The following is a 144179-nucleotide window of genomic DNA, read 5'->3' as shown; positions in this document are numbered from 1 at the left end:
TCAAAATAAATAAATAAATAAGCATTAAAAAAACAACAAAGTGAATATGAGCTCCTATAGCAATATTTATCAACTTTAATCTGAGAAAATTAAATAATGTAGACAGAAAGTCTATAATGTAGAAAATTAAATAATGTAGACAGCCACTTGACAGAAAGTCAACTTAATTTAGGAAAACAATAAACAATACTTTCAATTGTTTGAAATTGTTCAACGATACTCAAAGAATCTAATGAAAAAAATGTAAATAACCAAAATAAAGAAGTCAAAGATGAAATAGGCTTAAAAACAACCAGACCTGGGTGCCTGGGTGTCTCAGTCAGTTAAGCATCCGACTTCTGCTCAGGTCATGATCTCCAGTTTGTGAGTTTGAGCCCCACATCAGGCTCTGTGCTGATAGCTCAGAGCCTGGAGCCTGCTTTGGATTCTGTGTCTCCCTCTCTCTCTGCCCCTCTCCTGTTCTCTCCTCTCAAAAATAAACAAACATTAAAAAAAACAAACAAAAAAAAAAAACAGACCAAAGTCTATAATGCAACCAGGACTCTATACTGATTTCTTTTTCTTTCAATATGCTTGATGGCTTCATCTTCTTTTTCTTTTTCACTTTAAAATGGTTTTCTCTAAACAGTAGGAAATGTAACCACTAAACACTCCACTGTTTTTTATGATTTACAGTTTTCACCCATGTGAAGAAATTGCCTTTCTTCCAGAGTAATGGTTTGAAAAAATTCGGGCAAAAACACTGATTGAGGAATTTGGGCCAGTTGCTTGCCTTTGGACTAATCAATCGTGAGATAGTATACTCATTAGCTTAGCCTGAGTTATGGATTATGGGACTCATTTACTTGCATATTATGGACGTTTCCCCAGAGGCAGAGCATTTGGGACCAATTTATTTGAATTAGATGTTATTGTAGAGAAGAGAGAAAAATATGTGTGTCAAAGCCATCACAATAAGTCTATTATGTTTTTCAGATGTTTCACAGAAACGGGGCAAAATTATGTTGGAACTAGTAATCACAGACAAATATTCCTCTGGCTTCACTATAATCTGTATTTTAGGAGTTTCTAAGATCTTAAGATATAACCTTAATGTTCCTCTGAAACACCATCATCTAACTCATGGACATCCTGTGAGCCAGTTTTTTTGTTTGTTTGTTAGCATTCAAATAAAATCCACAATCTTTTTTTGCTGCTTAAATTCCCTTTGACGATATCACTTTTTATAACAATATACAAAAAAGTAGTTATGCCATCGTTGCCTACCAAAGGCCTCTCTGCTCACTGGAAAATGAATGTAACTGCTGAAGTCCTTTAGCGATATTGCTGAGACGTCCCATTCTCTATGTAAGGGAGGGAATGTCTGTCCCAAAGTGTCACGTCTTCCATCTTTGGCAAAACTGCTTCCACCAAAACTGGTGAGGTCAATGACTGCCAATATCTAATGTGGTAGAAGCAATAAGTATTTTTTCTAGTGAAGCACTAGAAGAACTTTTCATTTGGTCTTAGCAGATAAAGAGACCTCGTAAATAAAGCATGTACCGGGCGGGGGCGGGGGGCAAATGCAGACAGGCAGAACCAATCAGTCAAGGTTCTATCTTGACAAAAACTGAGCATGCTTCCTTATTTGAGAATAAAAGGAAAGAACAATTCACTAAGGAAAATATAGACATTGTAATTGGGAGCAGGTGTATAATTGGGAGGCTGTGGAATACAGCTTGGCAGACAGGAGTGAAGTTGACATTTGTCTAGGTGGAGAGAGGCACCACCCTGAGCTGTCATTGCCACCTACTAAATGAAGTGATATGATATGCCTGAATACACATAGTTTTCACCCAGCCCTCTTTAATCAAAGGACATGGATGTTCATTAGAATTTAATGTCTAGGAGTTACAAAACAGAAGCAACCAAACTGTGCAACAACAAATGAATAGCAGTATATCAAGGCAGTATGTCTATATAATGGAATACTACTCAACAAGAAAAAGGAAGAAAACATAGAACAATTGTGTTGATTGAGATAAGTTGCATTTAAAAACTACAAACTATATAATTCCATTTATACAACATTCTCAAAAATGGAAGCTAATGCACAGTGACAGAAAGAGGACCAATGTTGCCAGCAAGGCAGGTTGGAGAGGAGAGGGAAGGAGATGTGAGGGCAGGTGATATTACAAAAAATAAAGGGCACAAGAAAACGTTTAGGGATAAAGGAGATGCTCATTTTTTAGACTGTGTTAATGATTTCATAGGTGTATATATATATATTAAAATGTATCAAATTTTACACTTTAAATATTTAAAAAATACAATTTTTAAAAGTATAAGAAAACCTGACAATTCTTTTTTTAAATTTTTTAATGTTTATTTATTTTTGAGAGAGAGAAACACAGCATGAGCAGGGGAGGGGCAGAGAGAGAGAGAGGGAGACACAGACTCCGAAGCAATCTCCAGGCTCTGAGCTGTCAGCATAGAGTCCGATGCGGGGCTCAAACTCACGAACTGCAAGAGCATGACCTGAGTTGAATTCAGATGCTTAACTCACTGAGCCACTCAGGCACCCCAAAAACCTGACAATTCTAAGCATCAGCGAGGATATGGAGGGAGCAAAGCTCTCATTTTGCTGGTTGGAGTGTAGAATGATTGGGAAAGCTCTTGGCCCATCTTTATAAAATTAAGTGTTCACCTATTCCATATGGAAAAAAGTTAAGAAGGTTTATGTCCCAGGTATTCTTTCTGGAAAAAAAAATGACTTGGATTATACTTCGTGTAAATGAAGAAGTAATATTGTAATCCAGAAGACACTGAGTTCAAGTAGTCATTTGAGTAAATTCTGGATCTAATAAGAAGTGCAGAAATGCAGAAGCAGGACTGAAAATTAATTAGGCTTTGTTAAGTCTAATAAGCAAGAAAAGTTAAACTTCCTATAAGAAATATTATGATTAAGAAACTGGATGGTCTGAGTAAAAGGAACTGTATTATCCTCATGTCAATAAAAGAAAAGTACAACAAATTCCTAGGAAAACAAAAATCTCTTCCAGAAATGTCAAATGCAAAGCTAACTAAATGGGGTATTTTCAAACTGCTGATATGTAGAGAAATTAGAAAGTACCTTAAGGACCCTAAAACTTTAGGAGGAAATTATATTTTCATAATCTTAATAAGCTCAATAATGCTTTTATTTATATTCAAACACTATTCCACAGGCACCCAAATTCAATTAAAATGAACACTTAGAAGGTAGATATTAATTATTTTGAAATGTAAGATAATAGTGTAAGTGATAGAAAATGCGTGGCACCTGATAGGGAGGAGAACACAAGGGAAAAAGATAAAATGTTCTCATCTGACAAAATACAAAGTTTAGTTATGTAATCTAGAAAAACAAACAAAAAAGTTTGTTTATATACAGCTTGGAGGAAAAGATGTGGAGAGGAGGCATAGTGTAATATTTTATTTCTGATGTTTCCCAGTGAGCAGGGAGAAGACATCATTTAGAGTGAACAGACAGAAAACTTAGATCCCAAGGAATAATAGAATAATATTAAAGATATTGAGATAAGAAAGCAAGCTGAATATGGGGGTTACTGAAATAAGAGCAGAGGAGTAGCTGGGCAAATTGTATGTGTGTGTGTGTGTGTGTGTGTGTGTGTGTGTGTGTGTGTGATTGTTTTCTACACTGTGTGATTATTTTAATAATACAAACTTATGTGTTGTAAAACAAAAATTAAAACTTTTACCATCAATGGCTTTAACACTAAGTTTACATGGTAGCATGATAATGCAACAGCTCCATTAAGTCTCTAGATGTGCAAGGAGGTTCAATGACCCAAATTCAAGTTCATTCATGAACCTCTGCTATATACACATGGGAAAAGAGTGTACAATTTCTTTGCATGCCTCCCACCCACTTTACATGCCTTGAACATTAATATCGCTGATGAAAATGTCACCTTGACCATTTATCTTGTACCATTTATTAGGCACTGATCTTCTTCTTCTTATCATTGTTGTTGTTGTTCCATCATATTCTCGATGCTAATTTTTATATTTTATTCCATACCCAGAGAATAACTCTCAACACCACTAGGGCAGAGATTGAGTTCTGTATTTCTTTACTTCTCTTGCACATGAATCCTCTTGCAAATAAGAGACAATCACAGTCTATTAAATATGATGGCGAAACCAATGGAACTGGGAAAAAAATCATATTTATAGAATGATTTGCCTTTTATAGCCTGTTGCTATTGAAAGAAGGGAACAATTTCTGTAGAGACAAAGACTAGGAAGCTTTCAGCATTCTTGCAACCCATTCCTGATTTATGAAAGAGTTTTTTACAGGGAAAGAGAGACAGAAGTAGAAAATGAAAAATGAGGCAAGGGAGGGAAAAAGAGAAGAGGATATTAAGGAAGGAGGTGAGAAATGTGGGGAGAGTAGAGAAGGAGTAAGAAAACAGCAGCCAATAGCATCAAGGGATTCAGAAAAACAGGTTACTTGCCATTGTATCAATACCTGCTCCACACTGATCCCTCCCTCTGGAAACATTGTTATGGCATATTTAACCTGCTCAGCAGAGTTCTGTCATCCCCCAGGCGTGGTTCTACTTTATTCCTTACATGCCTTATTTAACTGAATTTTAACCTTTGTTTAAAGGCAGTTTTCAGAATTGCAAGACAGAAACGTCACACAGTACTCCCTGGGATAAGCCCATAACAAGGCTGATTTATACCTGCATTGTAGAGGCAGGCATGGTTTGAAATATCACAGGGAAATAAAGGATCACAGGGAAATCAATGGCAAAGGGCTTCAGAGCCCACAAGGGAAAGGGGCAGTGATGAGTAAAAGCAAGTTTGGAGTCCTTTTCTTTTTTTCCTCTTATCTCCTCCCCTCCAATTTCTGAAAACAGAAACATCTATGTCTGGTCATTTACGCTGCCTGTGGAGGTCTAATGACTGCTCTGCTAGGGAAACCTAGTGAGCCGGAGGTAGAAAATAATGATTATCAGGCCGAAGATGTCATCTGGAAGGTCAAAGAGCAAAGCTTGCAAGGCTTCTGCGACCGAATGAAATGCCATCCCCAAGCAGCTATTGAGGTGGATTCAGTCTGGCACCAAAATAAATTGTTTCTGCGCAGCTCCTGCTGAAGTAGGGAAACTCACATTCCTGCACTGGTGACTGAGATCAGTTGGAAGGGTCAGGGATCCAAGTGCAGTTCCAAACTTCCCATGAATTCATACAACTTGAAATCAAAACCCTAGAACATGAATGCCAGGTCCATTCTACTTGTGTTTTTACAAACTAGCAAACAACAATGTGATATTTTAATGCGTATTTTCCAGGTTAATATAGAATGGTACTTAAACAGCAAAGTTTATAACACTTGGAAGTCTTCAAACTTAAATCTAAGCGAAGGAATGTGTAACAAAGAAATCAGAATGAGTGGACTTTGTACACAGACGCCTCATGGGTTTTTGTCATTCTTTTCCATTAACTTCTGCTCATTGAGGATTATTATAAAATAGGTCTCATACTTCAGTTATCTCACTGAGAATTCCCAAATCTGTTGTCATGCTGATTGATCATTAGCTTATGGGCATCCCATACCACATTTCAATTCCCTTTTAATTTTTTTTAATGTTTGTTTGTTTATTTATTTATTTATTTACTTACTTATTTATTTTGAGAGACAGAGTGAAAGAGGGGAGGGGCAGAGAGAGAAAGGGAGACACAGAATCTGAAGCGGGCTCCAGTGTCTGATCTGAGATATCACCCCAATGCAGGGCTCAAACTCATGAAGTATGAGATCAGGACCTGAGTCGAAGTCAGGTGCTTAACCAACTGAGCCACCCAGGCGCCCCTCAGTTCCCCCTTAAGATAGCAGGACATTAATCTCTCATGGGCAAAAAAACAAAAACGACAACAACAACAAAAAACTCGGCAACATACTCTTTGTCTCCTTAGGTCATAGTGGCAATCATGTCCCTGTCTATTCCTTGGCCTCTAGGAGCTGATGAAGGCAGTTTGCATATACAAAGAATTTTTGTTTGCATCTGTTGTAGATATAGCAGTTAGTGGAAAAACTTAAAGATGAAGAGCAAAGGGATAAAAAAATTGGCTAAACATATGACTATTTGTGGAGGAGAAAACCCCTTCACCAGCATCCTTGTTCAATGTTAAGAAAGTAGGAGAAAGAAAAATGGTGATCATCTAAAGCTTAGATAACATTTTTTTCAAAATGAATGTATATGTATTGATTTGAAATAAAATTATTTGGAAATGTATCAAATAATAACAAAAGTTTATAGTATATAACATTTATTAAGGGCACACAGTGTCCTGCACATTGCTAAGTATTGTGTATATATTAACATTTAATTGCACAATGATTCCTGATGTAGGCATAATTATTAAACCTATTTATAGATAAGAAAATTGAGACTTATATAACCTAAAGTTAAATAACCTGCCAAAGACCCCTCAACTATGACTGATGAGGCAGGCTATATAACTCCCCAAACTTTATCCCTGACCATGACCTTGAGCTGTCTCCCATGGTAGTGGTTTTAAGTGTATTACAATAATGTCCCCAGAGACAACAATTGAAACCTTTTTTAAGCCTGTTATATATCATTCCACATTTTGTACTTTATATATTGTTATACATTGACATGTTAATATAGATAAATAGGCATCTCTTTTTTTAATCTAGATGAAATGTATCATTAAATAAAACATCAGAGACAGTGATATATCTCCATTTCAATACCTGTAGTCAATGCCCATAATTTCATTGATTGCATATCAAAAATTCCAGTAATGCATGAATGTGCAATATTATTTAAGTAAAGTCCTGTAAATAAGTATTTAGACTGTTTTGAAATATTGTTATTTATACATGATGCTGTTAATAAAAAGTACATACATGTATATTTATGAACTTATGGATTAATTTACAAATTAAATGACTATTGCCACGTTGAAATTTTAGAATCTACTTTTATTCTGCTCTTTCAAAATGTTATGTTTTTTTCTATAACTGATCTAATATTTTTCATGAATATGACTAATTAATATGATATCTTAGGCTCTTTTGATTCAAATCATCTCCTTTTTATGACCATTCTATACTAAATTGTATTTCCCCTTCCCTAACAAAATTCCTAGGTTGAAGCCCTAACTTCCTGCGTGATTGTATTTGGAGATAAGGACTTTTTCAAGGAGATAATTAAGTTCAAATGCAGTCATAGGGTAAAGCCTTAATCTAATGGGACTAGTGTTTTTATAAACAGAGGAAGACAGGTCAGGATTATGTGCACACAGAGGAAAGACCATGTGAAGACCCACTAACACAGCAAGAAGGTGGTCATTTGCAAACCAGAGTCCTCACCAAAATCTAACCCTGCTGGCACTTTGATATTGGACTTCCAGCTTCCAGAGCTATGGGAAATACATTTCTGTTAAGCCACCAAGTCTGTGGTATTCTATTGTGACAGTCTAGCAGACTAATACAGATGACTTAGGTTCCTTCTGATAAATACTCCATATTTACCCTTTTACTTTCCCCTTTACTTCCCAAAAGTGAAATGATGTATAGGGGCATAGGAAATGGAAGCTTATGTGATTTGGTCCCTGTAGGAAATAATGGGGCCTCATGGCCTAATATTTATCTAGCTTTGACTTTGGGTGGTTGGTTGAATACAGTTCTTGCCCTGAGGACTGCTAAGGTTCAGTGACTCTGATTTTTCATTTGGGGATTATAATCTATTGGGAAGCACTGAGAAGAAATTTTTTAAAATCCAATACAAAAATATTTAACTGAAGTCACCATAAGTGCCATGAAGTAGAGTTAAGCAGATAAAAGGGCCATTTGGGAAGTCCTCAAGCTGAAAACCCGGAAGCAACGAATGCAGGAGCCCTCAGAAGAGAGAGAAAATGGTGGGAATGAAGACTAGCAGTGGTCAGGAGAAGCATAGTGTACCCATGGAGGGAAAGAAGAGCACAGAATGAGTTTGAAGAAGTCTGCAGAGGCAAGTAATTCAGGGTACAGAATCCACAATGTTTACTTCAATTCTGCAGGATAATGGGAAGTCAGATTAAGAAATTAAACTGACTAGTGTCATGATATGATTTCAATTGCAGATGATTTCTCTGCGTGTGGAGAGCAAGAGAGGAAGAAGGAAGGCTGGTTAGGGGATTCTTGCCTGGATATTAAAGACATTCTGGAGGCACATAGGAGCATGGGGGCCACAGTTAGAAATACATGGGTTTGAAGCATGTTTGAAGGTGAAGCAATTGAATTTTGTAACTGACAGTTCATGGGTAAGAGAATTACTAGATAAGAAAGATTCAAAGTTTTAGGGAGGAGGAAATAAGGTGACATGGGTATTGCTAATTAATAAGGGGTATACTGAGGGAAGAGCAGATTTAAATATGAGGGGGAATATTTGGGAAGAATTTAGTGAGGGGTATCTGTAAGGAAGCTGCAGAAATAGTATAAAATTTGCTTGTATTTCCTAAGATAAAATGATGGGAATTTTAGTAGATAGTTTTCAAAACTGGTTACATATTAAAAGACTTTAAAAAAAATGTTGTTCCTGTAAGGGAGTCTGCGTGGCTCATTCAGTTGAACGTCCACTCTTGGTTTTGGCTCAGGTCATGATCTCACAGTTCATGGGCTCAAACCCCGTGTGTAGCTCTGTGCTGACAGAGGGAAACCTGCTTGGGATTCTACCTCTCCTTTTCTCTCTGCCCTTCCCCCTGCCCGCACATGCACTCTTTCTCCCTCCTCTCCTTCCACGTAAATAAATAAAACATTTAAAAATAAAAATAAAAATGTTGTACCTGTAAAAACAGTCTCAGCATATGGTCTAACCTCTTCTCCATGCTGTCAATACCATTGGCATTATATTCTTTTTTAAAGTTGTGCCTATCTGGTAAAATAAAATTGTATTTCCTGTCTTAAATTGCTTGTATGCGTTTCATTGGCAAGTGGAACATTCTCATGACTATTGGCCATTTGTGTATAGATCTTCCTTCCTTTTTATGAAGTTCATGGTAGTATATTCATTTCCCTGTTGTGTTATTAATCCCTGACTTAATCCTTACAAGAGAGGCAGCATGATGTCATAGGTCCATGGGCTTTGGAGCCATATTGCCTTAGTTCAAATCCTGGCTCTGCCACTTAATACCAGTGTGCCCCTAGGCATATTTTTCAAATCTTTGTGCCTGAGTTTTTTTGATATTTAAAGTGGAGACAATAATAGTCTTAGGTCATTGCAAGGGTTGATTGAGTTAATACAGCAGACCACTTTCAACAATGCTTGGCATAGTAAGCTCTCTAAATTGCACTCTCATCAACCTCACATCTCTTTTACTTACTAATTTCAATGTCATCTTCTGTGTCCAGATTTTACAATAGCGCCCAAACCCAAGTACGATGTGAAACTAAGTTCTGGTTAAATGTCACTCCCCTCTGCTCACTCGGGACTCTACCTTCTCTATCTTATCACTCATTTGGTTGTTTTGTAATTGTTTTTTTTTTCACTCTATCTCAGCCATGAAGCCTGAGCCAAGTAAATAACTGTAGTATAGTCACCACCCAATAACAATCTGTGAAATAAATGAGCAAATGTTGCACTTTTAAACTATACTCCTGCTCCTTCAGTTCTCTCTTGAACAGTTTTTGTCTATCAGCCTCCATTCTTGGCATTTGTAAACACACATGACCAGTTTGTTACATGGCACAGTTTCCCTTAACTTACTTTTTCTTTCACTCTTAACGTGTAGAAATGGTTCTTAAACTTGTTCATAGGTCATAAGCATGTTAATATGAAGCAGGTATAATTGGCTCACACTTTTTCATTTGTTTTTTAAATATTTATCTATTTTGAGAGGGAAAGAAAGAGCACGTACACATGCACATGAATGATGGAGGGGAAGAGAGAGGGAGGCTTTGCAATGTCAGTACAGAGCCTGATGCAGGGCTTGATCACACAAACCGGGGATCATGACCTGAGCTGAAATCAAGAGTGGGACTCTCAACCAACTGAGCCACCCATGCGCCCTGGACTCACATTTAAAAAATGAAAAGATCTGAATGTGGTTTTTCCAATCCCATCTCCAGTCTCCTATAATAGCTCATCTTTGACTCTAAATTCATTTACCTAAGCCATCCTTTTATCATCCTACTTGATTTTATCTACTGATCACTGGGATCCTCTGCTATTTTTTTTATCTCCCACTGACATCAACACCAACTTTGATACCCTATCTATCTGCCAATACTCCTTAACTCATTCAAAAAATACTTATTGCATGCCAACTCTCTAGAACCTCACAGTCTGCTCTGGGTGGACAGGATGCAAATTAAAATTAAAATGGAAAATGACAAATATATATATTAAATAATATATGCTAATAATTATACACATATAATTATATATATTCTATTATTTAATATATTTAATATATATTATTTAATATATGTTATGTATGGAGTGCAAAGGTAATTCATAGAAGAAGAAATAGCATCTGAGTTAAGTTAAACTGAAAAGTGTAACTTATTTAGGAAAGTAAATATGTGGCTAATAAAAACAATAGTGTGAACAAAAGAATGATGTATACAGATGACTTCTGGATAATTAGGTTCATGTCAGGGAGTGGTCATAGTTAAAGCCAGGTTGAAGAGGGCCACGGAAAGTATTATAAATCACAATCAGAGGCTCTGGCTTGATGTCCTGTAAACCACAGAGATTATTTCAAAGATTTTAGGCAATGAAGTCCTATGGCAAGAATTTATTTAGAAAAAATATATTATGAATAACTTTAATTTGAGAGAGGATTTAAAACTGAAGTCAAGGTGATTAGGTAGAAGAAAATTTAAAATCCTAGACAAAATATTGGGAGATATAAATTAAGACAATGCTGATAAGAAAGATGAGAAAGATAAAGATCTAAAAATGCTCAGGAATTTAATTAGGCTGAAATCTGTAACTGATTTAGAATAAATGGTTTGAAATAAGAAATAGTTTAGAATAGTTCAAATGTTTCTGCCTGGGGTAAATGAATGGATGACATCATTAGTCAATTGTAAGTAAAAACTTAAGAGTCATAGGTTTTAAGAGGGAGTTTATGTCGAGGGGTTTGTTTTGAACATTTGATGTATATATCTAGTAGCTAACTGGAAGATAAGTGTAAGAGATAAAGGGTTGAATACGGATGTAGAATTTACAGTGTTTAATAGGGCCCAGAAGGGGAGATAACCAATGGAGAATCTAAGAATAATGGTGTATTAGTCACAGTTTCTGACCACACAAACTAGAAAAATCATAGTGGTTGTCTTAGGCTAATAAGAGCAACAGAACTGAAGGGACACTGGAGAAAAAATGGTCAGAAATCATGGGGAGTTTGGAGGCTAGACCGAGAACCATGTGAATCTTTTCCTAGTAACACTACCTTTTACTCTCACACCCAACCCTAATTAATGGCTGTCTTGGAATCTATGTTGCTGATAAATGCTGTTCAAATATAAGCTAAGGTACATTAAAGTTTTCAAGCCATTATTTGTGCAAGTATAGATTTGAATGGACAGCCTAAACCAAAAGTGGTTAGGAGTGCTCTGCCCACAGAAGCTAGGGGAAAGGCTTTTATAGGATAGATGAGGAAGCAAAGCAAGAAAACTGATTGTGATAGCTTAAATACCTCCCTTATTTGGGAAAGGCTACTGGGCTGTTTGTGACTGGTTGTTCTTACATTTAATTTTCTCAGATATGAGTACCTTTACAGGAATTGACTCTGGCTTAGGTTTTAGCTTGCCTATGTAGGTTCCCAAAGCATTAGAGTCATCTCTGTTTAATGACCTCCTTGTTTAATTAATTTAGCAGTGCAAACAATCCATTTGACTTGGACTCATTCAATCTAGTAGCAAAGTCTGAGCCTCAGCATCAGAGTTAGCTGTCTAGGTCATTGGTCCATACCCTCATGCCCAGTTACCACTGAACTGTGGATGGATTCGGCCTTCCAACCCTTACTTCTTTCACCAAATACCACAGAAAGATTTTACTACAAAGGACCAAAGCAGTGGAAAGAGGGAAGGGAAGGCCAGGAATTATTATCATTGTTTTTTGAGCAGAATGGTTTTCTGGAAACAAGTAGTGAATTTGTTCACTGGAAGTAAAGAAAATTAAACTATTTCCAAGTGTGAGAGGAAACACACACACACACACACACACACACACACACACACACACAGGTGCACATGTTTCAGGAATGTGAATGAGCAAAGTGGACTTAAAGTTTTCAACTGAATTATCATTTGTTATTTGTAGATTGTCATTTCACATTTAATATAACCAAGCCAATTTTGTTATCTTAACAAAAGAACCTTACTTTCAAAGCTCTGACATCTTTTAAAACATGATACTTTAGGAATTTTTATCTGGAAGTACCAATGAATACATTTGTTCATTATTTCTCTCCTGCTATTGTAACAGACTTCAACTTTGATATGCAAAACCTTCAGCAATTTCTTATTTCTTCTACATAAAGAAATGGATAATTAGTGAGTTAGTAAGGCTGATTAGCATTTTTTTTTAAATCTGCCCATTTAGCTGCTAAATTTGTATCAGTTTCAACATAATGATGTTCATAATAAGATATGATTTTCTGGGAGTTATAATATATCAGAAAGCTGAAATTTAGCAGTCTCAGGATAAAAAAAATTATCTGCATATGATTTTAAGTTTGCATGTAATATTTAATTATTTTAATAACTTGTCTGGGTTTACTTTTTTTTTTTTTAATTTACATCCAAGTTAGTTAGCATATAGTGCAACAACGATTTCAGGAGTAGATTCCTAATGCCTCCTACCCACTTAGCCCATCCCCCCTCCCACAACTCCTCCAGTAAAACTCTGTTTGTTCTCCATATTTAAGAGTCTCTTATGTTTTGTCCCCCTCCTTGTTTTTATATTATTTTTGTTTCCCTTCCCTTATGTTCATCTGCTTTGTCTCTTAAAGTCCTCATATGAGTGAAGTCATATGATATTTGTATTTCTCTGACTAATTTCGCTTAGCATAATACCCTCCAGTTCCATCCACATAGTTGCAAATGGAAAGATTTCAGTCTTTTTGATTGCCAAGTAATACTCCATTGTATATATATACCACTTCTTCTTTATCCATCCATTGATCAGTGGACATTTGGGCTCTTTCCATAATTGGGCTGGAATTGTTTATAGTACTGCTATAAACATTGGGGTGGACATGTCCCTTTGAAATAGCACACCTGTATCCCTTGGATAAATACCTGGTAGTGCAATTGCTGGGTCATAAGATAGTTCTATTTTTAATTTTTTGAGGAACCTCCATACTATTTTCCAGAGTAGCTGCACTAGCTTGCATTCCTACCAGCAGTGCAAAAGAGATCCTCTTTCTCAGCTCCCTCACCAACATCTGTTGTTGCCTGAGTTGTTGATGTTAGCCATTCTGACAGGTGTGAGGTGGTATCTCCTTGGGGTTTTGATTTGTATTTCCCTGATCGGTTTACATTTCTAAGACCTGTAATCCTACACATTTTGCAGTCCAATAAATAAATAAATAAATAAATAAATAAAATCCAAAGAACTAGAGTTATATATTTTATAATAATACTAGCTGTTCTATCTCTTCAGCAGTGTGAAAAATGTGATGGTATTATGTCAGTCTGAAAATTATGAAATTGCTAATACTAAGAATACCATGTCTTTTCACTGTAATATTTTGCATCTTCACCTTTATTTTCAAATCCTTTCCTATTCTTGCATTTCTATCACAGGTAATATTCCATTTCTCTGCTCTTCATTGGTTGCATTTCCCTACTTCATCTTATTTAGAAAATTAATGGAAAACCTTATATATTAACAAAATAATGTATGAAAATATATACATTGAAAATGCCTGGTTAAATTGTCTTTGAAAAGAGAAGGATCGTGAAAGGGGCAAAAATATATATATATTGAGGGAAATTATATTTGAAAACAGAACACAACAAATTACTGATCTTGCAAAATAATTTCAACACAGAAAAATGTAAAATATTGGTAAAATATTTTTGAAAAGTGTTAAATGCATGTCTGACCTGGTAAGGTAGAAAGGAAAGTTATCAGGCCTGAAAGAGGAAAGGGAAGGACTTCAGAGAAGTACAAGGCATTGGAGCTCTAGGCTGCCATGAGGGTGTGGGAGTTTCCCAGTGATAAATGCTTTGTTTCAGTGGCCTAGGTGAGGGGTGTGGGGGGAGATGGAGAGAGCCTCAGGCCTTTGTATCAAGCCAAGGCCCCGAAGCGCTAAAACTTCATTGTAAAATGAACCCTCCATACAAAAGGAGATGGAAAGAAGAAGAAATGTAGAATTTATGACGACAATACATCCCCTTGATCCATACAGAACTCAATTAAATTCACACTTGCTGTGTGGTCCAAAAGCTAATTAATTTTGAGCAGGAAACAAGTTCAAATGCCATTATATGAGAGCAAAGCATATCTTCAAAACATCATTATCAATTAAATAGTTAATGGTGATATGTTGGTAGCATTACCAGTAAGATTATAATTTCAGACAGAATGCCCGTCATCACTTTGACTTAATATGCACTTGCAGTACATATGAGCCAGCATAAGGAAATAAAGGTGAATAAATAAATACAGAAACAAAATAAAATAATGTAAAATAAAATAAACATTGTAAGCTCTTGGGAAAAAATAAAGAGGCATTTTTTATGACTTCAAATTACATAGAGATTAAATAAGACATTAAAAGTAAATTGTTTTTACAAATGATGACCACAGAAAGGAATACAGACTATGACAAAATAATCTAAAGAATATAAATATAAATATAAGATAATAAAAATATATGTTGCAAATATATGTGATATCCCCAATGTAGGGGATCTGGAAAAAGAAAGACTGATCAGTATCTTTTGGAAATTGTGTTTTGAGTGGAAACTTCATTTAAAAACAAAAGGAACTGTATATAACTGTTCTAAGTTGATTAATTTATTTCACTTGGCAATATGAGTAAAAATTTTGAAACTGCTATACGTGAACACAAAGGTTGAGCCCATTAATAAATGAGTGATGACAAACGATGGAGACATGTACAATGGACATAGAAACCTAACCTAAAGAGCTTCCAATGGCCAAAGCTGGAGCAAGTTGAGCAGCAAAATGAATAACATAGTACTGGATTACAACCTAAAGTATAAAATACACATAACTAAGTCCAATATGAATGAATAAATGAATTATGATATAAACAAGTGAATGAAGGAATGAAGGAATGAATGAATGAATGAATGAATGAATGAATTGCTTAGAAGATCAGAGACAAATCTTCTTTACAGAATAATTTCAAATAATTAATGTAGGTACTCCCTCCCTCAAGTATGTGGTGTATATAGCCCACCTCTCCTTGAGTGTAGGCTGGGCTTAGTGACTGCTTTTGAATAAGTGTTGGAAGGAGGTGAAAATTAACTTTATAGTTGAGACACCTGACAATATTTTCACCAGGTGACTAAGGTTAACATCATCAGTGGTAACTAATGTTGATATATTCTTGCTGATATGATGAAATGAGAAGGGCACTTCATCTGTGTGTAATTCCTCTTCAAAACCCATAACCCCAGACTAATAATGAGAAAAATATTAGACAATCCAAATTGGAAACCATCTTACAAAATACCTGCCCAGTATTTCTCAGGTCCATTAAGATCATCAAAAACTAAAAAGACTAAAACTAAAACTAAAAAGCATCACAGAACAGATAATTTTAAGTAGGCATGATAGCAAAATAAAAGGTGGTATCCTAGATTTGATTCTGGAACAGAAAAACGGCATCAGTGGAAAAACTAGTGAAATTCCAATAAAATATGGGAGTTTGTTTGGTTAATAGTAATGTACTAATATTTATTTCTTAGTTGTAACAAGTGTAGCATTGTTATGATTTTAGCAAAAGGGAAAGTTCTTGAGGGCTATATATATTTTTGTAACTATCAAAATAAAATTATTTATACAAGTTTATTAAAAATATAACTTTTTTGTTAAATTCAAATTAAAAACTGCTGTTCATGAAAACACACTATAAAGAAGGTAGTTTGAACATTGTTAACCAACAAATTGTTAGCAGCCAAAACACATTTTTAACAATTAATAGAAAATAGACAAAGTAATAGAAAAGTAGGTAAAAGATACTGACAAACATTTTATAAATAAAATATTTATATAAATCATGAATATCTGTGTGAAGTTGCTCAAATTCATCAGTTATAGGGAAAATAAAAGTTAAAATCATAATTATGCACAAGTTGACTTTTAGCAGATTGATAAACAACATAGAAGTTGAATAATAACAAGAGTTGGATGGTGATCTGGAGTCTCTAAAGAACATATTCTCTTAATGGAAGAGTTCATTGCAGAAATAATATGGCAAGCAATTCAATATTTTATGAAACATGGAAAATGTGCATATTTCTTCATATAGCAACTCCTTTCCTAGGTATGTAAATTCAATATTCACCATGGGTCATAATAAAATTTAGTACAGAATAACTGTTCTTAAATGCAAAAATCTGTAAATAACTGCATTTCAACTGAGAGTAGAATAGATAAATTTTATAATTCATACAACTGAACACTGTGCAGTGATTGAACTATGGCCACATACATAAACATAGGTGACTCTGACAACATAGTATTGAACAAGAAAAAGTACATTGCATAAGAATTCACACAGGATAATCCTATTTACAATGTGCCAAAACCAGCAAAATGTCTGTCTGCAAAACTACAGTGAAAAACAAGATAATATTAAATAGAATATTTGGAACTATGGGTAGATCTGGGGTTAGGTATAGGATGTGATCATGGAGAGGTTTCAAAGGTATCATTAATATTTATATCTAAAACTAGGTGGTGACATACAGTAATTTTTTCCCTAAAGTCCTCTATTTATTCCCCATGTTGATTATGTGTGAAAAAGATGTAGTTAATACGGCCCGGCAAAAGTAAAACCAGGTACACATGAGTTACATTTTTAAGACTCCAAACAATTCAGAGGTAAGTATTTCAAGCAAAATGTAAAAGTAATATTAACATGGTTATATTGTATATATTTACATTGAAGATCAAAAATAGAAACAATGATTAGGAGCTGATTACTCAAGAAAACAAGATTCGTAGATCAGTTGTTTCTTCAAATGGGGAAATGAATTATGCCATGGAAGATGCTGTCAGTGTCAGTGAAATTTTATCTCACATGTAGTTAAATGGGAAAAATTTCTTATAAGATTTCATCTTAAGCTGAGAAAGAAAATGTTAAAAACACTTGCAAAAAGAGGACATACTCAGAAAGAGGAATAGAAAATATTTTAAAAGTGGTGAGCATAGAAATAGCCAATTAAAAATACAAGCTTTGGGCTCAAAGAATTTTACATGTTTTACTACTGATCAGAGGGATAAATTAATAATAATAACAATAATAATAATAATAATAATAAAACTAGATCTATCTGCTTCTGGTAATTTCTCTAAGATGAGTGCTACTTAAAATACATCGGAAAACTGGAATAAGTTTGCCAACCTAGAGTTAAAAAATTATATTGATTTGCTGCAAGTTATGTTATAGGAGGAGACACTTGGAGATCAGCATGGACCAAGTCATAGAGAACTATTAAATAATGGCAAGAGGGTCTTTATAAAGGACAATGAGAAGCTTCTTGAAAAGTTTGAGGCATGGAATACCCTGGTTAACTTTGCATTCACTGATCTATGTAGGGCAAATTGAAAGGGAAATCAGAGCCATATTCCAGGCAAGAAATTATGTTGGTCTAGTTTAAGATGGTGGGAGTAGGCTGCAGAATGTACGAACTCAAGAAATATTCATAAATTAACTTGAGAGTACTAGGTAAATTGACTATCTCTAGTATGAGAAAATGAAGAGTCAGAGATTATATCCAGAATGCTGATTTCTTCATCTAGGTTTATGAGTCATGGTTTGAGCCAGAATGTGAATGAAGATGAGGAGACATTCCATTTATACTATGTGGAGTATGAGGTGCCTAATGAAACCTCTTTGTAGAAACATCCAGAAAATAAACATCCAGACGTGGAGAGGAGAATGATTCAAAGTGGATAAATATACATAGACCTCATAGACTATGAACTAAAGCCATTGAGATAGATAAGCTCACCCAGGGAGAGTGTGTAGAGCAGGAAAAAAAAAAAAAAAGAGGATGACACAGAGCCAGAGACCAGCACTGAAGTTAGGGTAAGAGCATCCTGAAAGGCTGAAAGAGAAAGACTAAACTGTCCTCATGGTAATTAAACTTGTCAAGGTTAGAATATATCAAAGGAGAAGCAGTTTCAGATGTTTCCAGCAATTAAGCAAGGTTCTGATAGCTCCATGAACTTTTTCAATGTGGAATTAATCCACCATCTTGGAAGAAGGGGTCTCAATGGAGTGATGGGCCCTGAGTGATTGAAATGAGCTAAAAAGGAGTTGCAGATGGTGACAAGATGTATAGAACTTTCATTCAAAATGAGTGTCTTCAAAAGAAAAGGGAATTTCATCCCACCTTGGATTATAGGTAAGTGAAGTTAGAAGACTCTTAATTCAGAAGCTAGAATATTAACAAACAAAATTTTTCCAGTTCTCACATATTTGTGAAACTTTGAGAACAAAGAGGACAGTTTGTGATGATTATAAAGTAGATTTCAATGTTTTTATATCAATCATTTATTTTGCATCTCATTTTAACACAAACAGTTGATCCAGAAGAAACAAAAGTACTTGAGGTAGTTTGATTCATTATCACACTATAGCATGGGAGTGTATTAAAATGTGAGTACATGGGGCGCCTGCGTGGCTCAGTTGGTTAAGCGTCTGACTTCAGCTCAGGTCACGATCTCGCGGTCTGTGAGTTCGAGCCCCGCGTCGGGCTCTGGGCTGATGGCTCAGAGCCTGGAGCCTGCTTCCGATTCTGTGTCTCCCTCTCTCTCTGTCCCTCCCCCATTCATGCTCTGCCTCTCTCTGTCTCAAAAATAAATAAACGCTAAAAAAATAAAATGAAATAAAATGTGAGTACATGTAATAGTTATTAAAAATACTTGTGTATGTGAATATTGTATTTGTTGAGTATTTTACAATTTAATAGGACTACACAATAATAATTTTGGTTATATTTTAAACTTTATGTCTGCCTGGCTTGTCCCTTAGTAGTACACTTTTCAGTAATACATTTTTTAATAAATTTATTTCATAAAGCCTTTTTGGATGAATTTTTATGTTCTTGCTTTGCCACGTGGTAGTTCATCTCAGTAAAAGTGACTTCGCTTAAAACTGCATAGTATTTTATAGATTTAGAAAGTGCTCTATTAGACATGCTATGTAATTTTCAATAGATAAACATGAGGAAATATTTGAGTGGAGATGATGAAGTTCAGGTTATTTTCCATGTTTTATGCCCTGAGAACTCGTTCGCACAGTGGGGATTTCTCCGTGTTCGTAAAGATTAATTTCTTAGCACACAGGCTGTAGGGCAGTGTTTTCTTGAACAAATCTACTCCTTTTTAAAAGTGAGAGATTTGTCCCCAGGTATATTTTAGTTCAGCATGTGTGCATATGCCAATGAATGGCTGAAATCATCAATAACTACAAAGAAGGACCCTGGGGAAAATGTTAAACATATTCACTTGAACATATAAATAACAATAGCAAGCAAAGTACATTTGACCAATTCTTCACTCAAGAAGTGACTTGTATGTAGCTTATTAGGAAACAAATTATTGCCTTCTATGCTGGTTCATCATCCAGCTGGTCTCCCACTTTAGATTTTCTAAGCAGTATACAGCTCAAAAGAGCCTATATTTACTTGGGCCTATGGAAAATTATGTGAGTAATAAAAAGTAAAAGATCTTTAAACTATAATTATTTTTAAAAGTATTTTTCTTTTTATCTGATGAAAAGCTGTTTGTTAAAGAATATTTAGTAAGGAGGATCCTGGGAAGATGGCGGCGTAGGAGGACGCTGGGCCCACCGCGTGTCCTGCTGATCACTTAGATTCCACCTACACCTGCCTAAATAACCCAGAAAACCACCAGAAGACTAGCAGAACAGAGTCTCCGGAGCCAAGCGCAGATGAGAGGCCCACGGAAGAGGGTAGGAAGGGCGGAGAGGTGGTGCGCACTCCACGGATTGGCAGGAGGGAGCCGGGGCGGAGGGGCGCCCCGCTGGCCAAGCAGAGCCCCCGAGTCTGGCTTGCAAAGCAGAGGGGCCCGACGGAGTGTGTTCTGACAGCAAGCGGGACTTGACATCTGGAAGGTTATAAGCTAACAGCTCTGCTCAGAGAACTGTAGGGCTGGAGGACAACGGGAAGGAGAGTTGTTGAGCCCCGGACGACAGAGCTCACCTTGGCGGGGAACAAAGGCACTCACCAGCGCCATCTCCCTCGCCCACCCCTCAGCCAAAATCCCAAAGGGAACCAGTTCCTGCCAGGGAACTTGTCTGCACCCCGCAAACAACCAAAGCTGTGCTTCTGCGGATCCATCCCTCTGGAGGGTCTGACTCCCTCCCAGTGCCACAGGGCCCCTCCCGAAGCAGATCTCTGAAGGAAAAGCGAGCTGAGCCTGCCCCTCTGCCCCCGTGCACCTTGCCGATCCACCCCAGCTAATATGCCAGATCCCCAGCACCACAAGCCTGGCAGTGTGCAAGTAGCCCAGATGGGGCACGCCACCCCACAGTGAATCCCGCCCCTAGGAGAGGGGAAGAGAAGGCACACACCAGTCTGTGGCCCCAGTGGTAGGCTGGGGGCAGACATCAGGTCTGACTGTGGCCCCGCCCACCAATGCAAGTTATTCAAGACAGCACAGGGAAGTGCCCTGAAGTCCGGCACCACTCCAGGGACTATCCAAAATGATGAAATGGAAGAATTCCCCTCAGAAAAACGTCCAGGAAATAACAACAGCTAACGAACTGATCAAAAATGATTTAAACAATATAACAGAAAGTGAATTTAGAATAATAGTCATAAAATTAATCGCTGGGCTTCAAAACAGTCAAAGGACAGCAGAGAATCTCTTGCTACAGAGATCAAGGGACTAAGGAAACAGCCAGGAGGAGCTAAAAAATGCTATCAACGAGCTACAAAATAAAATGGAGACAACTACGGCTCAGATTGAAGAGGCAGAGGAGAGAATAGGTGAACTAGAAGATAAAATTATGGAAAAAGAAGAAGCTGAGAAAAAGAAAGATAAAAAAATCCAGGAGTATGAGGGGAAAATTAGAGAACTAAATGAGGCACTAAAGAGAAATAATCTACGCATAATTGGTATTCCAGAGGAGGAAGAGAGAGGGAAAGGTGCTGAAGGTGTACTTGAAGAAATAATACTATTTCTTCCTGGAACTGGGGAAGGAACTTCCTGGATCTGGGGAAGGAAAAAGGCACTGAAATCCAAGAGGCACAGAGAACTCCCTTCAGATGTAACTTGAATCAATCTTCTGCACGACATATCATAGTGAAACTGGCAAAATACAAGGATAAAGAGAAAATTCTGAAAGCAGCAAGGGATAAACATGCTCTCACATATAAAGGGAGACCTATAAGACTCGTGACTGATCTCTCTACTGAAACTTGGCAGGCCAGAAAGGAATGGCAGGAGATCTTCAATGTGATGAACAGAAAAAATATGCAGCCAAGAATCCTTTATCCAGCAAGTCTGTCATTTAGAATAGAAGGAGAGATAAAGGTCTTCCCAAACAAAAAAAAAACTGAAAGAATCCGTCACCACTAAACCAGCCCTACAGCAGATCCTAAGGGGGATCCTGTGAGACAAAGTACCAGAGACATCGCTACAAGCATGAAACCTACGGACATCACAATGACTCTAAACCCATATCTTTCTATAATAACACTGAATGTAAATGGACTAAATGCGCCAACCAAAAGACACAGGGTATCAGAATGGATAAAAAAAACAAGACCCATCTATTTGCTGTCTACAAGAGACTCATTTAAGACCTGAGGACACCTTCAGATTGAGAGTGAGGGGATGGAGAACTATTTATCATGCCACTGGAAGTCAAAAGAAAGCTGGAGTAGCCATACTTATATCAGACAAACTAGACTTTAAATTAAAGGCTGTAACAAGAGATGAAGAAGGGCATTATATAATAATCACAGGGTCTATCCATCAGGAAGAGCTAACAATTATAAATGTCTATGCACCGAATACGGGAGCCCCCAAATATATAAAACAATTACTCCCAAACATAAGCAACCTTATTGATAAGAATGTGGTAATTGCAGGGGACTTTAACACTCCACTTACAGAAATGGATAGATCATCTAGACACACGGTCAATAAAGAAACAAGGGCCCTGGATGATACATTGGATCAGATGGACTTGACAGATGTATTTAGAACTCTGCGTCCTAAAGCAACAGAATATACTTTCTTCTTGAGTGCACATGGAACATTATCCAAGATAGATCACATACTGGGTCACAAAACAGCCCTTCATAAGTATACAAGAATTGAAATCATACCATGCATACTTTCAGATGACAATGCTATGAAGCTTGAAATCAACCACAGGAAAAAGTCTGGAAAACCTCCAAAAGCATGGAGGTTAAAGAACACCCTACTAAAGAATGAATGGGTCAACCAGGCAATTAGAGAAGAAATTAAAAAATATATGGAAACAAACGAAAATGAAAATACAACAATCCAAATGCTTTGGGATGCAGCGAAGGCAGTCCTGAGAGGAAAATACATTGCAATCCAGGCCTATCTCAAGAAACAAGAAAAATCCCAAATACAAAATCTAACAGCACACCTAAAGGAAATAGAAGCAGAACAGCAAAGACAGCCTAAATTCAGCAGAAGAAGAGAAATAATAAAGATCAGAGCAGAAATAAACAATATAGAATCTAAAAAAACTGTAGAGCAGATCAACGAAACCAAGAGTTGGTTTTTTTGAAAAAATAAACAAAATTGATAAACTTCTAGCCAGGCTTCTCAAAAAGAAAAGGGAGATGACCCAAATAGATGAAATCATAAATGAAAATGGAATTATTACAACCAATCCCTCAGAGATACAAACAATTATCAGGGAATACTATGAAAAATTATATGCCAACAAACTGGACAACCTGGAAGAAATGGACAAATTCCTAAACACCCACACACTTCCAAAACTCAATCAGGAGGAAATAGAAAGCTTGAACAGACCCATAACCAGCGAAGAAATGGAATCAGTCATCAAAAATCTCCCAAGAAATAAGAGTCCAGGACCAGATGGCTTCCCAGGGGAGTTCTACCAGACATTTAAAGCAGAGATAATACCTATCCTTCTCAAGCTGTTCCAAAAAATTTAAAGGGAAGGAAAACTTCCAGACTCATTCTATGAAGCCAGTATTACTTTGATTCCTAAACCAGACAGAGACCCAGTAAAAAAAGAGAACTACAGGCCAATATCCCTGATGAATATGGATGCCAAAATTCTCAATAAGATACTAGCAAATCGAATTCAACAGCATATAAAAAGAATTATTCACCATGATCAAATGGGATTCATTCCTGGGATGCAGGGCTGGTTCAACATTCACAAATCAATCAATGTGATACATCACATTAATAAAAGAAAAGATAAGAACCATATGATCCTGTCAATCAATGCAGAAAAGGCCTTTGACAAAATTCAGCAACCTTTCTTAATAAAAACCCTCAAGAAAGTCGGGATAGAAGGAACATACTTAAAGATCATAAAAGCCATTTATGAAAAGCCCACAGCTAACATCATCCACAATGGGGAAAAACTGAGAGCTTTTTCCCTGAGATCAGGAACACGACAGGGATGCCCACTCTCACCGCTGTTGTTTAACATAGTGTTGGAAGTTCTAGCATCAGCAATCAGACAACAAAACGAAATCAAAGGCATCAAAATTGGCAAAGATGAAGTCAAGCTTGCACTTTTTGCAGATGACATGATACTATACATGGAAAATCTGATAGACTCCACCAAAAGTCTGCTAGAACTGATACATGAATTCAGCAAAGTTGCAGGATACAAAATCAATGTACAGAAATCAGTTGCATTCTTATACACTAACAATGAAGGAACAGAAAGACAAATAAAGAAACTGATCCCATTCACAACTGCACCGAGAAGCATAAAATACCTAGGAATAATTCTAACCAAAGATGTAAAAGATCTGTATGCTGAAAACTATAGAAAGCTTATGAAGGTAATTGAAGAAGATATAAAGAAATGGAAAGACATTCCCTGCTCATGGATTGGAAGAATAAATATTGTCAAAATGACAATACTACCCAAAGCTATCTACACATTCAATGCAATCCCAATCAAAATTGCACCAGCATTCTTCTTCAAACTAGAACAAGCTATCCTAAAATTCATAGGGAACCACAAAAGGCCCCAAATAGCCAAAGTAATTTTGAAGAAGAAGACCAAAGCACGAGCCATCACAATCCCAGACTTCAGCCTCTACTACAAAGCTGTAATCATCAAGACAGCATGGTATTGGTACAAAAACAGACACATAGACCAATGGAATAGAATAGAAACCCCAGAACTAGACCCACAAAAGTTTGGCCAACTCATCTTTGACAAAGCAGGAAAGAATATCCAATGGAAAAAAGACAGTCTCTTTAACAAATGGTGCTGGGATAACTGGACAGCAACATGCAGAAGATTGAAACTAGACCACTTTCTCACACCATTTACAAAAACAAACTCAAAATGGATAAAGGACCTGAATGTGAGACAGGAAACCATCAAAACCCTAGAGGAGAAAGCAGGCAGGGAAAGACCTCTCTGACCTCAGCCATAGCAATTTCTTACTTGACACATCCCCAAAGGCAAGGGAATTAAAAGCAAAAATGAACTACTGGGACCTTATGAAGATAAAAAACTTCTGCACAGCAAAGGAAACAACCAACAAAACTAAAAGGCAACCAACAGAATGGGAAAAGATATTTGCAAATGACATATCGGACAAAGGGCTAGTATCCAAAATCTATAAAGAGCTCACCAAACTCCACACCCAAAAAACAAATAACCCAGTGAAGAAATGGGCAGAAAACATGAATAGACACTTCTCTAAGGAAGACATCCAGATGGCCAACAGGCACATGAAAAGATGCTCAATGATGCTCCTCATCAGGGAAATACAAATCAAAACCACACTCATATCACCTCACGCCAGTCAGAGTGGCCAAAATGAACAAATCAGGAGACTATAGATGCTGGCGAGGATGTGAAGAAACGGGAATCCTCTTGCACTGTTGGTGGGAATGCAAATTGGTGCAGCCACTCTGGAAAACAGTGTGGAGGTTCCTCAGAAAATTAAAAATAGATCTACCCTATGACCCAGCAATAGCACTGCTAGGAATTTGCCCAAGGGATACAGGAGTACTGATGCATAGGGGCACTTGTACCCCAATGTTTATAGCAGCACTCTCGACAATAGCCAAATTATGGAAAGAGCCTAAATGTCCATCAACTGATGAATGGATAAAGAAATTGTGGTTTATATACACAATGGAGTACTACGTGGCAATGAGAAAGAATGAAATATGGCCCTTTGTAGCAACGTGGATGGAACTGGAGAGTGTGATGCTAAGTGAAATAAGCCATACAGAGAAAGACAGATACCATATGTTTTCACTCTTATGTGGATCCAGAGAAACTTAACAGAAATCCATGGGGGAGGAGAAGGAAAAAAAAAAACAGGTTAGAGTGGAAGAGAGCCAAAGCATAAGAGACTCTTAAAAACTGAGAACAAACTGATGGTTGACAGGGGGTGGGAGGGAGGGAAGGGTGGGTGATGGTTATTGAGGGTGGGTGATGGCACCTTTTTGGATGAGCACTGGGTGTTGTATGGAAACCAATTTGACAATAAACTTCATATATTGAAAAAAAAAGAATATTTAGTAAATGTTACTAGGCAAAGAAGAAAATTAAGTTAACTGTATTCCATGCTCCTAGCCAGAGATAACCACCAGAACAACTGATATGATTTTGTTGGGTGACGTCTGATCATTTCAACGTCTTTATTCTAACATTTTTCTTATGTGTATACATATGCCTATATACATCTTATGTGTATATATACATACATATGTATATATAAAATTTATGTATGTCTTATAAAGATACCATAAAGAATGAACACTATCATGATCTTATTGATGCCTATATTTATTTTTATTTATTTAATTTATTTATTATTATTTATTATTGTTTATTATTTATCCCACTTATTTATTTATTTTTATTTTATTTATTTCTGTTTTTTATTTTTAAGAAAATATTTAAAATATTTACTATACAATATAAGCTGAAGGTAATATTAGGTTTTACTTGGTCTAGATTTAATAAAACCGATAGTGAATTATGTGTTGTTCTATTAGTGAATGGCAAACACCATGGTTAGATTTTAAAGAAAGAAAGTGTTTTTTATATCCTGTGATTTTCAGTCATGTGTGTCAGTTTGAATGAAATAACATTTTCCCTCAAATCATGTAAACATTTTATCAACTTCTGAGTGTATATCACTTACCTTGATTAAATAATTATGTCCTCAATCTGTATAATAGCAGGAGTAAAATTTCACTCTACCTGCTTAATAGCAATGGCACTTAATATCCTCCATTTTTCAGTCACTAGTCAAAGAATCTAGCCTTTTGTACCAGGAAACAGTATAACTGGGTTATATCATTCACAAATATAATTCAAAACAGATTTCACAGAAAAGAGGGGAATCAATGGATTTTTCGCAAAATAATGGCTTAAGTGCCTGGTCTTTAAGTTACGAAAAAACCTTGTAGACCAAAATTTTAATTGTAGGCCCCATTGTCTTGTAATTTAAAATTACTTCACATTAAGCCAATTTAAATCCTCCTTAGCCCCTATTCTGCTCACAAACTCACATTCATGGTGGAGTTCTTTGTTCCTCCACCCATCACCCGCCTAGATGCTTAGGAACAAAAGACATACATGAGCACCATTGGGAATACAGTTATTCTAAAAAAATTATATGTTCTTTATCTGAAATAGAAATTTAACTGCATCTTGTATTTTCACTGTCAAATTGATACCTATAGATTGGGAGACTTTAAGAGACGATTTCTCAAAAATGTTACCATTTAAAGTGAAATCAAAAGTGTAAATTAGGAATTGAGGAAAAACAGGTAAAAAGGAGAACATGTCTGGGCACCTGGGTGGCTCAGTCCTTTAAGCGTTGGACTTCAGCTCAGGTCATGATCTCACGGCTCCTGCATTCAAGACCCCAGCTCAGAGCCTGGAGCCTGCTTTAGATTCTTTGTCTTCCTTTCTCTCTACCCCTCCCCCTCCCACCCCCTCCCCCACTTGTGCTCTGTCTCCCTCTCTCTCAAAAATAAACATTAAAATAATTTTTAAAAAAGGTAAACATGTCTACGTAGATAGACTCAAGTAGGAGAAAGCACTGCATGTTTCTGTGACTGAACTGTGGGTTTTGTTAGTGTTACAGAAGTTGTGAAGAAAGAGTGAAGTTGAAAAATTACGAGAGATGACTTCAGATCTCAACAGGAAAAGCCATTCTCAGGAAGGAAGAATGGATGGATAGGCAAACTTAGAGTAATACAGAAGAGATATAGAGGTAGAGAATCTATTTCCCATTGGTCATATGAAGACCATTGTTCATAAGCATGTGAGAGCTGTTCTGTGTTAGGCTTCCTAAAAATTTTGGGTGCAAGTTTTTAATCTCCTTAGATAATAAGTAAAGGATAGGTGAGAATTACATTGAAATATAGAATATAACTACCTTGAAAATCTTAATTCTGTTACTTGATTATTTGTATTAATGAAATTCTCCTTGAAGTGACTCATAGGTGCTCTCAGTGGGCAAATGTCCATGGGTCTCCCATTATTCCTGTGACTAGACCTCCAGCTGCAGTCCATGATACTTCCAAAAAGCATCATGCCCTTTTGTGTGACAAACTGAAATGTGTTTTCTTGTGAAACACGGAGTATCTGTACATTGTGCGGGAACCAGATTTGGGTAAGATTACTTGCAGGTTTTAAGTTTGTGGAAATATGTATTGTTTGGAAGAGAATACAAATATATTATTGGGTTGGGGTTAGAAAAAAAAGATCTAATCTTTCCACACCATAACGTGTGTGTGTGTGTGTGTGTGTGTGTGTGTGTGTGTGTGTGTCATATAAATGAGGGTATGGCAACATAATTGCTACTGTTTTTCATCAGAATGATTTTGGCAAACTTAGATTCTTTCATGGAAACTACATTGAATAGCAAGGTCAGTTTTCAAAAAGCCTTTCAACTTGAAAAAAAAAAACTATACAAACAGAAGGGCATTCTTTGTGGCACTATCAGATTTTCTTTTGTAAATTTTGATACATTACAACTTTCCTAATATGGATTTACACAGTTCCAGTGTGAATCAGATTTTGACTTACATAAAAAAAACAGAAATATAGACTGGCAATACAGTATATGCTTACTCAATTTGTACATTGGTTTATATCACATTTTTGGGAGTTTTTCCTGATCAGGGAAAGACAAAATCATTTTACAGTTTAGTTGTTTGCATCTTGTATTCTCGTAGGCATAGTAACAATGGACATGTTTGAATCGTTAAGTGTTGACTTCCTCCTTGTGTCAATATTTTATCCAAATAAACAGCTTCTCTGGCAAAGAAAAAATACATTGCACTTGTTAAAATAAGTCAGCGAAACTTATTGAGCTTTTGTATGTGTTAGAGCACTCTGTATACTCAAGAAAGGGCTATCTAACATGAGGAAAGCTAAGTAAATGAAGTGATCATCCTGATTTCTAGTGATGCAATTTTATAAAGGTGGAATTTCTATTCTTAGAGTTATTGATTAAATTAAGTGAGTGGCATGAGACTTTTTTAGGAATTACAGGGAAAAACACATGATTGACACTAAGTGGAAAGTATTTGAATTTTAGGAGTGAAAATTGTTCAGACCCTAAAATCTATGCCAACTTCCAAACTAATTGGCAGATAAAATTTGGGAATCAGGTGGGTAGAGGCTGACTATCAGATCCACTACTAATGAAACACTATAGACCATGCTTTAAATGTGAGGCCTATTAGGCTTCAGAATGACCTTCCCTGTTTCTCTTCCCAAGTTTTACTCATTCTCTGAGTCACAGGAAAGTCTGGACCCCTGAAGGGCCCCTCCATTACAGTGAAGGAAATTAATGGTTGAGCCCTGAGCAAAGTTCTCTGCAGAGGACCATCTGCAGTGGCTGTGCAATGCATATTCAGTCCCTTCTTCCAAATAAAAGGAGAAATTCTGTAGAAAGAAGTGAGTGGCAAGTGAGTGACTTGTGAGCAGAAGATGGAAAAGCTCTCCCAATATCTTTCCCTATGGAAGATTGGACCACAATGGCAGGCTCAGCTCCTCCAAGAGAAAGAAAAGAGTTTGCTGTGCATATCTGTAACTTTAGGGGCATCTAGAAGGCTCCTTCCTCCTCTAAAACATAGAGCATTTTACCAGAAGTTTCATTATTACCCCATTACAAATTTAACCTTTGCCTACATACTACTTTCTTCCCTGAAGAATACAGAAGAGTAGTTACCAATGATGTTTATTAATCAAGGGATACAAGTTTCATTTTGTACAGTGAAATTGTTGTTTCAAACTATTTTGCTAATTTGGAGAAGAATTCATTTTATTTAGAATGAAAACACTTGGTACTTGTATGGGCTTTAAATGTCAGACATGGTTCTTTCTCAATTCTTGCTTCCTTCGTTCATGGGCTATCTACTCTAATTCAAACCCAAAAGACTGAGTGGTGTAGAGGTCTCTTCAAAATCATGTTAAATATATTTGATTAGCACAATATCTATTTATACCCCTTGATTCTGCTTATTTCCCAAGCAGGATATCCTCTGCACAGCAGATAGTCTTAGATTTGAACTTTGGCAAGGACATGTTGCCCATGCAAACTTGGATGGACATGCAGGGAGCCTGAAGTTTTGTTGAGTTACAAAAATCCCAGGTGGTCTGGTCTATAAAACAAAAAGCAGAACAGTGAGCAATTTTGTAAATGTTATTGTGAAATGTTTGTTCTTCATTAAGATGGCTCCTATTTTTCTAAGAATGACTTGGGGTTTCTGTCCCTAAAGGCATAAAAAGTTATTCACAAATCTACAGAAAAATACAACTAAGATTTCCATGCACTTTTATACTGCACAAATTGCATTCCTCCAAGTGGCTTTTATCCAAAAGGCATGTATTCCATTCCTTAGTGATAAATTTCTACTCCACTGCCTTCAGCTAACATTAAGGATGCTCTTTCTAAATTGGACATAGGACTCAGCTATCAGAATCCCCAGATATATCAATCCCTTGAAAAATGGTGGGAACTTGGGGTGAGGTGGCAGAAACTGACTCTGTCTCTGACTTGCTGATTATTCTGGCTTCTAAATTCCCAAGAATGTCAAGCTTATTATACTCTGTTTACTTAACTTTTCTTTATAATCATCATCCACCAGAAATTTTCCATGTTTTTAGGGGTTTTTTTCATGCCTTTGCTTTTGAAGAGTTATTAGTATTGTTTCTAATAACCATACAAAGTGCATTTCACTTTGGATATTTGCAACCTTAATTGATAAGAGTCAATGAGCACATCAAGTGCAGGGTTTAAAAGCAGCCACACAATTTACCTACTATGTCTGTGGATTGTCTATGCTGAAGAATTTGTATGACTTTGATGAAAGCGAATGCTTCATGAGCTGAACAAAAGTATGTTTTTTCAAATAACATACCAATAAAAATTTTTTGTTCAGTGCTTCCATTTTGTTCAAACATGATTAAGCACAGACACAGACAAACTCAAGTAAACTATGGTACTAGCCTATTGTGATATCCCTCACCTCTTCTTTCTATAATTTCTCCCCCAAGTATAATTCAGATGGTCCTCTGTTTCCTAGAATAAAAATAAGAGTTTATTAATGATTGTTGAACTAAATTAAATAGAAAATGGACACATTTTTTCCTTTTTGCAAATATATGTTTATTTTTGTCCCTACCCATCATGAAATTTCATACTGGATTCTTCTCATGATTTTTTCTATCTTTTCCAAATCTTGATGGGTCACTCTGGTACATTGTCTCCACCACCCCATATCCACACTCATACACATTACACAAACCATTTTGAAAATCCTTTCTTGCTTCTCTTGAGACCATGGTCTTTAGTCTTCCCATACCCCTGCACCAATTGGGTTCTTAGCAAAACTACATGGCACGTTCCAATGGTATAGCTGAGAATAATTTAATAAAGCTTCCATTAAAAAAAAAAAAAGCAGGGGCACCTGGGTGGCTCATTCAGTTAAGCATATGATTTTGGCTCACGTCATCATCTCGCAGTCTGTGAGTTCAAGTCCTGCATCTGGCTCTGTGCTGACAGCTCAGAGCCTGGAGCCTGCTTTGGATTCTGTGTCTCCCTCTCTCTGCCCCTCCTCTGCTCATGCTCTGTCTCTCTCTCTGTGTCTCAAAAATGAATAAATGTGAAAACTTTTTTCAAAAAAAGGAAAAGCAAAACAGCAGGAAATGGTAAGCAACCTTACTCCCTATGCCATCCCACCATTGACTATCATCTCAAGAAAATTAGGTTAATAATAACCAACACACTGTGGCAAGCAAGAAAGGGTGCTACAGAAACAAATTCCTTGACCTCATTCTCCTTGTACCTAATCTCTATTGGCCAAAGCCAAACGGAGGACAGAGAACAAATACATAAACTGGTCCTCAGACTTCAGTACTGGAGCATAAGGAAGTACAGATTTGGGTGAGAAGTGAATATGGAAAAGCAATAAAAAATATTCAGTTCATATCTCCATTTCTCTCTTCTGTACCCAAGGGTTTATTTTCATATATGTTTTTCTAAAACTTTGGCATTCCCAGAGACTATTCCTGGACAATTTTCACCTTACTCTATTAGACATTTCATAGACATTATCATAGTTTGCAATGATCTTCAGATTCATATGCTACTTATAAAATATGTCATAATTATCCCAAAGCTGACTTTACAGATGCCTCATCATTTCTCTGAAAATACTATCCTTCTCCTATAAGGTATTATTCTGTTGCTGCCATAAGAGCAGATATATATATATATATATATATATATATATATATATATATAACTCTTCTCCATAATATTTGATATTCAGGCAGTCATCAAGTTCCTTCATCCAAGCAAACAATCAAACATGGCTTAGCACTTAAATATTTCTAAAATGTATTTTCTCTTTTCTAACTCTACTACCAAGGCACTGGTCCATATGCCCTAATTTTCAGAAGGTTTAGATGATCAACTGTATCATATGCATAGTGGTCAAAGATCATGAGGATTGTCAGAGTCACTGGATTTGGAACCATGGAGACTTCTATGGATATATGAGAGATTAGTTTGAGCAAAGGTAGGACCAATCTCTTGAAATTTATTAACAAATGGGTAATGAGGAATTGAAAAGAGCCAGTGTGGTTGTAAAATAATGGAGAGAGAAACTCAGCTTGATGTGACAAAATGTTGGAGGGAAGCTTTATTGTTTTATTTGTTTGCTTTGACTCTTTTTTGGATAAGGGAAACATAAGTTTTGGAAAGGTTTATGATAAGCAGCAACAGCGGGAGAACATTTTTGGGAAAAAGGCAACAAATGATAACAGTGAAGCAACATTCTGGCAAAGGATATTAAGAAGTGGAGCTGGGAATTAAAGTTAGTCTATATTTTTTATGATGAACATACAGGGCAAAAACAAAAATTTTAAGGTCAAAAAGAAGAAAACAAAATGCATTGATGATCATTTGTACATTTGCATATTATTCCATGATGTAGATGAAACATAATTTATTTATCATTTCCTTGATATTTTATATTTGGATACACACATATTTGTCGTTTTCTTTTTGGTTACTATGGAAAATGCATCAGTAAATATGCTTGTACATAGAGTCTCAAATAAAAGTGAGTTTACTTTTAAAGGATCAAGTAATAGAATATAATCGATAGGTATAAATTTATATGTACTTTTCTAATTGTCTAATTGATTTTTAAATTTTTGAAACAATTCACATGATTCATCATGTGTAACTGAAACTTTGTACTCTTTGACCAACATCTCCCCATTTCTCTCAACCACCAACATCTGGCATCATCACTCTATCTTCTGATTTGATGAATTCAGCTTTTTTGGGTTCCACATATAAGTAAGATCATGCAGTATTTATCTTATTTACCATAATGTCCTTTGGTTTCATCCATGTTGTCCTAAATGGTAGAATTTCCTTCTTTTTTAAGATTGAATAATATTGCATTGTATATATACCAAATCTGTACCCATTCATCGGTGCACACTTACTTTTCTCAGTGGGAGAAGTCACAGACTAAGGGGGTCTGTGTCTCAAAACTGAGTTGTGTAGCTTTGGGGGAGAAGAGAGAAAGATAAACTGATTGGGGGTGCTTGGGTGGCTTATTTGATTGGGAGTCCAACTCATGATTTCAGCTCAGGTCATGATCTCACCGTCATGAGATGAAGCTCTGTGTTCGGCTGAGCATGGAGCCTGCTTAAGATTCTCTCTCTTGGGGCGCCTGGGTGGCTCAGTCGGTTGGGCGTCCGACTTCGGCTCAGATCATGATCTCGCGGTCCGTGAGTTCAAGCCCCGCGTCGGGCTCTGTGCTGACAGCTCAGAGCCTGGAGCCTGTTTCAAATTCTGTGTCTCCCTCTCTCTCTCTGACCCTCCCCCGTTCATGCTCTGTCCCTCTCTGTCTCAAAAATAAATAAAAACGTTAAAAAATTTTTTTAAAAAAAGATTATCTCTCTTGTCCTCCCCTGCTTGCACACTCTCTCTATTTCAAAAAAGAAAACAAAAAAGAAAAAGTAAAACTGAGAGTCTTAACCTCAGAAAAGCATCTATCCTTGTTTTTTTGTTATTTTTCATCCCTCAACATTCTGCTAGGACCATTCCACTGGACTCCTGGGCTCTCATGGAAGTATTTTCATCCATGAGTGATTGTCAAAATCAGTGTCTCCGTGAGGGAATGAGACCTCCTTCTTGCTCATGTCACTCCCTACTAACATTCAGAATAGGCACTTTGAAACCTTACATCTGGGGGCACGTGGGTGGCTCAGTTGGTTAAGCGTCCAACTTCCACTCAGGTCATGAACTCACGGTTTGTGAGTTCAAGCCCCGCATCAGGCTCTGTGCTGACAGCTTGGAGCCTGCTTGGGATTCTAGGTCTCCCTCTGTCTCTCTGCCCCTCCCCTGCTCATGCTCTGTTTCTCTCTGTCTCTCAAAAATAAATAAATGTTAAAATTTTTTTTTAAACCTTACATCTGCCTGCCCAATATCACAGTACATCTCTCTATTGTTCAGAGCTTCTATCATGCTCTTCAGTAAAAGTTTTTAGCTTTTGTATTTAGAATGTGTACCTTTTTAAAAATTTGTTCTTAAATGTGCTATAGTTTTATCCTTAATGTAAAATGTGTATTTCTTCATTTTAATTTCTAAATCCTTGACATATAGAGAGAAATATTAATGCTTGTACTTTATCTATATTAAGCTATTTTTAGATTTTCTTATTAATGCAAATAATTAAAAATTATAATCACTGTAATATTTTAGGTGGAATATAAAATGTATACATTTCAAGGGGAATGAATGTGTATATCCAAAATAATGTATTTTACTTGATGCAATGTTGAATTTTTTTTTTTAATTTTTTTTTCAACGTTTATTTATTTTTGGGACAGAGAGAGACAGAGCATGAACGGGGGAGGGGCAGAGAGAGAGGGAGACACAGAACCGGAAACAGGCTCCAGGCTCTGAGCCATCAGCCCAGAGCCTGACGCGGGGCTTGAACTCACGGACTGCGAGATCGTGACCTGGCTGAAGTCGGACGCTTAACCGACTGCGCCACCCAGGCGCCCCAATGTTGAATTTTTTTAATGCTTATTTATTTTTGAGAGAGAAAGAGCAAGCAAGTGGGGGAAGGGCAGAGAGAGAGGGAGACACAGAATCTGAAGCAAGTTCCAGGCTTCAAGCTGTGAGCACAAAGTCCAACGCGGGGCTCAAACTCATGAACCACCAGATCATGACCAGAGCGAAAGTCGGATGCTTAAGCGACTAAACCACTCACGCTCCCTGCAAATTGGAATTTTTAGAGATGATTGCAGTTATTAGTTTTTTAAATTATTTTTTATTTATCTATTGATATTCCCCTCCTCCCCCCCCCACCCCAGCGGGATGGGGGGGGGGGAGGAGGGGAATATGGGTGGTGGGCATTGAGGAGGGTTCTTGTTAGGATGAGCACTGAGTATTGTATGTAAGTGATAAATCATGGGAATCTTCCCAAGACGAAAAGCATACTGTATACACTGTATGTTACCTAACTTGAGAATAAATTATATTTCAAAAAAAAGATTATAATAATAAACATAAAACTGTAGGATCCAAATGTAGCTGATGTATCTTATAGAGTATGCCACTTTTCAGAGAAATTTGAGTTGTATTTTGTTTTATGTCTTCAAAAGCCAAACTGCTTGGCAAATGCAACTGCTTATTTTCCAGGTAACAGAACAAAATTTCAAGAAATTTGAAATAGGTGTTCATGATCATTCAGTTAATAAATGTTAGAACTTGGGTGTCAGTTCATCTCCTAATATAAATCCAGTGAACTTCTTATGAAATCTGAGATTTCCAACTTCATCTTAGTGATTACATTTAGTGCCTCCAGATGACATATATTGCCTGAAAGCGGGGAATGTATTTTATACTTTCATTCATATTTAATTAATTCATAATTTATTTCAGAAGCAAAATGATTTTTAGAATTTGAAAATAAAATTGATGAGGAATTTTTAAAACTCTTCATCTTTCATTAACACACAGAAGATCTATAAGGTATTATCTATCGGTTTTCATTTTAATAATTTTTCTTTTTAAGTTAAGAACATACTTTAAAAGGGGGAGACAGTTGCTCTTGCTAGAAAAAGAATCATAGTGTGTCTTGGTTTAAATGATGCCATAGATCAGAAAATTGTTTTATTGTCACCTAATGAAAACAGCTATAAAAACCTTGAAAAAAATATTTTCCATTTTAAAGTAGCCCCAGGTATTTCCTAACTCGATGAAAACATCTTAAGGACAAACTTATCTTAAATGAGTGCTAAGGTCTGTTTGTTTTTATTCATTTTTCTATTTGAAAGCTTAGTATATCTATTCTTTTCTCTGGAGTTTTATTTGATGGAATGTAAAAATACCAATGGCCTATAATGAACACACTAATGAAAAGCACTAAATTTGAGCACCTGGGAACTTTCAAAAGAAAAGTGCAAAATCATGAAAAGTATGTGGATTTTGTAGTCAGACAAATTTAGGTTTTAAACATGAACCTACCAGTTACTATTAGACCATCTTAGATATATTATGTAACCTTTCTAAACTGCCATACCTCTGTTAAACTCAAATTAACTGCATGTAGCACATTGATTCACTGGCCAGTGACAATCTTTGAATACTTTTTTACCTGATAAAGAAAAAGCTGAAAGTGAAAATCAGTAAATGATCAACTAGGATTAAAAACAAACATTAAAGAGGCGGGGGCACCTGGGTGGCTCAGTCGGTTAAGTGTCCAACTTTGGCTCAGGTCATGATCCCACAGCTTGTGAGTTCCAGCCCCTCAGGCTCTGTGCTGACAGCTCAGAGCCTGGAGCCTGTTTCAGATTCTGTGTCTCCCTCTCTCTCTGTGCCTCCCCTGCTCGTGCTCTTTCTCTCTCTCTCTCAAAAATAAATGTTAAAAAAATTAAAAACAAATAAACATTAAGGGGTGCCTGGCTGGCTCAGTCAGTAGAGCGGAGTACTTTTGATCTCAGGGTTGTGAACTCAAACCCCACATTGGCTGCAGAGAGAGAGAGAAATAACAAGAGTGCTCATAAAGAAAAACTTAAAAACAAAATAAATATTAAAAAAAGAGCTGCAAATCCCTCTAACAAAAACCTTGATAAGTCAAGTAACATTCATCTATAACAGGGTTTCTCAAACTCAGCACTATTGACATTTTTGGCAGATGATTATTTAGTATCAGGGCTGCTGTGCAAATGGGGGATACATGGTAATATACATGACCTTTACCTTCCAGATAAGAACAGTACATCCCCCAAACCCTTATGACAACCAAAACTGTGTCCAGCCATTTCCAAATGTCTTCTGGAAGAAAACCACACCCTTCAAGAACCATTAATGTGGAAAATGGAGTTTTGCCACACTAAATGAGCACCTTGTAATGAGAAGCATGATATGACTGTATGAAATCAGACATTGCTTACATAATTTATGCTATTATTTTCAGATGATCGAAAGTGAAAGCCAGTATGTCTTATTTCCTGGCATTGCCTTAAAAAAACCTTATAGAAGTTCAAACGAATTATTGATTTTTAAATCTTGCTTTCCTGAGTTTACATGTTTGAGAGCTGTGGCTAGTTATGAAATGACACACTTTCTAAAAAATAATGTTCTGAAAATCTGAGGCAAGATAGGGTTTCAGAGTAAAAAGTAGTGATTACCAGTGCTAAGTTTTTTAACACTGGGACTTGAAAGACCTTCTTCTTTTTTAATTAAAAAGTGTTTTCTCTTATGTTTATTTATTCTTGAGAGAGAGAGACAGAGAGAGAGAGAGAAAGAGAGACAACGTGAATGGGAAAGGGACAGAGAGAGAGGGAGGTCCCCAATCCGATGCAGGCTCCAGGCTCCAAGCTCTGAGCTCCAAGCTGTCAGCACAGAACCAGACGTGAAGCTCCAACTCACAAACTGTGAAATCATGACCTGAGGTGAAGTTCATCGCTCAACCAACTGAGCAACCCAGGCTCCCTGACTTGAAATACGTTTTTAATAAAATAATAAATTATTTGCCATTTCACAAAACATAAATCAGAAAACCTGAATAAAAATGGTCCTATTTTAATAAAACTCTTTGATTGTATTCAGTGCATATATTTTGTATTGGAATATGCAATTTTCCTCTCCTTCATGTTTTCTGCCCAGAACCCTTTATTTTTTTTTTAATTTTTTTTTAACGGTTATTTATTTTTGAAACACAGCATGAACAGGGGAGGGGCAGAGAGAGAGGGAAACACAGAATCAGAAACAGGATCCAGGCTCTGAGCCGTCAGCCCAGAACCCGACGCGCGGTTCGAACTCGTGGACCGTGAGATCGTGACCTGAGCTCAAGTCGGTCGCTTAACCGACTGAGCCACCCAGGCACCCCTGCCCAGAATCATTTAAACAGCTATATTTCTGCCCTTTATCTGTTCTCTATTATTCTTTCCTGGGGGACAATATGTGACTTCCTTGATTGGTGGGAAGGAACTGAACCTGGGCAGATCAGCCCCTTCTCTTGCCATTTTTTTGGCCATAATCCTACCAGCAAGCATGGACTTTCTTCCCAGCACCATTAAATCTACAGAGTTGTGCAGTAAACCTGTGATTATCCAGCTGTGCTGAAGACTGGCTAGATATGTACCTAGTTAAGAGGTGACATGTTTGTAAGCAGAATGTTTATCCAGATAAAAAAGCTAAAATTTTTGTCTCCATTTCTTTGGCACCTATCAATTGATTTTGAACATGGGTTACAGAAAACAGAGCTGTTCTTACTGAATTTCAAGTGATTCTGGTAAAGCTTTTCATCCTAACAGGAGCTACCAGATGAGAAACACTCTATTGTATTTTTTTCTTAATTTGAAGGAAGAAAACAGGATTGCTTATTGGCAATAAGTGAAAATAACATGTTTATATCAGTACGTATTTGAAGGACTTAGAATTATATATTTCAAGTAAGAATATGGGGATGTATGTTAGCGAATTAAAATGAGCTATTGTTTTAAATCAAGACATTTGCATATTAATAATCACAAATCTTGTTTTTTTTTAATTGTTTTAATGTTTATTTAGTTTTGAGACAGAGAGACAGAGTGACAGTGGGGGAGGGGCAAAGAGAGAGAGGGAGACACAGAATCTGAAGCAGGCTCCAGGCTCTGAGCGTCAGCACAGAGCCCGATGTGGGGCCCGAAATCATAAACCATAAACCATAAACTGTAAGATCGTGACCTGAGCCAAACTAGGACGCTTAACTGACTGAGCCACCTAGACACCCCTCTTGTTGTTTTTTTTAATTATAAATATTCCATAGAAATAAATCACCATTAACTGAAAGAAGAAATGGAAAATACATATTTCTAATTTCATTGTCTTAATCTATTCAAATAATACAAGTTTGAAACTCTTAGTATTATAAAGTCATTTTATGCAGTTTGCATTTAACTTTATTGTCTTAGTGTTTCCTTTTTAATAATTAGTTGGGTCATTTTGGTAAATGGGATAATAATCACAGTAATAGTGATAATAATAATATCAACCATGTGGCCCTTACAATGTGCTCATCACAATTCCACTTACCAGGCCTCTATTTGCTCATTTACTATTTGCACCAGCCCTACAAAATAGGAACTATTATGATTCCATCATGAAAATAGAAACACAGAGCGAACTTTGATATTCTAAATCCAGATTTATAAGAACATGTGTCTTTAACACCAAATTTAAGTGTGCTGTCGAAACAAGATAGCTAGGTGCTTAATAGTCTAGTGGCAATAGACACAGTTGAAATATATACATTCCTTTATTATAATTAAAAACAGGTTTTACTGCAAAGAGCAGGGGACACTGCAGCCCTTTCAGTTGGGAGAGCAAGCTACTTGATTCACTGTATCTTACCAGGGACAGAGTCAGAGAGGCTCTGTACTCTTAATTAGTTCAGAGTTATTCCTCTCATTTATATATTAAATGAAAGAGTTGAACATGCTTGGGCCACTTTCAGACATGGGCCACCTTAAGCCTGGCTTAATTTACCCTTCCGACCCACATGACTAACTATACCTTACTCTAATTTAAAGAAAACCAGTAGCATGAAGATTTTAGCCTTGCAATTATGAAGACTTCAATTCTTTGCATATATTTACAAGCAGTAACTAATCAAAAGGAGCATTGGGTGCCTGGTGGCTCAGTCAGTTGAGCATCCAACTCTTGGCTTCAGCTCAGGTCATGATCCCAGGGTCATGGGATTGAGCCCCACATTGCCTCCATGCCCAGCATAGAACCTGCTTGAGATTTCTCTCTCTCTCCCTCTGGCCCTCCCCTGCTCACATGCACTTGTATTCACACACACTCTCTCTCTTGCGCTCTCTAAAAAGAAAAAAAAAAAAAATATATATATATATATATATATATATAAATTTTAAAAAATTAAAATTAAAATTAAAAAAATACAAATAGATTTAAAATGTGTTTACAAGGGTAAATGTGCATATTTGTTGAAACCAAGAAACTTTTGGAGTTAGAGTTGCAATTTTATGTAGAGCATACATGCTAGCTGTCTTTCATTACACTATTAAATATATGTGAATATTAGTCCATTACCAATATAATTTGACCTTTAGTCTTCCTCCTAAATAAAAAGTTATGAAAATGTCCATTTTCCTGCCAAGTAGCATATCATCAGGCTAAAAATAAAGAACAAGATTGAAACTATGATATAATATATGTATTGCTATATCTATCCATATGCATTATCAAAACAATTTAAATTTATTTCTATACCATACTAATGCTGAGATAAAGGCAAATAGTCTTTTAAATTATTTTTAGTGAAGATCAGTTTATCTAATTGTTGATTATTTTTTCTCAAATTTGGGTACTTGAAGAAAGAGGTAACATCCCAAATAGAAAACAAAGTATGTCTCAGTAATTATTTAGAGAAGAAAAAGATATTCATATTTAATGAAGAATAAATTTGTTTGACTGAGTCAAGTTAATAATTACTTTATCATGAACCATCAGAAGAATTGTGGGTATATTTGTCAGTAGCCAAGTTTTATCTTGTATCTATTTCTTCAAATCTTATTTAGGAAAGATTTGGGTTTAATAATAAAATTGAGAAACTCTTTGTAATTTATAAGATAAAAAATATGCAGCTGCTATATACTATACCATAAGCAGCTGTCATGCAGTATTAAAAATACTTTACACAGTGTGTGTGCATGTGTATGTTCATGTGTGTATTTAATGGAAGCAATCATGTAAGCGAGGTATTATTCTATTATTCCCTGAAAACCAGGCAAATTAAATAATTCCCTAAGGTGAAAATGATGGGAAAACAACTGATATCTAAAGTCCAACCTGGCAGGAGCACCTGGGTGGTTCAGTCGGTTAAGTGTCCAACTTCAGTCCAGGTCATGATTTCAGGGTCCATGAGTTTGAGCCCCATGTCAGGCTCTGTGCTGACAGCTCAGAGCCTGGAGTCTGCTTCAGATTGTCTGTCTCACTCTCTTGCTTTCCCTCCCCCATTCATTGTCTCTCTCTCTCTCTCTCTCTCTTTCTCAAAAATAAAAACATTAAAAAATCTTAACATCCAACCTGACAACTTGCATAAGAATGAAAGTGGACCATTTTCTTACACCATACACAAAAATAAATTCAAAATGGATTATGGATCTAAACGTGAGACCTGAAACCATAAAACTCTTAGAAGAGAACATAGGCAGTAACTTCTTGGACATCAGCCATAGCAACTTCTTTCTAGATATGTCTCCTGAGGCAAGGAAAACAAACAAAAATAAACTATTGGGACTACATCAAAAAAAAAAAAAGCTTTTGAAAAACAAAGGAAACAACCAACAAAACTAAAAGACAACCTACTGAATGGGAGAAGATATTTACAAATGACATATCTGATAAGGGATTAGTATCCAAAACATATAAAGAACTTATACAAATCAACACCAAAAAGCCAAATGACCCAGTTAAAAATAGGCAGAAGACAAGAACAGACATTTCTTCAAAGAAGACATATTGATGGCCAATAGACACATGAAAAGATGCTCATCACTTTTCATCAGGAAAATGCAAATCAAACCACAATGAGATACCACTTCACACATTTCAGAATGGCTAAAATCAACAACACAAGAAACAACAAGTGTTATTGAGGATGTGAAGAAATAGGAACCTTCTGGCATCATTGGTAAGAATGCAAACTGGTGCAGCAACTGTAGAAAGTTAAAAAATAGAGCTACCCTACATTCCAGCAATTGCACTACTTGGTATCTACCCAAAGAATACAAAAATACTAATTCAAAGGGGTAAATGTGCCTTGATATATATATAGCAGCATTAATGGAAACAACTGAAGGGTCCCTCAACTGATGAACAGATGAAGATGTGATATATATTTTATGCCACAAGTATAGATGATATAGATATATACAATGGAATATTACTCAGCCATAGAAAAGAATGAAATCTTGCCATTTGCAATGATGTGGTTGGAGCTAGAGACTATTATGCTAAGCAAAATAAGTCAAAGAAGGACAAATACTGTACCATATTATTTCACTCTTCTACGGAATTTAAGAAACAAAACAAATGACCAAAGAGGGAAAAAAGAGAGGAAGGCAAAACAAAAAAGAGACTCTTGACTGTAGAGAACAAACTGATGGTTACCAGAAGGGAGGTGGGGGGGATGGGTTAAATAGGTGATGGGTATTAAGCAGGGCTTTTGTGGTGTTGGGCACTGGGTGTTGTATAGAATTGTTGAATCACTATATTGTACACCTGAGACCAATATAACACCACATGTTAGCTAACTGGAATTTAAATTAAAACTAAAAAAATTAAAATAAAAAAATTCTATCCTATCAGAATCCACAGCATATCTGTATTTAAAGCTGCTCATTGAACTTCATAAGCATTTCACAACTAAATTATGTTATTATGAATCTGTGAACACAGCCAATTCAGAATGGCTTTCTCAACTGTGCTTAATTTTGAAAGAGCACTTCTTGGATGTATGTAGATGAGATTGAATCTTTTCCTTAATTCTGTTCTTTTTGGGTTTGCTACCAACCCTACCCCCCACCCCCCACCCCAGAATTTGAGTTTATTCATTCTAAGGCACTAACCAGAGCCATGTAAGAAATGAGGAGTGGATAACCATGTACAGAGTTCTGCTGACATTCCAAAAATTCAGGAGTAAAGATCTAGAAATTTGGGAGTTAAACCCTCAATTTGAATAAAACATTTTTTATGTGTTCTGTCTTGCTGAGTGATGTAGGAAGTAAGTACTAAGTCATTTTAAAAAATCTGAACCTCTTTTCAAGAGCTGGTTCTGCCCTGAGCTTTTATTTACAAGGAGACTCAAGAGGCCTTTCATGCTGAGCTAGAATGGACTGATTCCTGCAGACCTGCAAAGAGCCAGCATTCAGAAAAGAAAAATGATGTGACTCTGTGGAAAGGAAGTTTCACCATATTTCTATCTTGCAATAGAATCTCACTTCTGCCGTGTTCATTTTTATTATTTTTAATGTTTTATTTATTTTTGAGACACAGAGAGACAGAGCATGAGGTGATGAGGGGCAGAGAGAGAGGGAGACACAGAATCCAAAGCAGGCTCCAGGCTCTGAGCTGTCAGCCAAGAGCCCGATGTGGAGCTCCAACTCATGGACTGTGGGATCATGACCTGAGCTGAAGTTGGATGCCCAACTGACTGAGCACCCAGGGTCCCCCATTATTCATTTTTAATAGGTATGACACCCAGGCTTCAAAAACAGTTGTGCAAGAAATATCATCTGTCTTTATGTCTAAAATTTGGCAGCCCTGATCCTCTGGAATCACAGAAAATGTAGGGGTTTCCCTCCCCAACCTATGACTGTAAGCAGTTGTGTCATTTACAAAGCTCCAATGCATTCGAAGAGATGGCTGTCTCGTCATCTGTCATCCAATTGCATAGCGACAACTGACTTTCCTCCTTTGCAAGATATTTTTAAAGTTGCCACCTCTATGCTGCTTCTGGGCTATATTTAGCAATCTGAAAAACTCTAGATTCTAGCTATGATTCTGCTCCTAACTAGAGCACATACTACTCTTCCACAGAGCCCTTGCCATCTTTTTAAGAGCTTCAAGGAAGCAGCACTACTCCTATAAAACCATGACCTAGAGGCCCCTTCCTCTTTGCCCAGCCTGGGGTGACATCTATGTAACATATGTGAAAACCCTGTAATGAGAAATATAAAAGCAAATAAAAATTCATCCATGGATATCTAAGACATTATCCAGCTACAATTTTTTTATGCAGTAAATCTACCATAAAATTTTTATGTTTCAAGGTGGTTGGTTCTTTGCTAAGAAACTTTCCCTAAAGTAAGCAGTCACCTGGGCTCACACCTATTTTTGTTGTGGTGGTGGTGGTGGTGGTGGTGGGTTTTGCTTTTGTTTTTTGTGTTTTTTAGCATACCTGATTTGTGACAGAGACCAAAACTTGCTGCAGCCTGATTGATAAAGAATCATAAAAACTGGTGAAAGTGATTGGTGTTGATATAAACTGTTTGGGGAGTGTTACAGACTGAATGTTTGTGTCAGTCCCAATTTCATATGTTGAAATTGAATCTCTAACGTGATAGCATTTGGAAGTGGAGACTTTGGGAGATAATTAGTCAGGATGGTAGTGTCCTCATAAAGGGAATTAGTGCTCTTATCAAAATAAGCCAGAGGGCCATCTCTCCCTCTTTGTGTTTTCTGAGGACACAATGACAAGTTGACTGTTCATAACCTGGAAAAGGACTCATAGCAGAGCCCAACTATATTGGCACCCTGATCTCAGACTTGTAGCCTTCAGAACTGTGATAAATATATTTCTGTTTTTTATAGACCACCAAGTTTATGGTAACGTTAGAGCCTCCAAACTAAGACAGAGAGCATACATATTATTTAGATAAGATGGATAGGTAGAAAGGAAAAGTCTGCATAATTGGCACTTTCTTTAGGATACCACCTTATATAATGAGAACAATAATAATCACAGATTAAGTAATTCAAAAATTTCAGCACCTAAATCTTCAGATTTATGTTAATTATTTTTGAGTACTTCAAACCTCAGTGTGGAAAAAGTATTGAACTAAATATTGACTTTCAGGTATGTCTGGGATAACAACTTCTACTCTGCTGCCCAGAGGAATATAATCTTTCCAGACAAACAAATCATTGAAAAAAAACTGCTCATATGTATGTCTGTTCCCCATTTTTGTAAGCTATCTGTGTTATCTAGAATGAACTTAGCTCAGTCCTTTTTTAGGATTTGGGATTTTGGATAAATTTGCAGGGATTTTTCTGGAGGAAGCATCTACAACTAACCATATCCACAGACTGAAAAAAGGGTAGCCATCCCTACCTTGGCTATTTGAAATTTTGCCGTGTAAAATTATAAAGCACCATACAGGACAGGGCACAGTTTCAGATGTGGGATCACTAAAGGGAGTGGTAGGTTAAAGGGTATAAACAAGATTAAAAAGGGGTAAGAATGGGGTGCCTGGGTGGCTCAGCCGGTTAAGCTTCTGACTTCCACTCAGGTTATGATCTCGCGGTCTGTGAGTTCAAGCCCCGCGTCAGGCTCTGTGCTGACAGCTCAGAGCCTGGAGTCTGCTTCAGATTCTGTGTCTCCTTCTCTCTCTGCTCCTCCTCCACTCACACTCTGTCTCTCTATTTCAAAAATACATAAAAAGTTAAAAAAAAATTTTTAAAGGGGTAAGAAACTTTTTTTTTGCAATCTAGGTTGTCAGAAGCCATTTGAAATTTCAAAGAATTTGTTTTTATTTGAATTCTTATTTCATTTATTTTATTGTTTCCTAGAAATAACTTTGCTACTCTTTTGGATAAGATTTCTTTCTTAGAAAACTAAATTTGTTGAATAAATAAAGCTAGTCTTAACCATTCATTCTTGATAAATTCCCTGCATGGCCAAATTTTTTCCACCTTTCACTCTCATCTCCTCCATGTTATCCCTCATCAGTTCCACCTTTAACATTATGCTGGAAGGAGTGGGGAGAGCTCCTGTGACTTTAACTTTATGCACAATAGTACCATGCCTCCTGCATGTATCTGTTCCATTTCTTCTTGGTAGAAAGCCCTCTATCTCCTTATCCCAAACACTATTCACTCCCTTGAAGCCTATTCATCCTTCAACCCCCACAGAAGGAGTCATGTCTCTGATCAGGTGAGATGCTTTACTTCTCCAGTTGGATACTTCTCTGTGGCAGATACCTTTAGTTGTGTCCCAATATCTGATAGATATGAGGTACTTCATGATTAGGTATGAGGCATGGCTTAATCACCTACTAGAAGACTGAAGACTATTGTCTTTCATTCCTTTAAAAAATTATTAAAAATGTTTTTTCAGGTACTTTGGAATGTAGACCATGCGCTGACCAAGGCCGCAGTAATAGAAAAAATGGCAGGAAAGATTCAGAATATTGGTATGTATTATCTGCATTTGGCTACTATGAGAAAAGCTCACAAAAGCAGATCTAAAGCAGAGACAGAATGTAACATAAGATCTTTTTTTTAATGTTTGTTTATTTTTGAGAGAAAGAGAGAGAGAGATAGAGTGTGAGCAGGGGAGAGGCAGAGAGAGAGGAGACACAGAATCTGAAACAGGCTCCAGGCTCTGAGCTGTCAGCACAGAGCCCGACATGGGGCTTGAACTCATGAACCGTGAGATCATGACCTGAGCCGAAGTCGGATGCTTAACCAACTGAGCCACCCAGGTGCCCCCAACGTAAGATCTTTGATAAGGAAGGCATTCTAGTTGTCTGAACATCCTATATCTGAAGACTACAGAGCAAAACTAAAGAAGTTTTTGGCCTCAAAACTTAGTCCTTTTTTTAAGTTTATTTTTATTTATTTTGAGAAAGAGACAGCATGAGAAGGGAAGGGGCAGAGAGAGAGAGAGAGGGAAGAGAGAATTCCAAGCAAGTTCTGCACTGTCAGTTCAGAGCCTGACATGGGGCTCAAACCCACAAACTGGGAGATCATGACCTGAGTGGAAATCAAGAGTTGGATGCTTAACCAATAGAGCCACCCAAGAGCCCCAAGCTCTAAGTCTTAATAGGAGATAAAGACTTAAGTTTTGTGAAAGTCGGGAGTCTGGTAAAAGAGACTGGATTTATAATGTTGTCTTTTAATCCAGGCACATGGTTTCACATGGCTTCAACAAAGGACATAGGAGTTGAGGTAACCAATTACCCCATTTTGGCCAGGATAAAGAGGCTTACTGAGCCTCTAAAATGGAACTTTCCATTTTAAAACCAAGATATTCCTAGACAAATGAGGAAATGTAAAACATCTCATTCACACTTTATATTGATTATATGTTGATATAATATTTGTGATACATGGGGTTAAATATATTATACAAAGTATTTTACCTCATTATTTTTATTTGTTAATGTGGCTACTATACAACTTAAAATTATATGTGTAGCTCACATCATATTTCTATTGGTTAATACTATTATAGACTTTCTAAATATTTTTTTCAGAGCGCCATTTCCTATTATATTCTCTGGTTCCATTCCTTGGAAAGACAGACTTACGCACACTACAACAGAACGATGAAAGAACACTCATTGCACTTAAAATCTGAAAATCCTTTCTTAAACTTCAAAAAAATATAACTGGGGAAGAAACTCATTTCCATTTTTAAAGAATAACTACTTAAAATATTATGCCAGTCATATCACATTGCCTAAAATGTAAATAAAATGCATCCATAGATGTAAAGTTTAAGTACACAGATGTTCAACAGCATATGTGAGTTCTGAAACCTCCTGATGGGCTAAATAAATTACATAAATTAGTACTGTTAATTACTCTCCAAAGAGCAATGTCAAAATGATAGATGGATAATTCTGATTATTGAATGTTCTCTGTCAAGCACAGAAGAATGAGTTAGATCAATAAAACCAGAGTGATATTTTGGTGTACCCAATGTTTTTAATATTTTTCATTGGTCCTTTCCTTCTCTATTAGTTTTCTTATTATGATAATCATTAAAATAAATAGCTCACCATATCTTTTGGTTGTTATGCTAGATTTTGGAATAATCTTCATAAAAAAGAAATGAAAAAGTAATAACATCATTAATTAGTATCATATTTATTCTACTAACATTACCCACAGCCTTCTGTTTCTATCCATTCAAATTGCTGCCTTTTAAGTATAGGAAATCAGAAGCAAAATATTTGAACATAACAACATGTCATAACTCTTGCTTCTACCTATTTGTCTGTGTTTCCTATGTACTATGTTCATTTTTTTATGGAAGACAATTTGTGTTCACTATTGAACAAATAATGATACTGATTAATTTATAATAAGCAAATTAAGAAGCTATCAGGTCTCTATCTTGTTGGGAGAGGATGGGATACCCTAACTGACTGAAAAGCAAGTGGGAATTGACACCTCTTACTCATGGCTGTCATGTAAACCTGGGCTTTTTAATCTAAGAAAGTATAGTCCAGAAATTTAAAGCAACTCACAACATATTAAAGAGACAGTAATTCAGTCTAGAAGCTACAATGACAAATATGAATGGTCTATCTAGATGAAAAATCCATTCCAAATAATTTACCCATCATGGAATCAGCAAAAGATAAGATGATAACATTCTATGAACTGTTTTTGATCTTGGTATTTGACTTACAGAATTCTTTTTGTAAATTAAATCCCTAAGATTTTATTTAGGGGAGTGGGGTGGTAAGATGTATTGTACTAGATGGTTAAAGAAACTTGAATAGAATAGATAGGCTTTTACTAAAAATGTGAAAAAGAAAAACACCTGTTTTTCTTCTCCACTCTTACTCTACTCGCAGAATATTTTACTTCTGATACTTTGTGTAATTTCTGTTTTTCTTGTTTTGTTTTTTTCTCCCACCAAGCAATTATTTGACTCCAGTTGGGTATCCTACAATTCAATTCAGTTGACACTATCTGTGTGGAGGTACCAGTACATTCCATGAGTTAAGCCCCACAAGACCCCCCAGAGCGCGTGCACGCACACACACACACACACACACACACACACACACACACTTCAGTTGTCAATCTTCTAGTTGCAATTGCTCAAGTTGTTTGTTACCTGTACCTCTGACAATCAGATATAAATTAGAAGTCCCCAGGGCCTCTTCATTGGGTTTGATTAATTTTCTAGATTCTCAAAGAACTCAGGAAAACAGTTTACCTACAAGATGACTGGTTATTACAAAAGGATATACCCCAGGAAGAGCTGGACACAAGAGATGCATAGGGCAGGTCCACGAGGACAGGCTCAGAGGTTCTATGCCCTCTCCAGGCAAACCACCAGGCCAACACCTCAATGGATTGACTAACCTGAAAGCTCTTGAATCCTCAGGAATTTTTATAGTGGCTCCATTATATAGGCATGTTTAATTCAATCATTAACCATGACTGATTAAGTCAATCTCCAGTTCATCTCCCCTGCCTGCAGGTCAGAGGGTGAAAGTTCTAACCCTATAATCACAGGAGTGGGTCCCCTGGTGGCAAAAATCCCTTCATCCTCAGGAGCTTCACAAAAGTCATCTCATTAATAAACTGAGGAGTGGTTGAAAAAGGCATTATGAATGAACAAAAGACACCTTTAGCTTTCTAATTACTTAGGAAATTCCAAGGGTTTGGGAGCTCTGTGTCAGGAACTGAGACTAAGATCGAATAAATATTTCTTATTATAAATCACATTATTGCAGTATGTCAGAGATACAAAAATGAAGAAAGCAAGGGGAAAAAAGTCAGAGAGTATTAGGAGGACTGGCTGGAGAGAGAAACTATACTAGAGCTAACACGTTCATCCTCTCACATTAGTAAGTGCATAGAAGAAGAAAAAATAGGCAAGAATACTTCAAAAAGTAAGAGAATATTTTCTCTATCATTATGTTTATAAACATAATTCTTTTTAAAAAATATCCATTTGTTCATTTAGTTCGTATTTATGGGCCATCTATTATTAACTACCCATCCCCACTGATCTTAATGTTCTGGGAAATAAAAATTATTTTGAAATAGTTCTTGCCCTCTAGGAGCATATACTTTTATTAATTTACACTTAAAAAAATCAGCATATGTGCTCAGCTGTTAATTTTTCATTCCCCTTGAGTAATTACTCATTTCCACTGCCCTATTTAATTGGTTTAATGTCATGCACCATTTGTTTGCTTGCAGCCATTTAAAAAATACACAGAGTTGTTCCAAACTAGACCATGTCTCTTGGCGCTAATGTGACAGCTTTCATATACCACTGTCTTGATACTTGATTGTTGTCACCCAACATATTGGTTGTAAGTTAACATCAACTCTATTTAGGTTTATTTCCTGGAAATTGTGGAGTTTTCTTTAGCATGACAATGAACAAAACATTTGAAGGTAACTGCCCTTTCCTTCCTCCTCCATTCCTCCCTCCTTCCCTTGTACCCTACCTTCCTTCCTTCCTTCCTTTTTTTTTTAAATTTTAGAGGCCTATTCCATTTAATAAGTTCATAAAATTAATATAAATTTGTAATCATAAAAGGAATAAAAAATCATTTAAGTTAATAAACAGATGTAGTTCATTGATTGTTTATTTAGATAATGACAAATATGATTCTAATTTGGAATAGTTTTTTCACACAAAATGTTAGACTTAAAAGACCAGTATCATTAAAAAGACGGGTTACTGTTTAATAATCCTTTTGAAAATTGATGACCATGAATATTATGTTGAACCTCAAATCTACAATACTCTACTGAAACTCTGTTCTCTCTCTCTCTCTCTCTCTCTCTCTCTGTCACACCTATACACTCTAAAACACATAGGCACACACAGCCTCCAGGAAATTCTACTCCATTCTCTTTTGAGTACTGAGAAAGTAAATGATTTATGAACTCACTTTTTGAGGAATGTATTTTTTCTTTGGACTTCTACTATGATAGAAAATATTTCAAGATCATTTTTTTTAGAATTAAAGTCTAAGATTCCTGGCAAAACAGAAGAGATTTTAAAGTCATTTTTAGAAATATTAGGCTCAACTCTTTTTATATAAAATTACAATATGATGAATCTGTTTGACTATTTGAAAGCATATTTCCACTAAATATTATATACTTCTTTAGAAAAATGGAAACATTCATTTGTCTTATTTGATCTTTTGGAGAATATTCTCTATGGCCCAATTGATTTCTCAAGATCCTTTCTTTTTCAGAAGAATATGTCAGCTCTCAAGTGTCTAGTAGTTCTTTTATCTGATCTGGCCTCTTTAAAACCCACAAGCCTGTTTGGGTTATCAGATCTACTTTAAAATGCTGCCATTCATCTGTTCAATTTAATGCTTGCTCAGGAGGGAGCCGCTGTATTGACTAAGGGCTATGCCACAATGCAGCTTGGAAAATGAGAAAAGAAAGAAAAGCAGGCCCAAGCTAAGTATACCATTAACTCTGCCTAAGACGGCAATACATCAATAGAGCATTAGACATAATCATGTTTTATATAGTTAGTCAACCACAGAAAAGAATAATCAGAAATATTTATTCAGAAAGGAACAGGAACTCTGTTAAGTCTGTTAAGCATTTACTCTTCTTTTCTCCCTCAAAAATGATGTGTAGTAATTAGTTTTCATCTGTACAAGCATTTTCTCTCTTAAAAATTAAAACATGTCTTACTGTAAAGAATGGAAATCAAGAAAAAAGATGTAGCTTTTGCCTGTACAATGCTTAAAGGATGGTTATTAAACAGAAAATAAATAGACTAAGGGCATTCTTACCGGCAGATAATATTTTTCTGTTATATATTGATTGAAGAAGAATGAAAATGTGGTTGCTTTTCAATACTCTATTGAATGGGCCTACTTTGTACTCATTAATAACTAGTTAAGTCTCAGGACAGTAAAATTTGCTTTTAATTTACAGTCAGCTTAGTAAACTACTAAATGCCATTTCCATTTGTATTAGAAAGCCATTTAATTTCCTTAAAAGGAAAGTTACTTAAATTAATAAAAAGAAAAGGAATGGGAAAGAAAAGAAGGAGGAAGGAAGGAAAGAAGGAGAGACAGGAGGAAGGGAGGGAAGAAGGGAGGGAGTGGGGGAAGGGAGGAAAAAAAATGCAGGAAGGAAGCCTGACTATGGTTTATGCCTGGAAGCCATGCAGTTTAGAAGACAGATCATGGGATCTTTCTTTCAGCTCTGAATGATTTCTCTACTGCTCATTGGGAAAACAATTTGAGATAAGCCATTTTCTTTTGTACCACATTCTGTTATAGTGGGAATTTGCAGAAATAATACTTATGTCAACAGATCGTTGTGAAGAACAGAAGAAATAATATATATGTATAAATAGTTTATAAAGTATAAATTGCTGTGCAGCGATTCTCAACCATTGCTTCTAGAAAATACAGGTATCCTGTGAGCCATGGTGAGCTGCTACCTACCTAAAATAGCCTCAGGGTAATATTTCCTCAATTCTCAGCAATAATCAGTCAATATACCGTTCTCCATTTACAGGTTTTTAAGTCATTTTTTTCTTACACAGTTGGCAAACGCTACCTTTACACATTCCAAATAAATAACCAAAAATTAATAGATTGCTTTGAAATTGACAGACTTAGAACACACTGCAAACCCTCTGTCCTGTTTCAAATAAATAGAAATTACAGAAGCAATATAGGAAACAGTTTAACACATAACTGATTTCTTACTAATATGGATTGAGCTGTTACAGAAATCTTTCACCTGCTTCAGGTACATGTGTGCATACGAAGTTAAACTCATAAATAACAAAGAGAACACCGCCATGCAAGAAACAAAGAATGAATTGAAAATTAGAAAAATCAAGAAGGACTGAAGTCTAAGGACTCATAAGGGAGGTACAGACACATGTACAAGTTTATGGTTAAAAACTGGAGGATGCAGATTAAAGTCTGTAGGGAAGAGCTTATTCTCTAGTACTTAGACTAATAGAACAAAGCTACCCCAAATAGCAAGGAGTCATGAGGGACTAGGAAAAGCCTCTTCAAATAAGTTTAGGAAAACAGCAAGCATATTTGTTATAAATCCTCCAAAGTAGTGAAGTCAGGAAAAAAGATGCCTGCAAGAATTAGAAAGCACCTCTATGAGATGCCCATATTTGTGAGGCCTGAACTGATGATACCTTGGTAATACAGGAATTGTCATGCCTAGGGAATTTATTTGTGATTATGGTGCAACTTAGTGGGTCAGATTTACTTATTATTTTTTTGCCAAATATTTAGTTAATTATGTATCACAATTTCTTAAATAATTATCTCTTCCAAAGAAAATGCAAATACTCATATAACATATTAAATTTCCTTTTTTCTCATTTATACTGAAAACTTCCTGAATTCGTAATTCTCTTCCGCCTATTGCTTATTTAATTCTATTCTATCCTGATGTTCCATTACTCATGAATACTACAGTGCTGTATTATCCTCCATAACCATAATACAGCTGTCAAAACCAGGAAATTGATATAGATAAATTACCACCATCTGATTCTCAAATCCCATTCGAGTTTTGACAATTGTCCCAATAATCTCTTATAAGCAAAAGGATCTAGTTGTGAATCATGCCTTGAACAGTCTGGAAGAGTATCTGAGTCTTAATTTAACTTTTATGACCTTGATACTTTGAAGTTCACAGCTAGACATTTTGAAGAATATGTTTTAATTTGAGTTGTCCGATATTTCCACCTAAATTCAGGTTACGTATCTTCAGTTTACGTATCTTCAGCCGAAATATAGTGATGCTTAGGGCACCTGGGTGGCTCATTCAGTTAAGCATCCAGCTTCTTCTTTGGCTCAGGTCATGATCTCGCAGTTCATGAGTTCAAGCCCTGCGTCAGGCTCTGTGCTGATAGCTCAGAGCCTGGAGCCTGCTTCAGATTCTGTGTCCCTCTCTGTCTCTGCCCCTTCCCTGCTCACACTGTCTCTCTCTGTCTCTCAAAAATAAATAAACGTTAAAAAAATTAAAAAAAGAAACATAGCGATGCTGTATTTTTCTGTTTTCAATTATATCACATATCATTTTTTATTTTTTCCCCATTGCCAATAATGTTCAATGTGATACTTGATTAAGGTGACGACTGTTAGGGTGCTTCCTGGTTAGAATCTAATATCCCCGCCAGGCTGCATGCCTCATCTGTTTAGATTTTGAAAAGCCACTTGGGAACTTCCAGCCACATATACCCCTGTGCTCTCTGCTTAGTCTCAGACACCCTCTTCGCGGCCCCATCCCATAGTCCCATATCTCTTGTCCTCACCCTGCTTAGGCTCTCACTCTGCATACCGGGCTACCATCTGAATTTAATGTCTTCTTCACCCTGCAGGTTTCTGATAGTCCACAAAGAGCTTTCCCACACTCGAGATTCTTTTCATCTTGTTTTGGCAGTGACATCCCTTGACAGACGCCAGTCATCATCTGATGCCCTCTCCATCCCACTCAGGCTCTGAAAGCCCACGATTCCCTTCTCTCTATGCTCCTTCTCCAACATTCCATGTAGGATGCCTTTCCTTAAAGATACTTTTCATACTCTGCTACACCTAAATGCTGTAGAACTGAACTGATCAGGAAAATAAAAAGAAAAGAGAAAAGAGCTGGATTGTATTTTTATACAATATTAGAGTCCCCCTTGCTTTGACCTTTATATTCCACATATTTATATCTATTGGAATTACAGGTATATCTGGACTTATATCTATCATATTATTTTGTTTTCTTTTAATTTACTGTTATTTTCATTATTATTTTACTTCTTACTATCTTTTTCATGTTTACTAATCAATTTGTTTTATTTTTCCCAATGTTCTGTGAGTTTAAAAACATATATAATATTTTATTATTATAATTAAGAAAAATAGTTGAGATAAAATTCACAATGAAAAAAAAGATCTGAAGATTGTAATCTAATGAGTTTAATAAACAGATATAGCACTCCAGTCATCCACTGACTTCCCTTGTGTCCTCTTTCAGTCAATTCCACCATTCATGGGCAACCACTGTTCAGATTTGGAGCACCATACATAATTTTACCTTCCTTTGGACTTAATATAAATTAGAATCAACAAATTGGGCTGTTAGAACCTAACTTCTTTCTCTGGTAGTTTTGTAGATAAAAGCTGGCATTGGTAATACATCTGCAATTTGGCCAATCAGTGCTGGTCTTTGCTGGGGTAACTCAGTTGCAGTGACTGTTCCAAATGTGTCTCATCATCCTTCATCAACCTAGTCATGTTCTTCTTCTATAGAGGGCACAAGAAGGCAAAGAGGAAACATCAAATCCCTGTAAAATTGATGACTCGAAGCTGGCACATGGTCTTTTCTTCCATGTTTTACTAGCCAAAACAGGCCAAGGTTGAGAACCGGAAGGAATGAGCAACATATATCACATCTATACTGGGGAGAACTGCTATCATGTGGCAAAGAATATCAGCAGCCTATATGGGACAATAATGGAATGTACTGGAGTGTGCCCTCTTGGCCATGGTTTCTTCCTATGTTCAAAATATGATCACCTCATCCCAAGAACTCAAAAGTTTAGTTCAATCATTTCTAGATCCAGAAACATATGAAATGAAGACAAGTTATGTGGCCCTTTTTATTCCCCACATACACTGAAGCAACAGAGCCAGAAAGGCAACAAATAATCATATTTGAAAAGAGGAAGAATGGAAAACATACAGCAGTCACTGGTCCATAGTCCTATTAAAAGTTTCTGAGAAAATATTGCTAATTCATACCCCCTATTCAAAAGGTTTCCAGCTGGGGACGATTTGCTCTCAGGCAAATTTTGACGATGACTAGAGATATTCTTAATGGTCAACAATGAAGGGTGTGTGCCACAGATATACAGTATGTAGAGATGCTGATAAATATCTTGTAGTGAATAGGACAGTTGCCCTCAACAAAAAGTTATCAATCCAGAATAGCAATAGTGCTAAGAGTGAGAAACTCCCTGCCCTATTCTTTTTTTTCTTCCAAATTTTAAAATTCTAGTTAGTTAACATACAGTGCAATATTGCTTCCCAGAGTAGAATTCAGTGATTCACCAATTACATACACCAACCAATGTTCATCATATGCTCTCCTTAAAATACCCATCACCCATGTAGCCCATCTCCCTCCATTAATTCTATTTGTTTTCTATTGTTAAGAGTCTCTCATGGTTTCTTTCCCTCTCTCTTTCCCCTCCTTCCCATATGCTCATCTGTTTTGTTTCTTAAATTCCCAATATGAATGAAATCATATGTTTTTTTGTCTTTCTCTGACTGACTTATTTCGCTTAGCACAATACATTCTAGCTCCATCCACATCATTGCAAATACTCCCTGCCCTATGCTAAAGGTGGGAATGATTCTTTATTAAGCCTATGTTCTCTTTTCTGAGAGTGACCCCCTGTGCATTGAGCTTCTGGGCTCTGAGCTCCATCCCCTGGTATATATTTCCATTTTTTTCATTGTCTGGCCATTTCTGAAGAGGGCATGGGAAAATATACCCTTCTTTGATAAACAAGCAAATTTCTCAGGCTACTTCTTAATGTGAAAAGCAGGGGACCCAGAGGTCTTATTATATTTTGAATATTACAGCTAATATCAATTTTTTATATTAAGTTCAATCCCCTTCGTGTGCCAAAAGTCACATTCACAATGCTTTCGAAAGTTATAATATGCTATCCTAATTGGCAGTATATTGGCAATATAAATATATTTTAAATAAAGTGAAAAGGTTTTGAAGAGAATCTCTCTCTCTCTCACACACACACACACACACACACACACACACAGCACTCTTCTGAGAAAGTGTTAATGTGTTAAAGAGGCCAAAAAGAATCCATCAGATATTTAAAATTTAAATATCTTTAATTAAAAAATAAGTGTAGGGCACCTGGGTGGCTTAGTCAGATAGGCATACAATTCTTGATTTTGGCTCAGGTTCATGAGATTGAGCCCCACATCTGGCTCTGCCCTGATAGTACAGAGCCTGCTTGAGATTCTCTCTCTCCCTCTCTCTCTCTGTCCCTTCCCCACCCATGCTTTCTTTCTCTCTCAAAATAAATTAATAAACTTAAAAAAATAATAGAACAATAATAATTGTATAATATAGTCATCTTATCTGTTTGGGTTAAAAGAGACTACAAAACGCTCAATGTGCACGTTGTTAGCTTACAGTAGGAATGGAATCAATACTTACATAGGTGGACTTTACCTCATCTGACAGGGAAAGATGGTAGAGGCTATTGATTAGAAGAGCTTGGGGGAGTGACATTTACAGCACAATGGATTAAGTTTAATGAGCAGACTTACTACTTATCAATAGAAGGCTTAACCTTATCCCCACATTAGTTAGGCATTATTGTGCAAAATAATTTGAAGTAGATTAAATGATTTATTGACTACACATAAATGTCCTGAAGAAGATAAACAACAGTTTCCTCCTGATGCAAAACTGTTTTCAGAGTCCTTTCTCTGTGTTTTTACCTTTCACACAACATAAGAGGGGAAAAAATACAACACTATTGTTAAATTAAAATTGAGTTTTAATTTTAGGATAAAATACATCATAACTATATATTCATTCTCTAACATTTTAAAATTTGTTTCATAAGGAGTTCATAATATATTTTTTAAACTTGCCAGATAAATGTATTTCAGAAACACATTTAGAAAACTGAGATATAAAAAGAAAATAAGATACCTAGTATGGTAACTTTTCCTCTATTAGCATATTAATTGCAAATAATTCGTGTAGAATCTCTCCAGTCATATAAAGTCTCAAAATTAAAGAAAATTGGTAGAGTCTATATCTTTCCTCCAATCACTATTAAAGTCATTTAAAAATAGGATGGACATAGACAAAAGTGAGATGCAGTTGGAGCAAAGACATTTAGAATCTAGATGAAATTAATATGTTATAAATGCATATACCATTATGCATGCAAAGTATCCATAGTTCCAAGTACATTGTTCAAAGCCAATTCCTTGTTTTCCATCCTTTTAAGCATTCCTGACTCTTCCTAAGGTTTTAGAATAAGAGCATTATTGGCCTAGTTCTCAATTTTATAAATTAAGAGGAACTGAATTTATAGAAGAGAGGTCTGGGCTATGGAACTCAATTCCACAAATTTCTAACACTATGCCCTCAATATCTCATTTCCTTTTCTAACAAATTTTGTTTGCTTATTTTAGTTTTTATTGAATTAAAATTTACATACAGAAAAATGCACAGATCTCAATTGTAAAATATGATGACTCTTGGCACAAGTATACATTAGTGTAAACAATATCTAAATCAAAGTGTAAATTTCATCATCCCAGAAATTTCCCTTATGCCTCCTTCTAGTCTATACCCACCCCGGGTTTTAGAATGTTATCCAAATTAGATCATACAATCAGTATGCACTCTGGTTTTTTTTTCATTTATTTTATTCAACACAATGTGCCAATCCATACTGTTATATGCAGCAATAGTTTATTTTTTTTTATTGTTGAGTTGTTTTCAATTGTATACATATGCCATAATTCGTTTCACAATTCTCCTGATGGACATTTGAATTGTTTCCAGTCTTGTCTATAATGAATAAAAGCATCAATAGCATGCTTATACAATCATTTGTGGATATATGATTTAATTTTTTGGACTGAAATTACTAGGTCATAAGAGAGGTTTATGTTTCACTTTTTAAGAAACTGCAAAACACTTTTTTCAAAGAGGCTGTACTATTTAATACCACAAGCAATGCGCGAGTTTGCTCCATATCATTGCCAACAGTCTATATCGTTAGACTTAAATTTTAGCCTTTCTAGTAGGTGTGTGGTGGCATCTCCTTGTAGTTTTAATCTGCATTTCTATGATAACTAATGATGCTATGAATTCTTTCATCTGTTTTGGTTTTGTTGTTATTGTTTGCCATTTAATCATCTTCTTTGGAATGTGTTCAATTATTTCAACCAAACTTTATTGGATTCTTTATACTTTATTATTGAGTTATAAAATTCTTTATGGATTCTGGATATAAGTCCTTTACTCAGATATATATTTTGTGAATATTGTCTTCTAGTCTGTGGTTTGCCAATTCATTTTCTTAATGAATAGAAATTAGGGTAGGGCAAAATATAGATTAGCAATTGTCCGTTTATGATTATTGCTTTCTGTATACTCTCTAGGAAAATTTTATAGCATGTTGAAGATATCTTGCTAAATTTCTTAAGAAGCCTTATAGATTTAACTTTTTCATTTAATTCAAGGATTTCTCGTGATGTTGTTGATGTAAGGCAGTAATCTAAATCATTATTAGATAGCTAATAGATGATAGATACATAGGGATTCATATATATCTATTTATGGAATTATTACATATATATTCAACTATTGCAGTAGCATTTGTTAAAAAGATCTCCCACTCTGGGGCGCCTGGGTGGCGCAGTCGGTTAAGCGTCCGACTTCAGCCAGGTCACGATCTCGCGGTCCGTGAGTTCGAGCCCCGCGTCGGGCTCTGGGCTGACGGCTCGGAGCCTGGAGCCTGTTTCCGATTCTGTGTCTCCCTCTCTCTCTGCCCCTCCCCCGTTCATGCTCTGTCTCTCTCTGTCCCCCAAAAAATAAATAAACGTTGAAAAAAAAAATTAAAAAAAAAAAAAAAAAAAAAAAAAGATCTCCCACTCCTTATTACACTGAATTTGTTGGAAGGTAATTTGACTATGTAAGTTAGGATTTTTTTGGACCCTCTTGTGTGATTTTATTTTCCATTTATACACCATCCCTCTCTCTTATATCGATAGATGATAGATAGATAGATGATAGAATATATAAAAATATGATTATAACCATATGCTTTTATTTCCTCCAGAATATTTTATAATAATTTTATAATTTCCAACACAGAGATTTGTCAAATCTTTTTATTAAAGTATTTTAGATATAATGTTTTTTTGATTCTTTCCTAATTTTACTTTTCATTTATGCATTACCAATGTCTAGAAATATAGATGATTTTTAAAAATAATGTTTCTTTTGTTTCTCTGGATCTTGCAAAATACATACTAGTTCTAGTTTTATTTTGTTTTCTGTACATTAAAAAATTTTTTACATATATAATCATGTCTTCAATAAAGGCAGTTCTGCTTCTTTCTTTTTTATTGTCATGTATTTTATTGCTTCTTCTTTTCTTATTGCACCAAATAGGACTTGTACTATTTAATCGTGAATAGAAATGGAGCCTGGAAACATCTTTTTCTTGTTCCCAATCTTGAAGAATAGCATTTGGTGCTTCATCATTAAGTCTAATGTTATCTGTAAGTTTTTCATAAATGCTTTTATTTTCCTAGTTTCTAGAGCTTTCATCATGAATAACTGCTAAAGTTTGTCAAATGTTTTTTTTTTTGGTCTGTATCAATCTGATTACTTATTATCTTCCTTTATTCTCATAGTATCAACCTTTTACTCCTACAAGTACCCACACCACGTCATATATGTTATTATTTCTATATACTATTGGATTTCATTGATTTTTTTTGCTTTGTTTTGTTTTCCTTTTTGAATGTGTACATGGTTTGGGGATCAGAGATACAATGTCTCATAGAAATAGCTGGAAAGTCATACCTTCTGTTATAATTTCTGATAGAGTTTCATAGAATTGGTATTATTTTTTCTAATAAGTTTAATAAAACTCCTCAGTAAATTCATCTGGATATGTATATTTTGTTGTGAGAAAGTTTTTAATTTCAAAATCTTGTTTTTAACAGATATAAAGCTCTCCAGATTACATTTTCCTTCTTTTGTCAGTTTTAATTTCTTGCTATTAAGGAAATTCTCAATTTTATCTGTTATCAAATTTACAAGCATTAACTTGATCATAAATAATACTTTTATTATCCATTTAATTTTTTTTAGTATCCATCATGACATCAACCCCGTTACATCCTTGATTTGGATAATTTGAGTTTTCTTTTTTTTTCATCATTCTATACAGTAGTTTATTACATTTATCAATCATTTAAAAACAAAAAGCAGTGCTATTTTAATTTTTCTCTGTTGTTTGTTTCCTATTTTTCTTATTCTGTTCTCATATATATTACTTTTTCCTTTTTCCTACTTTGTCTTTCACTTCTTATATTTTTCTATCCTTTTTAAGTTTGAAATTTAAGTTAATTATATTAATTTTCCCCTTCTACAATCCAGCTTTCTTATCCAAATTTTTTCAAGATATATCTTTTAATATGGTCTGCTTTTCAGCTTATCTGGATATTTGTTTTGAAGTATGCTGTTTGTAGGTTTTTGGGTGCTAATACCTACCAATTCTGACAATGACTGCTTTTAATATGCATGCTTCATCCATACATATTTATAACGATATTTTAAAATATAGTAAAATGTATTTTACTAATATGTTTTTGTTTAAATTGACCATTCTGCTATTTGTCACATCTTCATTTTGTTACTTTATTCCTGTTCTTCTGCCATTTTAATTTCTACTTTGGTTTTGTGGTCACATTTCTTTTTAGCTTTAGAAGTTCCACTTGGGTTCGATCACCACATATCTTATGTATGTTATGTATCTTTAACTTATCAAAGTCTACCCAGACATAATATTGTGGCACTTCACTTACAAAGCAAAAAACAAAACCATAAACCTCAAAGCAGTAAAATTGTTTACAGTCCTCTTTTTCTTAACATTTTTTCATAAATGATGTTACTAAAATTGATATCACCACTTATTATTATTAATTAAACATTCATTCTTTTTTAAATTTTTTTTAACATTTATTTATTTTTGAGAGACAGAGCATGAGCAGGGGAGGGGCAGAGAGAGAGGGAGACACAGAATCTGAAGCAGTCTCTAGGCTCCAAGCTATCAGCACAGAGTCTGATATGGGGCTTGAACTCACAAACCGTGAGATCATGACCTGAGTGGAAGTCGGATCTTAACTTAACCAACTGAGCTACCCAAGGGCCCCTAAACAGTTATGCTTTAAAGAAATTGAGAAAACACACACACACACACACACACACACACACACACACTCACATATATGAGTAGACATGCACATGGACCCACACCTATTTTTATGGTTTCTAATGCTCTCCACTCTTTATGGTAGATCTCAGTTTTGATTTCATGCCATTTCTCTTGAGACTGAATAAATCACATATTTCAACACTCTTGGTGACAAGTTCCCTTGGCTTCATTTATCTGAAAATGACTTTAATTAACCTTTATTTCTGAAGGACATTTTGATAGATTTAGAATTATATATCCTCTCTTTTACTTCATTAATGATAGTATACCATGGTCTTCTGGTCTTTATTGTTTGTGATAAAATGTTACTCCTCACATTTTGCCTGAAATATAAATATTTTCTCTGGCTGCTTTGTGCTTTTTTTTTTCTCTCTCTCTCTTTGGCTTTCAGAATTTTGACTATGACATGACTTATTTTAGCTTTCTTTTGTTACTGATGCTTGGTTCATCTGAGCTGCTTGGATTTGTAAGTTGATCTTTCCAACAAATTTGTGAAAGTGTTGTCCATTTTTTAATTGATGAAATTTATTGTATGGATATGACATCTTAAAAATTTTTAAAGGAAAACTGATACTATCAAATCATTAATAGAATAAAAATATGTTAGTGGATATTCTTTTTGTTTTGTTTTGTTTTAGAGAGAAAGAGAGAGCACATGAATGTGCAAGCCGGGGATGGATGGGCAGAGAGAGAGGGAGAGATAGAATCCCACGCATGCCCTGTGTTGTCAGTGTGGAGCCCAACTCAGGGCTTTTCCCATGAACATGAGTCAAGACCTGAGCCAAAGTTAAGTTGACAGTTAAGCCAACTGAGCCACCTAGTCAACCCTTAGTGAATATTCTAAAAAGAGGTTTTAAAATAGTTTGTACAGTGACATTTCTTTTATGTTAAAATTATATATATATATATATATAGTATGTATATATATATATATATATATATATATATATACTATATGAAATAATATGAACATTTTATACCAAAATTTTAATAGTCAAAATATGGAACACTGACAACACCAAATATAGACAAAGATGTGGAGCAAGAGACCCATTCACTGCTGCCAGGAATGCAGAATGGACAGCCACATGCAAACTAGTAATCTTCCGTGGTATTTGCCCACAGGGATTGAAAACCTAGGTTTGAACACAGATGTTTATAGCAGTTTTATTCTTAATTACCAAAATTTGGAAGTAACCAAGATGTTCTTCAGTGTATGGATGGATAAATAAATTAAGGTCTAACCACAGTAGAATATTATATAGTGCTGAAAAGAAATGATCTATCAAGCCATAAAAAGACATGGAGGAAATTTAAAAGCATGTTAATGAAGGTAGACTAACTGAAAAGGCTATATACTGTGTGATTCCAACTATATGACTTTCTGGAGTAGGCACTACTTTAAGACAATAAAAACACCAGTGGTCACCAGGAGTTTGGTGAGAAGTGATGAATAGGCAGAGCATAGAGGATTTTTAGGGCAGTAAAATATTCTATATGATAATGTTATGTATATATTGTTACACTTTAATGCACTCCCATAAGATGCACACCACCAGCAGGGAACCCTAAGTTACACTATGGACTTTGATGATTATGATATATCAATATATGTTCATTCTTGGTATAAGATGTACCATTCTAATTAGTGAGGTTAATAAGGGGGTAACTATGTGAGTGTAGGGCAGAGATTATATGGGAAATCTCTATACTTTCCTCTCAATTTTGTTGTAAACCTACAAATGGTCTAAAAAAATTAAGGCTTTAAAAATATGAATATAGGAAGAGCTACCCTCAAATCTGCAATAGCATACCTGCTAAAACCCTAAAGCTAAAGCATAAGAATAACCCATAAACTAGTGTTTCTAGGTATAAACTGAAGAGTAACGAGTGAATATTTCCATTTGTACCTCATTATGTACAAAAATGTTCATAGCAGCATTATTTATAATATCTTTAAGGGAAAATAATGTAAACATCCATCAACAATATAGTGAATTAAAAATGTTTGGTATTTTCATGTGATGGGATATAACACAACTACATAGCATCACAAATAAACTACTTCTACATGCAATAACATTGATTATTCTCACCAGTTATATGATTCTATTTCTAATAAATTTAAAAACTGGCAACATCACATCAATGGTGTAAGTCAGAATAATGGTTGCTTCAGCTTGGAATAGTTGTTAAAGGCTCAGGGTTGGGGAGAATGATCAAATTTTGTGTGTGTGATGTTGGAAATGTGCAATATCTTGATCTGGGTGATACCTAATCACACATAAAGACATTCATACACAAATACATGCATGTACATATACATATACATTTGAACTATCAAGTTTCTGCATTTTGTTTTGAATTATTACAAAAGCTAATGAAATGTCAAGATTTCATATAATAGAGTTTTTTGTATAGTTGCTGGTAGGGACAATAGGTCCAAGTATGCTCAAGAACAATCTCACAAAATATGAGAAAGTAAAGGATATTCTAGCCCTAAGACTCAGCAATCACAGACAATCTTAGAGAAATGCCAATTTTAGTACGCTAGGAAACATACATTATAATGTCTAATCCAGCATTGTTTGTGATAGCCAATCACTGAAAATAACTTAAAATTCCATGCTGAAAAATGTCCACATAAATTATGGCATTTTCACGTGTACAATACAAAACAGGTGTACAAAAGAATGAACTGGGACTCTAAGTCTGAATATTATAATTACGGTTTTGAGGGAAATAAAATTGCCAAGGAATTCACACAGTATAATGACATTAGTACAACATGTAAAACATCAAACCATATTGTGTCAGTAACAAATATATTGAAAGTATCATGAAATGCATGAAATGAAATATGGAAATTCTTAAATTGGGAATAAGTAGTCAAGGAGCTTCAATCATATTGTTTTTATTTATTTAAATGGAGTGGATATATAACAAAAGATTTATTGTTCTTATATACGTATATCTTAATACATAAATATTTTTAAAGTGAATGATTTTAACAATACATGTGAAAGGTAAGCTACAAAGTAAATCCAATAAAGCATAAATTTTATAGAAAGACTATAATCAACAATCGTTATAAAGAAAATATGAAAACAACAATAAATGATTGCATGCATCTGATTGAACATTGCATGGGGAATCACTGTCATGTTCATTAGCATTTAGTTGACAGTGGATATGTTTCATAGCTCTGTAACTAACATGTAAATAAAAAACTACATTTATCTATCAAAATATAGTTTCATAATGGCACATTTACTTTTAGCAAATGCAGCCACCATGACACTAGAGAGTATGAGTGATGTTGATTTAATCATCCCATTACGTGTATATCATGTGTGAAGGAGAGCAGAATGCTCATTTTCTAGTTATTAATCCTGATCAACTAGGAAAAGTGGAGAATGAAAGTCTCACATTTTCTTTACTAGTTGAAATTGATGAACTATATGTGAAGAGAATCAGGAGCTTTCACTGGATTTCTATTCAATGAGTATGTTCAGCTTCAGAAGAAAAAGGAACAAAGTCAATTAAAGATAAACACTTGTTGGAAGAACCCAGACAATTCTTTTGAGAAACCAGGAAGCTGAACAAAAACATTGGCCTGTGTATACATAAACTGTAGGAAGAAAATGCTGTTATAAATGCGGGGTTGAATAACTTGGTGTATCAGTGGTACAACACACAGGTGTTTTTATCTGTTCCTTATTGTTTGATAATCTAGATTGCCTGCTTACTACACTGTTTCCCAGTTACCAGCTGGATCACTATGGGCTCTTTGTTTCTCCTTTCTAGATTTCAAAGTTTCAGGCTGCTTTAATTTTCACAGTACTTACTTCCATGTGCTCTGCTTTGAAGTGTCCCAGCAAAAAGTCGCTGTGAAGTAGGGCATATTCATTCCCATAGTTCCCTTTCCTTGGGAACATTAAAGGAAGTGCCTAAGTTCTTCATTATTTAATAAGAAAAGCTGCTAATCATAATATTAAGATCACCAATAAAAATGAAAGCTCATGTCTTAGTTTGGAGCGCTATAAAAAAACAAAAACATAGATTGAGTGGCTTAAACAACAGACATTTGTTTATCATGGTTATGGAGGATGGAAAGTCCAACGTAAAGGGGCCAGAAGTTTGGGGTCCTGGTAAGAGCCCTCTTCCTGCCTGGCAGACAGCAGGCTTCTAGCTGTGTTTTTATGTGGTGGAGAGAGAGAGCGCTGGTCTCTCTTCCTCTTCTTACAACACTAATCCCATCTTGAGGGCCCTAACTTTATGACTTCATTTAAAACTAATTACCTCCCAGGGCACCTGGGTGGCTCAGTTGGTTGAGCAGTTGACTTCAGCTCAGATCACGATCTTGCAGTTTGTGAGTTGGACCCCTGGGTTGGGCTCTGTGCTGACAGCTCAGAGCCTGGAGTTTGCTTCAGATTCTGTGTCTCCCTCTCAATCTGCCCCTCCCAGTGCATGTTCTTTCTCTCTCTCTCTCTCTCTCCCTCAAAAATAAACATTAAAATAATGATAATAATAAAATAAACCCAATTACCTCCTAAAGGTCTCACTTCCACACACCTTCACATTGGAGGTTGGAACTTCAACACATGAATTTGTGGAAGACATAAATACAGAGAGACAGAAGATATAAGATGGAATGGAAGAGAATGACTTATTTCAAGGAATTGGCTCATGTGATTGTGATTGTTGGAGCTGGCAGTTCTGAAATCCATGGGGAAGGTTAGCAAGGTGGAACTCAGGCAGGGTTTCTGTGTTACAGTTTTGAGGCAGAATTCCTTCTTCAGGAAACTCCAATCCTTGCTCTTAATTAAGGTCTTCGACAGATTGAATGTGGCCCACCAACATTATAGAGGGTAACCTGCTTAACTTAAAGTTTATTGATTATCAGTGTTAATATCATTATATATACAGTAACATTCAGACTGGTATTGGGCACCATAACTAGTCATGTTGACACATAAAATTAATGGCCATAATATAATAAAGCATTCAATATGGATCTGTTTCCTATCTTCTTTTACTGCATTTCTAATATTTAGGGAAGTTTCTAATTTTTCTCTGGAAGTTCTTTTAGTGATTCTAGATTAATGAAATATGCTCTTTCTTTTTTGACTCCCTATGTTATTTTATTTAAATTTTTTTTAATGTTTGTTTTTGAGAGAGAGAGAGAGAGCATGCACACACAAGGTGGGGAGGGGCAGAGAGAGAGGGAGACACAGAATCTGAAGCAGGCTCCAGGCTCTGAGCTGTCAGCACAGAGCCCAAGTTGGGGCTTGAACCAATGAATTGCGAGATCATGACCTGAGCCAAAGTAAGATGTTTAACCAAATGAGCCATCCAGGCTCATGGCCATCCAGCCATCCCTTGACTCCCTAATTTGAATTCCATTAAAATGAAGTTGTTTGGTTTTCTTTCCCCTACTCTACAATTATACCATCACCCATATTTAATAAATATTAATCACTTTAATTTCTCTTTGTTTTGGCATCTATGTTTCATTTTTCACTATTGATTTGCTACCCTTAAATAATACTCTTTGACACCTAGGAATTACAATGAGGCAATCTGCTATTTTACTTTCTAGTTATGCAACAAACCCATATGTTCCCATTTTGTGTTAGATGGATGATTTCCACATTGTCAGAGCATATACAACTCACAGCCCAAACTGTCAACTCTATTCTTCCTTTTATTTATTTGTTTGATCCACAACTACCCTATCTGGAGGTCATCCTTTCTTAATGTTCTCAAGAAGACTCTTGCAAAGAATATTTACTAAATTTTCTTGTGTGTTCAGAATGTGTTTTTATTTTTAAGCTTCAAGGTCAACCTGCCTTGCCTCACACTTTCTCTCCTATATTATCCTACTGATTTTTTTATACTCTCTCTTCTGAGTAGAATGTGGTTGTGGCTATGACAACTTTGCATTATAAAATGGTGACCATATAGAAGTTACCATACAAACTGGAACAATTCTAAGAGTGAAATGGGAAAATATAATAGTAGAGTAATTATACCAGGATCATTGACATAAAATCTGACTGTCCCACATGAATCAGAATTGGTGGGGTTTTTGTCCAGAGACAAGTGTGATTTATGACTATGTGGTTTCAGGAAAAACTCACAGATACATGGGGAAATGAGACAGGAAATGAGAGGTGCCCAAAAAAGAAACATTTGAAAAAGCCCACAAAGAATGGCTTTAGCTCAGTCCTTCAAAGATGATCTGTAGAAAGCATGTTTTCCTTATTAGGAGGCAAGGAGCTTGGAGTATTTGTACCTCCATGCACATTGTCATGGTTTAAGAGCTATTCACAGGATGAAACTCTGAGTCAATTGTTATTCTCTGCTTGTGCAGACATTTTGGGTTCTGGCCACCTGTGCATAGTTACCTGATAGATTTCTGGGAATGGCAACATATATGGAAGCTTCATGCAAACATCTGGTAAAGGGATCGGATAGAATATAAGTGGATCATTAACAATATGCTAAGTTTCCCATTTAAGGCGGACTCACCATACATTTCTCTCTTCTTCAAATTGTGGCTAGTTACAATTTCCAAGAGGAAAATATCTACAAAAAAGAATCAGTGGCAAAAAATACAAGCCCCACTGCTGTAATTGTTCTCTAGGCCATAGTTGATCATTTCAGCATCTTTATCTCCCATTTATTCTTTGTGTCTCTGGGTGTGCATGTGTACGTATGCTGTCAGGTAAAGACTCTTCTTCCTCCATCTCCCAATATGTTTATATTTGTTCCAGGAAAAATTGTTGAAAACATTATTATTTACTTATTGAATTGCCATGAGATCACTGTCAAAAAACCAATTAGGCATGTAAGTCTGGACATCTGAGTTTTGCTTTATTTTTTGCATTGTCTTTATGTCCAGTTGTCCACATATGTGTATGCCCATCTATGCCAAACTGCCTTAATGACATGCCTAAAAAGGGCTGTATACGAACCTTGAAATAAAAAGATGTTACCCCTCTGGCTTTATTCTCCTTTCTGATCATTTTGGATGTAAGAGGTTCTTTGAATTTCTATATAAAATTCATAGTTAGCTGAATAATTTCTACAGGGAAACCTGTTAGATTTTTTATTGTGTTTGTATTGAATCTATAGATCAATTTGGAGAGAGTTAACATCATAATAACATGTCTCCCCATCTATGACCATGGTATATGTCTTAATTCATTTAGACCCTTCAGCAAAGTTGTGAAAGTTTCACTGAACAGGTATAGCATATATTATGCTCAATTTATTCTTAAGTATTTATGTTTTTTATGTTATTTTTAATGGCGTGGGTCGTAACCTGAATAAAATTTTTTTCTTTGCATATTGTTCTGGCTAGGACTTCCACAGTATATTGAATTGCAGTTGTAGGAATAGATGTCTCTGCTTTGTTCTAGAACTTATGGGGAAATAATTCTGTCTTTGACTAGGGCCAAATTAATGCCCTTGTGACCCAGTCACAGGATCCCATGCTCAGAAGGCCCCTACTTCTGGATTAATGCTCTTCTGTTACTGCTTTAAAATTCTTAATAATTTGATCTTTGTATCTGTGATTTATAAGGGAAGTTCTATTGGCTCACTGGAGCGTGGCAGTGAGCAGAGGAGATGTGTATGATGTGCATGTCCGCTGTTCCTTCCTGTTTCATTTTTAGACAGTGTTTGCAATGTTCCATGAGCACAGAATTCCAGTAGATCCACAATGCATGACAATTCAGCAAAACTCAAAGCAAGTACAAGTTACACAAATTAGATCTATGAATGAGTGAGCAGGGGTTGATCGTTCTTAGAGGCCATACTTTCCATTCAAACCAGAACTTGCTTTGAAGGCAAAAAGAAAGCAATGTCTTTCAAAGAAAGGCAAACCACCAAGGCACACTTTATCATTTTCCCTCTGTTACTTTCCTGTATTGAAGTTCTAACACATAGTAACTGCTAATGTGACCTTATTTGGACATAGATACTTTACAGAGGTAATAAAGTTATAATGAAGTCATTGGGGTAGGCCTTAATCAAATAAGACTGCTGTCCTTAGAAATAGGGGATATTTGAAGGCAGACACACACAGGTATAATGTCATGTGAAGAGACACAGGATGAAATTAGCCCAGGAGAGAGGCCTGGGGCAGATACTTTGTCACAGTCCTCAGAAGGAACCAACCAATGTGATGATACCTTACTACTTGGCCTCTAGCCTCCAGAACTATAAGACAAATTTCTATTGCTTAAGCCTCCTGTGTAGTTTGTTATGACATTCCTAGTGAAGTAATATGTTCCTCTATATGTTGTATTGGAGAAATGGGAAAATTCAAAGTTTAACTGCCATCCTTTTCCTCCAGAACATCTTATTATAAAATATATTAATTTGACAACATAAAGTGTCATAAAGCATGTAGAACAACACACACACATACACACACACACACACACACACACACACACACATAGGTACATGCATATTTTTTGTATTATCTTATAAATTTGGTAAATATCCCACCTTAGTACTGAACTCCCCACTTAGCATTGAACTCCCACTTAGTATTGAACTTGGTATTGGGCACCTCTCATTTCCTGCCTACTTATTGTATGTGCCCATGCAGCTGAATGTTACTGGAAAAAAACACACACTGTGCTGAAAGCTCTCAATTTAAATGTGTGACTGCTAACTTCAGAGCAGTTGGGCATTAATGTTACTCGGAAATCAAACTACACTTCTCAGTTCATTTTTCATCCCATTCTACTAGAAAGCTCTTTCATACTTCCTCCTTTTCCCTAAAATTTCCAGAGCCACCTCAAGCATCTTCATTCTCAGCTAATGATCTTGCTTCCAATTTACACTGGGAAAATTTAATTAATCACAAGAGAATTTCTGCAGGATCTCACCACTATGTTAGTCTAACTACCAGCAATTACGTTTAAATTCTCTCGCTCTCTGGTTCATATGGATAAACCATGAAACTCCTAGCTAAAGTCTTCACTTCCCATTCTTCACTACATCCCCTCTCCTTTACCTATGCAAAATCTTAGCTCCAATATTTTAGTTCTTTCTCTGAAATTTTCCCACTCAAGTGGATCTTTACCATCCATTTATAAATACATCATTGGATCTATATCCTTAAAAAAATTCTATCAATTCCAGTTCTACCTACCTTCATCTACTGCCCCATTTTTTTAAACTTTCCTTTACAAGAACGTACTTTGGAAGAGTTATTTATACCAAAGTTTCTTAATCTCCCTTTATCTCCTAAGCCTCCATCATCAATCGTTCATGCCCACCCTTCTGTACCCCTTTGGTCTGGCTACTGATTTATTTCCTGCTGTTGAAGCTAATGATTAATGTGCAATCCTTAACCTGAACTATCAAAAAGCATATAGCACATTCATTGTGCTTTTGTAACACGATAGCATAAAACACATACCAACACATTATTGCTATTTATATATCAAAAGCATACAATGCAACCCCTGTTTCTTAGTAGAGTGACTTCGTTTGGCTTCCAGTCACCTATTTCTGTCTGATGTCACTTCTATTTCTTTGGCATCTCGTCAGTCTTCTATGCTGGTGGATCCTCACTCCCTGACCTTTTAGTGTGGGATACCACAGAACTCAATCTTTTATATTCTTCTTTTCTCTAGCTATACAACTTCTATTTGATCTCACATAATTATATGGCTTTACTCATGATCTATATGCCAAATATCTGACAGATTGATAATATCAAGGTGCAAACCTCTCTGCTGAACTGCAGTCACATGAATCTACCTAACTGCTGGGCTTATCACAAGTGTGATGTCTATTAATCATTAACATTGCAATGAATTTAAAAAGCATAGAATAGTAGTGTCACATTTAGCTCTGTGTCTAAATACCACACTCTACTACTTCATGTAATACTCTTTGTATAAGGATTAACCAAAATCATAACCAGTTTAACCATTATTTTACATATAGTTCAAGGCAATTTTATATATTTTGCTGAATCTGTGGCAGGGGTATGAAAATATATATTTTCTTATTATATATTTCCTGTGTGTTGTATATATGTTCATATGTATGATATAGTCATTAATATAAGTATATATATATATACACATACATATACTTACATAATATATATTCATTATATATATATACATGCATATACTTACATATTATATATTCATATATAAGAATATGCATATATATGTATGTTCATGTTATTTCATATTGTAGTCATTTCTAATAGTTGAATGTTGCATTTTATTGAGTGCTAGTACAGAAAGAGAAATGTTTATATTATTTTTCCTTGTCATATAAGGTAAGGAGGATTAGGGCAGGAAAAGTTACAAATGACCTCAATGCTGAGACAGCATGCAAACAATTGGATTATGAAATTAACATGTGATACTATAATCAAAATTAAAATATAATACTATTGAACATTAAAACTAAAATTTGTGTCTCACCTTCAAATAATCATCTGTATTTGTGTAATTATATCATCCAGAGTTTGAAATTTGGACTATTGAAATGTCTATATCTCATAGAAACAATAAAGCAATTTCAATTTTCATAAATTAAAGTGCTTCATTCTTGAAATGGGCCTTAAAATCTCCCTATAAAGCTTATGAATGAAGCTTCATTGATGAAAAACAATGATTTCTTCTATGAGAAAATTTCAGTGACTACTATAACCCACAGTCTTCTGTCATTTCAAAGAATCTAAAGTATCTTAGTTGTGAAAAGATGTGGCCAACTTATAGTTGTTATATATAGTGAGAAATAGTAGTCTTCTGTTAAAATTAACAGCATTATTCTGAAAAATTGGAAACTGACTCCTACCTATAACGTGCAGTGAAAACCTGTCTATATTAGTTTTTAGTTTCCTAGCAACGTACCTAAAATTTAACAGTGAATTAATGTATAAAATACATTTTTACTCTGCCTGGCACAGAAATAATTTTTTCTAGAGTATACATGGAATTGTGAGAAGATGTGGCTTTCCAGTGTTACATTTTTGTAATATGACAGGTCATGTCACAGGACTCAGAACCAAATTAGAAAAAATGGTTTCTATCTTAAGAGAAAAATTGCATTAAAATTGTGATTTTCTTCTTTAGTAAATCCATTGGGTATTGCATATATACTTCACTAATTAGTTTTAAGCTGTGTATTCGAATGAATAGCTCCGTTACTCCTATATGTTAACAGTTGTCTCTTGAAATAATTACTATTTAGGTTTGTAAAGTATTCATTAAATGTCTGCCAAATTACTTAAAAATCATAATAGACATTTAATGGATGCTTTAAAACTGAAATAGAAATTACATTTGATTATAAGTAACTGTAGGTTTATAAAGCTATCATTATATGTCTATTAAGACCATTTAACTTAAGTGTTACATAATTAGAGAAGAGCCAGGATTTTAATTGCACATTTGCAAACTGCTAGCTCGCTTTGCTAAATATTCATTTCATCCACTACAGGAAAGTGTGAGTGAGGTATGAAGATTTCATCATTTTTTTCCTTAAGCAATTTTTCACTGCACTCCATGAGATTAAATGATCTAACAAATGCATATCACATGCAATAATAAGACCATATGCAAAAAATAAGAGATTTACATTGAACATATATCTTCATGAGAAAGATACATTTCATTTATCCCCTCTTGCCTTCCCCCAAAAAACCTCTTGATAAACCAAGAGGTATTCCCTCTCCTGCCTTTCAGGTTACTGATTAATAACAGCACTACGACCAAATAGCTGAGATAGAAAATAATTGATATCAAATTATGATTCAGTGCTTACTGCATTGGTCCTAGAAAGTGCATCCCAAGTTGCCAATAGAAAAGCATAATTTTCCATTAATTACCTCACTAAGCAGTTGCTTGTTATCACAGAAGTTAAGTGGGAATTAAAAGAGACTAAATTACACTTTTATGCCTTGAAGTGCCAACTCATCTTGAAGTCAAGATTGGTACACAAAATGCAGAGACGGAAGATTGTAATTTGGTTGCAGGTTCAATTCAGTAGATAAAGTGCCTCAGACGGCAGGCTTTTAGAGACACTAAAACTCCTTTTGCAAAGGTATACACTTTTAGTTCTTCAGTGTATCTCCATTAGACACCTGAGGTTGCCTCTTGTAAACCTGAAGAAGAAAACACTCTGCTGAGGGGAAATTTATTTGTATATCATTTCTTCTCTGAATGCTTTTTCTTCCTGGAAACATTTGCATTTAAACAAGCTTTTGATTTCTTTGGAATCCATCTGCCTACACTTACCCTATTTTTTACCCCTGGATAAACATCACCTGCAAAGTATGTTGTAAATACTGTTGCTGCTCCATTTTCTTAATGTTGTACCTATCCATTTAAAGTCACCATGCTGACAGAGCATGACGCACCTCTCTCAGGACATGGTGCTAGGATTTTTAGTTTTTCCATGCGTTCTTTCTTTCTTTCTTTTTTTAAATTTATTTAAATACAAGTTAGTTAACATACAGAGTACTGTTGGTTTCAGGAGTAGAACCCAGTGATTCATCACTTACATATAACACCCAGTGCTTTTCCCAACAAGTGCCCTCCTTAATGCCCATCACCCATTTAACCCATCCCCCAACCCACCTCTCTTCCAACAATCCTCAATTTGTGCACTGTATTTAAGAGTCTCTTATGGTTTGCCCTCCTGCTTGTTTTTACCTTATTTTTCCTTCCCTTGCCCCATGTTCATCTGTTTTGTTCTTAAATTCCACATATGAGTGAAATCATATGATATTTGTCTTTTTCTGACTGACTTATTTTGCTTAGCATAATACACTCTAGTTCCATCCACATTGTTGTAAATGGCTGAATTTCATTCTTTTTGATCGCCAAGTAATATTCCATTGCATATCTTCTTTATCCATTCCAGTTGATGGATATTTGGGCTCTTCCCACATTTGACTTGTGTCGATAGCACCACTATAAACATTGGGGTGCATGTGCCTCTTCAAATCAACATTGTTGTATCCTTTGGGTAAATACCTCATAGTGCAATGGCTGGATCGAATGGGTAGTTCTAGTTTTAATTGTTTATGTAACTTCCATACTGTTTTCCAGAATAGCTGAACCAGTTTGCATTCCTCCTAACAGTGCAAAAAGATTTCTTTTTCCACATCTTTGCCAACATCTGTCATTTTCTGAGTTGTTTATTTTAGCCATTCTGACAGGTGTGAGGTGGTATCTCATTGTGGTTTTGATTTGTATTTCCCTGATGACGTGTGACATTAAGCATACTTCCATGTGTCTGTTAGCCATCTGGATATCTTCTTCGGAAAAATGTCTATTCGTGTCTTCAGCCCATTTCTTCACTGGATTATTTTTTGATAGATTTTAAATACTAACCCTTTATCTGATATTTCATTTGTAAATATCTTCTCCCATTCCATTGGTTGCCTTTTAGTTTTGTTGATTGTTTCCTTAGCTGTGGAAAAGCTTTTTATCTTGATGAAGTCCCAATAGTTCATTTTTACTTTTGCTTCCCTTGCCTACGGAGACATGTCTGGTAAGAAGTTGCTGCGGCCTAGATCAAAGAGGTTGCTGCCTGTTTTCTTAGGGTTTTGATGGTTTCCTGTGTCACATTTAGGTCTTTCATCCATTTTGAGTTTATTTGGTGTGACAAAGTGCTCCAGGTTCATTCTGTATGTCACTGTCCAATTCTCCCAGAATCATTTGCTGAAGAGACTGTCTTCTTACTATTGGATACACTTTCCTGCTTCTCAAATATTAGTCGGCTATGCATTTGTGAGTCCATCTCTGGATTCTCTATTCTGTTCCATTGATCTATGTGTTTGTTTTTGTGTCAGTACCATACTGTCTTGATGAGTACAGCTTTATAATACAGCTGGAAGTCTGGGATTGTGATGCCTCAAGCTTTGGTTTTCTTTTTCAACACTACTTTGGCTATTCAGGGTCTTTTCTGGTTCCATAAAAATTTTAGGATTGTTTGTTCTAGCTCCGTGAAGAATGCTGGTAGGAATTTCATTCAATGTTTAGATTGCTTTGGGTAGGACAGACACTTAACAATATTTGTTCTTCCAATCTATGGCCATACCAACCTGGATGTGCTTGACCTAGTCTGATCTCCAGGCATTCTTAGTTACTAAAGGTGAACTTCTAACTTAGACAGTAGGATTCATAACTCACTTAGTATATTTGGATTCATTAAAAAAAAAAGACAAACCAACAAAGGTGAAGAGAGCTTAGAGCAAACAATAACGTCTACCTCGATTTTCATGGTAAGCCACTGGATTTTCTCCATCTTATCACAATTCCCTAAACTTAAGTTATTCCAGATCTCAAGAAGTCTCCTGCAATATTTTGGTGGTGGCAGGGGTACTATCTTCTCATTTAAATGATTACAAAAAGTAAAGTTTTCAGGGTCTAGTCACCACTTTAGCCTCAACCCTTGGCTGAGACTACTCATAGGGCCATGTTTGGCAAGTTCTAAGCATCTTCATGTGTGTTAGACTTGGTGAAAGTCCAATGTTCCACGTTCAAAAGGAAATACTTTCCATGGAGAAATAGTTTGAATTTGTCACTAATATTTTTCGAAACTGGAAACTTTCATAACAAAAATCTACATTTCTTTTGATTTGTTCAATATGGGAAAATGAGTTAAATAACAATTTAAGTGGATTTGAACATTGTTCTCTCTCCATTGTATTAGGCAGTGTCAGTGTCACATCACTCCCCATTATCACTTCAATGATGATGAGGCCACAAGCTGCCATTTGTCATCACACTTGCATTATTATTTTTTACACATAGATCATTTTGTTCATTTACACCACTTGTTTCTCCACTGCAGGTGTCCTCCCTTTGACAGCTGATCATCTCAAGGCTCTAGGCTGACTACAAAAGCATATTCACTATTAAAGTTTTTTTTTTAATTGTACCAATTCCCCAGAAGGGGTGCTGGCAATATGTTCACATCACCTTATGTTTCTTAAAATCTGCAAAAATAATATATTTTTTTTCTTTTTTGACAAGGTCCCTGGAAAATTATATAAGCTTCAGTCCTCAGAAAACCCAGATCCAGCACTGGCTGTGTGAAAATGAAATTCTAATCATGGTCACCAGTAGAATACAGTAAAAATTTCTAATGACAGCTTTTTTTTAATCTCCCAGGAGACAGTCTTTGATAAATCTGACAAATTAATGACATGATGTTTTCCTGGAAGAATTTGAAGAAAAATAAAATAGAGGTATCATTTGCCTACAGGACATGTTATTTCTTTCTGCAGACATAAAAGGTTAGCCCTGACCTCTTTGTCAATAACAAGTCAGAAATATGATCTCCTGGAAATTAAGAATTAGGTTTGTGTATGAAGGCACCACTTTAATGAGTCTGGGATGAATGCATTCTGCTTCCACTTTTATCTGACTCATTTAAAATTAGTTTTTGTGGATACAGTCTGATGGGCAATGTTTTTGAAGCAGATAGATATTTGTATATTTTTAAGCTATAGGAGGAAATGAGAGGAGATATCTATATTAAGTCAAACAGAATTTTCAGTCCAATAAGTTGTATAAATGACTTCCTAGTAGTTACTAATATGCACTCCTATAATTAATCAAAGATATTCATTCTTTTTGAAGCAGTGCACTGATACTCTTGGGAGTTGAAAAACAAACCAAAGAGGAAAGAGCTGAAGAAAAGATTAAATAATTTAGAAACTTGCTTCTTATTAAGTATATTTAAACTTTTTTCTTCATAGCATACACAGAAAGAAGGATAGATACAAAAAATATTTGGCTTGTTAACAGATGGGGAAGATAGCACATCCATGTAACCATTACATAGTTCAACAAATGGGAACATTACTAGCCCCTAAAAGCCCCCTCCTGATCTCTTCCATTTTACTCCTACCCTCCCGCTCATAGGAGCCATTCTCCTGACTTAATATCATAGAATTGTTTTGCCTGTTTAACTTCATCAAAGCTAAATACAGCACTGTGTATTATTGGGATATAACCACAAACAACATTTTTGTATGCGGGTACTTTCTTATGCATGCAATTTTGATGCACGTATGGGTATTCTTGTAAAGAACATATATGCTATATATTTATTTATGTTTTGTGTACACCTAGGACTTGACTTAATGGTAGATAGTGCAAGCCTATGTTCAAACTTAGTAAATAATAACAGGCAATTTTTCAAAACAATTATCCCAACTTATATTCCCCCAAAACAGTGTACAAGCATTCCAGTTTCTGCATCCTGGCCTCTACTTGGTATTGTCAATTTTTCTTTATTTGCATTGCTATTATTGTTACCTACTTTTATTTTAGCTGTTCCAGTGGAGACCTAGTGGTATTAAATTGCATATGTGTAATTACTAATAAAATTGAATACACCTGCATGTTTATTAGCCATTTGGATATCATATTTTTTGATGGGACTATTAAGTCTTTTTTAAAAGCTCACTTGCATTTGTGCCTGCCCATTTGTTTCTCTGTATTTATTTTGAAATAATTTTAAATTTACAAATAATTTCGAAGAGACTAGAGAACAAAGAGTTTCCTTAAACCTTTCCTTCAACTTTCCCTAATATTAACATCTTATGTAACCATAATACATTTATCAAATCTAAGAAATTAATATTGATGCAATAATGTTAACTAAACCTCACACTTTATTTCATTATCACTGGTTTTTTCACTAATGAATACTGAATAATCTACCAAAGATCCATGAATTATGCAGTTTTCAGTGTGAGTGATAGAGACAGATATGTTCCCCTACTATGCAGGAGCCCTGGGTACTCTTCTCTCTAATCTGTTCAGATGTTTCCCCTCCCTCCCTCTTTCCAGCCTAGAGGAGTTTTCTCATATGCACATCATGATCAGTACTTTCCTGAATAATATAGGTGTATAGGTGACTGCCTACAGATCTCCAGTGTTTAGTCTCTCTCCCCTTCTTCCTCTCCCCATCTCCGTCTCTATCTGCCACTCTCTCTCTCTCCCTCTCTCTCTCACTCTCTTTCTCTCTCTCTCTCTCTCTCCTGAATTCTCCTTTCCAGCACTGCTATATGAACTCTACCAAGGTGATCTCCCTTGTGTCTTAGCTCTATGTCCAAAACAACTCATGATATCTTCTAAGTTCTCTTATCCCTTCTCACTGTCCTGGAAATTCTATCAAAGCAGGAACACTATAATTGTAGGATTCCACAGATTGGCTTCCTGTCTCTCAGTATCACTGTGTTAAGTTTACTGATATCTGATTCTTAAAAACTACTTTGTCATATATGTTATTACTGATTCAGGGCAGGAGTATAAATCCATTTCCGTCATTCCAGCATACCTAGAAACAGAATGCCATTATCTCTTCAATAAGATTTGCCTTATTTCTATAATATTCTGTTATACAAATAAAACTTTATTTTCTCCCTTAAAATGATAATTGAAGGATCTAGGAATTCTTCTTCTGAGTATACTAAAGCTTGGTAAAGAAGATCCACAAATAGTATATGGATTACCACCTAGGTACATATGGTAAGTATAGGTTACTATCAGAACATGAAAGAGTAATTTTAAATTAAATTAACTGCTCTGGAAAGACTTCCTTAAAACTGTGATGCTTTAGCTAAATTTTCAAGGATATTTAAATGTAAACTAGAGAAAGAACAAAAAGAGCAATCAGTTATGTTGAAAAGATAACATAGAAGTTTCACATACACTCAACGAGAGGCTACTACAAGTGGTTTAATACAGGTACAATAACAAATAAAGAAAATGCCAACAGAAAAAGCTAGATATATGTAAAATAGCTAATTAAAAATTCAGTAGAGGAAATTACAACTTGGGTGTTGAGGATGTATACATTGAAATTCCCATTCAACCCCCTGCTTCTCCCTTCATGTTGAATTTATCTGGGTAAAGTATGTCTGACAAGTTCCCTTGAACTGTTGTCACTCAAATACCTTTCTATACAAGCAAATATTCATATCCTCAGATAGGTTTTTTGGTTTTATTTAAATGCAGAGAAGGGTTCATTCTATATTCTTAATGAAGAATGTATAAAAGCCTACATTCTTTCTAAATATTGGGAAGAAGGAAGGTTAGCTTATATACTTTTAGTTTTAAGGTGTCTAGGTATACACTTACAATCTCTGGAAAGTGCCTGTCTCTCATCTTTAAAAAAAAAATGGGCAGGAAAGAAATTGTAATATATCAATGGTTTTATTAGATCTAAAATTTAATGAAGTAAACAAAATCATAGAATTTTCCCTGAGAGGCTTTATGCTGTCTCCAGTAATTAAAATGCTTTATTTTAAATTGTTTACAGGTCATTTTTTAACTCCTTTGCTACTATTTTGTGTGTCTCTACAAACGGCATTGATTACACTATTGAGAAATCATTCTTCAGAAGTAAGTCCAGTGTTACTTATCATGATCTTAATTTTCCTAACTTCCTTAAAGGCAGTGTAGGCTGGGGCGCCTGGGTGGCGCACTCGGTTAAGCGTCTGACTTCAGCCAGGTCACGATCTCGCGGTCCGTGAGTTTGAGCCCCGCGTCAGGCTCTGGGCTGATGGCTCAGAGCCTGGAGCCTGTTTCCGATTCTGTGTCTCCTTCTCTCTCTGCCCCTCCCCCGTTCATGCTCTGTCTCTCTCTGTCCCAAAAATAAATTTAAAAAACGTTGAAAAAAAATTAAAAAAAAAAGGCAGTGTAGGCTGAGAAGATGATTCTGACAGTTATATTTGAATTGACACAAAAAAAGACTAGAAATTTACTTCTGTAATGAATCGTGCAATATTTCTTTTTAATGTGTCAACTCCTCTCTTTAATACTGCAATTTATCCATCAAAACCAGTTCATAAAAAGAAAAATAAATTTTATGTAAAAGTAAAATGGAGTATTAAAACTCACTTGTTGAATATATCTGTATTTTAAAGGAGACTGACAGGTTATAGAGTTGAAAAATAGACCTAAATCCCACTGCTATTTAGTGGCAATTGCTGATAAAGCAGTAGTGTGTGTGTGTGTGTGTGTGTGTGTGTGTGTGTGTATGTGTCTGGGTGTGTGTGTGTGTGTGTGTGTGTGTGTGTGTGTTGTTTTGATATACTTACCACTCCTTGGCCATGTTTTAGAACCTACAGTATGGTTGTGGGAAATCTTATGGCTAGTTGAAAGTGGTAAAGGAAACAGAAGGAAAACACTATGGAATAGTTTAGACAGAATTTTTTTCCGAACCATAGAATGTGTTGTTCTCAAGATTTCCAATAAACCCTATTGTAACTTGGCTATTAAATCATTTAGGAATAACCTTCTAGAAGGGATGATAACCACGCCACCCCTTAGCATGCATTTTTTGTTACACACTTTTGGTGATTCTCTGTATTCTGCTATTATCCTTCTCAATGTCCATTTTTCCAGACAAAATGGTGATTTGGGGTTTTAAAATTATAAACTCAAATCTATTTATAGATTGCTAAAAAGAAAGCCCTATCTGCAAACATATCCTGATATGCTGCTCACCTCTGCTGGTAAACAAATAACTCCTCAAATTTCAGTGTCTAATAGTAAATATCTCTTTCCTTTTTTTTTTTTTTTGCATTTTTTGAAAAATCTTTATTTATTTATTTTGAGAGAGAGAGAGAGAGAGAGTAGGGGAGGGGCAAAGAAAGAGAGAAAGAGAGAGAGAGAATCCTAAGCAGGCTCCACACTGCCAGCCCAGGGCCTGATGCGGGGCTGGCATGAACTGTGACATGATGACCTGAGCCAAAAGCAAGAGTCAGATACCTAACTGACCAAGCCACCCAGGCACCCGGTAAATATTTATTTATTGATTACATTTCTTACTAATTGCTGACCAATTGTTTTCTCCAAAACAATTGACCAATTGTTTTTGAAGTAACCTGAAAATTCTTCCAGTAATTGAGCTGGTGAAATCATAAGTCTTATCTCAATTGTTTCCATTCTCTTGGTAACTATAGTGTTGCACTGTCTACTGCTCACTTATAAAAGAAAATAATGTTTCATGTATTTGGTCCAGTTTTCTGTTAAGTTAGACAGGAAAATCTTGTCTCTGTTAATTTACCTTGACTTGCAGGGGTCAGCATCTTATTTTAAATGATTTATGGGGGAAAAAAACATAGAGATGAACCCACTTAGATCCATTTTTGAATGAAAATTGCAACATTAGTTTCTAGCACTGTAAACAATACCTTAATCAAATGATCAAAATTGATATCATCATTAATGGAATATATCAGTATCATGTGCCTCCTGATACAAAATACCAAGAAAGACGCAGAATCACTTCTGTGATATTCTTGTAAAAAACATATAATTTGAATTTAATTATGAACAAATATTAGATATTGAGGGATAGTCTACTAAAAACTGGACCCATATTCTTCAAAAGTTTCAATATCACAAAAGCAAAAGACAAGGAACTATTCTAGGTTGAAGGAGACTAAGAAGAAATGATGACTGAATGCAAACTGTGACCCTGAGTTAAATACTAGCCTACAGAAGGGTCTTTATTAGGACAAATATTAGCCTTTGAATAATGTCAATAAAGTGGAAATATTATTATATCGGTGTTAATATGCCAGGTTTGATCATTGCACTGTGGTTATGAATGTTTTTAACATTTGGAAAAGCAGTATGAACTATATTTGGGAATTCTTTGTAGTGTTTCTACTTTGTATATATCCTTTTCAAATAACTAGTTTCAATCAACTATTTGTTTCAAATAACTATTTCAAAATGAAAATCAAACTAAAAATGTAAGTAAAAAGCAAAATATTCCAATATAAAATAAATCTATAAAAGGAGAAAATATCCCAGGACATTGAACTATTCTTGTGTCATGTTCCTGGAAGAACCAGTTCTTTTTTTCTTCTTCCAAATCTTTATTTAAATTTTGGTCAGTTAACAAATAGTGTACTATTGGTTTCAGGAGTAGAATTTATTGATTCGTCAGTTACGTTCAACACCCAGTAGTACTCATCATAACAAGTGCCCTCCTTAACACCTATCAGCCATTTAGCCCATCCCTATCCACATCCCTCCATCAACCCTCAGTTTGTTTCCTAACATTAAGAGTGTCTTATGGTGTGTTTCTCTCTCCCTTTTTCCCCTCCCATATGTTCATCTGTGTTTTTTCTTAAATTCCACATATAAGTGAAATCATATGGTATTTGTCTTTCTCTGACTGACTTATTTCCCCTAGCATAATACACTCTAACTCCATCCACGTCATTACAAATGGCAAGATTTCATTCTTTTTGATGTCTGAGTAACCACTTCTTTATCCATTCATCAGTTGGTGGGCATTTGGGCTCTCTCCCTAGTTTGGCCGTTGTTAATAATGCTGCTATAAACATCAAGGCGCATGTACCCCTTTGAATCTGCATGTCTGTATCTTTGGGTAAAAACCTAGTAGTACAATTGCTGGGTCATAGGGTAGTTCTATCTTTAACTTTTTTAGGACCCTTTCTACTGTTTTCCAGAGTGGCTGCACCAGTTTGCATTCCCACCAACAGTGTAAAAGGGTTCTCCTTTCTTCATATCCTTGCCAACATCGGTTGTTTCCTATGTTGTTAATTTTAGCCATTCTGACAGGTGTGAGGTGGTATCTCCTTGCGGTTTTGATTTGTATTTCCCTGATGATGAGTGATGTTGAGCATCTTTTCATGTGTTTGTTAGTCATCTGGATGTGCACAGTGAAGGAAACAATCAGCAAAACTAAAAGGCAGCCTAAGAAAGAGAGAAGATATTTGCAAATGACATATCTTATTAAGGATTCGTATCTAAAATCTATAAAGAACTTATCAAACACAACACCCCAAAATCAAATAATCCGGTTAAGAAATGGACAGAAGACATGAATGGAAGAACAAGTTCTACTGACAATATTGCTAATGTTTTGAGACATTTCTACCTCTTGCTCATTCTCTATTATGTCTACACTTCTATTCCATTATTGGCACCCTATACACTCTCATACTTCCTATCCTCTCTGTTAAATTACAATCTGGAATTTTAAAGCCATACTTCCAACACTGACAGCTATTGCATTTTTTCTGACTTATGAAAACACTTTATTCTCAGTGCAAAAGGAACAACTTTTCTATATCCCTATGTTTTATCCTTCTCTAAATTCTATAATTATGTTAGTTAAAATAAAGTGAGTTAAAAGGTAGTTTTTAAGCATAAGTGTGCTAAATTTACTCCATACCATTAATTTAACATTTTCAACGTGTATGTTCTCTGTAAATAAAAGTACATGCTGAGTACTAAATGCCACTTTGAAAGTGATCCCAACTAGCCCTTTAGCATGATACAGTTTTTAGAAGTTTTCCTTCTGAATTAGCTTTAACTTAAACTCTGAGTTACAGAAAACAATGTCTTAAGCATGTTAGAAACATTGTTTCTCTTCCTCACAAACTTGGTAGTCTAGGGCTCACACTCCAGCTCCACAAGCATCGTTGGCCCCGTGCCCGTTGTTGTTCAGCCATCTTCAAACCTTAGCTTCCACCTAGTGCTCCAAAGTGAATGATCTAGTGCCCATCATTGCGATAGCATTCTAGCTTTCAGAAAGGAAGATGTGAGAAAAGGTTACCCCTTCATAGAAACGGCTTGCACATTTGTTTATGTCCCATTAGCCAGAAATTAATTTCAGGGTCACAGCCAAACATGAAGGAGACTGGGAAGTACTGTCGCCAGGGAAGTCAGGTACATGTGGGCTGTAAGCCTCCCTAAAAGAATAGATACTCGGGAAAAACTAGCAGTTTTTGCAAAAGGTACTGAATATAATAAAAAGATCTGTAAATGATTAAGAAACTTTCTTTCATGCATAATTTTCAAATAATTTAGAACTTAAAATGCTATGTAATGGCCTTTCCTTTTTGTATAAAACAGCAAAAACATTGTCTCGTACTGAGAGTGTCTTAGCCATCACTCATCTCCACATGTAAAATTCTGTTTAAGATGTCTATTCACTTAAACTAGAAATCAGTGAGATGATTAAAAAGAAGTATTCCCTTTCATTATTCTAGAAGTTAACATAGATCTGGGCAGAAAAACAGTTATTACAAACAAATATTTGACAAAACCATTGAATGTGTCCAAATTGTATGGTCCTGAACACATTTATTAGGAAATCTTATTTGCAGAGTACTGTGCATATATTCTATTTTTTTCTATCCTATCATCTCTTGGACAGCTTCACAGTACATGCCATAGAAATATGTCATTATAGACTTTAATTGCATGCACTTTATGGCTGCTGCCAACATAAGGGTAAAAAGATTAATCACTTCTACAGTTAGTGAACATACTAGGGCCTTTTAAAGATTTTGATCTTACTCATTTTTCCAAAAGGTTCATTTGAATGCACAGAAGTACATTTTGATTGACTACCTTCTCCACTATTTCAACAGTCAAACTAAAAGCCAAGACATTTATTAGCAAGAAGAAAAACCCATTTGGAACACCATACACCTTGGAATAACAACATTGAATAAAACTAGCAGTTGCAGTGAAAGGAACTTTGCATTGTTTTAAATAAAATGGCAAAGAGATGCCTGATAGTAAGGTAAATAATTTTTCCCAGAAAACACAGTTATATATGTTTAGAAACAAAAGTTGTGAAGATATTAGAAAACGACTTGTGCTTTTTTTTTAATTTTTTTTTCAACATTTATTTATTTTTGGGACAGAGAGAGACAGAGCATGAATGGGGGAGGGGCAGAGAGAGAGGGAGACACAGAATCGGAAACAGGCTCCACGCTCCGAGCCATCAGCCCAGAGCCTGACGCGGGGCTCGAACTCACGGACCGCGAGATCGTGACCTGGCTGAAGTCAGACGCTTAACCGACTGGGCCACCCAGGCGCCCCACGGCTTATGCTTTTAAGATGCCCTTAAATAAAAGTGCAAGGGACTGCTCTATCAACAGTTAAAGTGAGCAGCAAGCAGAATTTTCTGTAGATTAAAAAAAAATTGCTCTGTGCTCAATTCTCTGCTTGTGTCTATGACCCCTAGTTATCTACAATGCTTTCAATTTGGCTTTTTCTGGAATATTTTTCCTACATTAATCTAGTATTTCAGTTACTATGAAGGGAAATACGTATTATCAAAAGCAAGTGGTCTGTTCATGGTGCCATTTCTAGAATTGTAGTCAAAGCTTGGCAACTAATCTTAATCTCCCGTCATCTAAAATAGATTCTAGGATTCCATTTCTGCTATGTCCAGTCATGCCAACCATACTTATAACTAGGTTGCTGGATGGAAAAGCTTGCAATACCTTACAGTATTGACTGATCTATGAATGGGAAATGCTATCGTATGAATACAGAAAATAGTCAAATGTGAAGGATGCCACAATGGACCTGATCCTTAACTCTGTGGGTCACAGTGTCACATTTTCCCTATAGGAAAACCTCAGCATTTCTAGCCTAGTTGTTCCAGGTAACAACTGAGGGAAATGATACTAAAATATTTCAGTTAGCACTTCAGATTATCTAACTTCTATCCCCACAGAAATATGGCTTGACTCATACATCAAAGATTAAAATGCTTTTTTAGAGCATTATAAAATGATATAATTCTTTTGGAGGAGGATGGCAAATTTTAAGTGATAAATAAAAGATATGGTTTGAGAGTTCTTTGACATATCAGTAACTTATTTCCTGATAATGATTAAGTACATTATTTGCAGCTAAGTAGGGGATTAGCCCAAATTGTGAAGAGTCTCCTCTAGCTTTATTTTTTCATGGTAAATAGTTTTCTTGAAGATTGAAGTGGACAGTGGAAACCTTCTCTGAGACCACATATCTGAATATCAACCTTATGAATAAGGAAACTCTTGCCTAACTCTGAAGGAAACCTGTTTCCCACAAATAGAAACGTTTTCATTATGTCAGTGTCTTTGTTCAATTTGTATTGCTAAAAGCTAGCATACACAGTATCTGGCTTGACCAATTTTCATTTAAAAAATAATTATTCATGTCCACCAAACTGCCCACATATTACGGTTCACCATCTTTACAAGGAAAGCATTCAGAACAAAATCTAACTTATTCATGTTAGAAAAGAGCCTGATAACACTTTCAATGAATAGAGTGATCATACTTATTTCTACAGATTGATCAGGAAGAAGTATAACCTTTGATTTTTTTATTTCACCTAGTTTCTGAAACATTTGATCTCTCAAAATCAGAAACCTAACTAATTTCAACGCCCACATATCATCATTGTAAAGGTTTTAAAAATGTATCTGTTAACCCCCCCCCCCAAAAAAAAAAGTACTTTCTGGGAAATCCAGTCTCAATCTCACCATTTCCCGCCCGGAAGCACAAATAAAATGACGCATTTTTATAGAAGTGCCTTACCATCTGCCACAACTATTCAGGGTTCAACGTGTGAACATGGTCTTAATGACCTATTACAGTTTCAGTCTTTTCAAACATATAGTCTCTAAATGAAAATTTCTCTGCATCTTTGAGCCAAAAGAAGGAGAGAAGAGAAAAGAAAAGAAAAGAAAAGAAAAGAAAAGAAAAGAAAAGAAAAGAAAAGAAAAGAAAAAAGAAATGGCAATCAGAATCTATGCTTATTGTTTTGTAATGCATTGTAACCCTTGATATGTCACCAGCCAACATAATGTCTTGCCTATTCAAAACCGGACTGGTGTAAGGATGTCAGACCAGCACTGAACGTTAAAATTAAATGGGAGCAGATACGCAAATGCTCACTTTGAGTTATTGCATTGGGTGCAGACTCCTTTAGGAGTATGGTAAAATCATTCTGAGATGTATGCAAGAGGAAGATTATTTGGAATTTAATATGATCTAGAACCCTATTTGGCACAAAATGAACCAATAAACATCACACATGAATACAAACCTGTATCCACTGTATTTTAGAAACTCTGTTCCTTGGAAAAGACAAACTATTCACTGTTGTGTCATCAGAATAAATTTAAAAATCACAAATATTTAAAATAAAACCTTCTAAAAGTACAGGAATCAAAGACAGAAAACAGCCAGAGTATTAGGTAACAATATTTTTGAATTGAGTTGCTTTTCTAAATAGGTATCACTGTATTTTTCTGTCCGTATTATATATAAGACAGCTTCAACATTAAGCTTTCTCATATACAAAGAGACTCTGTTTTAAATCTGTGTACTTATAAAGAATTTCTTTAATGAATAGTGACAGCTACACTTCCAAATCTATTGTTACCATAGATTTTCCTTTTCAAGTGTTAGGTAATCCTTGGCATTAAAAAACAAAGAAAACAAAAAACAAAACAAACCCTGCAAGTCACTATCCCTCAAATATCAACCAAATGTTATTGATTGTCTATTTTTCTGTTTCTACTTCTAACATTCTACAGAGTAGAGCAGCCACAAGTAGGATTATATCCCATAACCTTGTACATAATCCTATAGTGTCATCAAGTAGTATATGAGGTTTTTAGACAGTACTGATAAAAGAGTCAGCAAGGCAAAGTTTGGGTCTTTGATTTAGCTAATTCTAACAGGCTGAAGAGACACTATAAATAGCACAACTGTGCTCATACACATGTACTATCACCTCAATTTCCAGGCGATCTGACAGTTAATGCCACATTGTTTTCTTCTTTGTTCATCAGTACAGCAAGCTGTTAGGATAACAGAATTGGCTACTTACCTCTGTTACATGTGCCTAAATAAAAGGGAGATGATTTAAAAGCCATTGCATAAATTGCAGTGTGGTAAACAGGATAATCTTTCCTCCCATCCCTGCAAAAATGCCCACGCCCTAATCCCTGGAATTTGAGAATATGTTACGTTATGTGGCAAAGCAACTCTGCAGATGGAAAGAAGGTCACATACCTTGGTGAGAGTACTCTAGATGATCTGGGTGTGCCCAGTGTAACCATATGGGCCTTTAAAAGTGCAAAAGGGAGGCAGAAAGAGTGATGAGATAATAGAAGCAAGAGTTATTGGAAGCATGAGAGGGACCTGATCAGTCAGTATGGACTCTGAAAATGGGACAAGGTGGATGGTTTCTAGAAGCTCAGATGGACAGCCAGCAAGAAACTAGTACCAAGAACACAGCCCTGCAGCAGACACCTTGATATCCCCCTTGTTTAACATTCTGAACACAGACCCAGTGAAGCTGGGTTCTTGAACATCTGCCCATAAAAACTATAAATAAATGGATTTTGTATTAATCCATGCATTTGTGGTAATTTGTTTAGCAGCAATAAAAAATAGGTGCAGTGTGTGGCTTACCAACTTTTCCCCTTGAGAGTCAGTGGTCTGTGAGGACCTAAAAGCACAGATATCTAGCTTTGATTATTCTCTAATAGTTAAACTCCTGCATTTAAAAAGACAATATCAATTTTAGTGGAGGAAGTCTGAATGTATACATAATAATAAAGATTCAAGGTAGTTTATTATACCATCAGTTTACATAACTGGGTAAATAACTATATTAGTGTACTATTAGTGCCATAATAGATTACCACAAATTTGTTGGTACAACAAATTTATTGTCTTACATTTGTATAGATCAGATACAACATGGGTCTCCCTGAGCTAAAATCAAAATGTCAGCATACCTGTGTTTCTTTCTGAGGGTTCTGATAGAGAGGACATCCCTTAACTTTTCCAGCTTCTAGAGGCTGCTCGCATGCCTTCATTCATGGGCTCCTTTCTCTATCTTCAAAGCCAGAAACATGGTATCTCTCTGACCTTTGTTCCATAGTCATGTTTCCCTCTTAGCATAGTTGGGAAAGATATTCCCTTTTTAAGAACTCATGTAATTAGATTGGACCCATCCTGATAATCCAGGATAATCTCCCCATCTCAAGGTCTATTCCCTGAATCACATTGGTAAATTTCTTTATGCCATATAAGATAAGATAGTAACAAATTTTAGAGATTAGGATACCTACATCTTAAAGGCGAAATCATTATTCTTTCTAGTACAGAAAAAATATGTACAATAATTATGCACTCAAGAGAAACTAATAATTTCCCCATTTTTTCCCCTGCGAAACAATGAAAGGCCTTTGCAAAATATGGCTAACAGTCTCTGTTCTGGTTCATAATTGTATGAATTGTTAGTCTTACACTGACACCTCACTTATGCCTGTGCCAAGAGGTTTTTTTTTTCATTTTTTTTAATGTTTATTTATTTTTGAGGGAGAAAAGTGGGTGGTGGAAGGGCAGAGAGAGAGAGGGAGACACAGAATCTGAAACAGGCTCCAGGCTCTGAGTTGTCAGTACAGAGCCTGATGCAGGGCTCAAACTCAGGAATGGTGAGATCGTGACCTGGGCCAAAGTTGGATGCTTAACCAACTGAGCCACCCAGGCACCCCAAGATGTTTTATTTTTGTTTTTCTGTTAGGCTTCTTATTTCACTATCTCAAACAAAACAACTCCCTTCAAATATAATCTGTATTGATAGAGCTCATCAGGAGGTTTTGCTCCCTTGACAACCCTTGGAATATGTCAATTAAATTATGCTATTTATTTTATTTGTTTATTTGTTTTTTACATAACTTCAGGAATGGCTTTATTCATATTTATAAAGACTCAGAGACATGTCTCTCTCAGTATTCAAAATTATCATTGGTTTATGACTATAAACCCTATATATTCTGCTCAAATGAAACTAAGGGAAAACTGGTTCCTTATTAGGACATGAATGTGTACTCCATGATGTTTTATGCTTTCAACTATAAGAAACTGAAATAGATTTTTCTTCTCATGGATTTGGCCTTCCCACTCCTCACATGCACACAAATAGAAATATCTTCCTAATGACTTGTACATATGTTTTGTTTACAACATGAATTCAGGAAACTTGGTGAATACTTCTCAGTATTTCCCCACAGCCCTTGGTCTCCATTCCATTCTATACATTGATTGGCATTGGTGAATGTGCGTAATAAAGAATTTAGGGAAAAGATTTTTCCCCCTCTCTGTGGAAAACAGAAAGCAATTTCAGCATGTGTGTGAAATAGAGATTCCACTGTCAGATAATATTGATCTCAGTAATGTTTAATATTTTACTTGTTACAATACTTTCTAGAACTTATTCTGATGGTCACAATCAGCAATGAGGTTATTAACTTTTTTTGTTAAAATGCTATGTTTAATATACTGTTTTATAAAAATAAAATGTGCTGAAATAAAAAGGATTGAATACCTTGATGGACTTCCTAAAAATATTTACAACACACTTTACACCATAGTTAAGAAGTCCATTTAAAAAAAAAATGAAAAACAAAAAAACCCCAGAAACTACCCAAATGCTCACTGTTAAAAACCATGAATTTTAATTTTTGAAAATAATTACAGATTAAAATTCCCTTTTCTCTTTTAGAGTATGAGTAGAGATAGTTAATTTTATGTGGCTACTGCTTTTAATGGAATATTCTTTGCCTTATGTTTGTTTCATCCTATATTAAAATGATAGTACAAAATATTCTATATTAAAAACTTATGGGTATACTTAAAATGGAAACTGTTTAATTTCAAAAGAAGTTTTATTAATGATTTTATTTATGAAAACAGTAAAGAAAACCAGTGTTAAACACTGAGTCAGTCAACATATGCTTTATGCTGCTAGTGCCTGTTGTCACAATAGAGTCTTCATATGTTTAGAAAAAAACAAATGCCATAGTGAATATGCATAGTATTATATACTGTAACATCACTATAATATTGTATACAATGTAATCTTTTCCTATGGTAAAAGAGATCTTCAATAATGCAGACATATCTAACTGGGTATAGACTGGGATACTTGCCCAAGAAAATTCTATGCCTTAGAATTTTTTTAAAATATTGCTAATTATAATAAACATCAATGACACTAAATTATTTCATAACTACTCTATATACTCATAACTATATCTATTTAATATATTACGTCACTATTATTTAATCCTTCATGTACTATTTGTGGTTGTGTGATAACCAACTTTATGTGTCAACTTGACTGGGCTAAGGGATCCAAGAGAGCTAGTAAGACATCCTTTCTGGACACATCTTTGAGCATATTTCTGAAAGAGGTTAACATATGAATTGGCAGACTGAGTAAAGTGGATTGTCCTCCACAAGATGGGTGGCTTCATCCAATCCTTGAGGGCTTAAATAGAACAGAAAGGTGGGGGTAAGGCAAATTTGATCTCTCTGCTTGATCTGGGTCATCCATCTTCTTCTGCCCTCAAATATTGATGTTCCTGGTTCTCAGGCTTTAGGACTCAGACTGAGATTTACACCATTCGCTCCTCTAGTTCTCAGGCCCTCAGGCTTAGACAGGACTGCACCCTCGACTTTACTGACCTACACTGCAGATCTATTGTGGGACTTCTCAGCCTCCATCATCATGTGAGCCAATCTGTCATCATAAATCTCTTGTTATATATCTGTATATATACTAATGGTTCTGTTTCTCTACAGAACACTGACTTATATGTTCTGTATCAGGCAACATGCTAAGTAAGAAAGATGTATCGGTGACCAGAACAGTGCCTGCTGTCTTGAAAATCAGGTTTAATTTTCAGTGCCTCCAAGCACAAAGTCTGATCACATTGTAACTAGAGTGGCCCAAAGAAGAATATCACTGATATGGTAGAGAAGAAAATATAATCAAAGTTAAACAAAGTACATCTATGCCATACAATCCGCACATTCCAAAGAGCACAATAAACCAATCAGTACATAGAATAATACCTGTCATGGAAAACAAAGTCAATTAATTTTGGGAGCTGGTTATTTATAGAGTTTATGCTTTTCATTTTTGTAATTTCTTTTTTTCTTTTTTAGTTCAGGAATAACATCATCTAATGTTTAAGAATATTATCATGTCATATCGATAGCTTTGCATTTTCTTTCTTTCTTTCTTCTTCTTCTTTTTTTTTTTTTTTAACCTGGAAAATTTTCTGCTAGTGGGGACTTCAATCTCTGGCCAAGATGGATGGAACTGGATAAAATTTACCTTCCTGATTTAAATGACAAACAAAAAATGGACAAAATACACGAAACATTTTTTAGGGGAAATTCTAACTTTTACTCCAAAGAGCTATGAATATCCACCTATTAGAATGGTTAAAATTAAGATAGCTGATCCTACCCAGTGTTGATGCTGATGTGGAAGAACTGTGAGTTTTGTACACTGATCATAGAAATGTAAAATGACACAATCATTTTGGAAAACATTTTGGCAGTTTCTTTAAATGTTTGTTTGTTGGTTGGTTGGCTGGTTTAGCAAGGGTGACTGGGGAGGGGCAGAAAAAGGGAAAAAGAATGCCAAGCAGGTTCCAATCTGTCAGCACAGAGCCTGACACAGGGCTGGAATTCATGAACCCTAAAATTGTGACCTGAGCTGAGATCAAGAGTCAGATGCTCAACCGACTGAGCCACTCAGGTGCCCCAGAAAGGTTTCTTTTTTCTTCTTTTTAAATTTTTTGCTTTTAATTTAAGTTTATTTATTTTGAGAAAGAGGGAGAGAGCACAAGCAGGGGAGAGTCAGAGAGGAATAGAGACAAAATCCCAAGCAGGCTCTGGAACATCAGTGCAGAGCCCAATGGGGGACTTGAGGTCATGAACCGTGAGATCATGACCTGAGTCGAGATCAAGAGTGGGACACTTAACCAACTGTGCCCCCAGGGCCCCTCTTTTTTTTTTTAATAGGCTCCTTACCTAGCATGGAGCCCAACCTAGAGCTTGAATTCATGAGACCAAGACCTGAGCTGAGATCAAGTGTCAGATACTTAACTGACTGAACCACCTAGGCGCCCCATGGCAGGTTCTTTAAAAGTTAAAGATATATCTACATATAATGTAGTCATTCTGCTCCTCAGCATTTACCCAAGAGAAATAGAAGTACGTGTTGTACAAAGCCTTGTATATGGATGTACATAGCTCAAAATGGACATAACTAAAGTTTCTATCAACAGGTGAGTGGATAAATATACTGTGATATATTCATGTATGAAATAAAACACAACAGAAAATAATAAATTATTATAACACACTACATTAATGTATCTCAAATAATTATGCTGAGTGAAAGAAGCCAAACCAAAAAAGGAGTACATACTATTTGATTACATTTATATGAAATTACAGAAAACTAAAACTAATCCGTAGTGCCAGAAAGCTGATCAATTATTGCCTGAGGTCAAGGGTGGGGTAGAATGGATATAGGAATGAGGGATTACTAGTGGTACAAAGAAACTTCTTCAGCTAATGGGCATTATATATTCATTTTCTTGGTATGGCAGGTGGTTTCACAGGTGTAAAAATATGTAGAATATATTCAAATTGACATTTTAAACCTGTGCAATTTATTTGTATGTCAATTGCATTTCACCAAGCCAATAAAAAAGCTGGTAATGAGTGATACCTAGATGTCTCAGTAAGCAGGCTGCTTCCACATGATCTTAAATGAAATATTAACTGTAGAAGTATTTGCTATCCTGTAGGAAAAATACATTTTTGCTATAGACAAATAAGTTTTATGAGTGTGATATCTTGAATATCCATTGACTGCTTTATGATGTTACAAAGAATTTTAAAATTGTCAGTAGACTGCAGGTAGAAATACTTAAAAGTGACTCTCATTTCCTTGGCTAAAATCTCCAGTGAATGGTGATAGCAGCAAAGTATATTACAGTGTTTTATTCCAAAGGCAGTAATATTTTAGTGGAGAGTGAGGGGTACCTTTATAGGGTCTATGGGACCCCATAGAATTTTTTAGTTTAGCATTTTCCATCTAATGAATTAAATTTATTATACCAAGGATACGTTTGGAATTGGTTATTTCCACATACTGGACATAGCTTGAAAATTCATGATTTTTTGAGTTTCAGAAAGAAAAAACTATATTATTTTAGAAAGGATGTTTTTCTAACGTTCTAAGAACAGCAAATTTGAATAGACTCTTAATTTCAGATTTAAAAACACACATAATTTATTTTATATAAACAATTTTAAGTACATGTGTGTAATGTAAAATAATGGATAGCTCAATAATTGTATTCCAAGAACAAGGAAAATTTTCTGAGGTATTATATTTTCAGGGTTTGAATTTTACCAAGTTGTATTGACAAATATTATCACTAAAACTGCCAGCTTCTCAGTTACAAATTTACAGAAATATTGATGTAAAATTATGAACACATTATTTAAATGTTCAGTGATCTTAAAAAGGAAGGAAAAAGATAAAAAGAACATTTTGAATCCCTTTGAAGTTTAGAAAATATATGTAAGTAGAATCTTTTTCCAATTTTGCTACCACTATACTTTTATATATATATGTAAAAAGTTTAGCTGAAGGGTGCCCGGTGGCTGCTGGTTAAGCATCTGACTCTTGACTTCAGCTTAGGTCATGATCTCACAGTCCTGGGATCAAGCCCCGCCTTGGGCTCCCACACTGGGCGTGAAGCCTACTTAAGATTCTCTTTCTTCTTCTCCCTCTCTTCCTCCCACACACGTTTAGCCCAAATTTTAACAAGTTCTATTGGACCCAGTAGAAGTTTTGAGGAGAAAAAAATATTGTTTATTTTACAACTATTTTCTAAAGTGGACCTAACCTCAGGTTATAGAAAATTATTTTTCTAATTGAGTATTTTATTTACAAATATTATGAAGCACTTTTACTGCCTTGTATATGTTTTCTTCCCTGTGTATACTTTTTTATACATCTGTTATGATGTAATATAGGAATTTTATGGGAACACTACATAACACCGTATTTGCCCATGTACCGAGCTCTAAGTGAACTGTTCCCTGTGTTCATCACTAAGCCTTTAAGTGGCAAATCACTACCACTAAAAAGTAAAACCTTTGCAATTTCTCTTCTCCAATATTTGAAAAATATGATAATTCAAGTTGAAAAATATGAAAATATAAAAGTTTATAGTACTATCTCTTAAGAACTCTTTGCTAATTTAATTACCAATTTTGTTATCTGTTCTTTTAGCCTGCATTGAAATTTCAACTCTTGGAGCTATCATAGGTAATGGATTTCACCTTTTGGATTAACTCCAATGAAATAATAGAAATTACCAGTACAGAGCCTTAAGAAGAATTCTGCACCACAATGGCTTTCCTGCTGGCAGAGAAGGTGTTTGTTCCTGTGATATGTACACCTCTTGTTGAAAAGCTACCAATACTCACACTGTTCCTTTGGTTTATGCTCTCTTTATACTAGATGATCATCCATTTGGTTAATGGTGTCTCAATTTGTTTATTGTTACATTCTAAAAAATGAATAACTTGGTTCTGCCATCCAGAAATGTACTGTTGTCTCTGAAATATTGTGAATTCAGTATTCAATGTGAATCACTGGAAGGAAGTGTATGATCATACATGCCTTGAAAGTCAGAGACCGATAGGCATTCATCAGTAAACAGAAGATGACTATTTCTCAAGGGGAGCCAAATCTCCTACCAAGAGAGCAGAGAAGAACATTTATCAACCCATATTCACATTTAAAAAATGCAACTATGTTCTCAGGACAGAGTGACATATACTTTGAAGTTGCCACGCAGTTCATTTGAGTAATAGTCTAATATGTTTTATTGGTAAACCTTACTCTTCTAGGTATCCACTACATATTTTTCTTGATTAATATAAAAATGTTTTCTACTTCCAACATATTACTATTATGAAGCACAAAATCCTCTCTTTTTATTTATAGTATAACTTTTTTTTATTTCTATCAGGTTCAGTGAGACAATGTATAAAATTCTGTACATCTTTACTAATAACTGGCTCTATGCAAGCGTTCAAAATAATTTTAATAGTTGCAATATTTTTTTAATTTTTTAGAGAGACAGAGTGTGTGAGCAAAGGACAGGGGCAGGGGGAGAGGGAGAGAGAGAGAGAGAGAGAGAGAGAGAGAGAGAGAACTTACATAGGCTCCACACTCAGCAGACAGCCTCATGTGGGGCTCGATCCCACAACCCTGGGATCATGACCTGAGATCAGACATTCAACCAACTGAGCCACCCAGGTGCTCCAATAGTGTCAGTTTTTAATGAAATTAGTTCTAATTAAAATCTTTATCTAGGCAAAACTTTAAAAACAAACTGTTTTGAGGTAGGCTTCATGTTATATGGCTACATTCACTTAATGTTGTAGTTTCCTTACATTTTTTTCAGACTGTCTTCTGATTTTAAAAATTATTTTCTCATTTTCTTTTCATTTTTAAAAGTTATTCTTCCTGAGAAAATTATTTATTAACGTTAAATTATTGCCAAAGAGTATTTTTTAATGTTTAACCTCGGCATGAAAATTGATAGTACTTTGAAAGGGTGTCTATTACACATTATACTATGAAGGATACTTCTTACAGATTCTGTATAATTTCAGATCATTTTATGATGCTCTCTTTCCTTCATTTTAAAGGTTTAAAGGCTGATGTAAACTGCAATCTGGGAAACAGATTTATGGGGACACTTTCAAATACGTTTTCAATTTCTCTGAATAACAATTCGCTTGACTTTGCAATAGATCAAGTTTTGACATTAAAATTTGGATGTTATGTTGCATGTCGTGGCAATTCATTGTACTTATCAAAGTCTCTATGTTGAAAGAAAGACACACTTCACTTTTTAAGGCAGTAAACTCAAATTTTGTTTTAAGTACATAAATTACTTATAATTCCAGCATAAGAATTATGCTTAAGAAATTTAAAATTTCTGTAGGTCAATAGCAATATGATTTCAACATTATAGAAAAATAAGATCGGGGTATTTCTTAAATTTCAGCTAATCCAACCATGCGTCTAATAACAAAACTCATTAATGTCCATTCAGGATGTGCCTGATCGCTTTCAGCTATGGTGAAGTCAGTGAATCTTCAGGCAATTATTTCATCTCTGGACACTGTTTCTTCAACCACTGGGCCTACTTCTAAACTATAGAGCCATAAAAACCAGATCAAAGTACATATATTTTTCCACATGTGAGTTCTTCAAATATTTGGAAACCAGCTCTTTCTCCACTCTAGTTAAATATTCCAGAGTTGTTCATATTTATGGCAAAGTTGGCATATATTTCCTTCTCATCAAGCTTACTTTCTCTCTGAACAAAACCACATTAGTCTAGATGTCTTCAAGATTATTATATCAATTACTGAAAGCAATTCTTTATGTGGGATCTAACTTACAGCAATGAGAGTAAATAATCACCTTCTAATAACACATATGTCATGCTTCCTCTGTTATCCCAGACTAAGACCACATTCAGCCTATGTAGTGACTATTATGCCATCTACTGACATCCTTATATTTCTTTTACACATTCTGCCCAAACTCCGTATTTCTTGCATCTTGAACAATTATGGTGAGCTTTATAAATTCAAGTAGAGAAACAAATAGTTATGCTATTTATAAAGATTCAGTCAGTAACAAACTTGGGTGTCCTATGCACTTAAAATTAATTTGTGAATTCATCTTAGACTCAAAGAATATAGTCTACTATTGAGATCATGGGGCATGGAGGCAACCTCCGTGGATCTCTAGATTCAATTTCATCATTTATAAAGTGAGAATAATATTGCTATGTACCCTGAAGTGATGGTGAATTGATTAAAGAGATAATTTTCATTAAATTTTCTACATAAAGGCTGACATAATAAGCACTGAAACAAATTATGAAGATGAGGCTTGGTGGAGCCAAGGATCTCATACTTGTCACTTAAACTTTTTTTTATTTTGTTGTGTTTTTACCAAACTAAAGGCTTAATTATAGGACTGAAATCTGTCTTGTCAAAACACAAGGAGGAATACACTTTATACCTTAGTTTCAAGAGCTCTTATTTACTGAGAAATAGACACGTGTAAAACAAATTAGAAATTAACATGAAAGCTATGTGCAATGCATATCTTCAGTAAACATAGAATGATGTACTTGCACTGAGGTCTAGCTGGAGAGATCAGAGTGGGCTCCACAGAGAATACAGGGCTGGAAGTCAAACAGAAGATAATTAAGAGTCTTTCAGGTGAACCAGCAAATTCAGGTGTCCTGCACAGAGCTATAAGAAAGCATGGCATGGTCGGGAATGAGGAATAGTGAACATAAATTGTGAGGATGGGGTGAGAGCATAGAAGAATCACCAGCAGATAGGTCATAACAAGACTGCAAATAATATATAGGATTTAAGATTTTAATTCTGCATGCTAAGGAAAATTATGGGAATAAGCAGATGGATACTATATTACTGTTGTAATCATATTCTAAGTTTTAAAAGATGAAAGTGATGGGAATAAAACATGTGAAGTTGAGCAAATGTGTGCCTTGTGGCAGGGAAATCTATAAGGAAGAAATGAAACAAATCAGTTGAAAAAATACAAGGATCTAATGCAAAAAAAAAAAAGAAAGTAAGAAATCAGAAGGTGAAAACAGATAGTTATGGGCACACTAGCAGTTAAACGTTTTGAAATATTAATGTAGAAACTTAAAAGCAGGGATTTGGAAGAAGATTGAAGCTTCTTGTTTTCTGAAACAGGAGAGATATTGGTATTGTTCTTTGAGATGGAGAATAAGGAAAGGATTACAAGTTGGAAGAAGTCTGCAACTGTTAGGTTATATTTTAAGCGAATATACTTCAAGGTGTTAGAAGCCCAAACAAGGATGGGGGAGAATGAGCGAGATGTGGGAAACATTGCAAATAAGTGAGAGTCTAAGATAAAAAATAAAATTTCTCAGAAAGAGTATGCAAAATAAGAAACCATCTCAGTCCACGCCTTATAAAATGCCAATGATAATGGGATATGTTTTGATGTGTTTATTTGCATGCTGAGGGAAAATGTCAATAGGTACATGGAAGGTACATGAAAGTGAGCCAAATTTCCAGGGAAAGGGCAGAAAACAGAGTCCCATGCCAGGTAAGTGGACAGAATTAGAAAAGATGGATGCCTTCCTTTGAGACTGGCAGGAAGGAGGCATGCCAAGGTGCTGGTACAGATAACTGTGCAAGTGATGGGGAGAAATTTAAAGGAGTTCCTAGAGTTCATTTTCTTATAAAAACAAAAGCAGAATAATCTGATAAATGTAAGGAGATGGTTGAAATTATGAGCTTTAAGAACACAGAAGTTGTAACATTGTTGCTGGGGTTAACAGAATAGGAAACTTTCCAGAAACATGAGGATGACCCAGCAATGTTATAGGCTCAAGAGAATGTCATAATCTCCATATATGAAATGAAAAATATATCCATGATGCTGTAATTGTCTCCAATAGAATTGAGCTATTTGTTGTGAGATTAACAAAGACAGATTTGCAGGGGCAGCATCAGACGGGACACAACCAGATGGGACAGATGGCAGTATGTAGGTATGTCATCTGGAAGACTGTCATCACCAGAGTTCAACCCTCTGTTCATGTCTTATTGTATCTAGTCATCACTGACTTGTTACTTTCCAGCTGTAACCTGAAATATCCATTCCCTACTTCTTTTCAAAAGATGTCCAGCATTAAAATCACCTGTTTCCTCTGCATGAAAGATATTTTTCCAAATGTTCCAACATTGTCTGAGCCTTTCTTTGAAATGCTGTTAAACATAAAATCAAATACTTATATTTTAGTTTCTTAGCTGTTCTGATTTTTCCATTTGTGGCATAATTTAATATCCAGGTACTTGTCTTAGACTGTATCCATAAGTGTCCTTTGATAAAAATTATTATGTATGTATAAATTAAAAATTATTAATTTGATATGGCTGATTCAATATAAATAACTCTTTGCTGATGAGCATTATAGACTGAGGACCTGTGGCCCTTTTTTTAAAAAGAGGAGATAATGAATATTTTCAGCTTTTTACTGCCAAATATCTCCTTTGCAGCTACTCAAAATAGCCATGGGCAATTGGTAAACTAATGGTGTGGTTGTGTTCCAGTAAAACTTTATTTATGGACCCAGAAATTGGTATTTTAGATAACTTTCATTGGTCAAGAAATATTCTTCTTTTGATTTTTTCCAAGTATTGAAAAAGTAAAAACTATTTTTAGTGTGTGGGTCATACACAAAAAGGCATAAGGTAAGATTTGCCCTATGAGCTATATAGGTCAATGATTCATGCTGCAGATGAAAACTGCTAACACACAAAGGTTTGAAATGTGCTAATTGATAACTCTTTCTATGTGTTTGAGATATTTTTTATCTTTTTATTTAAAATTTTAAAACTAGAAAATCACTTAAAGATTTTTGAGTCTTTGGTTTATGAGACAGTGTAACATGTGTGTCCTGGCACATGAGTCTTGAAACATTCAATATGAGTCTTACCAGTTTTAAGGCCTAAGGCAGGTCATGTAATACCTTCAAGTCTCAATTTCATCATCCTGTCATAAGAAGTAGCTATCTAACATGGTTTCAGTGAGCATTCAATAAGTTAGTAATACATCCTTTTGCTTGGAAGAGTGCCTGGTGCATAATAAAAACCCAATGGATGTTGGGTTTTCAAAACAGTATTACTCAAAAATTTTTTTTGTCTAGAAGGTTAAAATGTGATTGCTAAGAAATAAAGGTATTTCACTAATTTAGTGATAGGACCAATGTTAAAAAATAGCCTTTCTGTCTTAAAATATCAACACTATTCCACATTCAATAAGAAGGAATTTACGACTAACTCTTAATGAAATATTTAGTTGTTGTAAAACATAAAATATCTTTGGGTTAACTACACCCCAGAAAAATACTGTTTGTTTTGTTGTATCTTGAGACACATTACTGCTCACTATCCATAGAAAAGTCCTATATTTAGTAGATCTGTTTCAGACAAGAAAAAATGGAAATACATTTGGTCTGGCTAGAGAGAATGAACAGATGAGAACTTCAACTATCAGTATTAAATGCAAAAAAAATAAATTTTAAAGGATGTACTGTTAAATATTTGTTTTCCATTAATAAATAATAGTAGAGACTGAAGTAATTAAATGTTATAAAACCTCTTTTAAGATATTCTGATTAATTAAAGCTGTATATAGAAGGAGTTACCTCAAATTCTTTCACTAGAAAGTGATGGATGATAGACAGATGATAGACAGACATATGGATAATAAATGATAGAGTCTTTGCAAGGAAAACAAATTTGTGAAGTCAGATATATGTATTTGGAAATGTTGACTTTGTAGCTGGTGATGTTAATGTGTATTCTACAGTTCTTGACTCTTATTTATGTCTGGAAAAACACAACTTTATAAAAATACTTAAATCTTTTATAAATAGATAAAACAAAGCAGTCATGGAAAATACCATGTTGTGTTTAATGTAATACTGATCTCTGTCACTCACTATACTGCCACTGAATTATAAAATGTTAGGTATAATGTCAAGAAACTCGGCATATAAAAATGTTTATATAAACTACTCAAGACATAAGCATAAATGATGTTTATCCAGTGATGCCAAAATGTCCAAACCAGAGAGTATCTGATACAGTAATCTTCAATTCAAGAAGTAGGAAAAAATATGTTCAAGTCTTTAGCTGATTCTCTATAAATAAATCATATTTCTATGAATAATTGTATGGACAGATTAATTCATGTAGCATAAAATATAAAAAGACAGTTTGATGGGTTTGTATCTATTTTATAAAACACTCTTCTTGCAAGATATGTGCAGTTGCTCACTTTTTAAATCATCTGTAATAATAGATGTATATATCTCTAAAGAAGTATGTAACACCTAGGACTGTCCTACCTCAACATTGATGAACAGAAGTAAAGGAGCCTGATGGCAGTTAAATAGTCAAAAAACATTATTTTGCTAAAGAAATAGAGACATTGAAAAGAAAAGCAACAGCTTTTTTCTTTGACAGTTCGTGAATGTCAGAACTAGGACTAAAATCCAGATCTCAAACTATGACTTCAAACTATATAAACTTAAAAAAAATGTTCTGCTAAGAATTGACAAATGTGTTATGTATTCTCATTGGAAGTCACCAAAATGTCCACATCATATAGTTAAGAAGGTTAGGGATACCAGAGGGTGGAGGAGTTTTGAGAAGAAATTATTTCCACAGTTGGGCCCATGACTACTGTGAACCAACAGTCAGTAAGGAGAGAGATTTTTAGGGTAACATGTCTTAAAATGCATCAAATTTTACTACACACAAATTAACAATAAATTTGTTTTAAAGATTTTCTCCATTCAATTTTTAAATTGCTGTGAAGGATGAGTAAGTAAATGACACAGGAATGGCTCACAAAATGGCACCATTCTACCCCCTGATAAATTCTTTTCATAGGTTCCAAAAGTGCTACCATAAAAATTCCTGAGATAATCACTCCAGTTACACTCTAGTCATTATAAATGTTAACACAGAAAGATCTAAAGATCTTTACATTTAATATGGATGACAGGATTTGGTTAAATCGATAGCTACTGAAAAGTGAATTTTCTCTACCTTTAATTGTCTGTGCTTACTTGATTCAGTATTAAGATTAGCTCCAAACAATTTATAGAGGGTCATAATTTCCACAAAATCAATGTCAAAGAACAAGTTGAAAATGCTTTCATCTCAACTAGAGATTCAAGTGAGACCTCTCATAGGAATCAGTTAAAAGAGGCTTATATTCATTGTGAGTCCCCAGGAGTCCACCACAGGAAGGCACCTGCTATGTGGTTACATGTCAAGGAAGCTTAAAAAGTTTTTAAAAATGTTAATATGATTTAAGAAATTTCTTCTGCCAGTGTCTCTGTGATAATGAACTTCTTCAAGTTCAAGTTCAACACTAGTTTTAGTCCTTGTTCCATAACTTTTGAAAAAAATATTCAGAAACTAAAAGAGCTTAAAGAAAGACTTTGTTTCTTGTTGAGTGTGAGAAGAGAATATCGTAGTAGCAGAACTCTGAAAATTGCTTACTGCTCTCAGTATTAAAATGCAGATGCATAAGTAAAACCCCTTCTATGGAAGAATATAAACAAAAATCAAAAAGACTGATATTCAAGTAATAGGAGATATTACAGTCAGGCTGAGGTCAGTACTGCCATGAGATCAGGTGGTCAAAGACAGCAAAGCCACCTGTGGCCATGTAGTAAAGGAATGTGCTCATTTGCCTACTGGATCTCAAAGCAAAAATTCTAGTGTTTGTATTAGTCCATCCACTAGGGCAAGTAGAAAAAATCATGGAAGCTCTCTACATATTTATTTTTTGTTGATTTTAAATTCATAATTTCTATTTTGTGCCTGGTTTATAATGTTCATAGCAAAACAATGCATTATATGTGCAGCCATATATACACACAGTCACATAGAGAGACATTAGCTAATAGTTGGTTTTCAGATATGGTAAATTAGCAAAAGTGTTCAGATAACCCTGCTTTGGAAGATGTGAAGCTTTCCCTAGAATGTAGGAAGTCTGGGAATTCTAAAAACCTGCAGAAAGTAGAAGAATGAAGCTAAGAATCCAGTCATAAATTGGTGATAAATAATGCCTAGGAAACAGGCCTCAGCATAAAAAAAAACATCGTGGCAGAATAGACGACACAACAGGTAAAAGGTAAAGCTCAAATTTCCCTAATGTACATAAGAAACTCATTTCATAGCAAGATGCATTTACAAATAAAGCACAGAACATTATAGAGAAGACACAGCAAAGAAACAGCAGCTTCTGATCTAGCACAAGAGAAAAACTAGTACATAGTGTAGAGATCCAACATAAATGTGGGAAACCCTGAACAGCTTCTCTCTCAAGATCATGCAAAATGAAGTGCAAAGCAGAAATACAAGAATATAGCAAGTAGTTAAGAACACTTTGTACACAAAGATGGGTTTCATATTTCAGTTCTGTCTCTTACTGTGAGATCTTGAATTTTTCCCACAATCTCTCTAAATATCAACATTAAAAGCCCCAACATCTGTGAAATGGCTGTCTCTCTGATTTCTTATAAATAGTTAATAAAATTATGTTTGAGAGATATTTAAATGATTGCCTGACAAATTGTATGTATTCAATAGATAGCAGCCAGTAGTCATATTAGTTTTATTAGAATACATACACAGATCTAAGGACTATTGACACAGATTATCAAGACGGAATATAAGACACAAAACAAAAATATATTTGAAAAATTAAGATGTCCACAGCATCAAATTTAGGAAACATACTTGATATCAAGTTAAGTAATGCATTACTGGTATGTCCTTAAAAGAGGCATTTAAAGAAAGACTCACAAAGAGGAGGAAGCCATGTGAAGAAGGAGGCAGAGATTCTTAAAGTTTTGCATCCACAAGCCAAGGAACTCAAAGCTAGTAGAGGCAAGGCAAGGAATCCTCCTTAGAGCCTCCAGCAGCAGCACAGACTCCAGAACTATGAGACAATAAATTTCTTTATTTTAAACTATCAAGTTTGTGGAATCCTTAGGAAACCAATATGACTGCTTTAAAAAATAAAGACTTAATACTTAAAAAAAGAACACAGGAGCATTGTAAATATAATGCATTTATTGAGCACAGTGTGCCTGCTCTATATCAAAACTGTGAAGATTCAGAGGATGCAAAGGTTAATAGCTCCCAGTAATGAGAAACATTTGAACCCAGGTAACTCTTAAATCATTCCTTTTTAAACTTATTTTTGCCCTTTAACTTTTATTTTCTGGGCAATTTTAAAAAAGCATCTCATTCTTAGTTGAGATACTTATTTTTAAAAGTAAACATATCTAACCTCTAGAGGTCCTGTTGGGAAGGAAAAACTTTTCCTTTACCCTCTTAGGCTCAGTGTCTGGGACTGTGTGAATTAAACTAACAAAAGACAGATTAAGAAGATAAAAGAGATACAACTTGTGTTCGTATTTACACGCACTGCAATTCACAGAAAGATGACATTCAAACAAGGAAAAGGGCTTTGAGCTTCAAGGGGCCATAAACGGTAGTGAAGTGATTACTAAATATATGGGAGACGCTAATGGAAGATAAAGATAAACACAGTAAGGTTTATTTACACAGATTCATCTCGCTTCCAATTCTCGTGTCTAATGATGAGTCACTGTCCTCTTTTTGGTACAATAGAAAGGGACACGTCCACAAAGAGAAGTTTATACCCTGTTTTGAGGCAGAAAAGGGAACGGCAGAGAACTCTTCCTGCACCTATTGGTTCTCAATTGCTTTCAGCTCATAAGAATCCTTAGGCCAAAGTGGCATGTTTTGAGGTGGCATATCCTGGACCCCTTCAGTCCTAAATAGCCATCTTACCCAAATTCTGTGCACCACAAATAAAATAACCAAGTATAAATATACATACACTTACTACCATAATTTATAAGATTGTTGTTATTATTTACTAGTTATGATGTAAAAGCTAAAGTTATAATGGTTTCCCAATGGTGTAAGATCACAGTGGTATTTAGAAGTATAGCCCAAACTCAAACTAGCACTAGCCTGAATGAAGCTTGCCTTCTGAAACACTCCTCTATTGCCATATAACCTAGTCTTACGTTTGCATAGCTTATTATAATATGAGAAGTAATGAATCTGGGGGAAAAAGTCATTTACATTTTCATTGTGTTCGCATCATATTTGGTTTTCATTTATTGCCTTATGCACTCAACTATAATTTTTGTTGTTACAAGCTTTAAATGCCAGCAAACAGATAAGTGATAAACAAGTTGGCACAAGATTATCATTTTCTCTAGAAAGATATTCCTTAAAAATATTCCCTAGATGTTTAGGCAGCAGATGGTATCTAATAAGTTAAACTCCAGTGGCAGTCATGAGTGAGTGATGATTAAATTTTAAATCAAATCATGTTCTCAGAAGTATCTTGATATCTCATTTTATTTGTTAATTGCACTCTGAATGGTTCAAGTCTTAGAAGTAATCAATGCAATTCCATGTGTCTACATTTAGTAAGAAATGTTCATTTACAAGCTTTTACAGATAATCAGCAAGACAAGGAATTATAAAATTCTGTTTATAGTTTTATTTAACAATACAAAATATATTGAGCTCTTAATATGTGTCAAGCTCTAAAGCAGGTGAAAGAGATAAATAATACATGATTTTTCCTGCAATAAACATCTAACCTAATAAGAGAGACTAAAATACAAGTACTAAGAATGCACATATGGCATAGGGACTTCAGAACATGAAGAACAAAGAGTCATTGTACAAAAAAAAGAGGCAAAATATGTTTTGGGTAGGTCAGAGATGGATCATAAAAGTAAGAACAACTAGACAGACAAAACAAGGGAAGACACTTAAGGCAAAGAGAATTCCATAAGCCAGATTAGAAATAGAATGAATAAATTTGAAGATCAACAATTTTTTTTCTTAGAAAGTATAATCTAATACTGAGTGTACACTCACTATTAGATGAGAACATGGAGGCACTAAAGTTCTCACACACTACTGGTATAAACATAAAATGGAACAGTCACTTTGTAAAACATTTAGAAATTTCTTCAAAAGTCAAACATACATCTATTAAATGATCTAACCATTTAACTCTTTGGTATTTTGCAAAAGAAATGAAAACAAATATCAAGACAAAGATTTCTACCCAAATATGTACTAAAGATTTGTGTGTAGTAACTTCAAACCAGAAACAGCTCAGATAACTGCAGAATATTCAAATAATGGAATACTACTCAATAATAAAAAGGTATTGTATATTAATACATATGTCAATATGGATGAATCTCAAAATAACCATGATGAACCAAAGAAGTCAGAAAAATAGTAATTATTGTATGATTCCATTTACATAAAATTATAGGAAATTAAAACAAATCTATTTTGACAGAGAGCAGATCAGTGTTTGGAAACGATATGGGGGCTGACAAAATGGGGGGAGAGATGGATTATGGAGAGACACTAGGAATCTTTAGAGAATGATGGCTATGTACATCATCTAGATTGTGGTAATGGATTCATAGGTGTATACGTTTGTCAGTAGTAACTCAAATTTACATTTTAAACACACACAGTTAATTGCATATAAACTATACCTCAATAAAGCTCTCAAAATAGATGACCAAATTTGACAGAATTAGGAGAAACATACAAATATATAGTCTCAAGTATGCATTATGAAAGGTTCTGTCTGTAACTGAAAGAAAAATTGGACAAATTCAGTAAGGAAGAAGACTTCAAACATCACACCTAACAAAATTCTACTAATGCATGTGCGAGTAACTATGCAAGCAACAGCAGTAGAATGCGCATTTACATAACTCCAAATAAAATAATACACAAAAATTGGGGGAGAAAAGGTAATAAAGCAAAAATATATTTCATAGGTCAAATAACACAATGTATGGCATCTAACTACAGTAGAATTTACCTAAATTAAATAAACAAATAATAACTGGGAATCCCCAAATGTTTGGAAGTTCAATAGCACACTTCTAATTTCCCTGGGTCAAGAAAAATATCCTAATGAAAACTATCAAATGTTTTTATTTAGATGATGAGAAAATAATATAAAATACAACTTGTAGGATGCACTTTGCTGTTTTCTAAGAAATTTGTAGTTTTAAATTTATACATTAGGAAAGGAAAAGCTGATGGTTAGTGATCTAAGCATAAATCTCAAAAATAAAATTAAAAAGGCCAATTTAATAGAAAAGAAATAAAAGAAAGTTACTGGTATAAAAAGAGAAGAAATTAAGATATTTTAAAAATACAGTAGAAAACGATTTAAAAGTCTACAAGTTGATTACTTCAAAATATTAATATTGTAGTCTGTGTTCCATTACAAATAGATCTTAAAACAATAATTTGTGTGAAGTAGTTTATTTGGGAGTTTATGCCAGGAAGAAGGAAAAGAGGGATATTCCAGAGACATTAAAAGAAGAAAGTAGTGGGGCCCTGGGATGGCTCAGTCAGTTAAGCATCCAACTTCAGCTCAGGTCATGATCTTGCGGTTTGTGAGTTCGAGTCCCACATCAGGCTCTGAGCTGTCAGCCTGCTTCAGATTCTGTGTCTCCCTCTCTCTCTGCCCCTCCCCGACTCACACTCTGTCTCTCTCTCTCAAAATAAATAAACATTAAAATTTTAAAAAGAAAAAAAGAAAGGAAAGTAGAAAAAACAGCATCAAAGGTGTATTATTGAGTTGATAACTATTATATTCAAATAGGACTCAATTAAGTTTATACTTATCAATGCTTCTTTAAATTGTTAACAAGAAGATTGAAAATAAGTATTTATAGGCTTCCATTCCATTATATTTGACAGTTTCCTAGGACTGGTATATCCCCAGTATTTGAATCTATCAATAGTCCCCTACCTCAATCCCTTATGTCAGCATCTAAGAACCTACTGCAAGAATAAGAAAAGCGTGATGTGTATGCTCAAGGCAGACACAAGACAAAGTGAGTTGAAAACTGAAGGTTTATTGTAGTTTCATCTAGAAATAGAGATAAGACCACTAGGATAGGAGATGAGCCACAAGGTTCTTCAAATATAACTACAAAAATTGGTAAACAATTTGCAACACTCATCAAAAAAAAAAGTAGCACAAATTACCAATACCAGAAATAATTTCAGAGTGTGTAGATATTAAAAAACACAAGATACCACAACTTTATGCTCACATTTTTTAATTGACAAGAAAAGTAATAAAAATATGATTATTTCTTTAATTATTAAGTAAGCTCAATGAAATATTGAAAGCTGGAAGGCTCACACTCTCAATATCAAGATTTATGATAAATATATAGTATTTAATACAAACTTGTATATACACAAGGATAGATAAACCTAGAAATAAACATTTACCTGACACATGTGACTCAGCAGTTTTGTGAATCAAGGTGTTTTGTTTTGTTTTCTTTTCTTTTTTTTAGGTAATGGTCATAGTATAATAATATATACATATGGGGAAAAAAGTGTCTTGAACTCTATGTCACAATGTATTAAACGTTACTTCCAGATTGATAGTTTTGTCCATTTCAAAAAGGCCAGCAATACAGACTTTAGACTACAACATAGGACTTTATCTTCAGACTTGGGATAGGAAAGATTTAGTAAGCAAGAAAAAACAAAACACTACTGGCCATAGAGGAAATTTTGATGAATTGCTATTCATCAGCATATATAACAAGATTAAAAAGGAATGTCAAGAATGTAGAAAAGATGTATAATTCATATGTCCAATAACAGACTCTTATCCAGATTGTATAATGTAATATAACAAACAAGTAAGTAACACATTGTCGAATTAATTTTAAAAATGAAAAAAATTCATTCAGTAGAAATTTCATAAAAGAAGATGTCTATATGAACAAAATGTAGAAGAAGATAAAAATAAAATCAGATATCATTGTATACTTACTACATTGCCAAAAGTGATAGTCCAAGTTATCGATATTAATTTACCGATATTAAAAAAATAAGAATAGTAATTTCCTTATGCCAATTAAGTGTATCATCAAATAAACTTCAACAAACTATGTAATGGCAAAATGTTGAATTCTTAGGAAAGTATGTATGTTCTTAACTTTTTTATTCAATATAGTATCAGATCCTGGTGAGTTAAATAAGAGACAGAGGGATGCCTGGGTGGCTCAATCAGTTAAGCGTCTGACTCTTGAATTTGGCTCAGGGCATGATCCCAGGGTCATGGGATGGAGCCCTGAATTGGGCCCCATGCTGAGCATGGAGCCTGCGTAAGATTCTCTCTCAGTCTTTCTCTCTCTCCCCCTCCCCCCTTACTTTCTCTCTTTCTCTAAAATAAAAAAAAATAAATAAAAATAAAAAAATAAGAGAAGGAAATAAGATAACAACATCAAAAAGAAAACAAACAACAAACACGCAATAATTTGAAAGCAAGAATGAATTCTGTCAATATGGGTAGACAGCATTAATGCATATGCAGACAGTTTATAGTAATAAAATTAACTATGATATTTTATGATATCTAGCAATATCACTTGCTGTCAGGTTTATAAACAAATATCAAGTGCAAGTCTGTATTTACAAAGAATAGAAAATAAAATTTTAAAAAGTACCTTTTAAAGAAACATTGAGTCATCCAATACTTAGAAATTAACAAAATTTTTGTGTTAGCTCTCCACACACACATATACACACAGAACTATATAACATTAGTTGATATGGTAGGCTATGTTAATGTACTGCAAGATTCTATCCTGTAATGCCAATTATTCTAAAATAAATCTACAATTCAATTCCAATCAAAATCCCACAGTGTTTGGTTGTTGTAATTGACAAGCAAGCTCTAAATATATATATTCATTTCCATATAAATATATATATGGAAATGAAAATTGCCAAGAAAAAGCAAAGGAATCTTGAAGACGTTTAACAAAGTTGGAAGAATTACACTACTGAACATTAAGACTTCTAATAGGACTAAATTAGTTACAACTGTATGATATTTCTGCAACGATGAAAAATTGAATAATAGATCAAAAGAGGGTCTCCCAAAACAGACTTTCACAAAGGCCACTTGATTTATGACAAAAAAAACTTAGGAAGCAACAATCAATTCAATGGTGACTGGAAAGCTGCAAAGGTTAAAAAAGTAAATGCCTGATTTCACAGAGCAAATAGCAGGAAAATACAGTGTTCACTTGTTTTACACTCTATGTCATCCCCTAGCATAATATTCAGTGTGTAGTGTACAAAATGCTGTATTTTTATTCCATTATCTTCAAGGATTATGTTAATGGTTATGTTAACATGCAAGGCAAATTTTAATCAACACATATACTCTTGCTTATTGCTTTGTTTTGAATACTTACATCTTCCCATTTGAATAGATTTATAATAACATTTATAATTAGAATTACTTGTTGGAACTTGAGCTCCATATGGATTTTGATATAACACTAAACACATATTTTATAACAGACACCAGAAATTGTGAAATAGATTTCATAGTAATTAATAACATACAGTATCCCCTTATTCATAAAGTCTTTGAATTTATTGGTGTAACTTTTGTAGGTGCTTTTAAAGGTTTACATTATAAAGTGTATTCTCAGGGAAATAAGGTAAATAAGTAAAAGGTTTCTGATAAGCAATGTCAATTGTCACTTCAAACATCACGTTTCTAAATCTCAACACTTTGTTACGAGCCTTCTTGTGTTTGAGGTGCCAGCATATTAGCAGATCAATTACTGTCACCAGGAAATTCTGCAGCCCAATATCCCCAGGGGAATAAGCAGCATCAGATTTTAGAAATGGCTACCAGCAACAGGATTATATAGACAAGCATATAAAATATATGAAATAGCCAAACTGTAAATATATGTAAAATATATGTAAAATATATGAAATAGCCAAACTGTAAATGTGTGTAAATTCACACATTAAAATGCCCTCTACATAACAAAGAAGATAAGGGATTGTGTATATGTGTATGTATATGAATAGTATTATTTCTAATTTATTTTTTCTTTAAGCAGTGAGTGGCAGGGAGATCAAATCAACATTTCCATTTGACAAGATGATTTAGAACATTGCCTTAACCCCATTAATAGATATTGCTATCTCTACTCCTTTTAAACTGTCCATGTTTATGACAATGCAAAGAATGAGTGGCAGAAGTGTTACTCAGTGACTTCTGGGCTTGGGTCACAAAAGTCATGCAGCTTCTGTATTGTTCACTGGACACTAACACTGGAGCCCTGGACTGTCATGTAGGAAATCTAGTGGCCCTAAGGCTGCCATGCTGAGGAAGCCAGGTCACATGGAGAGATCATTCACAGATGTTCACACTGACAGTCCAGCTGAGATCCAGTATAATAACGAGCAGTAGCCACTAAACATGTGAGTGGATATTCCTTTGGCTCATTCCAGCTCTAAGCAGTGGAGCTCACCCACGCTTTGAAGGCTTCTCAACTACGGTCCCACCCATCGTGAAGCAGACACCAGCCATCACACTGTACTTTCTTTGAATTTTTGAGCTTGGAATATACTATAAAATAAATATTATTTTTAAAGCCACTGAGTGTTGAGGTTATTCTGATATTCACAACAGTATCTAAAAGAAACAAAAAAAGTACTAATTATACTTGAAAATCACTGTGAGAATCTATGACTCAACTATTTTCAGGTCAGCCAATACAAGTTCAACAGCATTTCAGTGTGATAGTTACACTTTGACAGGGACTATTTGTTTTCCGTTTATGATACCAGCTTTCAGCGAAGAGTTCATGTATTTAAATCCTCATAAAATGGCAATATGGAGATAATATCAGAAATTTAAGAACCGAATAAGAGTCAGGATGGAATTATACTTGAGAAGGAACACATTTTTCTTGGTTAGTTTCATTCACAGAATGACTTTGCCAATTTGAGAGAATGAAAGTGAAACAATCTGATTTTTAAACTAGATAAGTATGTGTCAATATAATATTTTTCTTTAAAAGAAAAATGCCTGAGCTGAGGATAAAAGAATTTGTAAGTGTAGTTTGTATGATATAGTTCAGAATCTTATCTAAACCACACTTTACTTGCCAAATCACAATCATCATTTATTTTTGCAATGAAGACTAAAAATTGCCTTAGTGTATACCACAATTATTTATTTTGGTTTATTCATAATATTTTCTCAATTTTACTTGTGAAGGTGAAATGAAGAATGGCGTGCAAGCAAATATATTGTATTTAATGAAGGAGATCATTGCTTTATTTTTCAATAAGTTGAGTATATGCATGTACACACACACACACACACACACACACACACACAGGAGGAAATAATAAACATGGCAGTAAATACACAAAGATAATAACATTTAGTTCAGTCTAGTCAATTTTTGGTATGCGAAAATGCAGATTTATATTTGTTGGATTTCCAAGTTTCAAAATAATCTTTAATCAGTATTTCGGTATTAAATAGCCTGTTTTACTTTGTTGGCTTTAATTTTTGCTCAATTCATTAAAGCAGAGTTATCTAGGTTTATAGTATAATTCACTGAATATTAAATTAAACATGATTATTAATTGGCACAAGTGATAAAATAGCAAAGAGAAAACATAGTTTGAGGGAGAAGCCCTATTGGTTACTCTTATCTAGTAATTGAAAGTGGTTGTCCATAAGGGAAAAAGGAAAAAAAAATAATGTTCTATTTTATCTCAAGATAAAAGGTTGGCATAGTATCAATTATTAATATCAAAATACAAATGTGGGTAAACCATGAAAAAATTATTTACTAGAAATCAATAATGAGGTGGAAAGGAGGCAGAGTACAGATGAACTGTTGATGTTGCCATTTAAATTGAGAATTCCAGATAATGAAAAAGAAAGTTATCATCAGGCTATTTAAGGTTACTTGCTGCAAAATACAGCTGAAGACCCCTGGGCAGAAATGCAATCCTTGTGCATACTGAGTGCCTGGAATGCTTCATACATCTACTAGACATTTGTATAAAATTGGTTCTCTATCCAAGGCCATTTCTTCTTTATGCTTCTTTTACCTGAGAGTGTGTGTGTGCAGTAAATTTGCAAAATCTATAAGAAAATATATACTGCAGTAGAGGAAAAATTTAGCTCTTCTGTATAGAAACTGAGGAAAATTCAGTTTCATGACCTGAATTTAGGAGGTTGTAAATATGTATATAGGAGATTCCTATGTGTATTCTATATAAACTGTCATGAAGTTCTGATTGTTTTTTGCTCCAAGACTAATAATCTGTACATGTAAAAACCAATCAGGACTTCTGGTTTCAGCTTCAACATGAAAAATGTTTGGGAGCCATCAGTATAAGAAAAAAAGCTGAACAAATTGAAAATCAATGACTTTTCTTGAACTCATCTGAGAATTGGAGTGCTCTGAATCTGTAGAGACAGGTGAACATGGAGAAAGAGCCTGAGATTAGTTTACCCGGAGCAGACACGGATGGAGCTATAACCTGGTAGAGACACTTAAACAGCTGTTGATGAATTCCTAGAGGTTGAGTGGAGACTAGCTTGAGAGCATGAAATTAATGGGGGCTGCAGTCTTAGAAAGACCCCCACATTTTTGTAGGTTTAAACCAGAAATGCCACCAGCTTCTCATGGTAAAGAGCCAAGAAAACTCAATTCATGCCTCTGGCAAGAGACAAGGAGAAAAACAATCATTTTGAAATATAACCTGTGTATTCTGCATAACAAAGGTTTACTCTACTGAAAAATAATTTACTGAGATTTATCTCACATAGGCAGTAGAACAATTATGCAATTTTATCCCTCTCTAGCTTTCCTGTCTCACCTAAATAAGGGTGGCAGATAAGAAAAAAGAAAACATAAGAAATATTTGTTAGGGATATAGGGACACAAAACAGGAAGACAAAATCACTTAAAAGACTGAGACTTTTTTATGTTACAGAATGTCTCCTTTCCCCCACCCTTTATTACCACAATAGAGCTCCAGTAAAAAAAGAGTGGATTAAAGATGAGAGAGTTACAAGGTTCAAATTTTATTAAACAAGAAATTCTTAGAGAACCACAAAGACAATGAGAAAGGAAAACAGTATCAGAGGAATTTGAAGTCTTTGGTCCCCATGAATATGGCTACAGCAAACACTAAACACGGCCTGATATCTACCAAGGTTAACATACAACTTCACATTAAAAGCCTACTTACCTCAGTTCCAATTTATTGATATATCATGACTGACTTTCAACAAAGCATCATAATTGTGGTAAATGTCAGGAAACCAGTCTGAAAAGATAAAGTAAGAAGCAGAAAAGAAAACTAACAAATATTAGAATTATCACAAGAGATTTAAAGTAATTACAATTAATTTATTAAGAACTCTAATGGAAAAGATAAATAATATGTGATATCAGATAAGAGATGTAAGTAAGCAAAAAGATGGAAATTCTAAGAAAGTATCAAATACTTGAAATATTTGATATCAAAGGCACTGTAGCCAAAATAAATACTGCTTTAATGGGCATATCAGTAAAATGAAAATAGCTGAGAAAAGTTGGTGATCCTGAAGATCTGTGGATAGAAACTTCCTAAACTAAAATACATAGAAAAAAATTAAAAAGGAAAAGAATACAATGTCCAAGAACTACTGGCCAGAATACTGAGCAACAGGAACTCTCATATATTGCTGTTGGGAATACAAGATGGTACAGCCACTTTGGAAAAGTGTTTGATGGTTTCTTACCAAACTAAACAAGGACTTATTACATGACCAATAATTGTACTCCAAGTAACTCCCCAGTTGATTTCAAGACATAAAAATCTGCACATAAATGTTTATAGTAGCTGTATTCATAATCACCAAAACCTAGAAGTATTCAAGAGGCTCTTCAATAAGTGGATTGATATACAAACAGTGGTACATCCACACAGTGAAATATTATGCAGCAATAAAATTAAAAGAGCTATCAAGTTGCAAAAAATATATGGATAAGCCTTAAATGCATATTTCTTCTTTGAATGTGTATTTATTTTGAGAGAGAGAAAGAGAGCCTGGGAGGGGCAGAGAGAGAGAGAGAGGAGAGAGAATCCCAAGCAGGCCCCACACTATCAGCACAGAGACTGATGTGGGGCTCGATCTCATAAACTGTGAGATCATGACATAAGCCAAAGTCAAGAGTCAGAAACTTCACCGACTGAACCACCCAGGGGACCCTTAAATGCTTATTTCTAAATGAAAGAAGTCAGTCTGAAACCACTATATACTACATGATTCCAGTTATATGATGTCCTGGAAAAGGCAAAACAATAAAGACAGTAAACGCATTAGTGAGTATGAGTGGAATATGTCAGTGGGCAAAGTCACACTAGGTGAGGCACAGGGGTTTTTAGGGTGCTAAAATTATTGTGTGTGATACTGTAATCATGCATGCATGATATCTTGCATTTTCCAAAATCCATACAACTTTATAGTATAAAGAGTTAACCTTAATGTATGAAAATTTTAAAAAATATATATTTTGGAAGTTGGGAGTTTCAAAAAGGAAGGCAAACTGTGAAAACTACCTGTATTACAAATATATGAAACAGCCTCAGTTAAGAGGTCAGGGGGAATAGTGGCTGACCTAAATCACAAGAGCTCATAAACTAAAGAAAGTATACATAAAACTCTGCTCTACTTGACAAAAAAATTTTCCCGTGGGAAACCAGTATGTATATACTGGAACTGAACAATTAAATAAATGAATAGCATGTGGTAGAGCCAGATTTGCTACTATTGGAGCGGAAATTTACAGATAAGAAAGAGAAAGAGACTAGAATGATCCATGTGGTAATAGTTTAGAGTTGGAGGTATCAGTACAAAATGGTATGTATTTTAATTGAAATGTAGATGGTTACATATAGAAATAATTATAGATTCGTATATATATACTGGTAAATACATACACACATATTTCCTCCTTCTGTCAACTCAGAAGTCTTAGAAGCAATGACAACCTAGTACCAATAATCCCACCTAGTAACCAGATCTTGGTTTCTAATTCCACTCTCCAATAAATCAGGGCTCCTGGGAAAAATGGTAGATTCTAGAATTGGAACAAGATAAGCTTGGAACACCTTATAGTGTCATAAAGTAAGAAGTTCTCAAAAAAATAGAAAAACTATCATTGATAAGGAGACAGTATATTACAGGGACACTGAAGTCAACTGAAAAAAGCTCCTCATGGCCAGATCCTTTGAGCAACAAAATTACCAAAGTAGTATTGGATTATAACCCAAAGTATAAAAAAAATCAGTGATTCTGATATCAGTCAATGATTGCAGAAATAAATAAGTGAAAAAGAAACAGATCCCCTCTACAGAAGAATTCTAAATAATTCATGTAGATAACGTACCTTCATGATGGACAAACATAACACTCTTTAAGTGTGGGCTGCATATAGTGACTTCCTTCCAAAGAGTACAATGTAAAAAGTACATGGGAGAAAGAGTTACTATACAGTGAAGAAATCTGACAAATACTCTCTAGGTCAAGTAATCAAGGTCAACATCAGTAACAAGAAGTCACGTTAATAGAAAGTACCCTTCCTTTCATGTGACAAAAATAGCACTTTACTGCTGTGGTCTTTCTCCCAAAATCTATAAGCCTATTCTAACCATGAGAAAAATATCAAATATTCCAAATACAGGGACATTCCATAAAACAACCAATACTCCTAAAAACTATCAGTCATCAAAAACAAGAAAATTCTAAAAAAATATCACAGTCTAGAGGAGCCTAAGGAGACATGACAAGTAAACGTGCATTGGACTGGATCCTGGAACAGAGAAAGACATTAGTTAACAACTAAAGAAATCTCAATAAACAGTGGAATTTAGTTAATAATAATTTATCAATATTGGCTCGTTAATTGTAATGTACCACACTAATGTAAGATGTTATTAATAAGGGAAACTGGGAGAGTAGACTATGGGACTCTCTGTATTTATCATCTCAATTTTTTTGTAAATCTAGAGTTCTAAAAAATAAAGTATACTTAAAAATATTTTTAAATGCTAAATTAATTATAAACAATCCCTTAAATAATTAAGTCAGGGCACCTGGATGACTTTTGGCTCAGGTCATGTGATCTCACAGTTTGTGGGATTCAGCCCTGTGTCAGGCTTCACTTTAACAACATGGAGCCTGCTTGGGATTCTCTCTCTCTCCCTCTCTCTCTGCCCCTCCTCCCTGCTCATGCAAGTGCATGTGCCCTCCCTCTCTCTCTCTAAAATAAATAAATAAATAAATAAATAAATAAATAAATAAAACAATTAACAATAATAAGAGAATATTGTGAGCAATTATACACCAATTAAATGGGCAATCTGGAAGAAAGGAAAAGATTCCTAGTAACATATACACCTCCAAAACTGAAACAGGAATAAATAGAAAATTTGAACAGATCCATAACCAGTAAGGAATCGAATTAATTATCAAAAATCCCCCAAAAAACAAGAGCCCAGGGCCAGATGGCTTTCCAGGGGAATTCTACCAAACATTTAAGGAAGCATTAACACCTACTCCTGAAGCTGGTCCAAAAAACAGAAATAGAAGGAAAACTTCTGTTACCCTATGTCTTTTTGATTGGAGCATTTACTCCCTTGATGTTTAGAATGAGTACTGAAAGATATCAATTTATTGCCATTATGTTGCTTGTAGAATTGGAGTTTCTGGTAATGTTCTCTGGTCCTTTCTAGTCTTTCTTGCTTTTGGTCTTTTTTTTTTAATGTATGTATGTATGTATGTATGTATGTATGTATGTATGTATTTGTCTTTTCTCCCCTCAGACAGCCCCCTTAACATTTCTTGCAGGACTGGTTTAGTGGTCACGAACTCCTTTATTTTTTGTCTGGTAAACTTTTAATCTCTCCTTCTGTTTTGAATGATAAAGGATAAAGAATTCTTGGCTGCATATTTTTCCAATTCAGCACATTGAAAAGATCCTGCCACTCCTTTCTGGCCTGCCAAGCTTCTGTGGATAGGTCTGCTGCAAACCTGATCTGTCTTCCCTTGTAGGTTAAGGACTTTTTTCCCTTGCTGCTTTCATGATTCTCTCCTTGCCTGAGTATTTTGGGAATTTGACTATGATATGCCTTATTGATGGTCGGTTTCTGTTGAATCTAATGGGAGTCCTCTGAGCTTCCTGGGTTTTGATGTCTGTGTCTTTACCCAGGTTAGAAAAGTTTTCTGCTATGATTTGCTCACATAATCCTTCTACCGCTTTCTCTCTCTTCATTTTCTGGGACCCCTATGATTCTGGTGTTGTTCCTTTTTTTTTTTTCAACATTTATTTATTTTGGGGACAGAGAGAGACAGAGCATGAACGGGGGGGGGCAGAGAGAGAGGGAGACACAGAATCGGAAACAGGCTCCAGGCTCTGAGCCATCAGCCCAGAGCCCGACGCGGGGCTCGAACTCACGGACCGCGAGATCGTGACCTGGCTGAAGTCAGACGCTTAACCGACTGCACCACCCAGGTGCCCCCGGTGTTGTTCCTTTTTAATGAGTCACTGATTTCTCTAATTCTTAAATCATGCTCTTTTGCCTTAGTCTCCCTTTTTTTTCTGCTTCATTATTCTCCATAAGTTTGTCCTGTATATTGCTGATTTGCTGCTCTGCCTCATCCATTCTTGCCGCGATGGCAACCATTCGAGATTGCAATTTAGTTTATAACATTTTTTTATTTCATCCTGACTAGCTTTTACTTCTTTTACGTCCACAGAAAGGGATTCTAATCTATTTTCTATTCCAGCTACTATTCTTATTATCATGATTCTAAATTCTGGTTCAGACATCTTGCTTGTGTCTGTGTTGGTTAAGTCCCTGGCTGTCGTTTCTTCCTGCTCTTTCTTTTGGGGTGAATTCCTTCATTTCATCATTTTGAAGGAAGAAAAGGAATTAATGAGGTAAAAAAAATTAAAATTAAAAAAATTAAAATTAAAAAATTAAAAACAACACATATGCACAAAAAAATCAAATGATGCTATATCCTAGGTGTATTTTGGTCTGGATGTTGAAAGGGGCTTGATAGATTAGAGAAAAAAAGGAAAAAGAAAAGGAAATTATTTGAAATTTTGAATAAATGACTATATTGAAATAGAAGAAAATGAAATGATGGAAGTAAAATAGAATTTGAAAAATTTACAAAAAAGTAAAAAATATATAGAAAAAATTAGAGAAATATGTTTTTAATGAAAATTGAAAATAAACATAATTTTGTTCTCTTTCTGTATTCAAGAAAAAGAAACGAAAAAGAGAGGGAAAAAAAGAAAGAAAATTGAATAGATTGATCAGCAAATGGACTGATATACAATTGGAATTGCTTCATCTTCCTCTAGAAGTCAAACTATGAAGCACTTTATAGTCCATAAACTAAGAATGCAGAGAGACTTGTGTTCCTCTAGAGTGAGGTTGGCCCAGTTGGGCGGGGCTTACTGTAACGGCTCCATTCTCCACCAGATGGTGCTGCTTAGCTTACTGGGGTGGATTGTTGTGGAGCTTGTAGCATGCGCGGGAGCAGTGAAAATGGTGTCACCCATCTACCCGGTCTCTAGTATCAGAACTCTGTTCTCCCCAATCAGCAATCACGCACCCATCCTTTGTCTCTGGCTTCCATTCACTCCCTGCTTTTACACTGTCCATGACCAGGCCCAGGCAGCACCTCTCTCCTGAGTTTATCTCAGATGCGGTTGTTTTTCCCAACCCCTTACTTCTGAGGGACTGCATCTTTGACCCGTTCTGCCTCTCTGCAGGAGGGTCTCACAGAGCAATGGCCAGGCACCAGCAGCACCCAGGAATGTTTGTGGGACCCTGCTGCTGCCAATGCCCAGAGACTGCAGCTGGGTGCCAGCCCGCCCCAGAAAAACTTCACTCTATCGTGTAACAGCAGTGTTTCAGGGTTTATGGAAAATCACAGCACACATCTGGCACGAGGCTTCACCCTTAACAACTTTGTTCCAGCACCAGCGAATGTGGTTGTTCTCCAGGGTCCACTGGGGCCTTTGCCTGTGGGGGGGCCACACAGCCTCTACCAGACATCCTCCCAGCAGGGGAACTGCCTCTCCCCATGTAGCCCGAAGACCCCCAGACTTCACTCTGCTCCTGGGGATTCACCATTCCCACCAGAACACCACCAGGTATCATGCTGTGGAGTTTCATACTCTGCACTCTCTGTTTATAGACTCTTAATGGAATTAAACCCTCTCCTTTCTCCTTTCTCCCTTTTTGGTTCAGTCCCTGAGGCTTTTTCCACTTTTCCACTTTCTCTCCAGCTGCTTTTGGGATGGGATGTTTTTTTCCCATATTCTCCACCCCCCTCATCTCTGTCTTCTCCACAAGCAAAAACAGCTCCCTGCCCTCTGTGGCTTCTCTCTCCCCCAGTTCACCTCTCCATGCCATGTACCTGTTGAGTTCTCTAGTTCAGGCTGTGCATATTGTTGTGTTAATCCTAAAATCAGTTTCCTAGGTGTGTACGATGGTTTAGTGTTGATCTGGCTGTATTTCATTGGATATGAGATGCAAAAAAACTTCCATGCTATTCTAACTTTATTTTTATTTTTAAAAACTTGTTATATATTTAGTTTATTTTTTAACTTCAGCTTTATTGAAGTATAACTGACATATAAAATTGTAAGGTATAAAAAGTGTACATTATGCTGATTTAATGTACATATACATTGTGAAAGTTTCTCCAATGCCTAGTTAATTAATTTGTCCATCACCTCACTTTTTATGTATTTCCTATCTATCTATCTATCTATCTATCTATTCACTTACTTCAATGAAAACATTTAAGTTCCACTCTCAGAAAATTTCAATTATACAGTACAGTGTTATCACCTTGTAGTCACCTTGTCTATATTAGATCCTCAAACCTTATTCTTAGAGCTTAAAAATGTATACCTTTCTACCAACCTCTCCCTGTTTTCCCCACTTCCCAATCCCTGGCCACCAAGTTTTTACTACTTATATGTGTTTGATAACTTGTTTGTTTTTTTTTTTTTTAAGATTTCACATGTAAGTGACACCATACAATATTTTTCTTTCTATGTCTGGCTTATTTCACTTAGCATAATGCCCTCAAGTTCCATTTTCATTCATTCATCCATTGACTGGCACTGAGATTGTTTCCATATCTTGGCTGTAGTGGATAATGCCATAATAAACATGGGAATACAGATATTTCTATTGTGTTTTTATTTCCTTTGGATGTATGTGCCAAAGGGGAATTTCTGGATCATATGGTAGTTCTATTTAAAAAAAAATTTTTAATGTTTATTTATTTTTCAGAGAGAGTGAGAGTGCACAAGCAGGGGAGGGGCAAAGAGAGAGGGAAACACAGCATCTGAAGCAGGCTCCAGGATCTGAACTGTCAGCACAGAGCTCGACACAGGGCCTGAACCCATGAACTGTGACATCATGACCTGAACCAAAGTCAGACATTTAACCAACTGAACCACCCAGGCGTCCCTATAGTTCTATTTTTAATTAGTTGAAGAAATTCCATCCTGTTTTTCATAGTGGCTGCACCAATTTACATTTCCACCAACACTGTGAGGGGACTCCTGTCTTCTCCACATCTTTACCAATACTTGTTATTTCTTGTCTTTTTGATGATAGCCATTCTAACAGGAAAAGGGATATCTCATTGTGGTTTGGATTTGAATTTCAATGATGACCAGTGATAGTAAGCATATTTTCATGTACCCGTTAGCCATTTGCATGTCTTCTTTGGGAAAATGTCTATTCAGATCCTCTGCCAATTTTTTAATAGTTTTTGTTTTATTTTTTTTTTTGTTTGTTTTGTTTTGCTATTGAGTTGCATGAGTTTTAAATATATTTTGGATAATAGCCCCTTATCAGATAACATGGTTTGCAAATATTGCCTCCCATTCAGTAGGTTGTCTTTTCATTTCTTGGTGGTTTCCTAGCTGTGCAGAGCATTTTAGTTTGATGCAGTTTCACATGATAACTGTCCTCTTACTCCTGGAGCATAATGACAATTGTAGATAATAACATTAATTCTACCCACAACACTCCTCAATTAAGACCTCCAGTTTTTGTGTTCTTTTTCTCCCTTTTGTGTGTTTTTCTTTTTTATTTGTTTATTTGTGTTACAGACTGCTAAACTAAAAAAGTGTGTGGTGTAAGTTATAAGCTTTGTGCAATAATGCGTGAAATCTGGGACACCTTCCAGTATTTCTTTCCTGGATCAGTGTTAGTCTCCTATGGTAGTTTCAGTAACTTCGTGGCACTCTGTAGCAATTGTGGCAGCTGCTTCTCCTTTGCCTTTCTATGTAAAGATAATGACTTCATAGGAATTTAATGCATTGTGAAAATTTCTGATGAAGAAACTGATATGTATTTCTACAGTAGTTTATCAAAATACATATTATGCTAATATGCAACAGGTCAATTTGATTCTTTTTTTAAAATTTTTTTTGATGTTTATTTTTGAGACAGAGAGACACAGAGCATGAACGGGGGAGGGGCAGAGAGAGAGGGAGTCACAGAATCAGAAGCAGGCTCCAGGCTCTGAGCCATCAGCCCAGAGCCCGACGCGGGGCTCGAACTCTCGGACCGCGAGATCATGACCTGAGCTGAAATCGGACGCCCAACCGACTGAGCCACCCAGGCGCCCCCAGGTCAATTTGATTCTTATGTAACCGTGCCTCTGTAATGATATGTGGAAAACCTTTATAGTATCCACTAGAATGGGAAACTTTTCTGTTACCCGACAATATATAAGAAGCCTTTTTGTTACCCATTAGCTAAAGGAAAACATGAACTTCTGGAAGGTATTTTTTTGTAAGGCTATTGTAGAATTCTGTGGAAACAAGGAATAAAAATCATCCAGACCTAAGGAATCAGTATTATACAAGATGAAACCTCACTAAATTTTACCACTGAGAGAAAGAAATTTAAAACACTTGGGAAAATTTTGCATGAATTTTTTTAATGTTAGTTTTCAGCATTAATAGGTATCACTTTCAAATTTTTTTAATGTTTATTTATTTTTGAGAGAGACAGAGACAGAATGTGAGTGGGTTAGGGGCAGAGAAAGAGGGAGACACAGAATCTGAAGCAGGCTCCAGGCTCCGAGCTGTCAGCACAGAGCCTGACGTGGGGCTCACACTCAAGAGCTAATAGGTATCACTTTTTTTTAAATTGAAGATTGCCTAAAGCAAAATCAAAGTGCATATGCTCAGAAAAAGAGAAATAAAGCTGTTCTCAGGCATAATTTCAAACATCAAAATATGTTAAAAACAAAAATGATTCAAATTAATAAATACAAACTTTCAGAAAGTAGGTGTATAATAAAATAAAATAAACTAGGAAGAAAGAATTGGGAAAGATATAATTGCAATTATATGAAGTAGGAAAAAAAGCACAATGAAGAGTTTTGGGGAAGAAAATCATTATACAAATCACTATCAAACACAAGCAGGAGTAAATATATGTCTTAATAAGAAAAAATGATAATTAGAAAAACAATGTACTAAGATAATATAGCAAAATAGTCTTGAAAAGAAGACAGAAATTTTGAAGAAGTGTACATTAGAATATGTTGCAAAGGATGTCCAAGAATAATTGTCACAAAAGAATGAAACCAATATAGTTTTCATTCTTTCCTTTTTCTTTTTTTTTCTTAACATTTTCTATCATGCAATCACATAAAAAGAAATTTTTAAACTATCTCAAAAATGTACAGAGAAGGAAATTCTGGAAAACTTGGCAGGTCATTTTATGAGGTTATCAACATCTTAACTCTGAAGCTTAATGAAATAAATAGTTCAGAGTACAGAACAATATTATTTAAGGTCCAAATGGAGAAATATTATGTAATATCTAAGAAAACTTTCATGTTAAGTGTAGCAGATAATGTTATCCTTAACAAAGATGATTTATTCCAGAAACAAAAATATGGTTCAGTATTTGAAAACCATCTTTATAGTATATTATACCAATACATTAAAGAAAAAAGTCAAATATATAAAACACCTCAAAAAGAAAAAAATAAGGCATTTAAAATAATTTAACAACAATTTCTTATATGATAATTATTAGGTGAGAAAAATATATTTTCTTGAAAAGATATTGAGTAAGGATCATTATTAATCAAAAATACTAAAATATCCATAAAATATGAACTATACAGACATTTATTTAAGAATAGATATGCACAGTACAAGGAACTAAAATAAAGGAAAAAAAATAAATTTTAAATAAACAAAGGGAGGCACCAAGTTAGATGAATGATGTCAATAGTACTAAATTCATCTGTAAGTTCATCTTTATCTTGCACCAAAATAAGTTCTACTTATTTGCTGCACCCAACAAATTCTAAATGAATGAAAATGTCATTATGGGTTTTCACTCATGGCTATGATGGAGTAATGAGGATTGGACATAACTTCTCATCATAAATGAGAAAACTGCTAATAATATAAACCAATTGGTCTCTGATATTGTGTACTAGCAGCATGGGAGAGGGATTCCTGGGAGAAGGGAAATCAGTGAGGAGACCTCGGCATTACTCCAGCATTCTGTCTGTAGGTAATTATTGGTCTGCAGATGCAGGGAAAGTCCACAAAGCTGGGGAGATAACCAAAATCATAAACCTAACAATTCCCAGAGCTTGCATAGAATGGGAGACATTTGAGCTGAGAACAGAGTGGAGAGTGATCATATTTAATGATTTCTCCGGAACAAAGGATTCTCTATTTTCATGTTTCTCTCTTTTTTTAATGTCTTCTCATTTATTTATTTTGACTCAGTTCACGCATTTTGGATTTGCCTCCATGGCGTAGAGACTCAGATAATTTATCTTGTTGGCATTGCCTGATCACAAACTGACTGAAAAGAAAAATAAATGGCAAACTCTTTCCATGGGAGCATTTTGTCTTTGTTAAATAAAACATCTCCTCTCTCTTATGATGGCCATTCAGATAGTTCCTTTGTTATAGAATCCCATATATCAAGGCAAAGGCTTAGGTTTATATTCATATAATGAGGATAAAGAACAAAAGCCAGCTTTGTGTATGCAAGGGCATCTTTCTGTTAGTGTAAGTGCTGAAACTAGACACCCTGACTACTGTATTCTTGAAGAGGAGATTGTTTGTTTTTTTTAAAGCACTATGTATTCATCAAAGAGCTTCAATAAAGATAAACAGGCTCTATGAATATTGACTTTCAAAAGTGCTTAAGATTTAAAGTGAAAACATGGAGTTTAAAAATAGCGTGTTTAACATGAAACAAAAGGTAAGGGATATTTTATTTATATCCCCAAAATATTAACTGATGTAAGATTTTATGTGATGATCATTTCTCCCTCTTGCATCCCTGTATTCTTTTAGCTCTTTATATTATGAGTTTAATCATTTTTATATCAACATTTCATAGTGGTATAGTACCATGATTGGTTCTTGGTACAACCAAGTGAACTGCATACCTATATCCAACATTCTCTCTCCTTCTTCTCCAATGTACTTTATATAGGTCCCTAATTACATATGCATAACTTTTATTGTTTCTAGACATATGGAGTAACTCAATGCATATCAACATTGTTACAAAAAAAAGTAGGAAAACAATATTTTGTATATTAGGGATGGAAGGGGTGCATGCAATGAGTGCACCTTGGGGAAATAATGAGCCAAACAGCATTTGAAGGGTCAAGATCCTATTGAAAAAAGAAAGAAAAAAAGAAAGAAAGAAAGGGAAAGAAAGAAAAAAAAACTCTGGTAAAATAAGCGTATCTTCTGCACATACTTTTTTTTTTCATAAGATTACTCATTCTCTCCAGAGACAGGGTAGAAACTGAAAATCCAAGCAGAGAGCCTGAACACAGAGATGCTGCTCAGTGACACAGAATCCATCAGAAAATTAGCACTTTGATGAGACTTTGGAAAAGAAAAATTAGAATTCAGAGTTGTGGAGGCAGTCAGGAGTTAGAGGGAGAGGGTTAAGACTCTCATGGGCTGAAGTGTGCCCCCCACTCCAAATTAAGGTATTGAACTCCTAAACTTCAGTTAGGAGATAGAACACTTAAAGAGGTTTTTAAGGTAAAATAAAGTTTATGGGTGGGCCCTAAGTTAATATGACTGGTGTCCTTAAAAGAAGAGGAAATTAGGCCACAGACACTGGGAAGACCATGTGAAGACACCGGAAGAAGACAGCCACCTACAGGACACGAAAAGAAGCTCCAGAAGAAACCAATTCTTTGGACACCTCAACCTAGCCTCCAGAACTCTGAGGGAATACATTTCTGTTGTTTAAACCATCCAGTCTGTGGTATTTTGTTATGGAAGTTCTAGAAATTAATACAAAGTCCAGTGAAAAGCAACACATGTACATTTGAGCCCAACTCTGTGCTGGCCTTTCCTTCAATGCATCAGCCAAATTTTTGAACTGCAAAGGAAAACAAAACAGGAATCTGATGAAGAGGAAGGAATATACAAGGCTCCTGGTCCTGAGGAAGCAATATTTGAGTTCATATCTTCCAGGATCTTAGTTAGGAAACTTGGAAGACCATACCCTAAAATCTGGTACAAATTAGGCAGAAAGAGCACTACCAAAACAATAATCTAGGCTTGAATCAGCTCTTGCTTAGACCAGAACAAAGTGATATGCCACATTGTATCAGTCTACTCAGAGTAAGATAAACCTTCTCTTGCAGGAGATGACACTATCCATGTCTTCCATAATTTGCCATGCATAATGTTAACCATTAAATGGTTATTTCCAGGCACAATGGGAAAAAAGACAAAGAGACAAACTGTGCCCTAGAAACAGACCCACAGATGATTTACATGCAAGAGCTATCAAAGAAGATAAATTTAAAATTATGGTTAATACATTGAAGAAAATAGAGAGCAAGAAGTATAGAAGTTATTAGATTTGAGATAATGTTTAAGTGTGGAGGCCAAAGAATTTCCTGTCAAACTGGATATAGATTTTGAGAGAAGCATAGGTTTTGTAGGTAGAATGTTTGTATCCCCTAAAATTCACATCCTAACCCTCAATGTAATGGTATTAGAAGATAGGCTTCTGAGAGGCAATTAGGTCATGAGAGTGAAGTCCCTTTATTAATGCCCTTATAGAAGAGTTTCTGGAAAGCTCCCTTACCCTGTCTCCCATTAGAGGACATAGTGAGAAAAGGGCCATCTATGAACCATGAAGTGGGTTCTCACCAAAAGCCAAATTGCAGGCACCTTGCTCTTAGAGTTCCCAGCTTCCAAAACTGTGATAAGTAAATGTTTATTGTTTGAAAAACCCAGTATATGGTATTTTTGTTACAGTAGCCAAAACACACTAAGTCAATAGGACTTGAGGATGATACCAAGATCTAGCTATATATCCAGCAATTTAATTAAATTCTAATCAGAATTAGTGCAAACCCCACAAGTTAAGGGCTTGGTTCCACAAGACTGACCTCACTACAGATGCCAGTCACAAGATGCCAGAACTAGTCTTTGCATCTGACCAACTGACTATAAATCAGGAGTTCCCACAACCCCCTTGCCAGGTTTGACAATTTAGCCGAGTGTTCACAAAACCCAGGAAAACACTTTACTAATGATTATCAATTTATTACAAAGGACACAACTCAGAAATAACCAAATAAAAGAGATGATAAGACAAGGTATAGGAGAAGGTTGTGTTCATCTTCCCTGTGGCCTTCCCAGAACTTTATTGTATTAGCCAACCTAGAAGCTCTCAAAGTTTATGTTTTCTATGCAGATTTAATTAAGTAGGTGTGCTTGATTAAATTATTGGCCTTGGTGATTGAATTCAATCTTTAGCCCCTTTCTCTTCCTGAGAGATTGTGGATGGGACTAAAGTTCTAATTCTCTAATCACCTAATTGTTTTTATTGTTGACCAGCCCTGTCCTAAAGCTATCTAGAGTCAACTACTAGCCACTAGCCAAGAGTCAACTTATTAGCATAAACTCAGTTATGATTGAAAGGTATTTCTTATAAATAACAAAAGGCATTCCTTTAATTCAGGAAAACTTAAGGGTTTTAGGAGTTCTGTGCCACAATTTTTTGTTCTACCACACAAGGTTTGTGACCTAAACACATGACAGGATAAAATTTCTACTAATTAAAAATAGGAAAACTTCAGATAATTTAGTTTTGAAAGGAAACAATAGTTTATCTTTGAACATGTTAAATTTGGAAAGTTAAATAGTTTCCCAAGAGGAGATGTTGAATGGCTGTATCAAGAGCTATAAACTAAATTAAAATTTGATAAAATATTGCCACAAACATTAACATATTTTAAATGTGCTCATACTAATAAATAAAAAAACACCAAAATTACAGTAGAAATAATAAAAATAGGCCATGCCACTAAATATAGAAGAAATACAAAAGCCTAATTAGCCTGCTAAATAACTCAATAAGTACTGAATAAGCCGAATTAAATGAAATGATATTTTTTCTAAACAGATGGAATTAATCTTGATATTGGCAAATATGAGAAAGTTACAATAGCATTGATGGGAAATGTGTAGTGTCATGGGTAGTATTAGTGTAAGTTTTCTGGAAAGGAACTCTGAGAGATTTGTATCTAAGACCTAAAATATATTTATTCTCTTCCATGCAGTAATTTATTTTATACTTTTAGCAATTTATTTCACACTTTTATTCTAAGAAAATAAGGCTGTTATAGGAACTACAGTTGGAGTACTAAGTATTTATTTATTTATTTATTTATTTATTTATTTATTCATTTGTTTTTCTAAATGGCTTATTAAGATTGCAAGAACCTATAATTATCTTGAGGACAGGAACCATGTCTCATTCCTTTTTACTTTGCATGGGGTTCATTAAATCTTGTCCAAATCAATTGGAATTTATTCAAATCCTATGCCCTAAGTATAGTGGCTGGAATAAATGCTTCCTGACTGTGCATAAACAATATGTGTTAGTTTCCTAAGGCCGTCATAACAAATTATCACAGTCTTGGTGGCCTAAAACCACAGAAATCTATTTTCTCACAGTTCAGGAATATAGAAGTCTGAAATCATGATATTGGTAAGGTTGGTTCCTTCTCAAGCCTCTAAGACAGAAATCGCCCCATGCCTCTGTTAAAGCCTAAGCTGAAGTGTATTAAGTTTTTAAGAGTTTATTTCAGCAAAAGTCAATGTGAATTGGGCAGGGTCAAAGTGGAAGTGGTTAGGAGCTCTCCTCCAATAGAAACTAAAAGCATGACTTTTTATAAAGAAGATACAGAAGCAAAGTAAGCAAATTCATTTATTGCCCATAGCTTAAGCGGTTGCCTTATTTGGGAAAGTATAGTTGGCTGTTTGTGACTGGTTGTCCTTAGGTTTTGATTTTTTAACCTTGAGGCATTTATAGACTTCAGTTTTGGTTTACTTACCTAGGCTACTAAGGTATAAGGGCTACCTCTAATGGCGTCCTTGTTTAATTAATTTAACATCTTTCACCCAGCTTTTGGTGGTTGTAGACAATCTTTGGCATGGCTTGGTGTGTAGGTACATCATTCCAATCTCTGTTTTGACCTTTGTATGTTGTTCTGTATGTGTGTGACATCACATGGCCATCTGGATTTAAGGCCCATTATAATCCAATATGACCTCATATTAACTAATTACATCTGCAAAGATCTTCTTTCCTAGGAGGGTCACATGCTGAGATTTCAGGAGGACATAAATTTGGGGGTACATTATTCAAACCACTACACAATATAAGCATACTTTTTCATATTTGAAAAAAATTTACATGGTTTATTGCACATGTAAAACATTATTGAAGTGACAGTGTTCTTCACTGTCCCTTTGTTTAATGTATGAAGTGACATTTTATAAGTCTAAGAAAATGTCTATTGTATATATTATAAAATCATTCAGTAGAAACGATTATGTGCCGTTTATTGTTGGGAGTATTTAATTATTCAAAATGCAGCAAATCTCTCAACCAACTTAGAATTTGCCTACTTGTTTATCATCTCACAAGTTACTATGTGATCTATATATTTGTTTGTGGTGAGCAGCTACTCTATTTTCTTTTGTAATCTAGATTTGAAGCTGAGAATTTACCAAGATGATAAAACATAGGTATAGATAAACATGATTGTTTGATTTTTTCCAAACATACTTATTGACTTTGAATGAGGTCCCATATTTAAGAAACAGTTTTAATTTTTTTTTATTTTATGTCTCATCTTGTTTATAACCGATATTTTTTTAAGAGTTTTATTCACAGAGAAATATAGTGTCATTTTTAAAAAACTTATTGAAACAAGATAAATCTAAAATGACTGCTAAGGAAAGTAGATTTGTTTGGGTTACTCTTCTATTGATTTTGGACACTCACAAATTAATGAAGCATTGCAGTAAATTGATTCAATTTTTTTTCTAATGTCTATAGCTATTTAACTATTTTATCACATTTTCCTCATCTATTATAATATATATATCCGATAGATATATATATACACATATATATATATATATGTATATATATATATATATATATATATATATATATATACACATACATCAGAGCTCTAACTCTAAAACTACAATCTTTTAGGAGTTTTAATAATTTAAAATAATTTCTGTTTTCAAATTGCTATTTATACAATAAATCTGAAAATCTCCTATTACATCATGTTACAGTATTCTAATTAAGTATTTCCACAGGGTTGATTATTACTTAAATTCTAGACCAATGTGAGTAGAAAATTAGCCTACTCATTTACCATTCTGAATGAAAGAGGAAATTATAATAACATTTCTAGTAGATTTAAGATAGAAGAACATTGATCAACTGGGCAAAGACTTTTTATGTTTAAATATAACATTTTAGTAGTTGTCATGCACAATTGTTTAGCTATTAGGGATGATAGCAACATTTGTTACTTAAGGTGGCCATATGTCCTTCTTTGCTTGGGTCAATGCTGATATATAACTGATATTATTAAGTAATCATTAATAATGTTCCCATCTTCAGTCTCAAAAATGTCCTGGTTTGGACAATAAATTATATGTCCACCTACTGATACTGTAAGATTTTCTTTACTTATACGTATGGAGATTTAAATATGTGCCAAGCGTTAACTCTTCACACTTGGAAAGATGAACCCATAATAAATTCTATTTACCAGCAAGAACTCTCCAGTATTGGTTCATGGTAAGCTACCTATTCATCCATTTCTATTCAGTAGCACATACCCAGATTACAGACAAGTTACCTGAGTAAAACTGAAGGGAGATGCCTTTTCTCTAACTAAGATTTGAATCCAATTCAATAGCCATGTTCAACTCTTTTAATTGTTTTTATAAGAACAATTGTCTATTGATAACTTGAACAAGAAAGTGAGATTATAAGTTACTTGTGTTTTTAAAATGTTCCTTCTAAATACATGTAAAATCCATGCATTACTGCCACCAGTCTGAACCACCATAATTTCCTCTGGACTACAGGAAATATTATTAATGTGTGGATATGCATCATGGGTGTCCTCAAACTTGTCCTTTCTGAAATCTAATGATGTTGTACTCTTCCAACCCTGCATTCTACTCACATAATATACTCTAGGCCATTACTCTTCAAGATGGCCAACTGATTCTTAGTACAGTTTCCAATCCTGCATCATTTTATGTTTATCAACTGTCTGAATTCATGTACCACACATTCCTAATGCAATTGACTATGCCTATCTGTGTGCACGCCAACCTTCCACCCTGCTTGCCAATCCTTGAGATGTCATTCTGTCTTCCACCTTTCTCTTTGTATATGCATTTCTCTTTACCTAAACACACATTTTCCCAACACCTACTTTATCACCTCCAAACTATTGTTTATGTAATTCTTTCTATCCAGATTTAGTTCAATTTCTAAGAGGAGATCTTCCTGACCAGATCAGTGAAGACAATATTAGATGGTCCTGAAGACTCATTTATCTCTCTCTTTTTGGTAATTTTGCCAACAGCTGGCTCAGTTGGTCTAAAGTGTCTATAAGGAGAAAACAAGGCCTGTCTGATATTAATGTACCTTGCATCAAGGATGTGGCTTAGTATCAAAAACCTATTGTTGAAATGCAGATATTGGTCCTTGGGATCCTATTTCTTGGCTTAGTGATCTTCTGATCTGAGTCTTGTGTCCTGGGCTATCCTAAGTAACAATGTTGTGGGGATGAGATTTGTTCTCATACTTCGAGTGTTCGCAATTGTGCACCCAGGGTAGTTTCTCTCTACTAAAGCCTCAACCAGAATGTATAGAACATTTATGCTTGGTCTAGTCAATGGAATAATGAAAGTACAGAGGACTACATGCAACATACTACTTCTCTGCTTAAAAATTTTCCCTAATATATCCAGGTTGTATCTGCAACTTGTGGTGCCAGAATTATATGTCCATGACCTCATATACAATAATCAGCTCCATCTATTTTGTATCTTATGGCACTCCTCTTTATATCACTTAGTGTAATCTCAATTGTTACACATTGGTACAATGTACAATTGTCACAACTCTTTGATTAATGTCTGTCATCTCATTTGAATCTATGCTTCTTGAGAGAATGAGAGCAGAGATTATTTTGTTTTGTGTCTCAAATTTCTGGCATGGTGCTTAGGATATAGTAAATGTTAATAAACATTCTTCAATGAACAAAATATTTGATAAATCATTTAACCCAATGAAATGGGTGATAAAAATGCAGATGAGATGACATTTCAATGTCTCTCAAGTTATCCCATAGTGACGGTGATAAATTATATGCTTCTGGCAAGAAAAAGGACAAGCTTAAGAGTTTGGTGATATGAACCCTTTCTAATAACCTGATGCTACATAGATCATTTAAATTATGTAATTTATCAATTAGGGCTACAAAGGAGGAGAGATGGTGCAATATTTGTCTTCATTTCAGAGAGGGGTGATGACATGAATGAAAATGTTGATGGACTGTTTCAAGATATTTCAAAGGGAGATGGGGGCATCTTCATCTTATATTTAAATACCACCATGCCACAGGCTTTGTAAGAAGAACTTTGAATAGATTCTCTAATTTAATCCAGGACCTACGACAACAAGTCCTCAATGAATATTTCTAGATTTGTGTATTAATGAATATTATTTCTCACAAGAGTTTAGGAATAAGGTGTTATTCAGAAATTCAAAGTATTTGTTCCTGAATCTAAAAATCTACCTGTCTTAATCTCTTTCTAAAATGATGAGTAGTAGAAATTATGGCATTCTAGAACTTATTGTGAAAGCTTTGCTATATATTATAAACATATAAGCATATATTAGTCAAAACTCAGCAAGTATGAATTTCTACCCATTTCTTAAAATGATTACTAACATTATTATAAGATCTTTATGTTCCTTTGATTCATTTATCATTAAGTTTTAAATATCCTTGCTACTTTTGTCAATCTCCTTTTTATCAATGTGATTATATAGGAAATAATCTTATGTCAAACTTGTCATGTTGCTAATTAACAATAAATGTTATAACATTTCAGAAAAGATAAAAACCCATTTATAAATGTTATAAAATTTCAGAATATGAGTAATAAAAACAAAATCAGTATACTTCCAGAAAAGGAAACAAAAATTTGTCAAACGGACAAGGGGCAAAATTTACAGTGGTATTGTACTTTCAAATATGTACATTGGTTTCTAGAAGACACACAACAACATCTTTAATATTTGGGGGAAATGTCTTTAAATCTTGAATAACATATCACCCAGGCAATCATTCATTCATTTTATTTTCCATAAATTATTTCTTGGCATGATGTTTTAGACTACATACGAGCATTTAAACCCAGAAAGAAGAGAACCTGGGATTAATGAAAGATATGAGTATAAGCCAACAAGAGGCCATAGAATGACAGTGGTGCAGCAGAGTTAGGGAAAAAAGAGCCCTGGAGATTCCTCCTTACCCCATACCACTTAGAAAATCAGCTCCAGACAAATAATAGATCTAATATAAAGATGAAATATCAAAGTTTCTAGACAGGATTGTAAGACAAAAACTTTGTGCCATTGGCATGGGGAAAGATAAATTAAACACGATACTAATATACTGGCCATAAAATAAATACTAAAATCAACTAAACTGAATTACAATAACAAATAAGAACTTCTAACCATAAAAGACATAAGTGATTGAAATGGCAATCAAGTCAATGGAAATGGCCATTTGCAACAGATTTAAACAACTCTATATGAAAGTATTCTCAATCAATAAGAAAATTGGCAGATAAAGCAATTAAAAATATGTATGGAAAAACTTAGGCATTTTATAAAAAGCTAAATACAAACACTCCAGACATATAAAAGGATGTTCAAATTGCTCAATAACCAGAAAGTATAAATTAAATCCAAAGTTAGATGCTACAACTTATCGATAGAATATCTAAAACATAACAACTAAAATGCTGTATTTTGACCATGAAGTAGAGCCCTGGAAATTTGCATATAGCATTGGGAGTAGTATGTACTGGTACCTCCACAGTTGTAAACTGTTTGGCAATACTACTAAAAACTGAGCTTATGATGTTTTCAGCAATATTTATTTTGGACAAATTCATTCTTGGCCAACAAATAGATAAGCATTATATTTGGAAATTAGGGTTGATTACAGTCTGAGTAATTCCTCTTGTTTCAGGCCACTGAGGGAGTTTTTATAGCAGATGAAATGAATTCAGGAAAGTGGAAATATGATGACCTAAGCTAGCATAGTGTAATACAGTTAAATATAATCAAGGGATTTAAAATTTCTATTGACAAATCAACTTAGCTGTCTCATACACAGAATGTTTTTGGTCTGCAATATTCTTTTTTTTTTGGTCAATTTTTCACTCAAATATAAATGCATTCTCTGCTTTCATATGCTTATTTGTTCAAAACAAAACAAACACATATCAACATAAATCCTACACCACATCATTATACATGCTTTAAATCCTAGATTCCCAGGAAGAAGTTGTGTAGAAGATGCCGTTGTCCCACACCCACACCCCTCCACTTAAAATTTCCAATCATCCCATCTCTACTATAAATTCTTTGTCTGAAGTATTCCTATGGCCTCATGAGCCTGCCATCCATGTTTATGTGTAGGGCAAGCTGACAATATTGGGCAATGAACACTCCCCTGGAACAGAGAGACAAGTGGGTGTTAATGGATAAATATCAAGCTTATTTGTCTTTTAGGTGAGAAAACCCTGACATCTATGTTCTGTACTACCCCCCAACTTTCCCCAGTGGGATTAATCTCTAGTTGCCCATAATAGTAATTTTGCTATTGTCATCCTTTCCTTCCCTTTTTCAGTTGTCTCTCTGCTAGTGTTTCCTAAGATTACTTCTCAAATAAAATAATTGCAAGGAGATTGGACTGGGTCACCTGCCTTCTCAGAGTGATCTCTAAGCTCCAGTGGTCAGGAAACAAATGGATTATAGGCAAAATACTTTAACTTCTTCTTTTCCCAAATTCAATATTCAATAATCCCGATAAGCATGGTTTTCGGTTTTGTGGATTTTGTTAAATTTTTCCTCTCTTCCCTTGATTGATGATTCTTTTGTCAGAGATGCTTTTATAAGTTAATTTTTAACAATCATTGGCTGTCTAATTATTTTCAAAAGTAAGTTTCTAAAAATCTTCACGCTTTTGAGTGGCTACTATTAGAGAAGCTGGTACACTGAGAAGGTACACTCTTTCTAGTGGTGACTCCATAGTTTCATTGGAAAGATACTCAACTCTAAAGACCTGTAGAATTTTGTTTCCTCTCATGCTCAATCTATCATGTTATACTGAACTCTACTGACACTGAATATCATGACACTGGAATATCAGCACTCCACAAATATCAGAAGTTGTAACCAAAAACTAAAGATCATACCAAAGACCATCTACATTTTGGAATGAGTCTGGTGGTGAACAATTCTCTTGCTTATGAAACTGTATAAAATTAAATAATAATTCCAGGTAAGGACTAAAAGTCAGAAATCTCAACAAGTCTCACAACAATGCCCATACTCAAAAAAGGGAAGGATACTGTGATCTTACCATGTTCCTCAAATGGAAGAGAACTGAAATGGTATTGAAGAAATACCCATGCTCTTATACATTGGCTGAACAGCGGGTCAAGATCAAAGAAGATTTTCCAGAGGAAGCACCATTTATGCTGAGAAAAATCAAATGGCTTTTGGCCAAATAAGTGTTTTAAGAAAAGGTCAGACTAAATAAATAAAGAAAGAAACTAATTATTAGTTTAATAATTAGTTGATTAATTATAATTAATTATAATTAATTATTAGTTAATTAATTATAGTTTATTAGTTAATTAATTATAAAAGATAATATGAAAAAACAAAAAGTAAATGGGACTAAGAGGCATTTTAGAGGGGACAAAAAAGAGACAGTCTGACATGGCAGTGGTACTGGAGTTAAAGGGGAATGATACACAGGATCCTGTTATTCAGAATGTTGTGACTCCACTTGGGGATTTGGATGTATTCCAAAATCAATGGAAAAGTATCAAAAAATATTAACAAAAATGTGTTAAAATCACATTGATGAAAATATTGTTTTAGCTCTTGTGGAGGGACAAAAGACTTAGAGGGAGTACCGGAGGCCATTTATAGCAAAACAGAACAGAGGCAAGAGTAACTTCCAACAAAATAATAACTAAATATTTGGTGTAGGTTTAAAATACAGTTTTTTAGTAAAACCACAAGAATTTCTAGATGGATTTTATTTGGTTGTGAATGATAAGATTCAAGATATAATTTCCACATCCCTGAAATTAATGAAGATGGTGTTGTTTACTAAGAATGAGAAGACAGTTTCTCTCCTTGAAACTGTTGATTTTGTTGTGCTAAGCTGAAATCACTGGAGGTGTAAAAACTAGCCTGGAAGGAGGAAAACAAATTATAATTGTATTTTAAGTAAGACATGATGGTGTGCTAGGGCGGGTGCAGCAGAAAGAGAGAAAACAAAATCTATCTTGGAATAAAATATACAGGACTCCATCATTTATCGAGTATGGTTCATGAGGGAGATGCAGGTTCAAGAATGTCTCCCAAATTCCTTCCAGAAGTATTTGAGTGGACAATTAAATTCTCATAGCACAATGCAAAACACTCCATAGTGAAATGGAGGCCTGTGCTGTGGAATAACATGAAGGTATAGCATTATAAACTTATTTTGAAAAAACTGAAAAAAAATGTTTGGGAAAGCCTGTCACTAGATATTCATATTTTTCTTAATCCCATATCTTTGATAGTCAATTTTGTTGGTAGGAGCTGAGAGGGGAATAGTGTCACATTGTAGTGTTACTGTTCTTTCCAAGAATAAATTCTTGGAAACAGCCAAAAATGATTAAGGGAAAACTGTTAGTTTAGTGAAATTTACTGGTATTTGGAGATAATAATAATCACTGAGACAGAAAGGAGACAGAAATATCTACACATTCACTACAAGTGAATGGAAGATTTACAATAATCTTTTTGCATAATATATGCAGCTATTAGAAAGAATGAAACAGCTTTATGTACTGATATAGGAAGAATATATTTAAATATTTCAGAATAAATTTCAGTTTATAAAACAAATATACCTAATCATATTCAGCAGCCCCACTGATTATATTTGTGATTTTCACTTTTTACAAAAAGGTCTATTTTGATACAGAATCCTTAAAATTCATTTAAAAAATCTTCATTAAGTTTTAACACTGAGCACTATTGTTTAACTCATTATTCTGCATTAAAAAGTAAAAAAAAAACCCTTATCTGATAAAGCTCTCAAAAATTTTATGTATATAAATATTTGCAACTTTTAGTAAATAAATTTATTTAATATATCACAGGTTTTTTTTTCAGCATATGCACACACACATAGGCACACAGAGGAGTAATTTTTGACTTCCATTACTCTGATTTATTCAGCCACACTTTAACTGATATTCCTAAACATAATATCTCCATGCATGGAACAGTAGATAGACATGGTTATATGTTCCACAGATCGCACTATAATAATAGACATTGATATTTAGTTAAGAAGTACATTTTTATATGCTATATTCAGTGATAATTAGGTAATTTTTATACAAAAAGTGAAAAGTTTTTCAGTTAAACAAAATATGAATACCACCGGGAATCTTGAAATTAAATATATTTAAATCTTCAAATAATGTTTTATAAAGTTTTAAAAATTAGAAAAAAAAATAGAAACATGGACCAAGCTATTCTATTTACCAAGATTTCATGTATTTGGAGGTATAATGTGTAATCATATTTTCCTAACTTTGCTACTAAAATCATGTCTTCCTATTCTTAATCTGATAATCAGAGAAAAAGATTGCCTCACAAATTTATCACTAACCCAATCCTTGTTAGCTTTATCTTAAAAAAAAAAAAGACCTAATTTATGTAACATTTTGTTTAGTTGTCCAAAATTCTTCAACATACCAAAATATTATGATCTACTTCTGAAGTCCAAATGGGTCCCAAAGGCTGCTTGACATATAAAAATGCATTTCTCTGAAAGCAGCTGCTTACTTGAAGGAAAGAAAACAGATCATATGACTTTTTTATCTGGTTCTTACTAGGATTCATTCTCTTTTAAAGGTCAAATGCCTGTGAGCACCTTGGTTTCTGGTCAATATGTTTTTCTCTTGAAAGCAGAAAGGGCAAGAGGCTATCTGAAATGAGTAGCTGCCTTTGATTCCCTGCTGTGATGTGAATATGCCATGATTGAAAAACAAAGACTGCAGAAGTCGAGCTGATTTTTCTCATTCAAGACCTGCTGTTGAGACAGCATCTGGCCCTTATCATTTCAAAGGGTATAGCCACAGTCTGGTTAGGACACTCACAATAGCTATTGAATGATAATGCTTAGGGTGAAGCAAATTTAGTAAGGAAATATCTGAGATTTGGATACTTTGAGATACACAATTTTACAGTCTCCCTCTTTTTTATTCAGTGTCAAACTTTTTAAAGTGCCAAAGACTTTGACCAATTCTGAATACCAAACATAATATGAATTGGAATTATTTTCTCTTTCAGTAACAAAGAATGATCAACCTAAAGCAAATCTAGAAAAGTGCATTTAGGGGGGGCGCCTGGGTGGTTCAGTCAGTTAAGCGCCAGGTCATGACCTCACGGGTTCATGAGTTCTAGCCCCGCATCCAGCATCCAGCTCTGAGCTGACTGCAGAGCTGGCTTCAGATCCTCTGTCTCCCTCTCTCTCTGCCCCTCCCCTGCTCATTAGCGCGCCTCTCTCTCCCTCTCTCTCTCAAAAAAATAAACATTAAAACAAAAAACAAAACAAAAATCGCATTTTGAATACCAAGCAACAAGTCAGAAGAATGGTCAAGAATATACACACATCAGATCATTTTCTAGAAATAAATATTTCTTAAGCATTGGCTAATCACCTGTGGGGAAAAAAGTGTTATAAAAGGACATATCTCCTCCAGGAAATACATATCATACTTCAATAATTTTTGGGTTAAGTAATCATGAATTCATGACTGTTTAAATAGCTTTACTTCAGAATGTTTGAGGCTACTGTAAATATAATCCAGCAAAGAAAGATTTATTAAACTTCCAACGTGTTATATCTATTTAGGGGTATTCAATGAATTCTCAAAATAAAATAAAATTTAAAAAGCAGGATCAAGAAAAAGAGCCTCTTCTGATCCTTTTATACTTTGCTGTACAATATGATTAAAAAGCGAGAAAATTGGTCATCAAAATCTAGCAATGTACTTTTCAGAAATCACCAAAAAAAGGAAAAACATGGATTTACCACACTTGGTTAACTTATTAAAATACCAAATATCATCTTTAAAGCATATTCTAAATCACTGTCTATCTCATCTGCTGCCATCTTATATCTGGAAACTGGGCCTGAAATTAAATATTTGTGGGGTTTTTTGGAGGAGGGTACTTAGAGGAGTTTAAAAAAGATGTCATTGGTTTTCATTGTTAGTGAATATTTGATACTTCCACACCACGTGTGGAATTATATGCCTTAAATGCAACATATATTTTATGGTTTTTGAGAAAATTTCTCAAATAGACTTTCTTAAATGGGAGAGCCATTTAGGGCATTTGACTTTATTTCTGACTTTAGATAAAACACCCAGCCATAGAGAAGGATGAGATATTGCCATTTCAAAAATCTGGATGGACCTACAAAGGTATCATGCTAAGTGAAATAAGTCAGACAGAGAAAGACAAACACCGTATGATTTCACTTATATGTAGTATCTGAAACAAAACAAAACAAATGAATGAACCAACAAACAAAAAGCAGAATCAGACCCATAAACACAGAAAACAAACTGATGGTTGCCAGAGGGATGGGGGTGGACAGATGGGCTAAAGTGGTGAAGGGGAGTGGGCGACACAGGCTTACTCCAGTTATGGAATGAGAAAGTCATAGGAATAAAAGGTCCAGCATATGGAATATAGTCAATGGTATTATAATAACATTGCATGGTGATTGTAGTTACACTTGTGGTGAGCACAGCATAACATGTGCAATTGTTGAATCACTATGTGGTATCTGAAACTAATATAACATTGTATGTCAACTACACTCAAATAAAAAAAGAAAAGAAAAGAAAATGGGAAGTGCAGTGCAAGGGTAGAATTTTCAAAGAAATTGAAATATACTTCTTAACATAAGAATGTTACAGAAATACAATTCAAATAATCCATTTTTTTTTACTTTTTTGGGTTATTCTATGGATAGTTTTTCACCTAGAGATGAATCTATTGACACCAAGCATTTATTTTTGGCAAGAAATGGAATCTCATTAAGTCAACAATAAAATCTGGTTTCAAATGCAAACCACATTAGTTAAGGAAATCATGCAAATTTCTTCAGAACAGACACTGTGAAACCTTCTATTAAAGTGCATTATGAATCTATGAGATAGACATGCAATAAAGAATTTTTTTTAATTTAATGTTTATTTATTTTGAGAGAGAGAGAAAGTGCGAGCAGGGGAGGGGCAGAGAGAGAGGGAGACACAGAATCTGAAGCAGGCTCCAGGCTCTGAGCTGTCAGCACAGGGCTCGACGCGGGGCTCAAACTCACGAACTGCGAGATCATGACCTGAGCCAAGTCGGAGGCTCAACCGACTGAGCCACCCAGGCGCCCCAGAAATTTCTTAAATTTGTATGATCATAGAACACTTTTCTCCCCATAAGAACACTTTGTTAATATTATGTGGCTTCAATGTTCAATGACACACAATTTTAGTGACTGAAGACTAAACATCTCTTTGTTTAGTTTGTGAGAAAACATCTCTTCCCGGTCTCCTGAACACTCCAGATACTAAGACTCTGTTTAGACTCTTCTTTTCTCTCTCTCTCTCTTTTTTTAAAGTTCCTTTGAAAGAGAGAAAGAGAGACAATCCTAAGCAGGCTCCAAACCATCAGTTTGCAGCCTGATGCCAGGCTGGAACTCATGGAACAGTGAGATCATCACCTGAACCAGAACCACGAGTTGAACACTTAGCCCACTGAGCCACCGAAGCACCCCTTCTCTTCTTCTTTTCTTAATCTACATATATTTGAACTATTTTCTAAGTTGGCTGAAATTTGCATATACTGTTAACTTTAACCTATTAAAAATGCTCTTTAAAGATCTGTAGAATAAAAATAGTAATTTAGTCAGATTAATTTATAAAGAATAAATTGGAGGGGCACCTGGGTAGCTTAGCTAGTTAAGCCACTGACTTCAACTCAGGTCATAATCTCACAGTTCATGAGTTCAAGCCTCATATGGGGCTCTGCTGACAGCTCAGAGCCTGGAGCCTGCTTCAGTTTGTTCATCTCCCTCTCTCTCTGCCCCTCCCCTGCTTGTGCTCTGTCTCTCTCTCTCTCTGTCAAAAATAAACACTAAAAAAATTTTTTTATTAAAAAAAACATCAAGTTGGAATTCTTAACTGTGTTAATTTCAAACCTTGTGGTCCTATGATAATAACTTTTTTAATAGAACATCTTTTCCACAGTAAGTTTTCTCAAAATTTATGCTAACTTGTTTAGGATGATATTTGTGAAGTCTTAAAACAGAATCAGAATAAAATTATATTTTTCTATTTTCGAATATAGAACTAGAGGGTTTAGGGCTTAAATCATTATGGAAGGAATGAGACAAAGCCTAGAAAAATATGTTGTGATAAAATGTAGTCGTGGAATGTGGCTTGGAGATTTCCAAACTCACTCCTTTATTTTAAAAATGAGTTGTATATGTGAGGCTTGAAAGGGTTAAAAGGCAAGTATTTAACCTAGGTATTTTTGAAACTGTCATTATTAGTGGTTAATAGTGTTGCTATAATCTGCCTTTAAATTTAGGATATATATATTAACATAATAACACCATTATTTTTATGGTGTAGGTAGAAGAGGGTGGTGCTGATGAAGACACATTTTTACCGTGGCTTAATGTCTCTTCTCTCTTGCAAAATATTTTTGTGGCACTATAATAATCTGCCTTTCACAAAACTTCAGGGTCACAATGAGAAACTTAAAAGGTTTGTACGGATACCAGACAAGGTAGCAATTTAGTATCATACCAGATCTGAAAAGGCAGAGGATTAAATACGGAAAGAAAAGAGGAGGTGTAAGTCAGAATGTGGGGGATTCTGCCTCACCATGAAGCAGATTTGCTGTACTGAAAGGACAGCCTAAGCAAATCCTTCCCAGCGTATGCTGACATGATGATATGCTTATTTCATGCTCC

The 144179-nt window shown here is 35.0% G+C and overlaps 1 long non-coding RNA gene across 1 annotated transcript; it reads right to left on the bottom strand.

Annotated features, from left to right (window-relative positions):
• Positions 1–29907: 29907 nt before the first annotated feature.
• LOC125174405 (uncharacterized) lies at positions 29908–117392 on the bottom strand. Its single transcript, XR_007155444.1, has 4 exons — positions 117335–117392; positions 115598–115675; positions 30963–31015; positions 29908–30095 (listed from the first exon to the last, which is right to left on the bottom strand). It is a non-coding gene; the product is annotated as an uncharacterized LOC125174405 (long non-coding RNA).
• Between the last annotated feature and the right edge of the window lie 26787 nt (positions 117393–144179).

This window comes from Prionailurus viverrinus, chromosome C2, assembly GCF_022837055.1.
Source record: "Prionailurus viverrinus isolate Anna chromosome C2, UM_Priviv_1.0, whole genome shotgun sequence".
NCBI classification, from domain to species: domain Eukaryota; kingdom Metazoa; phylum Chordata; class Mammalia; order Carnivora; family Felidae; genus Prionailurus; species Prionailurus viverrinus.
This window is presented reverse-complemented; position numbering and strand designations above follow the sequence as displayed.